This window comes from Sardina pilchardus, chromosome 8 (assembly GCF_963854185.1).
Source record: "Sardina pilchardus chromosome 8, fSarPil1.1, whole genome shotgun sequence".
Classification (NCBI taxonomy): domain Eukaryota; kingdom Metazoa; phylum Chordata; class Actinopteri; order Clupeiformes; family Clupeidae; genus Sardina; species Sardina pilchardus.
Genome location: NC_085001.1, coordinates 26,875,459 through 27,001,039, shown reverse-complemented (window position 1 = coordinate 27,001,039; position 125,581 = coordinate 26,875,459). Strand labels below are relative to the sequence as shown.

Below are 125,581 nucleotides of genomic sequence, written 5' to 3'. Positions count from 1 at the left end.
CATAAAACGACACAATAGATTAATAAAATAAAAGATAAAAGGTTTAAAAAGAAAAAAAAAATAAGAGTAAAATTACTGTAAAAATACTGTAAAATGTACAGTATGTGTGTGTGTTTCTGTCTATGTGTCTCTGTGCTTGTGTATGTGTGTGTCTGTGTGTGTGTGTGTGTGTGTGTGTGTGTGTGTGTGTGTGTGTGTGTGTGTGTGTGTGTGTGTGTGTGTGTGTGTGTGTGCTTGTCTGTGTGTGAGTGTTTATGTGTGTGTGTGTGTGTGTGTGTGTGTGTGTGTGTGTGTGTGTGTGTGCCTGCACGTGTGTAGATACAGGATTTTTTACAGATGATCTGAATAATGCACATGCCATTATATAAACTTGTCATAAAACTTGTCATAGGAAACTTGGGTAATATGATTTTGCCTGAACTGCCAGCGAATTTGGATTTGGCCCGGCAGCTCGGGCTGGAGATCTGCACATCTTCAGTATCTCCTCTGTTCCCTGCCAGAACCTTTGGCTCCAATCAGAATCTAGCTTATCCAAAAGACGCACCGGATTATCGGTCTGATCCGAGCGCATGGAGTCATTTGAACGATGCATTGATCACGCCTCTTGTGCAGTAGAAACAAAGCGCAGCCTCCCCATACTAATGTTCAATCTTAAAAGATTGAGTTTAGTATGGTGATAGCCAGACTAATTCAAAGCTGCTTTTAGCAGGAGTTGGTTTGCAACTAGAGATAAAGGAGGTCAAGGATTCCTATTAATAGATGCATATCTGCATTCTGCGAAATAGAGGAGGTTGTGTAACAGAGTCGCAGGAACGGACTTCCTTATCACACAGATCTTTGTAATGTATGAAACATACAACAGATCTGGTTTATTCAACTCACAGTGAACAGGGGCTAATATTTTTTTTTTTTTTTTTTTTTAATCCAAAATCCCCTTGCACAGCCAACTAAGTTAGGTCGTTGGGTGCTAGTGACCTGCAGGTTCACAATTAAGAAAAAAGAAAAAAGGATCACCGCACACCATTGGACTACACTTTATTTCTGAGCAACGCGTTTCGCAATGCGCTTCCTCTGAGGAAGCGCATTGCGAAACGCGTTGCTTAGAAATAATAGTCCATGGTGGGTCAATATAAATGTTCTCAAGGACAGATCTGTTTAGCGTGCATAGCATATAACAGATCTGATAACATTTATCACAATTTATATTCTATTTTAACATACATTTATATCCAAGAACAGATTTCCATTTCCTCGCTTGTGATGTGCATTAGGCCCCTAAACCTTATTTTACAGAAAATACGTGTGCTAAACAAAGCCTAGTTGGTTTTGTGTCTGCTCTGGTGCATCAGACCTCCCTTCCTAAATACACAGCTTGTAAGGAGTTTGATAACCAAAGTCCTATGGGGAGATTCCAGGCATTTTACAAATCGCATGAGCATACCTTGGCAAAGATTGGTCTAAAGTACTGTGTTTTCATTATATATTGATCTACTTTTGCACACAGCGGCACAAGACCTGATGCTAGGGCTCAGTTGTGTTTCTACTGTAAGTCAGATCAAGTGACCCAGAGGGCTAAAATGTGGTTATCCGGCAGAATAAAGGCCTATTCGGACGGGATTAGTTTTATGGGGTGACATCAGGTAAAGTAATAATGACCAGGTAATGTAGTCCCGTCCGGATGCGCCATGTCAGTAAACATAGCGGAGTATGTCGGTGACATTTACAGACACTTTTACCTTCGGTCCGGAGAAATTACCTTAGGTAATCCCGTGCGAACGCGACCCTCTGTAAAGATGTCTGTAATATTTCGTCACATCCTGATTTGAAAACAATTCCACCATAGTCTGAATGAAAACATAACATGTTGTGCAGCTCATAATAGGACGTTAGCTAGTTTGCCTATTAGCTTGATATTGTTAGCCATTTCAAACTACTTATGGCATAACATAAAGCTAACGTTTGCTAGTTTAACCAATTTGTGTAGTCTTTCAAATCTGAAAATGCCGCACGTACCTGACGCAAGTATCACGTGCACGGCGACGAAGATGTGACGGCAGAACGTAAACGTAGTTACTCCTCCCATGTCAGGTAAAATAACAGAGATGTTTAGTCCCGTCCGAATTGGACATTTATATTACAGAGGTCATATGATAAACCTGCATTACTCTACGTCCCCCCATAAAACCAATCCCGTCCGAATAGGCCTTTAGAAAAAAAAAAAATCTAGCTTCTGTAACCCTGTGTCAGTACATCACACCATTTTTCTGATTGTTTTCCAAGAAAACACAGTGTCTCAGTTTTCCAAAAAGGTCAAGCATTTGATTATAGGCCAACGTGTGAAGCAGTAAAGCATTCTTAAGGCCTATTCGGACGGGATTAGTTTTATGGGGGGACGTAGAGTAATGCAGGTTTATCATATGACCTCTGTAATATAAATGTCCAATTCGGACGGGACTAGATATCTCTGTCATTTTACTTGACATGAGAGGAGTAACTACGTTTACGTTCTGCCGTCACATCTTCGTCGCCGTGCACGTGATACTTGCGTCAGGTACGTGCGGCATTTTCAGATTTGAAAGACTACACAAGTTGGTTAAACTAGCAAACGTTAGCTTTATGTTATGCCATAAGTAGTTTGAAATGGCTAACAATATCAAGCTATTAGGCAAACTAGCTATCGTCCTATTAGGAGCTGCACAGCATGTTATGTTTTCATTCAGACTATAGTGGAATTGTTTTCAAATCAGGATGTGACGAAATATTACAGACATCTTTACAGAGGGTTGCGTTCGCACGGGATTAATATTACCTAAGGTCATTTCTCCGGACCGTTTTACGGAAGGTAAAAGTGTCTGTAAATGTCACCGACATACTCCGTTATGTTTACTGACATGGCGCGTCCGGACGGGACTACATTACCTGGTAATTATTACTTTACCTGATGTCACCCCATAAAACTAATCCCGTCCGAATAGGCCTTTAAAGGGATATTTTTGGAAATATGCTCATTTTCCACCTCCCCTCGAGCAAAACAATTGATATTTACCTTGTTCCCGTTCATCCATTCTGTGACTCTGGCGATACAACTTTTAGCTTCAGCCTAGCATAGATCATTGAATCGGATTAGACCATTAGCTTCTCGCCTGCTAGCTTCATGTTTAAAAGTGACTAAGATTTCTGGTAATTTTCCCATTTAAAACGTGTCTCCTCTCAAGTTAGAAAGTGCAATAAGACCAACTGAAAATGAAATCTGGCGTTTTCTAGGCTGATTTGACATGGAACTACACTCTCATCTGGCGTAATAATCAAGGCAACTTGCAAACTACTGGCACTACTACTGCTTGTTGTCTATGGGGACTATTTTCAGATGCTGCGTACGATATCACTGCGCCTATGGTTTTTTTTTCATTATTTCATTATTTGTTTATGAATGTGATACGAAGACGCAAATAACACTTTGATTTTCAGACTTTTGATTTCGTGGTCAGATCAAAAGTAGAACATTTAAAAAACGGACTCAGGGCTACAACTGACTTTGATATTAGTTTTTTTCCGATTGCTTTGCACATGTCTTTGTTTACAATTTTCTTGCTTACTTAATTCCACACTGTTGCATAGTTTTAACCTTATTGGTTCTGATTCAACAATAAAAAAAAATAAAGAAACATCCCTGAATAACTGTCTCAAAACTTTGGACTGGTGTATCTTCTGATATATGGGGTCATGGAAAATCAATATTTTTCACAAGTCCATCTATGGTGTTGAAAGCAACGTACATCATTCCATTGTTTTCCATAAGTCTTAGCACAGTCTTCACCCGTATGAGCATTGTTGGGTTCAGATTTCATCCAGAACCTAGTGAAAATGAGGTAAAATGAGTGCACAATCCCTCAATATGCACAAATGACACTTCCGGGGTTCCGGACACATCTGGTTCTGAAATTGGTGCTACATACAAGCTTATTTGTTATCAGCATTACTGTACATGTCATTGTCTGTTATATAGTTTTCCTGAGATATCGGATCAAAATATGGAGAAAACAAACTCATTTAAGTCAAGGTCTCTAAGAAACAGAATCTATATCACATATGTTGATGACATTTTCAAAATGTATAAAATGTAGGCTATAAAGTGTATTTTTCTTACTTCATGATTGGTAGAGTCCCATCAACCCACTTCCACTCCCCCTCTACGTCAATGTCTGTCAGGCCAATCCAGGTGTCATGGATATGTGCTGAGATGAACTCCTTTCATTGGAAAAGAAAAACAAAGTCTAATTAACTAAAGGCTTTGAAGAATATAAAGATATTTAAAAGGCATGCGTGTCATTGCCACAAAAAATCTGGAAAACACTTCAGGAATATTTTTGACTGATACAGTAATACAGTCAAGTTAACCAACACACACACACACACACACACACACACACACACACACACACACCTGTTCCTCTTTGCTGTTGATAATTACCAGGTCGCCTCCTCTCTGTTTACAGTCCTTTCTGGACACAGTCCAGTTTCCCAACTCAGTGGAGAAGAAATAGAGGCTGGACTGGAAACTCTTCCATCCCACTGGCAGGATGTAATAAGAACCAATTAGAACTGAGAGCTGAAACAAAATAGCTTAGAAATCTAGACACCCCTAGCAGCAGCATCTAATTTGCTGCCCGGGTCGGTCTAGCAACTCTCCGCTTGACTTGGGAGCTGGGCTCGGGCAGAAATCACCGTATCAATCACATTGTGTATAGAGTCGATGGCAACATAATGATGACTGACATGCGACCAGAAGTGTCAACCGTTAAGCATCCTGCTACTTGACAACAAGAAGATGATTTGTTAATGTTTAGCGCTATTCTATTGTGTGGAGAGGGAATTTGAAAGACAACTGTTTATCCCACCCCTCCGATTGAGCCCTGTCTACCGTGAGTTCCCAGACTACATCTTGATGTGGGTCTGGCTGGTTAGGCTAGAAACAAAACCCTCCCATTAAAGGAACACTTCACCGTTTTTTCATAATTACATAACCAGCTCCCGAGCAGTATAGCTACGTAAGACAGAGCCACTTTCATATGACAGCACATTTAAGCAACGCTAACCCACTGAGCTAGGATCCCCACAGGGGATACACGTGCATTTGTTGACAAGCCGGATCCTGCAGAAGGAGTTCTAGCCCAGACACCGTCAGGCTTAGCCTGACTCTCGCCAGACCCTTGTAGTTCCTCCATGCTCCACCAGAGGCGTTTCGCTGTGAAGCTCAGCGAACTACAAGGATCTGGCGAGAGTCAGGTTACGTCAGGCTACGTTAGGCTATGGCAGACGTGTCATTCAACCTATTGTAAATCGATGTCTCAAGGGTCTTAGAAATGTTGAAAGGTTGAAAAACTACATGGTGTTGCTTTAAAAGACAATAGATTAATTCTCACCCAGGTCAAGCTCCTTATGGAGCCTTTCTCTCTCTTCAGCCAGAGTGGTGTAGTTGATGAGTAACAGCTCTTTTTCTTCAGACAGTTTGGTGTATTTGGTCAGCAAAAGGTCTCTTTCTTCAACCAGTGAGCTGTATCCCATCTGACTCTCCTGTCCTTCATTGGTCTGATTGTTGATGTCTGTAATATCTGAAAGACAGTGATGGGCAAGCTACTTAGGAAATGTAGTGAGCAGAAGCAGAAGTCAGAACTTTGTAATTTACAAAGAATGAACATAATTTAAAGTGAACCAGCTTCATGTAAAGTCAGTGCTATTTCAATGACCTAGCCAAATTAAGTCAGTCATAACAGATACGAGTCATTCCGTGTGAAATCAGACAAAATCCAGGAAATTTTGGGGGTCCAGTTTGCCGATGTCGAGCTATTTCCTATGTCTGTCTGCTTATTAGAGCTGAAGGAATTAGAAAGTAACTCACAGAGGAGACGCAGAGTTATGTTCAGAGTCACTTGAAGGAGACACAGCAGCCCAAAGGACACTCCAACTATGCAGGAGACTAAAATGAAAATCACACAAAATGGCATTTTATTATCACTCAAAAAAAGTTGTAACTGTACTTGACAGAAGAACAGACAAATGGTAAATGCTTTTCAGAGGTTGAAAGGTAGTTTCAGAAAGTACTGTAGGCTACTGTACTGTACTAGCTGATTCTAATTACTACAACTCTTCAGCCAGGTATAAGCTACAGTAATTGATGAGATCACCTGTGTGAAGTGCACAGGTGGAACCAATACATGATTGGATCTTTACTTTCTGAAATCAAAGTTTTCCAACTCTGGCGGTTTTTCCCACCCCCGACCACTGAAAGCGCTTTACAAAGAGTGTTATTTAAAGCCTATATCTTACACTGACAGACTTGAGATTTGAGAAAGTTTCCTAAGAGATTGTCTTTTAGCTAATGCCCCTCATTCAAACTTTATTCAAAAGACTACAATCTTTCAAGAATCTAATTCCCAAATCTTGTCAACGTCTGTCAGTGTGGTAGGCTTTATGTGTCTATGGACGTGCATCACTGCCAGGTGTAGTTAAGACCAGGCATAAGTTCTGCTGGTGCAACATTCTTCAATTTCCCCTTGGGGATCAATAAAGTATCTATCTATGTATCTATCTATCTAAGCCTACCTTACACTGACTTGACAAGATTTGGGAAAGATTCTTGAAAGATTTGAGTCTTTTGAGTAAAGCTTGAATGAGGGGTCATAAAGACTATCTTTCAAGAATCTTTCCCAAATATTGTCAAAGTCTGTAGTCAGTGTAAGGTAGGCTTAAGTTGGTGCAACCGGCCCCTGGTGTACTATAAACTTCCCAATGTCTCACTTAAAGAGGACATAGAATGGATGAATTGAGTATTGCACTGTGTTCTCTGATGTTAAAATAGTATATTCAACTTTGATTTAAAAAAATAAACTCAATTGCAATTTTACAAGACTAATTAAAACCATATATTTAGGCTGGGTATTGAAATGGTCTGTTTGACTAAATAGCGCCCTCTTTGGCAACCCCAATTGAACTTCAATGGCTTTGCGAGGTCTGACATCACAAGCAAGCAGTTTTGCTGAATCGCCCATTTTTTAGTGTCTATTTCTAATTTCAATATTTTCATATGAAGGAGGGCACAACCATGCCTCATGTTCATGATAGCTCTTTGTTTATGCACAACCTCTCATAATTCATGAAAACCCAGAAAAAAATTATTTCCATTCTATGTCACCTTTAATGAGTACAGACCCTATTTGTATTACTGTAGAAGTGTAGAAATTTCGGCCATTAATAGTGGGGTGATTTACGAGATACACCGTTGTTGGTTCCATCAGCACCTGCACTAAGTCATTCAATTGACAGCGCTTAGCGCTGACTCAACCAGTGTTCAACCAAGGGAAAAAAGCTTCTGGGGGGAGGTGGGGTTTGACTCAAGGCCATGGTATAAAGGACCGTAGGCTAGGGTTATTCTGAACCATCCCTTTAAGTTGATTTGACCATTGTTTAGTATTACTGTAAATTACAATATTTTACGACAATCCTCAAAACCCACGATGATAGTGTTTTCAGCTGTCTTCATTAATCTATCAGAGGTACAGACATTGATTTGGATAAAGTGATCAACTGAAATGCTGTTTGGTGAATTTGGGAGGCTGATGTTGTCTCATAGCTATAGGCAGACACACAAGCTCTTCATATAAAACGAAAATTAGAAATGTGCATCTCCGTGGAGGAGCTGCAAGAGTGGGCTTGCTCACCAAGGGGGAAGTGATGTAAACGCCTGAACAATCCCCTATTCATTTCAATGGGGAAACGCCTCTGGTGGAGCAAGGCGGAACTACAAGGGTCTAAAAACGGGAATACCGGAAAAACGACAACCGGCAGCCATCCGACATTAACAAGCAACCTACACGGGATCGGGCCTGATTTTTTAGGGTTTGAACCGCTTCGATAACTCAAACGCTCTAGGAGAAGAGGCGTCTTAAAACTAGAAATGTGCATCTCCGTGGAGGAGCTGCAAGAGTGGGCTTGCTCACCAGGGGGCAGTGATGTAAACGCCTGAACAGTCCCCCATTCATTTCAATGGGGAAACGCCTCTGGTGAAGCATGGCTGAACTACAAGGGTCTAAAGCCCACTAAAAACGGGCAAAGAAGAACAATAGATGGGCTTGCCTTGCAGCAAGCCCACTAACAATCCAACAGACCTAAAAACTATGAGCCTATTTAAGAATCCATCTGTCACTTGTCTATATTTAATACAATTTATTGTCATTTTAATGCAGTGTGTTAATATATATTTTCTTGTCTTTACTTTCATCCTGCGTTCACAGTTCAGTTGCTTTATACTTGGAGCATGATTATTGCTGACTTGCATGTGTGCAGTAGCATACGTGTGCATATTATTTTGAGTGAAAAAAGTGCACACACACACACACACACACACACATTGTACAGATGAAAATACAAATATATTTTATTCATAATACATTTATAATATAAACATGTTTATTTTATGTTACATTCTAACTGAGACTGTATCAGATCTAAACCTATAAGATAAGAAAAGATGATGAATAAAAACGGTCATCTTATTAATTAATCATAATTAAATTATTTACATTTCTAAATGTGTCTTGTGCTGAGTGTGTGTGTAGTTTGACTGTGCTCGCTCACAGCCTTGTTTATGCATGCTTCTGTACCTACCTCTCAGGTGGTTTGATCCTGCTGATGTGTTCAAAATCTCTCTGTTGTCTTTTCTGTGATAGTGATCCTTGTAGTCTTCCATCTCTGTCTGCATCAACGCTGCCTTTGACAATCTAATGCACAAGTTTAATCAGCACACATATAGCTGCACAGAATCGTTGCACAATTTTATGGGGTCTTACCGTGGGAACTTACTAAAATGTGCCCCACCCTAAACCATCAGCTAACCACACACTCATCTGGCATAGCACTGTGAAGAGGTGGGCACAAATACATCAAAAAATATTTTGTGACAAACTACAAATACTGGTTCATTGAATGTAACAAAATAAAATACAAAATGTTGATGTGTGACAATATGTTTCATTAAAATACAAGTAACTCGTCATTTGAAAATACAAACAGGGAAATTAATATAAATACAAGTAACTGGTCATTTGAAAAAGAAATACTATTTTCTGTCTGTCAGAGGGCTATTAGTTCGGTATATTGGGGCTACTATTAAGTGATCTGGTGAAATAAATTAATCAGTGTCCCATCAATGTAGAAAAATATTGAACTGACAACAAGCAGGCTTTGCAACAGTGGAATCAACTATTGTGATGGAAAAACTCAGACCAACCAGTCTACTTTAAGACTCAAAAACCACATGCTGAGACAAAAGTAGCTGTTGAGCTGTCAGAACCACAAAGTGACACAGCCTGACTAAATCTAAAAGCCAATGTAACACTGAGCAGTAGAGTGAATGTATACTGAATATTTAATAGTGTAGCGTCGGTGGCTGTAAATGTCTATGTTGTATGAGTGTCCCATAATGCAATGCTAGTGAGTGCTATGATGTGTAATGCCGGTTATTGTAGCTGTATTTGCGGTTACCATGTTGTGTATTAGGCCTACAGCGTGCCTGTCTCTTAGGCTGCACTTCATGTGTTTATCCCCGTGCGGATGTGTGTGGTGAACCCTTATCGTGTGTTACATGAGCGGCTGAGACTATCCATGTGTTGCCTTTCATTGTGTTGCATGTGTGATTTGCTGTTTATTCCAATAAATGGTCAGCCTGGCTGATAGTGATCTTTGACTGCGGGTGTGATCGCTACAATAAACTTGTTTAAAATCTGAGACTGGAGCAGCTGATATTTTGGCAAAGCAATCAAGGATGTGACATCAATCCACCCAAAACGTTTGTGGGTGTTGTCATGGAAACTTTTCCATCTTCAGATAACCCTTTTGTCATCTTACTTTGTTTCATTTTCTTGAAAACCAGATTTACCCGTGAAGCTAAGGTCCCAAGTTGTCTGCAACTGCCATATTCTTCAGATGGCAGACAACAATAAACAAAACAAACATAAAATCCTGAGATATAAGCAAAATAAAGAGCTGACTGACTGCTGGTTATTACAAACCCTGAGTTTTGTGAAATAAATAGCTGATGGAAAGACAGAACGTTTCTCTGACTGCAAAGTTCAGATGGCCCCTCCCTACAGAGAGTATAATCTTGTACATTCATTTCAACTGTAGGCCTAATACTAATTAAGACACATTTCTATAACAAGTTGGAATTAAACTCAATCACATGGTTTTGGAGCATACTTTCACACATTACATGCTCAGTGTCTTATTTCACAATGGCTTTTTCTGTTCAGTAGTACATAGGCCTTTTTGAATATTTACTACCCACCATCATTTACTAACCAATGAAAGTAAGTAGTATGACATATTGAACAGATCGGCCTCTTTTGAAACTGAATTGTACTTTCTTTTTTTGCTAGAAATGCATGCCTATTGCCTACATACACTGCACATGACTGGCAACATGGGGGACAAATAAAAACACATTCTGTAAGGTGTCCCGATATCAATTACAGGTGCCAAAAAAACCCAAGGTTTTTTGTCACATAGAGCAAACGTCTATCCGCTAGCTGCCTGTCCCCTGAACACACTGTGAAAAAACACGGTCTCCAGACTGCAGGCTCCACAAACAGCAACTAAAACAACTGGTATACAACCTGCACCACATAACAATGTTCCAGTCAATAACCGACGAGATGTGTGTTTAGGAGAGTGTCAATTGCACAGGAGGGAGGGGGAGGGAGTAGTGAGCTAGCTCTCTGTTTTGTTTGAAAGTTAACAGAAGTGATGTTGCCAGCCCAACATCGCTTATAGAGAACCTTTAACATGGTGGAGGAAACTCCACTCTGTGTCACATCGGGGAAGTCTTTGCGTCAGTCATAACATAAATCTAATGCACAAGTTTAACCAACACACATTCACACATTAGCAGCACAGTAGGCTATTGTTGCACGACCCCCAAAGACCAAAGACCAAAGACCAAAAGTCAAAGACCAATCGCCAGTTCTGCGGGCCAACAGTTGGTCCACTGGCCTTTTGTTTATTTCCTCGAAAACAATAAATATTTCGCAGCTTTCGCATCAAAAGGAGAAGTAAACTGTAGACGAGTAGGCTGTAGGGTTGGGTATCGTTTGAATTTGAACAATTCCGATTCCGATTTCGATTCCTTGTTTCGATTCCGGTTCCTAACGATTCTTGTAAGAGGCAGGGTCAAAAAAGTTTGGATATTTTAAATGAGCTAGCTAACCAACGGTCTTTCTGAATGACATTTACTATAAATTTCTCACAGGGCTGTTTTCAACTACAATACTGTATATATCAAATCTATGAATTGTCGTCTTGTTGCCTCAGCTCAGTTATACCTTCTTCGTTGGTGTTTAGCGGCTTCTTCTTCCGGTTCGCGGACTGGGAATCGATACTAGGAATTGAAATTTTAACTTTTGATCGATTCCGGGAGAATTGTAAAGCTAGTCCCGGTTCCCATCGATTCTCGATTCTCGATACCCAACCCTAGTAGGCTGACCTGAAAAACACTCAGATGTGTGCGATTGGGTGTTCCAAAAATAGGCCTAGCCTTTGGCTTTGTAGGCCTAGTGAGAGATTGAGCAAGAATTAAATGAAAAGTATCTTCCCTTTAAGAAAACATATCGTATGGCTGTCGCTAGCATAGCTAGAATAGTGGTCATATCGCGATTGTCAAATTTTTTTTTTTTCCTCCCGTCATCTACTTCCTACATTTTTGGTCACTCCCGGGACACCGTAACACCGGGGCACATGAAACTTGGTGGGCATGTAGCCCCAGTAGACAGTAGAGTAAAATGTTGTTTGGTCCCGGGGGAAACCCAGAAATTGCAGTTTTTCCTAAATAATGACCTGAACCGTGGCATCGAGGATGACAAAATGTTTAGGTACGTAGGTCTCAAGAGCCTGCATCAACTTAGCTTATAACCAGTCAGTTTTGCACCCTCATGGTAAAAAATCCGACATTAACATCAACCTACACCGGATCGGGCCTGATTTTTTAGTGTTTGAACCGCGTCGATAGCTCAAACGCTCTAGGAGAAGAGGCATTCTCAAGAAATGGGCGAGGGAGAACAATAGATGTAGCATGACGAGCCAGACCCACATCAAGATGTAGGGTCTGGACACTCACCGTAGACAGGGCTCAATCGGAGGGGTGGGATAAACAGTTGTCTTTCAAATGGGATGGGTAACCTTCCCTCTCCACGCAATAGGATAACGCTAAACGAATCATCTTCTTGTTTTCAAATAACAGGATGCGTTACCATCGCAACTTCTGGTCGTATGTCAGTCACCATTATGTTAAGCCCACCCACTGACTCTATACACGCTGTGATTGGCCCACTTTTATTTTCCATGTCTCAGCTCCTAAGCTTTACGGAGCGTTGCTAGACTGCCCCGCCAGCCAAATTACATTTGCTGCCGCTAGGGGCGTCTAGATTTCTAGGCTACAATAGATAGGCTTGTCTTGCAGAAAGCCCACTAATGAATTGATGTGTGCATTTAGTGACTGTACACCCACCGACCTGCAGATGGTGCTATTGAGTAAAGTGTTGCTGGCTAAGAGTGATACTGTCACACTCACACACACACACACACACACACACACACACACACACGTATGCACATACACACACACGGATACACACACATCTACATATTCCACACACGCCCACGTATGCACGCACACATACACACACGCACAGGCACACACACACACACACACACACACAGACACGCATCCACACACACAGAAGCAAAGAAAAAACTGGAAAAAAAATCACAACAGAGAAAAAAAAAAAAAATATATAGGGCTTAGACCTAGTCATTAAATCATTCTGTAACACTGTTCAGTTGTTTTGCTTTTTTAGACATCATAGCTTTAAATGATTTGTGTAATAAAGGAAATCATTGTGAAACTCTCTAAAAGTGGGGGTGGGTTAAAACTTTAAGTATTTACATTTATGTATATAGAATATTTAGAATAACAATCACATTGGCTTAGAGATCGTCATCATTCCTATGATTATCATTATCAGTTTAAATGGGATATTTCCAGGATATTTCATGTAGGCTATAAAGTTGGCCACAGCTAACATTGTACAGATTTTCTCATTTGTTTACACACAATTTCTGGTACTCGAGACACAATGGCCGTAATATGTAACTCATGCACCAACCTCCTGACACTCAGCTTTACACTCAAATTGCTAAAACACACTGTTTTCAAAACACACACTCTGCATTTGGCACTATTTTCATGAAGAAAATGTATTGTTTTCTCAAGGAAAACAACTGCCATTCAATTTCTAAAGCTATAACTGCACACTGACTCATCACATGGGCAAACAACTGTCACACAATTTTACAATTAGGAATCAGAGCTTTAGGCTATACAGAGGCAGAGAGGAGTGAGAGTAAGAGGAGGAGGAAGGGGAGGACGAGGAAGGCCAAGGACCATAATCTCTGATGAGATCTGAGCCACTGACTAGCACATCGCAGTGCTGCATATCAATATGGTACTTAATGAGTACAGTAGTACAGTATTGCCTGTGAACTGCAGGACTGTAAAAATAAAGTGTTTCAAATATTTGGAAAATCTTTTCCTGCTTTGTATTCCTACACAGTATTACAGTGATTTGTTTGGCAGGTGAAAGATTACCAACACAAGGCCTTCTGTTTCCTAAACGGAAAACTGAAATCATGAACATGGTCCTAGAAAATAACGGCATAACATTGGGGCAAATACAAAGAAATATAATAGAAAACATTGAGATATTTCAAAATTGTATAGGCTAGGGTAAGCTATCAACTTATCAGCGTATTGTTGTAGCATTGTTTGTAGTGTAACACTGAACAAAAAAAGGCTTAAGTCATTATGATGAATGGAGAAGAAGTGTTTTCAATTCATCATAGTGTTTTACATTGAGCACATCATTGATCAACTGGTTCATAATAGTCATGGTGGTTTGTGTGCGTCTTTTGAGAACAAAATACAATTTTGGGGAGAAATTACATTGTTTTGAAGGTAAAGTTTCATTTTGCAGGAGAACTGAGGGGTTTTGCCCATTGTGTGTGTGTGTGTGTGTGTTTTTGGATTTGTTTGTAGAGTTGAGTTTTGAGAGAAGGCATGCTTTCAGAAAATGTGTGCAAACAACAATCGAGAAAAACTGTAATAAAGGCCCTGACGGTCTGCACTCCAGTCCAATAGGTGGTAGCATTACAGTAAAGCATTGACATACCAGCCTTCGGAAACCGAAAGAACAAGGCACTCGACGGAAGTTTTCTTGCCTGATTATAACACGTTTGCCTATATTCTGTACATCATTGCGAAGATTTCAGACTTAAATATTTGGAACTATTGCCAACAAAGCCGACAACTAATGCGACCTGTTGTTGTCTGACTGTCAGAATCCCGGTAGCGCGTGGTAGGTTGCATAGTTAATCTGCGCTGACTGTCGTTAGCTGCCTAGCATAGCTGTGGAAGAGCAAAAGACTGAGTGGACTCGACAAAAAGAAAGTTAACACAACCAGGGACAGTCCACAGTCTCTCTGTGGCTCATCTCCGAATAGCGCTGGACCGCTGATGTAATGCCTTGAATAAGGAGAAGGATATTCTTCGACCTGCACTCTTCGGTTTGCCGTGGTGAGTTTTCTGACCAACTTAGTTTTGTGGTAAACAAGCCAACAGAATGTCCATGGACAACTGCTGTAACTTATGTTCATAACTGAGTCTGCATGTGTCAACAATAACGTTAAGCTAACGTTGAACCTAAAAAGCTGACGCCACGTTATGTTAGATTAGCTAGCCGGCTAGTTTGACAGGTAAAAATGTTGAGAGAGACTGCCATTTGCGTAGATAGAATTAATTTGCTTGGCATAATTCTTGACGTTTGCTAACGTTAGTGATGGCTTAGCAGTTAGTGAGTCATTGTGTGTATCTAACATGATGACTAGGCTCTCTTGTGTTAAGAAAGGAAGCCTGACATAACTATTCGATGAGCTAATTTAGCTTTCGGGTGAGGTGTCATGCCCAGCTGTTACTTTGTATCCATAAGGATATAGCTGCTCTTGGCAACTATTTTAGATATCACAAGTCTGTTGAGGTCTTTAGATTGTGGGATGAAAGTCAAGTCATTGCAAGTCATTTGACGCAAGTCAAAACGGTAGCGTATGACTTTACAGTAGGCTAAGCTCAGCTGTTAATCAGACACAACCCCAGTTGTCACTATATGTAAATCATCTCTTCTTTGTTTGCTGCTTTAAGAGAACACTAATTCACCTGCTCATGGCGTGTGCAAAAGTGCCACTGGACGAGCAGCATGTCACCGACGTCGTAGGGCCTATGGGCCGTGAACGCACCCTCCCGGCACTGGTAAGCTCAAGATTTTATGGACCATATGTCATTGAATGGTGATATTGAGAAGCGGTCATAAAGTGTAAACTGTCTTTTATTGTTCAAACAGCACCCAGACCGTAAGGAGGAGCGTTGTTTCCTTCTGTACAAACCTCCTCCCGAGAATAATTCGTCTGCACAGATCGAGGAGTTCTTGGAGCAAGCTCAGTTTATATCTGAAGATTTGGAGTGGTTGCTGTCACTGCCTCATGATAAATTCTGGTGCCAGGTAAATATTTGGCCGATATGGTCGCATGCTTTTCCCCCTGATTGGTTAAGACATAACACAGTAATGAAAGCGCATAGAAATATCTTCACTTGTCATTTTTGTTGTCAATAAGTTGGCCCATGTGTCTAACATTCTCTTTATTAAAGGCCTACCACTTGCATCATTACTTAAGTGGTCCTCCTATTTGCAATACAGTACATTTCTGTTTGTCTTGTTGGGGTATTGTTTTGTATACTAACTGGTGGACAATACATTATTCCTTAGACATCTTATTGGAAACAATGCTAATTCCCAGCTGTAAAGGCCAATGCCCACTGGGGACGACATTCACGTCTGTGGATTTGACACTCAAGTGATAGAACAGTTTCAGCATTGATGTGCGTTAGACGCCGCCAGTGGGCGTTCGCTTTCTTACTAACCACTCTCCGTCTCACAGGTAGTGTTTGATGAGTCTGTGCAGAGATGCCTGGATTCTTACCTGAGCTACGCTCCTCGCTCTCTGGACGCGACTCTGTCTCTCTCGTCTCCTGCTGTGGCCGACATGCAGCGCTGCATCCACCGGTCTGTGTTCATGGTCTTCCTGAGAATGGCTACCCACAAGGAGTCCAAGGTGAGACTGGGGTTCGTTAGGGGACAGGAGGAGCCGTGGTGCAAGTGTAACTGGTGCCAGCTAGCTTAGCTGTGCGTGTGGAATGTTGGCAAACCTCATTCCCTGACGTCTCAAGAGTGCTGCTGGCATGAAAGCTAGTAGCCTGGGCTTGTCGATTGTCAGTGCGCTCGACTCCTGATCCGAGGTGCTGCTGTTTGCCGGTTCAAGTGCAGGCATGTGCTGAATCGCGCAGATTCAACACAACGCAGGTTACACAAGTGGCAGCACCTTTACTGCACTTGGATCTAAATGCCCATGGGGACCCTGGTTTGATTCTGGCCCGATTCTGGCCCTGTCGTGATCATTTCCCCATCCCACCCAATCTCTCTCCCGTAGTCGCTTCCGGTCACTCTCAATGGTCCTGTCTGTGTAAAGGTTCGAAAAGACATTGTTTTCTGCTCAAGTGAAGTGTTTTTGATAAAATGTTTTTGGGGTTTTTTTGCTCCTGTGTGTCCCTCTGTCAGTAGTAGTTTTTTTCTGATAAAAGTGGAAGGTATTTATCAGATTTTTGTTTTTGTTCATCTTCTCCTCTCAGGAGAACTTCATCACCCCGGAAGTATTCGGAGAGATAATTTACAACAACTTCCTGTTTGACATTCCTAAGATCCTGGACCTCTGTGTGCTCTTTGGCAAAGGCAATGCACAGCTTCTGCACAAGATGATCGGTTGGTAACACCAGTCACTGACAGATTGAAAGAAATAGATATTGGGCAGTGGCACCCATTGATGTTCAGTTGAATGTTAAATCAATTTCTTCTTTGTTTTTTAGATAACATTTTCACACAGCAGCCTTCTTACTATGGTGATTTGAATGAAACCGTTCCCTCTATCATCCAGGTAAGAAGGCACAGACACTTTGTTCAGTTGGTCTTTTCTGCTTTCGTGCTATTGCCTTCATAATAATGTCCATGGCAACCATTTTCTATCCATAGGTTTGTGTCAGAGCCATATAGATACAGCTCTGGTTTGTGTACTACAGAGTAGCCTTCTGTCCACTTGCAGTACTCTAAAGTAGAATGTAAGCTTTCTAAACTGCATATCAAGTTGTTAGCACTATAACCACTTTAAATCCATTTAGCGGACCATTCATATCCCAAGTGTAGCTTCTGGAAAAAAATAGATTCACTCACTAAGACATACAACAGGGCTTGTAGTATGCATGCGTTCATATTGTTTGCTTTCATGGGTTTGAAAATTGAATATTGCTTAGACCATACATGTGCTCAGTGTGCATTTGTGTCTGCAAGGCTGTGTGTACACGACCTTGTCAGAGCCTTTAGTAGACCAGATTGTTGTTTCCAGGGTTCCACGGGTCATGGAATTTTTGCAATATTTTAGAAAGTCTATTCCAGACATGGAAAGTCAGGGAAGTTTATCATTTTTGGGACAAAGTAATGGAATATCAGGGAATTTTGTAGCAGTAAAATTGACTTGCCAAAATATTGGAATATTGGAACTTGTAGCGAAACTTGTGAACTTCAGCCGCGTTCTGAAAAGCTGTATAATAGGCTAATGATAGGCTACTTTCAATATTTGTTTTCATTTTGGCTGGTAAAAAAATATGTCTGGGCGATATTTTCTTTCATCTACCAGCCATGGCTAGTAGGCCAACAAGTTACTTTCAATCCCTGAATGAGAGAGTGTACTACTGTACTGTATGTCTGTAAGTTAGTTTAAATGTATCTGTAAAACAAAGACATTTAAATGCATTTAAAGAATGCCTGAGTGCATGCACTGTGTCGAGTTGGTTTGCCTAAAAGTTAGACTGGGCAAATGCTGCCCACAGCTAATGTTCAACCCTAAAAGATTGAGCTTAGCCTGGTGATAGCCAGGCTACCTAAAAGTATGAGCTAAATGTCAGTAAGTCTCTGTGTGTACACAGGTGCTAGACACAGTCCTGGAGAAGTGTGGCCTTCAATCTGAGGGAGCCTCTGCCTCTGAGCCTCTTAAACTCAACTCACATGGTCGTACGACTGCCATGACCATGTCTCAGGAAGTGAGTGGCTTACCGTGTGTGTTGTGTGTGTTGTGTGTGTTGTGTGTGTTACTTTGTTTGATGGGCTGTGAGGATGTGGGCAGTAGACAACCCATCTGTGCGTGCATGCGTGCATCTGTGTTTGTGTGTGTGTTACTTTCTTGGATGGACTGTGGAGATTGTGGCCAGTAGATGCCTGATCTGTGTGTGCGGGTGTGTTACGTATTTTGATGGGCTGTGGAGGATGTGGGCAGTATGGGACAGTGTGTTTTATGTATGTATGTAGCATAAGGTGACTTTTCTTTTCTTTTTTTGCGTCTAAGGACCTTGTGGACCTGATGGTGTACATGTGTGACACGTGTACCACTCTTCACTCCTTCTTGGACATTTTTCCCGCAGCCTGCCAAACATTCCACTCCCACGGCTTTCTCAGCAGGTCAGAGACCAATAGGAGAGGGTCTGCTCGACTGGAGAGACCAATAGGAGAGGGTCTGCTAGACTGGAGAGACCAATAGGGGAGGCTAGACTGGAGAGACCAATAGGAGAGGGTCTGCTGGACTGGAGAGACCAATAGGAGAGGGTCTGCTAGGCTAGACTCCTTTGATTGGATCTGAGCCATCATATAGAGCTTCATAAATTATTGAATAATGTTACCTGTAATCATTGTTGTACTCTTATAACCGGAAGGGAATTGTTGTTGAGAGCTGAATTAATTATGCAATTAAGTATGCAATATTCTAGTCATTAGACAGCTCATGTACTCTTGTAATAGTTGAGCTGCCTAATGAATGAATGAATAAAAACTGAAAGATTGAGAACTGTTCTGCTTTGCTATGGTATTTTGATGTGACTCACTGAAAAGATTATGAAAAGGCGGAAAGTTTTACCGTTCTTGTTTTTACTGTTCACATTCTAGACTAACTTCGTTTTACGAGATGGCATTTCCTGACTTGGAGAAAGCAGTGAGAAAGAGGAATTTTGATAGAAGGTAACACACACACACACACACACACACACACACACACACACATATATAAGCACACATACATGTATATAAACACACACACACACACACACATACACACACACACACACACACACACACACACACACACACACACACACACTCACTGATTGTTTTCTGGTCTTGTTTCCCTACTCTCAGTGTTCAGGACGACCTGTGGAGTAGGCTTTGCCATTCGCGTAAGAAGTTGGTGGAGATAGCCCATCTGCTTATCCAACACACCTGCCTGCAGCCTCTTCTAGAGGGGTACATGTTTAAATACATATATGACCAAATGGGCCATTATTTCAATGTTGGGCACAGTAGAATGGTTGAAGCTTTAAACAAAATTTGTACAAAATGTAATGGTTGAAGCAAAAGTAGAGCTAGATCTAAAAATTTGGCAACCTCTATTTGCTAATTTGATTTTAGCAGATCCAAATACTATACAATGGCTTTAGTCTATGAATAAAATACTTTGCTTTGCTGACTTTGCCTATCGTTTGAATTACCCTCAACTTCCCGCCTATTAATCAAAGTTTCTTTTGCTGATGTGGTGTTTTCCTTTGCCTTGCAGCACTGAGAACACACTGTCTTATGTGGAGGAACTACTGCAGAATTTCACCAATTTCATTCAGGAGAAAAGGTACTTAAACGTTTCCATTTTTAATTAAACGCTTTTCCCAATTCCTTTTCTATACTGAGTGCCTTTGTTACTTTCCTTTTTTTTTTGCTTAACTCTGCTTAACTGCTACAAAAAAAAGCCTGCTTGAAGTTACTGCTGTTATATGTCTCCGAGTAGGGCTCATAGCTCCATTCCGATTTCTATTAGATTTACATTTATTAATTTGTTTGACACCTTTATCCAGAGTGCCTCAGAGATGACGAATAGCATTCAAGCCTCAGTACAGAGGAGACCTCGCAGTAACAGTGCAAGTTAAACAGAACAACACTACCTAAGCCACAGGAGATTGTATTGTTATCTATTGTATGTCAGTCATTTCCCCCTGTGATGCCTGAAATGACAAATCTGGTCTCTGCAGTCCCTGGATGCTTAGGTTTGTGGTCACATTGTCCCGCTACCATGCCACGTGTTGGCAAAGGTGAAGAGTGACGTTGGTGACCTGGTGACGTTGGTCTTTGTGTTGCTGTCTGTTCCCTCAGATTCCTGGCTGATTATGACGAGCAGTTTCCGTTGGCAGATGACATCAGTCTCCTGCAGCAGGTGTCTCCTCACCTGTATCCTTTGTGCTGCTTTTAGAATAGAAAAATCCCGTGAGGGAAATTCGTTTCTCTGCATTTAACCCAATTTAACCGAATTAGTGAACACAGAGCAGTGAGCTGCCTGCCCAACCAGCGGTGCTCGGGGAGCAGTGAGGGGTTAGGTGCTCAATTTAAGAGATCATCTTACGACGGGGCTCACGTGTGATTCATCAAACTTTCGTATCACTCCAATTCCAGCGTAAGAATAAACGTATGTTGATAAATGTGGCGGCTGGAAACGAGCGTAATTTAAATATCACGCCCCTATATATGCTCGTTTTAATGGCCTCGCCCCTAGAATTTACGACATGAAGGTGCATTATACGTTCAAAAGAGATCATTAGTGATCTCGAGCCACAGTGACGTCCAGCTGAACCTTGTTAGTTTTGACAGCTAGAAGCTGTCATCAAGGAAGGCGGGAAACTAGAGTGATTTCAGCGAGACAATGCATCATACTATAAATGCATTCATTACAAAACTATATGACACTGAAATTTGCCTTTTGAAAATAATTTAAAATCTATCATTCATGAATGTTGCGTTTGCCAAAGAGGAAGTAATCATCTCCTATATGGCTATCCTAAGCCATCAAATGTGTCAATATAATATGCTACATTACAGCAAATAGGCTGCACATGTACAGGAAAGGTGATATGCTCGAGATAGTCCACGAGTTCAACTCTTCAACTTTCTAATCCACCGCAGATTTACTGCTAAACGGTGCTATGCCACCTGAAAAACTAGCGTTCGCGAGTTCAGACTAGATGTGAAATTTGAGCATATAGCACCAATCATGTAGCCTGGCAAGCCAAACTATACAGAAATGTATAGTCTGGGGTCGGACCATTCACAGAGCTGAAGCCTGTGGGTGGGATGAACTGGTGTCTTTCAAACTGCCTCTGCACGTAATAGGCCAGCACTTGAGACCAATCGTAGCCGGTCGGCCAAACGGCAAATACATACTTCTTTAAAACGAATGACTTGAGTGCTTCTTTCTGCTCAACCTTCAAAGAAAAGCCCAAGTCTAACTCTTCCAAAGCCGATTCAAACGAGCGCGCTTCGTTAGCCTCATCCATCTTGCATTGTTCTCTATTGTTCAACACGGTCTCACACCCAACTCGTCGAACGAGGACGCATGATCAAACCCTTTGGCGTCAATATCGGAAGCCGAAGGTGCCCCCGCGCGTTCATGTAATGCGCTGCAATGTAATAAGCAGTTCTGTCATCACCGTGCTAAGGCGGGCTCAAGGACTGAGTACACAGATAGAGCGTTCTGATTGGACCGACTGACTTGGTGTCAGACGCAGGATTGCGACCCTAGACCATCCCAGTAGGCAAAAAATATGTTTTGCCGCTTGGGTGCGTGTAGATTTCTAGGCTACCGATCACGTTCACATTGGTAAATGCCATACTTTGCGTTGAAACAAGCATACGCCTGTTTTACGCCTGTTTTTGGTCGTACGCACGTTTCATAAATGAGGGCCATTATCTTTAACCCTGCCGCTCTCCAGAGATGAGACCCGCACCTCGTACCTCCTTCAGGCAGTGGAAAGTGCCTGGGACAGTGTGGGCAAGAAGAGGGGCACACGCCGGATGCCCGCGGCCGCTGGGACCGGCACTGGCGCTGGCGCAGGGTCTGATTGGGATGGCAGAGGGGCAGCAGCCGCAGGTCTCGAAGGAGCTGCAGCTGCGGCGGTGGAGGACTTCCCTCAGAAGGGAGATAACGTGAGTCAGTCATTCAGTCAGTCAGTTGAGTTAATCCTCCTGTGCATCAGAGTGTCCCTGTCTGCTAAATGCACTTGACAGCCGCCTCCAATGATGTGGTCAATGAGGAATTTATAGAGGCTCTAGTCAAATCTCTTTCTCGCTCAAGGGTTGTCCTATTAAAAGCTCTCTAAATGGAGTCTCTTCCACTGCCCTTCATTCAGGAATTTCATATGCTTTCAAGACCATTGTTATGTTTTACCTCATGTTAATTGGACATACACCACATAGATACCTGTAGAGTTTTTCACTCACACACACACACACACACACATGTATAAATGTGTTTGTGTGCGTTTATATAAGAGTAATATGCATGTGAACATCACTGCAAATCCATTAAATCCATGAAATGTCTGCTTCTGTCCTGCAGGGGGCAGTATGCACAGTGAGTGCTGGGGAGCTGGAGTCGCTGTTGACCCACATAAGGGACCTGCTGCCTGACCTGGGGGAGGGCTTCATCCTAGCCTGCCTGGAGGAGTACGGCTACAGCACCGAGCTGGTCATTAACAACATCCTGGAGGACCGACTGACTCCAGCCTTAGACAAGTTGGACCGGACAATGCCTAGGTGAGGCGGGGCGGGGTTTAGAGGGCTTACTGAAAAGCAAATAAATAAGTAAGTAAATAACTAAATAAGCAAGTAAATAAATAAGGAAATAAAAAAAAAATATATATATATTTATTATCATTATTATTATTATTATTATTGTTGTTGTTATTGAACTTAATCCTTGGGGTGCAATTAAAATATATATATGAAAACGTTTGGGGAAAAAACGCTTACTGAAGCGAATACTCCTGCTGAATTTATTGGAAGCATGTGACAACCGATGTACGTCGTGTTTGGGGTTCAAGCCTTCTTTAACATCTTGCCATCACACATACAGACATGAAGACAGTACCTTGAACGTCCTTCGAGCTTCATTTTACCTGTATGTTTGATGTGTGTTAAAAGCTGTGAAACCTGTGGTGTAAGCCATCCTCTTTTCTGTTGATCAATCTGTTTGTTTGTTTGTTTGTTTGTTTGTTTGTTTGTTTCCTCAGGCCAGTGAAAGAGGAGCCGCCGGAGGTGCTCGACAGTAGGTCCAATGTGTTTGATGACGACGACTTTGACGTTTTCCACAGGGATCAGGTGGACCTGTCCCGCATCTGGAAAGGCAAAAAGTGAGTCTCTTCCCCGCCTCCATGAATGCTACAATCCTCTGTTCTCCTAAATAATTAATATGTTATTTTATCTCATTAACACATTTTATTCATGGATTTCATCAGGTCCCTTACCACAGCTTTCAAGCACCTAGATTATGAACGCAAACTGCCTGGTGCTTGATTAATACACCTGTGTGTGGAAAGGGACCTGATGAAATCCATGAATAGCATTATTTTATAGCCGGTGACGTCTGCAAATCCGACAAAAGGTTGTCTGTGTTTTAGCGGAAGAGCCAATCAGATTGCCTCTTCCTTCCGTACTCTTGATGGGTCCATGCCATTTATTTCTCATATGCAGAGCCAGGACTGTATAAATATCAGATTTGTTTGAGCACACAATTAAAGGATGGGATTTGATTTATACAGTATGTGGACGGAACCTTTTAATGTAATTGTTCATTAATACATTTGGACTGGTTATTATTCTTAATCAGAATCAGAATTAGCTTTATTGGCCAAGTCACAAATGCTTAATCACGAATACTTGATAAAACACACGTAAAAAGGACATGAACGGTTGCATGTCCATGGATTGGAAGCATTGAAAGCTGAGACCTTGGCTCTGCCCACTCAGGAAAGGAGAAAGCTTCCAGGCCCTGCTGGATGACAAACAGCACATAGCGGAGCAGAAGGCCCGGTACCTGGCCTACGAAACCGTGGTGGACGAGGTTCTGGTGGGTCCCGGCGAGCCTGGTGCCACTGGATCGGGCTTCCTATTGGACGACTATGATGACGAATATGATGATACATACGACAACAGCCAAGTGGGAGCCAACGATCTCGATGATGACGATGATCTATTAAACCGAAGGTAAGCACCAACCGGGCCCACAAGGGCAGCTGGCCTCACTGTGTGAAGATAAGTCCATGGGCGCACTTTCTATTGCGTGTAGTTCTATTGGTAGTAATACAGTTTAGTAATGGGATGCTTGCGCAGATCTATCTATGGAGTAATGAAACTGTCTGGATGTTACAGAACCTCTTTAAAATGTCTAGAAATGTGCTCATAGTTACACGTTCCCCAACAAAAAACGGAGTATGCAAAAAAAATTCCAACAAAGACAATCTGTTTTACGATACCACATAATGTGGCATCCTTAAAGAACAGGTACAGTAGTGAGTTTGGAAAAAGGTATAGAAGTTTGGAATGTGTCTTTTGGTCAAAATAATCCTGTGTACTTACTGTATGAGTGTATGGATGCATATCTTTGACTCTAACCCTAATTTAATGGCCACGTTCATCTTGTAACAGCGTGTAGTAACATGAGCGCATGGCGATTAAACAGTTACGGAAATATAAAGTACAAATATAATGTGCGGCGGCACCCCTCAGATGTGTGATGATGTCTAAGTAAGCCCTCCTCTGTTCACAACAGACCATTCACCACCCCACTGGTCCTTCAAATGCACAAGAAGACTCAGGGCAGAGAAGAGGAGGAAGAGGAGGAAGAGGAAGAGAACAAGGTAATACCGTAATTTCCCAACTATTAGCTGCAGCTTATACATTGATTTTACAACATTTCTTCAGCTATGAGGTTAATACATGGGGGCAGTTAATATGGTATTAATATGGTTTTGTTTCCTTTAAATTGGATATACACTGTCCTGCGATGCAGCGAATACACAGGAAATTACTGCACTTGGCCTTTGATCATTTAGTCTTTGACACAAGATTCCACTCAGCTTCTTGTACAGGCAATGGTTATCTCCAAGCTGGACTACTGTAATTCTCTGTTAGCTGGCCTACCTGCTTGTGTTTTAAGACCACTACAGTTGATTCAGAATGCTGCAGCACGACTGGTCTTCAATCAGCCAAAGAGGACACATGTAACCCCTCTCCTAGTTACTCTCCACTGGCTCCCTATAGTAGCCAGAATTAAATTTAAATCTCTCACTCTGGCCTATAGGACACTGACTGGATCTGCTCCCAGCTACTTCAGTTCTTTAATCACGATGTACATTCCCAACCGCCCATTGCGATCTTCTGAGGAGCGTCTGTTATGTCGACCAACCATACATGCTAGGTCAAATTGTAGATCCTATTCTTCAGTGGTTCCGTGTTGGTGGAATGAGTTGCCCAGTGCTCTCCGTTCCAGCAACAGCTTTGGATCTTTTAAGAGGGGTCTTAAGGCATATTTATTTAATATGCACTTAGTCCTTTGAGTTTGTGATGTGTTATGGTTTGTATAATAGTATTGTTTTGTTATAATTTGTCTATTGATAGAATTTGAAATTTATTTTGTTATTGTCCTTAAATTTAGCCATACCATGCTTTAGTTATTATTATTATTATATATAATTAACTGAGTGACTTATTTGATTGCTATTCTCATTTCACTGTTTTATTTCTCATTAGGTTAGTGCTTAAAATTATTGTTTTACTGATAATATTACTATTCTCCCTAGTTTGTAATTGTTCACTGTTAATTTAATTTGTATTGTTATTTATTTGTATGTCGCTTTGGACAAAGGCGTCTGCTAAATAACCATAGCCATAGCCATAGCCATAGTCTAAGCATTTATGGCATGTATTTTTGTAGCCTGGCTATCACCAGACCAAACTCAATCTTGGTCGCGCTCAATCTTGGTCCAGATTGTGCTATATTTACCCAGTCTAGTATTTTGTCTTCTGTGGCAAAATATGAGGAATGGTTGGTTGTTTGAAATCTGTTGGCTGAAAACATTTTACTGTATTGTTAAAATATCTTCCCATTAAAGATTGCCTTCTAAGTATCCTTGTGTCCATATCTTGATTGATATGAAATGATCAATTAACGTATTAATTGGGGCCACCCTACAATCTGTGCCTTGTCCTTTAGGATGAGGGCGTGAAGAGAGACATGTTCGTCCAGGACCCTGCTGTACTGAGGGAGAGGGCTGAGGCCAGGAGGGCTGCTATGCAACACAGGAGAGGGTAAGACCCCGCTTCCGGTCTCTGGGCAGTGGGCCTTCGCAATGAGTGTTTATAACTGTATTTATATAGCACTTTTCAAGTATAGAGCACTCAGACATACAGTATATAGCGCCTTTTCTATATGGAGTGCAACGCTCCACACGCTAGACATAAACAAACAAATTAACATAATAGCAATAATATTTTTTTAAAAATCAAACAAAGTTTGAATTAGAGTAAAATCAAACAAAACCAAGATGGCGCAGTGTTTACTCTATGATTGTAAATTGTGCTGTGGATACTGCAGTAAGAGTTGAAAAACATACCACTGTTAACGATCATCCAGTGACAATCATACCCAAGGCATTTGCACCCAATGTTTTCACTGAATTGATTCATTACTTGTGTTGTCTTGACGAGCTAGCTCCTGAAAATGGCCATTTCAAAATCACAGTATTTTTTTTTTTTTTAAACTGATCATTACTTGTGGAAACTGATTGCCAATCAGAATGTGTATTTTGCTGGCTCCATATATTAGGGGCTCACAGGCCCGAAACGTCACGGTCTTAAAGGGATAATCCGGAGTGAAATGCACTTTAGATCAATTTTTCGGACTATTGGTAGTACATACGTTGAGTTGACACCAAAATCATGTCATTCGGATGTATTTTGAGAAAGTTCGAGCTCACCGTTTTTAGCCAAAACTCGTTAGCCTGGAGGTGACTCGGGCATGTCATTTCGCCGCTACAAAACGCTATTTTATACCTCTTCTACTGTTCCAAACAACACTACACTTACGTGGTAGTGAGTAGAGGGTCCCTAAAGCCAAACCGAAGTATCCCCACGTCTTTATGTGGTCGGATAGAGAGTCCAGAATGAATTTAATCGAGTCAGTACCTTTCCGGAAATGTCGCTGTTGCAGCTGCCAACGCTATAACAACACTTTATTAACATTTCCGGAAAGGTACGGACTCGATTAAATTCATTCTGGACTCTCTATCCGACCACATAAAGGTGTGGGGATACTTCGGTTTGGCTTTAGGGATCCTCTACTCACTACCACGTAAGTGTAGTGTTGTTTGGAACAGTAGAAGAGGTATAAAAATAGTGTTTTGTAGCGGCGAAATGACATGCCCGAGTCACCTCCAGGCTAACGAGTTTTGGCTAAAAACGGTGAGCTCGAACTTTCTCAAAATACATCCGAATGACATGATTTTGGTGTCAACTCAACGTATTTACTCCCAATAGTCCGAAAAATTGATCTAAAGTGCATTTCACTCCGGATTATCCCTTTAAAATAAAGAAATGGGAGCATAACTTTGGTTGCAGCGGACTTTTCTCTTGCTTTAGTACTTTTAGTACTAGTACCTTTTTGTCCTGCACCCTTCTTTTAAAACTGGATGTGTGTGCTTTCATTGCAATTTCCATATATTAGCACAACAGTACTGAAATACCCCGGATACTGTATGACCACGTCTTCCCTCTGCCGTGCAGATTCAGACCCCCTCCTCCCCGCCAAGTGGAAGGCAGACCCAAAGGCCAGGGCCAGACCCTGGAGACGTTTCTGGACAGGCGGAAGAAGGAGGCCAACAAGAGCCGAGGTGCCAACCACAACCGCAGAAACATGGCTGACCGCAAGCGGAACAAGGGCATGATCCCGTCCTGAGGCCACTGAGCCCAATTGGGGGGCCTCTGGACGTCACATGGTCACAACAGTCTGTCGGAGGGATGAGGACGACAATGCACGAGGATGGATGGACGACTCACATGAAAGCACAGCACGGGGAAATGAACTCCAAAAGGTCCCAAGTCAAGGTTTTACCTGACTGGTCGCAGTTCTCAACAGTAGCGACTCACTCAATTTCTGCCTCCAGTGTTCTTTTTGACACGCAAAAAAAAAAAATGGAATTTCGTTTGAAAGGGTTTGTTTAAAATACTTTTGATTAGTTCAGCCACATAAACCTTTTTTTGTTTGTTTTCTTTTTTACAGGCAGCAACTGTCTTACACCTACCCCCAAAATACACAGAACTCCCCCCTTTATTCTAAGCCAAAGAGCAAACAGTTTTGTTTTTGTTTTCTTCCATTTTGCCATGAAACAAGTGGGTTTAACACAGAGAGACGAGACACAATTAACTCTTGCAACATTTTTAGTGATCAACAAAAGAAATCAAAGAGTTTACAGGTAAAGACAGGTCCAAGCAGACTCTCCCTGACAGGTGTGTGCGTGTGTGTGCGTGTGTGTGCGTGTGTGTGCGTGTGTGTGAAGGTATCCTCTGCCATGCTGTGATTGTAGACATTTCAAACCATAGGTCTTTACAGGGGCTGTAGAGACTAGTTGACAAGCATTCAGGGCTTTTAGCTCGTAAATGTCAGCTAGACAGTGAGGTCAACTGTGGGTATGATCACTCGGTGGAAGTTTCCAGTGAAACGCAGTGAGTGCCATCATGCAATGTTCAACAACATGCTTTTTTTGTAAGAGGACATTTTTATGATTGCTTTTCTTGAAGCAAGAGTAAAAGATAAGGAGGGGGAGGGGGAAAAAAACAAAATAAATAATTTAAGCAATTATTCCTTGTCAATTTGTTAAATGTCTGTAGAATCTTGAACCAGCACGTGAGATGAACATCTCATGGTGGAAGGTGACCTTCCAATCTTCCCTTAGGTCAGAGGTTGGCCCTTTTGTATTAGCTTAAAGGTTGTATCCCAACATCAGTACAGAGTTGTTTTAAGAGTACGTCAATGAGCCTCTGACCTGCTGCAGAGGAGTTAAAATGGACAAATTCTTTGACTTGCGGCTTATAGGAGTGCCTTGAAATGTTAAGAACACAGTAATACACCATGTTAAATCTTGTGCATATAAACATTGTTATGGTGTATGTTTGGGTGAACCAGCCCAAACTACCCATATTCAGCAGCTATTTTGAATACTGACCATGCTCTTCAGGTTTTGTAGGGTTTCGTAACTGACAAAATATAGTATAATTATTTCCTATACTTAATACAGGATTATTGGATATGGATTAATAATTCTCAATTGCATGTATTTGCTGAGCATATTGGTGGTTCATCTGTATTCAGGGGCTTGGTCCAAAGTCTGAATTTAGAATGAACATATCTGGGTATAAGCAGCCATGCTTTGAATTAAAATCATTAATAAAAAAATATATTGTTATACATTTTCAACCAGTTGGCTTTGTGTAACATTCCTGTTGCGTCCACTGTAGGCATATTTGCAGAGAACATCCTATCCATAGGCCCTTTGTTAGCTTTAAATGGTGAAGAGTTTCATACAGACTGAACCAACAAAGATTGCGTGCCGACAAGCAGAACTAAAAATACAGTACTAAAACTTGAGTGTAACAGAATCTACTCACTAGACTACTGTCAGAAGTACGCTGTTCAAAGTCATGGATACAGAAATTCTATTATTTTCTGTTCCTGTGGTTCAGGCAGTTGTTCACCCCCAGACTGCCACAGTTTGTTTGTCTGGGGTGTGAGCAATATTTGTGCAGTCAATTGAGATCCGCTCACACCAAGGGACCTCTCTCTGTACAGTACTCGGGAAGACATGAGTCTGTTTCCAGGTCACAAACGCATGTCCAAGATGGGCTGTCCTTCCTCCTGCCCCAGTCCTGAACGTTCAACCAACCATCAACAAAAATTACCTGCAGATAACAAAGAAGAAGAGGTTATCTGTTGGACTTTTTTCTTCAACTGCCACTGTGTGAGAGGAGTGTGTGGGTACATTGTTCAGTTAGACTGGCATACCATTGAGTTTGTGTAATGGAATGCTACATGGAATGTGTGAAACTAGAATTGTAGCACATGATGAGAAAAACCCCAGAGCTTAGTTGTGATTTTCCATGCAAACTTTCTATGGAAGAACATATTGTATACTACATAAGAATAATAACCAAGTGGTCAGCATTTTAAATCACGTTAGGTTTCATATTACGGTATGTCCAGTTTGACCACTTTCACTTACCAAGTACGCTACGCTTGCATAAAGGACAGGTCTGCTGAAGCAATAACCAAGGGTCCACGCAGTCCCTGTGGAACTCATGCAGGCAGGGCAACACTCTCAAACACTACAGGACAAAGCAGGCACGTAAATTCAATAAACATACAATACCTCGTGACAAAGCCACATTGTAGGAAAAATCTGGCTATTTTTCACACATATCTCACACTGTTTCTCAAGGTCACTGTCTAGTATTGTCGGAATAAAAAAAATGAAAACAATCGGTTTTACCTTAAGTTGTTGCAGCCAACAGCTAAAGCAGCCAGACAGTTACAGCACTACATTGTGGACATGAAGATGTGGGCTCATGAGCATGCCCCAGAGTGTAGCCCCGTAGCTGCCTGGAACCTCTAACTGTTGGCAGCGGCAACTCAAGCTAGTTCAAACTCTTTGATTGTTTACGTTTCTTCCATACCAACAGTACTGGGTGACCTTAACAAACTGAGATCTAAGTGAAAAATCACCGGATTTCTCCTTTAAATAGTGTTGTAGGGCTAAGGCAAGGTGTTGATCGGTCACCAGATTTTTAAAAACTGAAAATAATGTTTCCCCCTTGAAAAATGATCTCAAGATAAAGGTATACAGTACCTGGTTGTTATTGAACTGTTCTAGACAAACAGCACAGTTGTCTGTTTCTGTAGGCTGCGACGGGTCGCCCCATGTCTTTGGTTGAATGTAAGTCCTTGTTTTCAGAGCTGATAGCCTCTTAATGATGTCCTGCTTGGGAAGTAACTATAAACAGAAACAGACAGACATTGAAGATCGCAGGATTCTGAATTCACGTTGTTCTTTGTTACGTGACACCTGTGGGTACCAGAGGTGGAAAACTTCAGCTTCAGAAAGTAAAAATCCTACCACATATCTGTGCCAACCATTCACTTAAACCAGCTGATTCTAATTAGCACAACTCTTCAGCCAGGTAGAGCAGCTAATTGATGAGATCATTTGTGTTAAGTGCACAGGTTTTCCACCTCTGGTGGGTACAGTAGCTTACCTCCAGGTCGTCGCTGAACTGATTGTCCTGATACTGCCAGCGAGCTTGGACAAGAACCCCGGTACAGAGGATGAGCGCTACTAGAACTACTGTGTTCCACAGCTGCTGCAGATATTTCTGTAAGAAAGCCGTACTTAACATTTGAATGTATTCATTTCACTTACATCCATTTACATTTACAATGTTGTGGAGATATACAGATACACACAGGTGGTTCTGGTGTTGTGTGTTGTGTTTGGGAAATTATGTTGCAGTATATGTTGTCATTCATCAGATATACTGCACACAACACTTGCTCGTACACTACACAACGCAACAACACAGTCCTGTGGTTATTTTCAAAGGAGAACACTGGTGAAGGTCATGATTTCAACACTGTTGGAAGTCCAAACTTGTTTTTATTTTCTTTTTTGAGTGTTGCCACCCCCCACCTGGACCTGGGAGTTGGTCTCTCCAGTACAGATGACCCCTTGCCACTCTCCGTACAGACCACCTCTCGATCGCCCACAGCTCGACCACAAAGTCAGAGTGGCCCCCTGTAACCAGAAAGTAAGAGTAAATCATTGAATATCATTTAATCACAACTGTGTATGATGGGTGACATGAACTTGAATTCCAGAGTACAGTAATTTAATGTTTTTATTTGCCGCCATCATGTATTAGTGCCATCCTCCAGACTGAACTACAGTAGTAACATGGTAAATGCCTCACCAAGTTGTCCTTTAGAAAGGTCTTGTATGTGATTTTTGCAGTGGCGTGCAGGCCCCTGTGCATGCACAGATCAGAACTAACATTTAGTCCATGTTTTCAGTTTCAGAGATTGAATCAGTAAGTAAGAAGGTAAACATTTTCTAGAGATTACCTAAGGAGCGCTCCAATGAGTTTTGTGACATTTTCAGATGTCTGAATAACTATGATTGGTTTTGAGAGCACTTGAGAGAGATCCATCTATCGGAGAAAGTCATGTTTACATCATCCGTACCCAACATGACAGCATTGAATAAGCACCAAGCTATCAAATGGTGAGTTCTACAGCTTAAATCGTTGTTGTACTTACCTCTCGGACAGTGTTTTGGTTGAGGGCCAGGATAATAAGTGCAGACGCTCCTAGAACAAGTGCCCGCTTCATCTTAAAAGAAACAAATGAATGTTTACTGTAGGCTCATCAAGGCACATCATGGACTGATTTCCATAGACTGAGTCCTACTAAAAACTCTTTTTCTGTGGGATTAGTCCTAGACTAGGGTTCCATCTACAAGAAATGCCCTATGACATGCCCTGTAAACTTAGTTCACTCCAGATCATAGACTGCTCCAGATGGGTTGGAATGATCTAGCACTATGAGCTCAGTGTCAGTGACCGAGGACACATGGTCATCATTTCATTTGGACAGCAGACCTAGCCTGCAAGGCTTGGGAATGGTAGGCCTACATTACACTCACACAACTTTGTCTCTGCTACACAGGAAATAAACAAAACAATCTACTGCAGTGACATTTAAATTAAAGGAAAATATTCGTATTAAGTACGTATAAGTTCCTATTTAGTGTGTGAGCTATTCGTTTAAGCACTTGCAGCATTTTGTGTTATTCAGCCTACCTTATTGACCATAGCAGTTGCGAAGGACTCTTGACTACCGACAGGACTTTTGCCATCTTCCACTTCGACAGGGACGACACCTATCCACGGATTCGTCGCCTTACTATCATCCTTCGGCTCACGGTCGTCGGCATTTAGGGGTTCATCTTCATGCAGCTGGTGAAAAAATGTAAATGAAATGATGCGTAATATGGGACCTGGTCGCTATCTGCAATAAATAAACCTATGTTCAGACAGGCAACGCGATTGCTGAATGACAGCTTGGCGCATAGCATTAGACCGTGTGAATTAAGAGTCCCTTCTGATTCACTAAACCACACACAGATAGGGGATAGGCTACTGTGCTTTTGACGGAGCAGTGCGCAGTGCTGCGTCCCCCGACAACGACATCACATTTCGTTTCAGTCTACTTACTAATCGCAGGTCTCCTTTAAGATTGCCATTTTCTTTTCTATCCGGGCTCTTGTCGCTCAAACTACCCTCGATCACTTCTCCGCGTAAAGTGTTACTGATGTCCTGGCGTCCCTGCAGAGAGATTTCCACCAAGGCTACCTGTTCGGCGGATGTCATACGCAACCAAAACATAGACACAAACAGAATCAGCTGAGCAGATATAGCTTTGGACCCCATGATGAACCTTAACAACAACGACTGAGTACTGGTAAATATTAAATGCCCTGCATTATTGTTGAAAATTTAGCCACTGGAGACTGCTGTACAGAATGTAAACAAAATGACTTCCTGGTATCACAGGAAAAGGCTGGATGGAGTTGTGCTATAGGTCGCCATCTGCCGGAAAGAAAAAAAAAGTTTAAAGTACCCTGCCTGACGATGCTGCTAAGCTCTGAAAAAAATAGAACATGCTGTTGCGCATGTTAAGATTTGAATATGAAAAAGAATACATTATTTAATTGGGTTATCGAAAGGTATATTTGAAGCTGTACAATAGAGCTTCAACGCTAGTGGACGTCACAACTTGGCAAATCTCGCATGAGTGACCTTAATAATCACTTGAATGCCTCATGGAATTGCAACTCGCACACATTGATGAGGGGGCGCAAGGGCAGGCAACAGTCAATCCACTCTGGATGTCTGGCAACTCAACAAGTGGCAGCGTTGCATCGATGGTAAGGAGATGGAATCATTAGGCTGTGTCGATATATTTGATCTATCATATAATATTAATTTGTGTATTTATCCGCGCTGTTCTTCATGCAAGTCATGAAGACAGACGTTTTACTGTTGTTAGCGCATTACACGTTGAAGACCTTGTGAACGCCACCGAAGGCTGCCTCCATCAAGAGCCTCTGCACTGAAGGGCGGAAAGACAAGTTCCCTCCTCTGTGCCAGGTGTGCCTCTAACGAACTGTTGTCAAAATACACTGCCAGCATGAGTGGACATGTCGGCAACTTGAGCCCAAAACAGGCTGAAGCTTTGGAACAGGTAAATCAATCTGTTTGGGTTTCCTTGGTCTGTTTGGTCACTTTTGCGATAACAATTGTGGCACGAGTACGCTTATTAATGGTTAAGCTATACCAATTCCTGGTACCAAGTGTTTTAAACAAACCAGTATGATTAAATAGAAGAACATAATTCATTTGCCATCTGTTTTGAGGCTGTAAGTGACTTCCTGACAATGTATTCTAGAAAAAGTCTTCAAATGTCAGATACACCTTTCAGTTTCAGATTCAGTTTATCTGAATCAGTCATACATTAATTGGTTCAGTAAGATTTTTACTGTTTTTTTGTTAGTAGCCTAGGCTCATTAACAAGCTAACGTTTTGGCTAACATCCTGATGTTACACCTAGCTCCTTTGATTTTAACTCCTGCAATATTGCATTTTACTGTACATCACTGACCCGCAATAAGACTAATTATGCAAATTGTGAAGTGTGTTCTTTGCTTCAGTCTTTTTTTCTTAGTAGCTGTAATGTAGTCTGTAATCTGTAATACATAGAAAATACTGATCAGTGTCAAACTTGATTCACATTTGTTCTCATTATATTGTCCCCTATGTCTTCCATGGCTTTCGCATGGCTGCTCTCTTCTTCCCCACTGTCTATATTAGTTTCGTGAGAGGGTTAAGGACATCCTTCCTGAGTGTCCGTCACAGAGCGACCACTTTCTGCTACGGTGGCTCAGAGGTGAGAGACAAAATAGTACATCTTTCCAGTCCACTTTCAGCTGAACAGACAGTAGTTGTTCAGTGAGTTGAATGAGTCAACCAGTGCCAGGCGGGATGTCACGTCTTCAAGACCATGCCCATAATCGCTTGCATTTATGCTCATCATTTTGCACCAATATAGTATAGTGCAGTGGGTTCAATTGTCATAATAAAGTAATTCATTCTTTATTACATGAGTTGAGTTTCACATCAACAGCCAATTGCAGCTATTGTTACAGTGGCCTCTTATCAGTCTGTCATAGTTTAGGCTAAGTGCCGACACAGAGGCCACAAGACAGACAGACCAACGTACATTGTGCAGCTCTCGTCTTCGGGAGCTTCATTGTGTGAATGAGGCTTGAGAAACGCAGGCCTTGTGCCACAGGGCGAAGACAAGCTGGGCTGAATCAGTGCTAATCTGCAGTTTAATCAGATTAAAACTGCGAAACAAGCGACTGAATGTATCGGTCAAGTCAATGACAATGGTGCCCAGTGTTCGCTGCGCTTAACACCTCTGTGCACTTATTGTGTTGCATGATGTGCTATTGTGCCCAGCTCTGAATTATTTTCCCTCTGTTCCCTGGGTTTGCATTTCTAGAGTTTTCTGTTTAGTTTCTGAGACAGTACAATAACTATTAGACCTATACTAAAACTCACAAATCATGCTTTCCAGTTGTCCATTTTACTTATTTCTGCAGTGCAATAAATACCTCAAGGCCCGTTGTGTCTGAGGCCTACCAAATGGCAGTACTAAGTGCTAGCTTGAGGCCTAAGATACTGTGGATGACCACATGCAGTGCTCTCACTCTCTACTGCACTCTCACTCACTCTTTCCCAAAGATGTGGGTTAAATCCTTACATCCGAACACCCTGCGAGAATCATGTCTGAGATGTGGATCCACGAAGCTCCACATAAACACCCTATTTGCTACAGTCAGCTGTCCAGTAATCGTACTTAGATAGTATTATACGCTTAAAGTCCACATTGTTATACTGTAGGTCAGCAGCGTTGTCAAGGCCAACTGTCTAACTGTCACTTAGAGTCCATTCATTACGACAGGAACATAATCCAGAGGATGTATCCAATTAGAGACCCTTTCAGCATTACGTCATTGTTATTTGAAGAAGCGAACAGGATAGGCAATGAATGGATATATTTCTTGTACCTCTTCCCCGGGATTGTTACACTTTTATGAACCACACACGTTTGTAAAGAGACAGAAAAGATGTGATTCACAAGCATTTGTTAATAGTGCTTATTGAAGGCCTTGTTGAACCCTTACAATCCAGCTATTTTTCCAGCAGAATGTTGAATCATGCTTGTTTTTGTTTACGATTTTTTCACTCCCCCCAAAATAATTCCCACATTGAGGTCAACAATGAATCTCTTGTGTCGCCCTCCTCACCAACATAGAGCGTGGATGAAGTTATTTCCCTCTTATGTCATGCTTTGAAACACAAGAGCATTCAATTGTTCAGACTCTGCATTCAGCACAACATTCGCTCTCTGTCCCGGTCAGTTTCTGGTCTTTTGCTCCTCTGAAAGAAATCTCAGCAAGAACCTAGATGCACGATCTTGCAGTTTAGCACTCAGGGGTTGATGCACTGCTACCCTTTTTATATTAAATGGTCTAATCTGTGACTCCATTACGTTCTGTGGATCCCCGTCATACCACTATGAGGGAAGTGAAAAATGCTTAGCTCTGCAATAGCATAACTGGACTGAATTTCACTCATTAGCCCTGTAACTCTACATTGTTCTGCTAGCTCCTGTTATTAACATTTATTCCTAGGAAACCGCATCAAGTCTAAGCTTTTCTATTTTCTTTTTTGCCGTAGTATTTCCTTCGATGATAAGCTACTTGTCTGCGCAGGCCATTGCTCTGTAACCATCATATTTGAGTACACCCTGCCTGTGTTTATTTGCATGTATATGTGTTAGCAGATAACACACTAAACTGGTCAACCTCATATATGTCTCTCTGAGCCTACAGCTTACATTTAGATGTATATCTTACCTGTAATGTTCATTGCCTTCTAACTGTATTGTCTCAATCTCTCTCTTGTTTCTACCTTTCCATCTCCATGCTGCTACCACTGTTTCTTCTTTTCAGCTAGAAATTTCAATGTTCAGAAAGCGGAGGCCATGCTTCGAAAGGTATCCCATGTCTCCCTCCTCTCACTGCTTTAGGCTTTGCATACTGTAGATAGGTTTGGACTTTAATGAATAAAACAGAACAAACCTCAAGGCTCTTTGAAAACCAAATCCAGATCAGATGTTCTGCTAATTTCTCAAGGGGGGTGATTCAGCAAACTAGACACCTTCAGGGCAAAATAGAAAAAAGAAGAAATAATATGATTGGCTTAAGGCCATGTCTATCTACTAAGCACCTCAGCATTCTGATTGCAGTAAAGCCCGGTCATAATATTGCTTAAACAGAGCCTTGATTTGTGCAACCTCATGCTTCAGCTGATAATGAGTAACAGTATACGTCTGTGATCCACTCAGAATCCTGTATGGACTACCTCTAAGTAGAATATATTATGGACCATTCTTTGATGCCTACTTAAGTCTTCTATTACACTGTAGCTTGAATGCTTTTCCTCATTTGTAAGTCACTGTGGATGAAAACATCAGATGAGTAAAGTAATGTACTGTTGGCCTGTTTAAAACACAGCTGGTAAAGCTCTCGGCCAGTATCCTCTGGGGTGATCATTGGGACAGTGCTGACGAATCAAAGGACATTATCTTGGGTGTGATAATTACACGGCTAATTACTAAAATAATGAGTGTGATTCAGCTTTCAGCATCTTATCTGGTCTGATAAGGATCCCGAATGGGTTAAGTCTTCCACTGTTTCTCAGGGATGATTCTCCAGCCTGAACACACTGTGGCATAAATATTTCAGTGCTATATGGAGATAACTGCTGTTTTGTTGAGTACTCGAGCCTGTTTTGTGTTATTTTGGTTTGAGTGTAATCAGATCCTTTCTATTTCAGCATCTGGAGTTCAGGAAGCATATGAAAGTCGATACAATAACAACAGAGTGGAGGCCACCTGAGGTAAACAGCTATACTGTATATAATATAATACTAAACTTTGATAACCAGAGTGACATGCTCTCAAAGGCTGTTCTGTTGGTAATGTTTTTTGACGGTACATTTTGACAGCTTGATTGATGATTGCCCACTGTGTGAAATCCCTTATAGCACTAGGAATGTAACTTGTCTCCTGTGTATATTTGACAAAATATATGAAAGCTACTGTAAGTGGTGCCTGTTTTAAAGCAACACAATACTGATGCATGCCCAGACAGCCTGGTATTGCATTCAAGCTTTGTCCCAAACCTTTTCAAGTTCTAAACTACGCCCACATCTGGATGCACCTGTATGTGAAGGTTGTAGGACGTGCATGTGGGGAGATCAGCGTGTTTGATTTGTAGACTTGTCCACTGCATAGGTGATTGAGAACCACCTCTCTGGAGGTATGTGTGGCCATGACCGGGAGGGCAGCCCTATCTGGTACGATGTCATCGGGCCCGTGGACGCTAAGGGTCTCCTGCTGTCTGCCTCCAAGCAGGACTTCATCAAGTCCAAAGTCAGAGACTGCGAGATGCTGCAGAAGGAATGTGACCTGCAGAGTGAGAAGGTACCTTTCTCTGTCTGTGCACTTCAGTGCAGACCCTCTCACTAGAGATATAAAGACAATTGGTGTGTCATCCTAAGGAATCTTGCTTCGGTGCATTTAAGATAGCTTAACTGTTCCTCTGTGACAAATTGCAAATATTTCATTAGTAGGCTACGGTATGTCACACTGTTGTGAATGTGTCTGAATGTCTCATTTCTAAATAAATTCATTATCATAGTCTGTTAGTTTTAAAACATGACTCATTCTAGTTTGTCCTGACATACTGTATGCAGATACAGTATAGTGAGTCTTTTTTATCTTTCATTTCCATCCTCTTGTCCCTTTCCCCTCTCAGCTGGGTAAAAACATTGAGTCGATTACTATGATTTATGACCTGGAAGGATTGGGAATGAGACATCTTTGGAAGCCGGCGATAGACACATACACAGAGGTGGGCATTATTCTAAACTCCTTTGGCAAACAGGTTAATCTCATAATGGCCATCAGGGTTTCCCTTGTTGCACAAGTTGATTTTGCTGATTTGTCATTGTCTTTTGCATGTGGCAAAACATGAAAGCACATAGGAAGTAAACAACACCTCTTAGACAGTTGTGTTTTAAATGTAAAACATTTTTATATCTGTCTTTTATTCTCTTATTCTCCTTCACTGCCTCAGGTACTTACCACGTTTGAGGACAACTACCCCGAAGGCCTCAAGAGGTTATTTGTCATTAAAGGTCAGCTTGCTCAATCAATAACCTCATGGAGCATCTCTGTGTCTTATTTCTGTTCTATTTATATGTATCTATTTCTAAAAACGATCGTACACTTTTGTCCTCAATTTCCCTGGGATCAATGTAGTAACTATTTATAGTATCCATCCATCCGTCTCGTTACCGTAAAGCAGTGCTTGTGTTGCTGTATGTTTATACTTATGTGTACCAGATGGTTTTATCCACAGTACTGCATGTGCTGGTGCCTCTTACTCGCTGAGCTTATTGCTTCCCTAATGCTACTTAACTTTAAGTTTTGATCTCTGTACTGTAGCTCCCAAGATATTTCCTGTGGCGTACAATCTGGTCAAGCACTTCCTCAGCGAAGACACACAGCGCAAGATCATCGTCCTTGGCGGTGAGGTTTCGCTTCTTTCCCTCATCACAGCATCTCATCTCTTCAGTGTTTGTTGATAAACCCGCTCGCTCAAGTCCCTCACTCAACTGACATCTGGCCCATTGGGTTCGCTTGCTCTGGCGTGTGTTCTTTTTTTTTTTTTTTTGTACCGCAGCCAACTGGAAGGAGGTGCTGCAGCGACACATCGCCCCCGAGGAGCTTCCTGCCGTCTACGGGGGAAAGCTGACCGACCCGGACGGAGACCCACGCTGCAGGACCAGGGTGAGTGGGGAACCCCAGGGGTCCCAGCGGCACGGGCTCCTACACACAGCTGCTGAACAGAAGCTGCATAGTTCATTCATACACACAGCTGCTAGCTAGACAGAAGCTGCACAGAGGGCCCACCATGTACAGTAGGTTGTGCTGCGCATTTTGCTTAACCCGAAGGCCTTTGCAAACTCAAACCCGCTATTCACTTTATGTTTTTTTTTTTATTTCAATCCATCAAATAGAGAATGCTGCAGTATGAAACCTTGTTTATTGACATGGGTGTGAAACCCCCCTAATAAAATTGAACCCGTTCTGAAAAATCATAACAGCCAGAAGTTTTGGAATATGTCAAAATATGATTAACACAATGTGAGGTAGTCAGCCTATTTATTTTTAAACATGAAACAATTTCACACCCACACGTTTACTCACGCATACACACACACACACACACACACACACACACACACACACACACACACACACACACACACACACACACACACACACACACACACTCTCAGTATAGATGACTCAGTATGGATGGCCTTTACTTTGCACCCTTAGATCCCACACACACAGCGCCTCCCCCTAGTTGGCTTTGGAGGATGCACTGCACAAGACTCAGACTAATACCACACATACATGAATACCACAGTCAGTGTGCTTGGACAAGATTGTTGGTCAGTGTGTGACATAGTATAAGCTTATACACATAAATAAACACAGGGTTCCCATGGGTCCTATCTATTGTTTTGCGTTAGAAAAGGCTGTAACATTGCAGTTGAGAAATATTTATGCACTCAAGCCTTTCTCTCTTTTCTATGAGCTTCTTTTAAGCCCGACAGTTTTCATCATAAAAAATTCTCAGTTTTGCAACAGTTATTATTACCATGGTCAGGGTCTCAAAATATGGCATACACTTTTAGAATTTGAGAGATTTGCCCCCCTATGCGAACGGATGGAATTATGCATCTCCTGTCTTGATATATACAGTGAGGAGCACATGTATTTGATACCCTGCTAAAACAGGAATATAAAATCATCATTTGACAATTGATCTTAATGCCTTAACTCAAAAAATTAGTACAAATCAAACCGCCAAGGACACCAATTTTCTTTGTGATTGAAGAATGTATCGTAAATAGATAAATGTTTTCCTTAAATGCTAGGGGAAGGAAGTATTTGACCCCCTATGTAACCCTATGGGAATTTAACACATAGGGTTAACATAGGGGCAGGCAGATTTTTATTTTTAAAGGCCAGCTATTTCATGGATCTAGGATATTATGCATCCCGATAAATTTCCCTTGGCCTTTGAAATTAAAATAGCCCCACATCATCACATACCCTTCACCATAGCTAGAGATTGGCATGGTGCTTTTTCCAGTAGGCCTATTAGCCTGTTTGATTTGCATTGAGCTCAATGAGCATCAAACAGGCTAATAGGCCTACTGGAAAAAGCACCATGCCAATCTCTAGCTATGGTAAAGGGTATGTAATGATGTGGGGCTATCTTAATTCCAACGGCCAAGGGAACTTTATCAGGATGCATAATATCCTGAATCCATAAAATAGCTGGCCTTAAAAAATAAAAATCTGCCCGCCCCTATGTTAACCCTATGTGTTGAATTCCCATAGGGTTACATTGGGGGTCAAATACTTACTTCCCCCTAGCATTTAGGAAGAACATTTATTTATTTACGAAACATTCTTCCATCACAAAGAAAATTGGCGTACTTAGCGGTTTTATTTTTACTCAATTTTTGAATTAAGACATTAAGATCAATTGTCAAATGACGATTTTATATTCCTCTTTTTAGGCAACTTTAGCATGGTATCAAATACATTTTCTCCTCACTGTAGTTTATCCGCACTCCCTATCCTGCGATATTGCTTAAGCCGTATGTGTTCCGCCCTTCTGCCCTTTCGTTCATACTGTATATCATCCAACACAGATTGTTTTAGTGCTTCCTGCTTTGTGTAGATGAGCGTGTTTATCAGTTGGGTAATGCTTTGCAATGCACGGGTGTGGCAAGTATTGGTAGATGACACTTATATGATCGCGCTGTGTAGATTCAGGCTTGCTTTGTCTTTTGCTGTTTCAGTGCTTGCCATTGAACAGTGGTTCATAATCTCCCGGTGATGAAAGTGGGTGGTGTTTTTATTAGGGCTCTTGTGCAGAAGCCAGAAAGTGGAAAAGTACCCCACTGGACTTAAGCAAACACATTTCCCCATTTCATAAGCGTACAGAAGAACCAGCGCTCACATGGCCCACAAAGACATCACGTGGTGGGTCTGTTGTAAGAGGAAGCCCTGGCAAATCCTCACATGAGCTGATGGCAGTTCCACTTCCTGATTTCTCAATCATGTGTTTGCCGGTTAGAAATGCCTGTTGTGGTAACTCACCCTGACTGCACCCAATTTACAATCTACTTTCCTGCCCCGCTGCAGCCAGCGCTGGAGGGGTTGAAGGGTCAGCCACGTGGTGGTGGAAAGATACTGCCTGCAGACATAGTACACTCGTGTGAAATGTGTCAGGCTTTCTTAAAGAAGCGGAAGACACAATATTGTCAAGACTCTCTGCCAGGGACTTACCTGACTTATTTGTTAGTTGTCCTCTGCAAATTAGTGATGATCTATTATGAATAACGCAGAGTAGTAGTTATTTTTAGTATCATTGTGTTTAGTTCTATTTGGAACAGTCTCGTGTAAAACAAATTGCATTTTGCTTTTGGGCATGGTCTGCTCACACTATTTAGCCAGTGGGGGCAGTTTCAGGACCCCTTGTGATGAATTAGAGATTTCAAGTAGGCTACTGTCCAGAATGGTGACTGCACAATACCTGAGCCCCTTTCTTTAACCACCCCCACCCCAATGGGAGTTCCAGAATTTCCATGGAACTCATTCTGAAATAGAACCATGCTGGTTTCCTGGCTGAAACTTGGTCACGACACCATTTTATTTTCCGCTGAGTCATCGGTCATGTGGTGGGAAGGGCTCTCTGGGCTCTGGGGGCAGACCTGAGGCTGTGGACCACTGCAGGGCCAGGTCCCTGGTCAACCTTTCCCATGACTGACCGCAGGCGTGTTGTCTCTGCCCCCTTGTAGATACGTAGAAAAAGGTTCAGTCAACCATCAGGAGAAGAAGGCGCTCACAAGAAAGCTTCACAGGACCTTTAACAAGCTGTGGGCAGTCACGGCTCCTGGTGGAGTGAGCTTTCACGGACTGATCGAGATTCCCCGGCACAAGTCCATTTTGTTTTATTTATTTGTTTGTATTAGGTTAGCATAGAAATATGGTTGGATGGATGAAAGATTGGAGAAAACATAAACGAGTGTGGAAATGTCTGACTGTCACATTCAAAGATTCTGTTTTGTATCCAATATTACTTTTGGCCCGGTTTCTATCATTTGTAATGGAGAACATGGATGAGAACATTTCAAAGGGAACGTACTGTTCAGTGCTCATGTGTTTGTAACATTGGATACAGTGTCCACAAGTGAACTACAGGAGTGTGCCTGTGCAAGTGTTATTACAATGTATATATTCATGGAAGAGGAAGTGAAATTTATCTTGTGTGTTTGGATACAAATGGAAATTTCTGCAGGAAAGTCTGTTGCCAGTCTGGGAAAAGATCAGGTCCTACATGTGACAAGTGAACATGACATCCCCCTCGCTCCCTCATCCCTTCCTGAATGTTCATTTAACAATATGTCCAATAAATCTCATTCAAAATTCTCTCTCTGGAATGACAGATTTTTGTAGAATTGTATTGAAGAACAATGCAAATCTGAATACCTGTGCTAACAGAAACCCATGTTGTGGAAGTAGAGATGTCAAAAGAGAATACAAATTAAGTTCTAATAATGTACATACAACAGTTGAGTTGCATGACAGGTTGCTTTCTAAAACAAACATGCAAATGACCACAGAAAAAGTGTTGTTCTTTTGAATGGCATGAGCCATGCAAATGCTTGTTTAACACTTGCTCATTTTGCAAATGCTTGTTTTACACATGTTTGTTTTGCAAATGCTTGTTTTACACACACTCGTAAGGGAAGGGAATATACTGATGCAGATATGAGAGACAAACAGCAGTGAAATCCATATGTACAGTATCATCCAATTATGTATTGTACTGTATATACCAGTAATTAAAAAGACAGCAAGAGATTTTTGTTATCTACAGACTAATAATAATTTTATTTTAGAATCTTCCAACCTGAGGAAAGAAGAAGTAATGCACAATATTTATTTTTGCTGGGGTAAATTCAGTCCTTGAAAGAGTTACACGCTAGGTCTGATGTACACTACTGGGAAGTATTATGCTACTTTAAGCCATGATAAATAAATTTTTCCAGTTAATTTACATACAATTCTATTCAATGTGTTTTGGGATATATCGCCCAAACCTGAAACACCAAAAGCACATCAGCAAAATTACCACTCCTTTGAATGAGGCCTCATTATCGGCCCTTACTTCTAACATCTGTGTACGACACAGATAACCAAACTGACAAACGGCAGCATTTCCAAAGCAATTTGTCATCCATAAGGTTAGGCCCTGAGAAAAAAGTACAACACAAAACCAGAATATATTGTTATCACATGTGTTTAGGGTTATGAAAACTCAATGAGCAAATCTATCATTTATTTGGACTTTTTGGGTGATTTCAATGGTGTTGTTCAGGGGCCTAATTTCCATGTGCCCACTCCATTAAAGTGTAGAGGTAAGTAAGCGCTACATTATAGAACACTGAATAGATGGAGTTAAATAATAATATTCATCATCGTCTTTTACAGTACATCACAATATATCAACTAAATCAATCAAAACTTTGATGATAAAACACACCATACTAGTGTTATTAAAAATATGTGTGATAATCTCTGATAAATAGTTTATTCTTTAAATGATGGTAAACACTATTGGAAAATGCAGCTGTTTTTCTGTCCATCCGTGTTTCTTTTATGAAGTACTCTACTTACTCTCATGTCATCTCATTGCTTTGTGAACCTCTCAGCAGCCCGCTATTGTGTGTTTGTTTGGATGCAGATCAAATATGGTGGGCAGGTGCCAAGGTCATACTACGTGCGCGACTCCGTGAATATCCAGTATGAGAACGTCATCTCCATCAGCAGAGGCTCCTCACACCACCTGGAGTACGAAATTCTGATCCCAGGGTCTGTACTGAGGTGAGGGGGCAACTGCCGTTGCCTGTGGCCCACTGGTGGTCTGTGAAGGTATTGCAGGTGGTCCCTGGTCAGGCATGAATGATCAATAACGTACTGTGGTAATCACGATCACTCCTCACAAGTTTGTTTCTTGGTCAGAATGGAGGTCCCTTGGTTACAATCAGTTAAAAAAAAAACATGGGTCTACTGTGTGTTTGAATAAACAAGAAAATATATGTTTAAAATCAGTCTTAGTTGTATGCATTGGGCATCGATTTTAATGGTAGTGTGCAAGGCTCAATTAAGGGATGTTTAAAAACACTTTTGCTGTTTCTTACTCATAGTTTTTCAGTACATTTTAAAGCATGTGGACATGATTATCTCTCAGCAGCTATCCCGTATATTTATTGTGCACATTGTTTGTATCTTCCTGTTGAGACTGCCAGCGTCTGCAGACAACAAAGTCAACAAACAAAACGAACAAAAAGTCCAAGACACGCTTGCTCTTACTTGTTCCCCCACCCTTTTCTCTCTCTTTCTCCCTCCCTCCCTCCATCCCTATCTCTCTCTCTCCCTCTCTCTCCCTCCCTCCCTCCCTTTCTCTCTCTCCCTCTCTCTACCAGGTGGCAGTTTGCCAGTGATGGGGCAGACATTGGTTTTGGGGTGTTCATGAAGGCCAAGCTGGGTGAATGGCAGCGTGCCAGTCAGATGAAGGAGATGGTGGCCAGTGACCGGTACAATGCCCACCTGGTGCCAGAGGAGGGCTCCCTTACGTGTGCCGACCCAGGAGTGTGTAAGTAAAGCCAAGCAAAGCAAAGTTGGTGGGATTGAGCTGACACTATTCCAAAGTTATTAGGACTCGCAGTGTTTGGTATGAAACCCAGGCAAACCATTTCTCAAGTTTTTAGGCAATGACTGCTCCACTATATGCTAGATACAGTTGGTCAGACACAAAAATATACATTACATATTTTTACAAATGTGGGCCTGTATTTTACACATATTTGATGTATTTATATTTCTATACTTATTATTTTATCATTAACACAATTTAATATTTAATTGTGACCCATGTTGAATGCACTTAATACTTACTTGCTATATCCAATACACAAAATGATCGCTTTCATTTAACAGCAGTATGTATGAAAATGTAATGTTGATATGGTGTAAGTGGACAGTCAACTGCTACATGTTGCACGTCTTTTTCTTCCGTAATTTTCAGATGTCCTACGATTTGACAACACCTACAGTTTCCTTCGTTCAAAGACTGTCAGCTTCACAGTGGAGATACTGATGTCGGACAGTCAATCGCTTAGCGAGAAAGGCGGGACTACAGAAGCCTCCAGCCAATGAGAAGCTTAATTGTAAACGTGTACATGAACATGGATATATCCATATCTGTATCCCAGACGATGTAGGGGTACATCAAATACCAATACACAAGGTTTTCTGAAAACCAGGACAATTAGGATGAACACCTGTCAGCTGTTCGAGCTGTTGTTCTTTAGCCACCTGGATTTGACACCAATTATATGCATATAAACATGTATTATGTATGAGACAGCATGTTGAAGCCTCAACATTGGCTAATGTGGTAAAACACTGACATCCCTCCTCAGGGAACAGACATGAATTGTTCGTATAGTGCTGCAACAACCTGGTTTACTTGAATATACTGTATGAGTGCTTACTGCTTAGATTATTTATGAGAAGAATAGTCTTAGAACTGATTTTGTTGTCATTATCACTTTTATTCCACTTACCTATTAGCCCAATGTATTATTTAATATCAGTGTGTAAAAAGAAAGGAAATAGCGGTGCACTTTATTTCTTATAATTTGAAGGTTTTAATGTTATTGTGAAGTAATGCAATTTCAGTTATAACACAAAAGGAAAAATATATAATGTTATTGTGAAGTAATGCAATTTCAGTTATAACACAACAGGAAAAAAAAAAAATATATATATATGTTAGGTTACAATTTAAATTGCAAAATCTCCCAGATAATCCGAGGCATTTCTTGTTTTGTTCCTTTTTTTATTGACGATAGATGGATGTTGAGATGTTAATCACAAATTGACTCAAGCATTGATTGCAACATTGACAATACATTTGTCATGACCATGTGAAGTGTTATGTTATGTGTGTTGTCAGTCACTATCACAATACCATTGTACCATATAAAATAAGAAACTAATAATGAAGTACATAGCGGTTTTGAGTCTTACCATAACTTTGAGTCTTATTATTGACAAGTGTTTTTTTCCTTTGCCAGTTAAAAATCAACAACCTTGGTGAGCTTGGAATATTAAGATACATACATGTATGAATGTAGTTGTTGCTATTACATTCAAAGCTATTCACTACTTGCAGTCAGTATTGCCCAGCCATAGGTTGCCTGTGTTTGGTGTCAGATGTCAGAATGTCAGATTAATGTTTATTTGTGATCTTAAACTATTAAATGTCTGTTAACTTAACAATGAAACGCGAAGCTCAGTCAGGTGTTGAAACTATATGTGGTTTATTGAATTTGAATAGTGCACTAACTAATGTCAACAAAATGGTTAAATGTACCATAATCACAAAGATCAAAAGAAAAAAAAATCAGAATACTCTAAGTGTCATTTGTTTTATTCTGACTGTGAAATGTCCAATACAAGCACATTATGGTTATGGATCAAATAAATAAATAATAATAATAATTAAAAAAAAAACCACAGTCAGTCCCTCCTTGTTGACAAGAAGCAGATGTCTCACAATTAACCACAAGAGGGGGGTATAGTGCCACACAAGAACTGACTCATCAGCCTAGTATGCTAAAGTAGTCTGTCATTCATTTTTATGATGCATTCTTATAGGCATTCATATAATAAACGAAGTAAAAATAATTACAACAAGTGAGTCCATAGCTAAATAGTAGGCTAACTGGTCTGCTTCGGGCTGAGGAATAAGTCTAAATGCCCTCTTGTGTCTTGCACTTGCCCTGTTTCACCCCTAAAAATTCCTGAACATACAGGGGCTACACGCAGAGGTGTGTGAATCCTCGGAAAATTACCTCCGAGACCTACCTCCGAGTGTCTGCTGTGAAAACGGCCGTAATGCGTCAAACATGGAACATCAACGTCAGTCCACCTTAAAAGCTTTCAGTCCACCTTAAAATTAACCAGCGTGGTGGGCTCGATCTATTTCTGACGTCTCGAATGCAGATAGGAGTCGCGGTGGTATTATGTTAATGACGGGCGGGCCATGTGAAATGGCAAGGTGACGTCAAGTCTCATTTCACAGAGAGTGAAACAAACATGGCGACAGAATGGAGTGGGCAGGGGTATATTCTCACTGTTCTCGTTTTCTTATGGATTGGATTTGGTGAATATTCGGGGACAGCGGTTGCCGAGGTCAATGAGAGACGAATCTTTGGCATGCGGCTGCTACACAGCAACAAGGAGGCGACGGTCACAGAGAAGGGGATCATCCAGGTAGTCGAGGACTCTCACATCCTTCTCAGACTCTACGGACTACAGATCAGTAATGACACCTGGGCAGATATTAAGTTTACGGAATTCGACGATGATGGCGATGATGACTTTAACAGGACTTGCGCGCATTTTACCAAAGATATTGTCATTTGGACTAACATGACCGCAAATGTCAAAGGTACAGCCGCGGTACTGAGCCTAAAAATTAAACAGCTTCGCAAGAACGAGCCATTCAAGGAATATGCTTTGTGTGTCAAAGAACAAGATGGTAAGTGGTACCTGTTAGGAAAGCCTGACGGTTGGTTACAGGTGGTCGAGGAGAAAGCGAGTTTACTTCCCTTGTGGCTTCAGATTATACTCATATGCTTCCTCTTGGTTCTGTCTGGCATGTTCAGTGGGCTGAATCTTGGGCTTATGGCTTTGGATCCAATGGAGCTCCGAATCGTTCAAAGTTGTGGTACCGACAAAGAGAGGAAATATGCGCGTAAAATAGAGCCCATACGAAGGAAAGGAAACTACCTGTTATGCTCACTTCTTCTCGGAAATGTGTTAGTCAACACCACGCTAACCATCCTACTTGATGACCTCATAGGGTCAGGTTTTGGTGCTGTGATTGCCTCCACGAGCGGCATCGTGGTGTTCGGTGAGATCGTGCCCCAGGCCCTGTGCTCTCGTCACGGGCTGGCTGTCGGTGCCAATACCATCATGGTCACCAAATTATTCATGTTACTCACATTCCCGCTTTCGTGGCCCATCAGCAAATTACTTGACTGTGTGCTAGGTCAGGAGATTGGCACAGTCTACAACAGGGAGAAGTTGGTGGAGATGCTGAAAGTGACAGAGCCATACAACGACCTAGTGAAAGAGGAGCTTAATATGATCCAGGGTGCTTTGGAGCTTCGGACTAAGACCGTTGAAGATGTGATGACCCCTGTAAATAACTGCTTCATGATCAGCAGTGACGCTGTGCTAGACTTCAACACCATGTCAGAGATCATGGAGAGTGGTTACACGCGCATCCCTGTGTTCGACGACGAAAGGTCTAATATCGTAGACATCCTCTTCGTCAAGGACTTGGCCTTTGTGGACCCCGATGACTGCACAACCCTCAAAACCATCACCAAGTTCTATAACCATCCGGTGCACTTCGTGTTCCACGATACCAAGTTGGATTCCATGTTGGAAGAGTTCAAAAAAGGTGAGCATGTGTTTTCTTTACAGAGTCAACGATCTTCTTAATACAACTGCTAATGTGCTTAATCAGTCGAGGCCTAGAATCGATTAATAGAAGATAGCTTTGGAAGAGAATGGGCTCTATTCATTAAGCAAATTAGCTAAGTGTAGTTGCCTAGGCTTCATAATATTATGTAGACATGTCTAGGCCTGTCAAACTTTTATTCTCAAACTTAAGTAAGTAATACTGAGACAAAGATGGTCTTAGGGCATGCAATGATTCAATCCAAAATGTTGGAGTTTTCAGACATTTACCATGAGTGCAAACTCTGAGTAGGGCACTTTCAGCAGGCCATGATCTGATCTCAGTTCAGGCAAATCCCTTTACTCTGAGGGGAACTGCTAATAGCTGACAATTACCACCCCCACCCACAAAAATAAACACGCTTGTCTCACATTATTCTGCCCCTGTTCCGATAGTTGGCTGTGGATAAAAGATCTTTCCTGCAGGATTAAGTCTCGCCACTGCTGTTTGGCCACAAGCTACACAAAGTTTACAAACTCAAGGCTATCGTATTGATTCCTCCCTGTGGCGATCACAGATTGCTTTATTTATCCTGCACCCTCCTGAGTGGATCACTGTCAGGGATCTAAAAACAGTGTGTAGGCCGCACCACACCCCTCTTCCTTTTAAGATATGGACATACACTGCGCCTGTAAAAATCCACACCATAGTTGAGACAGAACAAGCCAGGTCTGGCCATATGTGCCAATCTCTGAATTTGTAGGGGTGTGACATTCACTGTGTGTGAGTGTGACTGTGCCTTAGGTGTGACATGCACTTCATAACCTACTAGGTGTGTAAAGGTACATGTATCCGCACAGGTTCCTTAGGTGCAAAACATTAGGTTCAATACAGATGTGTACCAAATGTGACGAATGCAGTCTTTAGTAGTAATCAACAGTAGACTTTTTTTGCATGCCAAATTTTCTGCATTTCAAATTCTAGTTTCCACATAAGGTGGCTGACCATATGTACGTTTCCTTAATTAACACCAAAAAACATTTGATGCATTCCAGCTCAGGTGTTGAGCAACACTATTGTCAGTGAATGTTAGGCTAGCAGAACTTACTACAGGCTTACCTGTAGCCTGTACCGAGGCACGTTCCGAATTGGGATTGTTGTGTAACGTTACATCCCTATAACTTATCCTATGGCTTTAGCCCAGGTCAGTGGTTTTGACAATTGAGGGGAAGAGCAGTCATCGTTGTCAATCTGCTGTCAAGAGCTTAGCCTAGTAGCGAATAGTTTTATATTGTGTACACAGTTCTGGCCTGCATACGGTTTAGGGCAGATTCAGTCTACTATGAGCCTCTTATTCTGCACTGGAGCAAATTTACATACCGAGCTAAGATATGATAGTTGACCACTGATATGCAGAGGATAGTTTGTTAGGTCACTGACTGGACATGGATATCGCCTACTACACTAATCTGTATCCGGTTTGGAGAGCAGATTTGTCATAGCCTAGCGTCCGCCACCATCGTGGTGAGCAGGGGTGTGACATTGACATACACTGGGGCGACTTTACATCAATGCTTCATGACCTAATGATATGTGCTTAAGGGAAGGGCCCACAGCCACTAAGAGACAGAATAGTGTGTTACATGGTGTACTATTTACTCTACTCTGCTGTGAAAAAAAGAACACTTTTCTTGTATGTGTTGGACTTTGCACGGTGGACAGGGTGGTAGGATAGTGGCACAGGGTGCTGTTGTTGGACATCTCACAGTGTGCTGTTTTTCTGCACTTCACCTCTCCCTGGGACTTCAAGGTCACCAGTTATTATGAGCGCTCTGTTCCAGCAACCCCCATACACACACTCTCTCTCTCTCTCTCTCTGGCACACAGACATACAGACATACTCTCATGCGCACATGCGCGCGCGCACACACACATTCACCCACACACCCACCCACCCACACATTCTTGTTGTATTTGCTAGTCAGCCCTTTAAAGCAACATCTTAACTACACCCCCCCCCCCCCCCCAAAAAAAAAAAAAAAAGATAGAATTGTTATTTTCACTAGCCTTGGGCTAGACAACTCATGCTCTTGTCTGTTGTACGCATAGCATTAGCCTAGGCCTACATCAAAAGCCTACAGTGAACTGTTTTCTTTGACTAGCAGTTGTCATTAGAAATACTATGTATATATACTGTACATTGAGCATAAAGGCTTTTATGTGTCCACAACAGCCTTGACACTGTCCTGATCCAGGTTATATTAGCATAATTTTGTTTTTATTGCCTACTGTAATGTCATGTTTTTTTCGGTTTATGGGATTATACATCCACACAGACTCTAGGTCTAGTCGTAATCACGTTATGAGTGTTGCAACAGAGCCCTGTGTCTCTGTCAGCTGCTACCATCGGGGTTCAGAGGGCATGTTGAGTAGGGAGTGGTGGTAGTTGTGGTCTACAGCAGAGCTGCACGTTATCTTTTTTTGCTCATAGCACTGTAGAGAGGTTGATAGTTTTGTAGCACAGTCCACAAAATCTCTAGTACCGGTGTGTAGTTGCAAATATCTACACTCTAGAAAACATTTGTCACTGGTGCTAAACTGCACATCATGCAACCTGCGCTACATTGACTGCCTTGTTCAGCTTGGGCTTGGACCCACAAACCTGCTGCTCCTCGGACGGACTGGGAGGTGGACGTGTAGCAAGGATGCTCAAACCCATGGGTGCTAGCTAGGCCTAGTGTCTGACGAGATCACCTGTGTGTCTCTGAAGTTGTCGACAGGAAGGTTTACTCCCTACACATTGCACAGTTGCTGCACACCCGTTTGCTATTATTAGGTAGCAATTGCTATTGCTAACAAATGCTATTGCTATTGTCAGGTAGTTCCAGACATGTATGTTATACATCAGTGGGACCACTTTAGGAGTTTGGAGTCAGGCCTTAAATGCTTAATGTAGCCTACTGCTTGGAAACAGACAGCTATTACAGCTGTGATTTTCATAGAATGACAGTGAGGAGAGAGAGAGAGAGAGAGAGAGAGAGAGATTGATCACTTGATTGACTGATTGATTAATCGATCACTGTTTCCCCTCTGCCTTCATTGTGTGTCACTGTGTTGCATGCTTACCCAAGACTGACTGTACTGTATGTGTTCACTCATTCTCTGTGGAGTAGTCACATCTGCACTCATTGCCCAGTCACACAGCATAACCCTGTTCTCCCTTGAGTTCTCAGTAGACAGTGTAAACATTGGCAGATGACACGGTAAATCAGTTTAGCGAAGGCCTGTTGCTTTGGTCATAGGGGATGTTATGTTGTTTTTTTATGATGACGTTAGCCCCCAACGAGGTCGGAAAATAACTAAACAGCGCACAACGCAATGGCATGTGTCAAGCCCACAAAGTTAGCCTCATTCATTTGTTTTTGAGAACAGTCTGTGTTTGTTTCGGCCTCCTCCTGTTGTTGATCTTGACTCTGTTCCAGACAACAGCTCAAAGCTCTCCCGTCGTGAGAAGATGTTGGTGGCCACTTCTCTCCGTTTACGAGGAACATGAATCAGCGAATAACCCCCCCCCCACCCCCCCCCCCCCACCCCACACACACACACACACTCACACACTAGCATATCAGAGGATATTTTTAGAGTTCTGAACAAGAATTCCCTATCACTTATGGTATACAGTATCTCAAAATAGATCTCTTGTATCTTTTGTTACTTGCTTGTCACAGTGCCATAATATACATAATATGCAGCATTGCATGTACATTAGTTACATTAGTTGCAATCCTCATGTGCACTAAGACATAACAGACAATGTCCGCGTTTCCCAGATTTGTTAAGAAGCTCTTAAGTGCTAAGAACTTCTTAGGAGCGCTCTAAGAACATTCTAAGAATACTCCTAAGAAGTTCTTAGCACTTAAGAGCTTCTTAACGAATCTGGGAAACGCTGCCAATAAGAGTTAAAACACTTAACACAGTGCCAATAAATATACGTTGTATAGAAACTTATAAGACAATGCAATACACTGCTGTGCACTTTACAGAAAACTGTTGAAAATGGGAATCAGAGTAATATGCCTGTTTGTTTTGTGGCTCTTCACTTCCCCCTCTGTAGTTTTGCAGAAGTCTCTTTTGTGCATGTGGTCCTTGAGTCTCCACCCCCATCAGAAATGATCCTTTGTGTCATGTGTCCTCACACAGCGAGTGCCCTTTGGCACTGTGAACACACACACACACACACACACACACATACACCCTACCTGAAGAGTGGCATGTCGCTGCACCCAGTCTGGGTTGGGCTGCTGCCACTCCCTCCTCTCTGTGTTCTTATGCTCTCTACGCTTTCACTCACACACACACACACACACACACACACTTTAACAACAGGGCCTGTAAAACGATTTCTCAACCGACATGTTGATAAGGCAGCCTGTTGCAAGCCAAGACCAGGATCTCCCTATTATTATTTTTTTCTTCTTCTTCTTCTTCTTTTTTTGTCTGACTTTGGTTTTGATTCAACTTCCTGGAGTTTGACTTGCGTTGTTTTAAGGTGAGGATGGTTGACCTAGAGCCTAGATGGGGAGCTTATGGTCAGGAGAGAGAGCGCCCATGTGCTGTGACTGGGCCACCACCCCGCTGGGCCTGAGAGCAAGTGTGTGTGTGTGTGTGTGTGTGTGTGTGTGTGTGTGTGTGTGTGTGTGTGTGTGTGTGTGTGTGTGTGTGTGTGTGTGTGTGTGTGTGTGTGTGTGTGTGTGTGTGTGTGTGTGTGTGTGTGTGTGTGTGTGTGTGTGTGTGTGTGTGTGTGTGTGTGTGTGTGTGTGTGTGTGTGTGTGTGTGTGTGTGTGTGTGTGTGTGTGTGTGTGTGTGTGTGTGTGTGTGCTATTCTTATGGAGCTCTGGCGGGGTTGCGCCCCTCAGGTGTGCTGCTGCTGTGGCTGCAGCTGAGTCACTCACATTCTTTAGCTCCCGCTCGCTGGCAGACTCCGCAACCATGCCGCCAATCCCCCCCTAAACACGCACACACACGAGAAGAGTCATTTGACCTCCTCTCTGACATAAGGGGAGTCAGTCATGTGATCTGGCCTACCAGACGATGCATCTGTGTGTCTGTGGTGGTGGCGAGGGGTTGTAGGGACGCGTGCGTGCGTGCGCAGGAACTCTAATCTCCTGGTGGTGTGCTGTTGTTTAGCTTTGTGTTCTGCATTTGGCTGTTATGGTAACAGCTCAGGTTCTATTTCCTCAGTTTCAATGTGTTTTTTTGTTGGTGGTTGGTGGGAGGTGACGTAAGCTTCTTTGCAGTTATAGAATCATAGAGGGAAGGGAGTTCTTTGCATGAGCTGTCTGGGGACTTTCTGAAGTGTCTTTTCCTCTTCTGACTCTTCTCCTTCCTTTCTCTTCCTCCCTCCTGGCATCTGTCTCTGTCATCACTTTATTTTTGCTGAGTCGCACACTAGTCTGTGAGGGATGTCACCACAAATCAGGTCAAAATCAAGGTCATTTTATTTGCATAGCACATTTTAAACAACAGGAGGTTGAGTCAAAGTGCTTTGCAATTAAACAAGTGAACTAGGCTTACATCTAAACAACAAGCTATGAATGGGACAGAAAGTTAAATGAAGAATAATTATTAGGCCTAAATAAAAAATAAAAAAAGAGTAAATATTTCAAATAAGAATCAAAATAGCATACTATCAGAAAGGTAGATCAAATCAGGAAACTTGATCTATGTCCGTTTCTGGCTCCCTCTCCTCTGAGTCCCTCTCTATCTCCTTTTCAAAGCCAGTTTCCCGTTTGTGTGTTGGTCTTAGTCATAACATTTTCCGTTTGTTGGTTTTGAATGTCCAAAGTGAAATGTGCTTGTTGACAAACAGTTAAGCTTACATGCAGTTACCAAACCCAGACCAAAAAAAGAAGGCTGCTTTCTAGCAAATGGAGTAGGTAAAGGACTCTCTATTCTGGTAGCCTAGGGGTGCATGACTAAACAAGAATCAGAAGCAGTGCTGTGTGTGTCTGTGTGTGCATTTCATTCTGTCATACTGTGTGTGTTACATCATTGACTTGAGTGGGCATGAACATGTACACTTAAAGCATATCAGTTTTCTGTGACGTGGTTTCATTGCAACACATCGGTCTATGTGAGATCACCAACGCACTCAAAACACCAGCTCAGCAGCCTTCCTGGTGTGCTTGGCCCAACTTGTGTGTGTGTGTGTGTGTGTGTGTGTGTGTGTGTGTGTGTGTGTGTGCAATCATGTCTGTGGTTGTAGCCTGGCACAGTCAAGGGGAGGGGGGTTAGATAGATAGACAAGTCAGTACTTGAAGTTGGCGAATATCATCCTTTATAAAGTCATCTTGAAAGTATTTTTTTCAAACCAAATGCAACCAGTCAAATTAGAGATTGACATTGAAATTGATCTCAACCAAGCCAATTCCAGGTCTTGTTTTGGGAAGTTTGGCATTGGATGTTTTGAGTTTAAGATTCAGATTTGGGTAGGAAACACCGACACACCGACACACCGACACACCGACACACATACACACAGACGCCTGAGAAGATGCTCTTTTTCCTTTTGTTCTGTCAATCCCAGTAGACATCAATGCAGGATATGTGTGCACTGGACTAATAATGGATTCTACGCTCTTTGAAGGGAAGAAGTTAAATGCATATGGAGTTTTGTTGTTACACACCATCAATGGCAGAATTGTTTTGTTTTATTTTTTTATAAGGAAAGGATATAGGAGTACAATGACGTACTGTAGGACTCTTTGCAGGACATTTCATTGGGGAGCCCTTGTAGACTAGTGCTCAGGAACGAGTCATGTGTCGGGTCACGACACATCAGGTGTTTTATAACCCAATGAGACGATGCACTGTCTGATACAGTCAACTCAAAAGGCCCATCAAGGGGTGGGAAGATGAAAGTGGTTTCATTATATTTCATTACAGGGGTTTCAAATGAATATATAATGAAATGGCTTTCATTGTATTAGTATTCATTCAAAATGTAACATTAATTAATTCATACAGGTAGGCTAAATATTTCCCAAGAGGGGTGTGGAACTTCACACTTGAATTGCAGTATATAGCTTAATTCACATGAATAGTCGTAACTGGGCGTTCAGACCGAAAGCGTCAAAAGTGTCAAGAGTGCCGGAAATCACAGAGCTCAGCGCTCTCGGTAATAAAAAGCCCTTGGGGCACACCGTGTTTTCCCCGAGGCACTCCGAGCGCTGAATGTTGAAAACCCTGTTCTAAAAGTTGAACGGATATCTCACCATGACCATAACCTAGCAACAATTAACACCTGAACAAAGCGCTCTCAAAATAAGGTTAAGATTGAGGATGGTTCCGTAGAGATAGGTCTTTTATCTAGAAATCTAACTAGCATCAATAATGTTGATTGGCCAAGAGGAGTGATTGATTGGTCTATGGTTTTGAGTATCCACAATGCCAATTGTAAATGTAAATCTAACTGATAGTGATTGATCTGTGTGATGTGATCCCCTGCAGGTAAATCTCACCTGGCCATCGTCCAGAAGGTGAACAGCGAGGGTGAGGGAGATCCCTTCTATGAGGTGCTGGGTCTCGTCACACTGGAAGACGTCATTGAAGAGATCATCAAGTCTGAGATCCTTGACGAGTCCGACCAATACAGTGAGTCACCACAAACATTTGAAAGATGGAGTTATTGGGGGATAGGGGGTTGCTCTGTCTGCATGTCTCATACACCATACTATCTGTGTTTGTGTGTGTCTGTCTTTAGCCGACAACCGCACCAGGAAGAAAGTGGACCCCAACAACAAGAATAAGAGGGACTTTTCCGCCTTCAAGCACGAGAGCGAGTCCAAGGTTAAGATCTCGCCCCAGCTGCTGCTGGCTGCACATCGCTTCCTTGCCACAGGTACGTTAGGGTTGGGCTCGGCCTCTATATGCTAAACCGGCACGTTCGGGAACTTTGAATTTGCGGTTGCACGTCCCCGCCCCCTTTTCAGGGGAAAGCAGACCGCTCGGTTTGAATGGAAACCTATGGAGTTGATCCACGTGGTAGCTGTTTGCTTTCCCCCGAAAAAGGGGTGTGGTGAGAAATGACAATACACCTGTTGTGTGTATGGGCTCCTGTGGGACAAATGTAGGTTCAAAGCACAGATGTGCTGAGCACAGAAGCTCATTACATATTATGCACAGGGCTTCCATAGGGTCTTTAAAAAAAAAAAGTCTAAAATCTAATAAAAATGTATTTTAGACCTTAAAAAGTTTAATACATTAAAACATTATACACTAACATACATTTATTTAGCTCAATTTCTTCTACAATGTTTTTTTTGTCTGCGTTGTTTTGTTGGTATTGTTGTTCTTTCTCTCAATGGTATTACAATGTAATGAAACTAAACATTTGTAGTTGTGGTAGTTGAAGTTGATTGGGGACACCAGGGCAGACAAAAAAAAAAAAAAGAAATCAAACATACCACACATGCAACACCCAAAATGTCACAGTATGCTGTATACAACGTCCCCTTAGCTGCAGTGATTGAGTGATTATGGCTTGTTAGAAGTATATAGTGTATATAGCAGATAATGCAGCCAAGGTGACTGTAAACAACAACACAGTCATTAAGCCATTAACACCGAGGAGCAAAGTGATTGCATTATACGTGGTTAAGGGCAGGTGTTGGGTTACATACAGCAGCATCTTTGGGGGAAGGGAGCGTAGAGAAAACATGGCATATGCTAAGAATGGCGTGCCGTGTTATTATGTATTGTAATGATAAACATGGCAGAGGACAAGCTCCTATGAAATGTAGCTGCAAGTACAGTAAGTGTTATGTGTTTTGATAAGGAACATTGGTTAGTGCTTTAACCTGCAACACAGTGGTTCAGTCAGGCAATAAAGAGGTTCAGTTGAGCACAGGAGTATGACCGATTAAAGTGTGTTAAATAAGGTGATTATAACTGATAAACTTTAAAGGAACACTTCACCGTTTTTTCATATTAAACTATGTTATTCCCTTAAGTAAGACAAGCTGATCCATACCTCTCACATTTCAATGCGTGCACTCACTGGCTCTGGCACGCGGCACAACTTTGATAGCACTTAGCTAGCATACAAATACAGCACTTAGCTAGCATACAGTTACACGAGTAGTCACACGACCAAGTATGGTGAGACAAAATAAAATGTGGTGCATTTCTAAGCAGGTAAGAGGGATAACTATATTCTGTTCTTGAATACCCAGAGGTGGGCCTGTTCAGCCCAGACCAGATCTCGGAGAAGGTTCTTCTGAGAATCCTCAAGCACGCAGACGTGATCCAGGAGATCAAGTTCAACGAGAATGATAAGCGCTCGCTACAGCACTACATCTACCAGAGGGGCAAAGCTGTCGACTACTTCATCCTCATCTTGCAGGTAACCTAAGCAGGCACCTTTCACATTGGACAGTTTGTGTTGAGAGTTGCTTTGTTTGTAAAAAATCTCAATTGAAACAAGCTGGGCTTGAATGAAAGGAGATGAAATTATACTGGATGTTTGACATGAGTCAGGTACCTGGATCAGGTTTGATACAAAGCAATATAATGTATACTCAACAGCAACAAAAAAAAAATGCTCATGACATGAGAACAACTTTTTGAAAACCAAAACGACTTGGTTCTGTTCTAGAACACGATTTGTTAGCATATAAAGATGGAACCCGGACCTGCCCATCCCAAGCCTGATAGCACAGGGTGTTGATTCTATGCACTGCACGAGTATCTGTTTAAATAAGGTGTTTGTTTTCCATTTTAACCCCTTATCTAATGCAATAGGTTAAAGAGCAAATTATGCAATGCACTGTTGCTAACAACATATCCTAGGCAGCGTAGGCGGTGTGGAGAGGAAGTCATTCAGCTGTATCAGTGCTTCTTGGCCTTGTCTATCCAGAGTCAAGGCATTACAGTCAACAGGTTTTAACTTGGGTGTAAACCCCCATTGTCAGTATTAGGGCTCTCAGGAGACACTTGTTTTTGGCAAAAAAAACCACGCTGGCCCAAGACCAGCAAGCTCGTGGTTAACGGCATCTTCTCTAAGCCATCTTGCCAGTGGGAGGGCAGAGGCTGTATGATAACTTGTTTTACTCATAGCACGGGTGCTACAGAGGTTGATAGTTTTATAGCGCTGCTCACAATCTTTAGCATCACTGTGTAACTACAAACACCAATTCTGTAGGCTGTACTGTAGGAAACATTTGAGATAAGGTGCAACCGTTGCTAAGCTGGTAAATCATCCTTAGCACAGACTGATATATATATATTTTTTTTTGTAGCACATGTTAGATGCAACATATATGTAGCACTGTACAGCCTTGGCTATGAGCCTGACTGATCTGATCCAGGGAGGGTTCACTGGTTAACAGAAGGTTGTCATGGTGAGGAGTGCGTTTGTTAGTGGAAGATCTAGTCTTGTAAAGTTGGGGGGGGGAGGGGGGGGGGGGGGTAAAGTAAACTTGTTTAAACTGGGGCCTTCGGGTGTCACAGCTGTTTGATATGTATTATAGGATAGTCAGGCTATGGTTAACGTTACTAAGGAGTGTCAAGCAGTCACTTGGAGATTCGGAGAGGGGAGAGTGAAGTGCCCTGGGCGTTAGGGGTTATGGTGGGGTCAACCTTGCTCTGCTCTAATTGATCCCATTTGCAGACACATGAAGGGGATAGAGGATATGCTGTCAATCACCTGCATTTGCCAGTGTTAATCCCTCCCCCTAATCTGCAGTGGGCCGAACGGGGTCATAAATAGCATGGGTTGGTGGCAGCCCCTGGTAAACGGGAGCATTAAAGATGGGGCTTGGCTTGCACAGATCTAGGAAAAGCGTGGGCTCCTCTGAATTGCTGTTTTCCAGACGTGGACATTTGATTGAAAGTCTTTTGGAAACGTCTGGACGTTTTGCTCATAGTAACATGGCAACGCAATGAAAGGTCAGGTTATGTACAAGAAATGTAATCAGTTGTACGAAAATATTAAATACAGGGAATATTTGTAGAATGGAACTTGTATTTTGGAGAAGGCTAAGCACCCTGTTAACGTTCGTTCCAACTTCTTCCACTTGTCGATGCATGTCAGACACCAGGGGATACTAACTGGCTGAAGCTAACCCTCCAAATCTTGCCTGTCCCTGCTATGAATTCTGCTTTTATGATATGAGATATGATGCCTATGCAAATTAGATTCAACTGTATTGTCATTGTGCGTAGTAAAAGCACAGAGGCAAGGAAATGTGAAATTGGCTATTAAATATTTAGAGGAAAGGAATGTCAAAGTCATCTTAACAGTTTGATTGTGATTAGCACCAGAGGGTTTTTGTGATTTAGATATACAGTGTGAGGAAGGACAACATTTTATGAGCTGAGACACACTAATCATTTTCCTTTGTCCCAGTGTACTGTATATGAGCTTAACTTTATGTACAGACTCAAAGTCCAGATAAAAAGCACACACAACATATTGCATTAGGGTACATACAAATACAAGTAGATACATACAGACATAAAAAAAAATGTCAAAAAATCTAAACATGTTTGCAATTGTGCCATTTTACCAGCATCGAACTCTGCTGCTGCCGCTGTGTCCATTACAGCTCAATTCTATTTTTGTTGATGATGCTCAGTAAAATCCATCGTTTATCGAATGCTTGTCAGGGAAAAAAAAAATCAAAGATTGGCGCTGATGTGTGTGGCAACTTAAGTGATGGTACACTCAAGTCTGTGGCTATATGCGGAGTGCTTCAGTCAGACTGCTTTCCAGGCAGCCCATCTCCACACTCTGAACTCTGCTACCCCAGAACCCTGATGTCTTCCCACGGTCTGATGTGTCACCGCATCCATCTAAACAGTCATTAGTCTGAGACACAAATCCAGTTATCATTAAGCACAACAAGCCCACCCCAATTCCCCCTTCATCATCACAATGGTATGTGCTCAGCATGAGAAAATGCCAGGAACAGAATGTTCCATGCATAGGTATTAGAGTTGGGGGGGGGGGGGGGTTGTTTTGTACCTACAGAGGTGTTCTTACTGTGTCACATTCAAGTTGGTAGTAGGAGTTCAGTTAATTATGTAATTATGAGGTGTGTGTGTGGCTTCACTGGGGAGGGGCAGATATGGAAAAGCAGCCCATTGTTGTTGGTTTCCATTTCTCATGCACTTCAGTGTTGAGCCCTCTTCAGTCATAATGACAAGAGATGACCTCACTTGGGGACTTCTCCTCCCCGCTCTTCTGTTTGTTTCTCGCAACCGGAGATGGTGAGATCGAGGAAGGAAAAACGAGAGGGTGGGAGAGCTGGAAAGAGAAGACACGGTGGGAATAATAGCAGATCGATGTAGAGATGGAATCAGAGCAGGTTTTGGGACAGCAGGTAAAGAGAATGAGAGCCTTGAGACAGCTGTCGGAGAAGGGAGAGGTGAACATGGAGAAAAAGACCTCAAAGGTTGAAAGGTTCAGGAGCCAGACAGACGGCCAGACAGACAGAAAGGAAAAGCACAGCAGAGACTAAAAGCACAGCAGATTGATTGGCATGGACCCTGGAACAGACCAGGCTGAAACGCAGGCCAGATCTGGGCCAGAATTGGGCTGCTTGGTGGGTCTCCAGGGCGGCGAAAGTCTTTTGATGAGGCCAAAGTGAATGGCCATCCTGGCACTCACTGAGTTGCTCAACCCTTGGTGCATCCCCGAACCGACCTGATGGTGGATAGAAGAAAGGAGATTAGAGAAGGAGGGCAAGGGAAACAAATGGGTGAATGGCAGTATATCACTGCTGTTATTTTTAAGAAAACTGCATTGTGGTCATCCTTGTTAAAAGGCAAATCTGGTATTCTTACAGTACAACCCCCAGGGTCTATTTTTGGATAATAGCTAAAGTCTAAATTTTTTTGTTAAGCACCAAAAATACTTTTTAGTGGTTTGTCTCCTTACTAGGTAGTGCCAATATTGGTAGTCATAATGAAAGTATGTGTGCCAAATGGACCATGACACCCAAGTCCTGTGACTGTATATTCCCACCCCTTTTCGAAGGGCAACATGTTGCATCAACATAGTGGTATGTGAAAACAAACAAACAAATGAACTAACGGTAGTATTAAGTAGCCATTACGTGCATGTTAGCGAGAGGACCGGAGTGGACCATGGCCGTCCTGTGAGACCCAGGCTGAGTCACTGCCTCATCCTCTTAAGTGACTCAGGGGAAGACGTCATCTCCCTCGGTCACTGTGTCCGAGCTATGCATCAGCTCTTTTCCCAGGCAATTTGACCAAATGGCCTGGCTGTCCGTCACGTCAGCTCCTGAAGAAGTGTGACCTGTTGGCATTTCCTCTTTTGAGATCCACTTGTCCGGAGAAGAGGCCGGTGGATAGTTTGAAGTGGCTCTGATTAGTAATAGAGCTTATTTTGTGATGGACTGATAGGACGAAATAAGCTTTTTATATTAGTTTAGTTTTGTAGAAATTATGATGCTGAATTTAGAAAAGAAAAGTTTCCATCAAAGATGCCTTGTGTTACCTCAAAAGAAAAGATCTTTCACATTCATTAACACAAGTGTCTTGTGTTTCTGTGTATGATTGACAAATACACTTAAACCTTGACCCCATACCACTCCACCTTAGCCTGCAAGACAAGCAGTCAGGTGAAAGAATGAATTGTTGTCATTTGACACGTTAACATGTAACATGAACAGTGGGCAAGGCCCCTCTCTTAAAGCAACCACTTCCTTTAAAAATGAAGTTTACGAACCCAACTTGTAGTTCAGGTTGAGTTCAGTGTGTGAAAATTTTTCAAGACTGTCTCAAGACTGAATCAGAATAATTCCAACACATAACTGTCTTTCATGTGCTCATCCATACACATGGTTGTAGTCACCTAATGTGTGTATTTTTTAAATGACAGGCTGGCAAGTAAAGATTTGTTTGTGTTCTTAGCATGCAATGCTAACTTCCAGTAGATTTCACCATTGCAGGAAGCAATAGTTGGTGATCTTGTATGGCCTGGTGGATTGAGTATTAGATAATGTTTTCTGATTTGCATTGAAAATAAAGAGACTGTGACTTTCAGAGGCTTCTGTTACTCCAGGATCATATAGAATACATAGCTTAGCTTATACACAGTTTAGCTCAAGTGCTCTAAGAAATAGAACATGCACAACAAAGTGTTCAATAAATCTTTCTTTTTTTATTCTGGGTGTTTGTAGATTATGTAAGGATGTAGACACTCATCCCCTTTGTGTGTCTGACCAACAGAATCCCTCTTCTGAGCTAGACTAAGCACCTGCCTTACCTGTCATTCAGTCCATGCAGTGTCACTGACTGTCTGACACCACCTGATTGATCTGAAGTGCCCAGAAAAACAGGTTGAACTGGGATCATCACGTGCAGCTCCTCCCTCTCCTTCATCCATGATTTTTTTCTTTTTATCGTTTTCTTTTTTTTTTTTTTATTGTTTCTTTGCCCTCCATGCCACTCCTGCCATGCCTTTCACTCTTTCACACCGTTTGTTTCTGCTCTTTATTTTCACTCCTTCAAGATGAGCCGCCGTTTGCTGTTTGCGTTGGTCTACTTGTGGACCTTTGCACATGTTTTTTTACTGACATTTAGCACCGTGCTGACAGATCGTTCTTATTCATGCCATGTGAACATATAGTACACAGGGTGGCCGTACACGTCTGGAACACTATTGAATAATGAATGACCGTTTTCCAAACAAATTGGAAAAGAATCAACCTGGCCCCACCCAACTCTTTCACAACGTGAATAGAGTCGGGGAACTCTCGACTGGGAAACGTTTGCAACGCGACGGGCACTATTTTTGACATCATTAGTCAAACCAATCTTAGTCTTAGTCTTACCAATCACATTGATCAGAGATTCATAATGTTACTTAACTTTACAAACTGACAATGAACAGCATAAACAGTCAGCAAACAATGTATGTGGGTTTACCTTTGCTGTAAATACATTTATGCATTTTTCTAACTGCAATGTTTGCTGGTGTTGCTGCTTCTGTTCTACACAATAAGTCTCCGTTTCGGCTTCCCCTCTTCTTGTTGATTGGCCAAACGTTTTTTTTTGTCTGAGGGAAACGGTTATGAACTATAAGTTGCCAGACTAGATCTCCCTGAAAGAAGATCTAGACGAGTGGGTCAGGCTAGAAAAGTATGGGAATTTGGGAGAAAGTTGTTAAGAAGTCCGTACATTTTTCTCATAGTACTATCAGAGAGGGTTAAAGTGAGTAATGTAGGAACTTTGGTATTATCCACATATAATTGCCGGTGTAGTACAACAAAAGTACACTACAAAACTAGTAAAAACTACAAAAACTAGAGGTCTTCAAGAAAGACAAAAAGACAAAGGATTTTTTGTTATACACAGGTGCTTGGTAGGTAGATACATGTACATAGCCTTTCCTGGATATACTGTTATAAGTGAGCTCTGTATGCGCTCTAGTGGAATAATAAGCATTCTCTACCTGTCCTGTAGATGAACCCAAAAGTTATATTTGGAACTTGTCCTTGTAATCTGTGTTCTATCCTCTGATAGCTGGGTAGTCAGCTTTGGAGGTGAAGAAAACTGTTGTCAAGACCCGGGTAGAGTGACGTACAGGATATGTCGTCATCTCTGTACATGGTTACTCATCTGTATGCGGACACTTCTATAATGGTGATTCATTGTACAGACTTCTCCCAACGAGCTGTTCAAACCTATCAAACAGAAATCTAAGCTTAACCTTTTGAACACCCCCACCCCCTCTGCTGGGTTTGCCTTTCCCTTACTCCACCCTACTCCCTAGTAACATAAACACGTGCCATCTGCTATGTCCCTGGTATGGTAAGTCCCTCCACATAGCTGGGAGGTATGATGACAATGCAGTGTCCTTCACTGTGTAAGCTAGACCCCTTCAGCCCCCCCGACCTCGCACCCCCTTACACAGGGAGAACCGGAGGGGAAGAGGGATGAAGACCCCAAGGGAATGAGGAAGCAGGGAGGGAGACATGGGTATTTGGGGTTGAGACGCCCTGATGGCGAGTTGGCAACACAAATTAGCGCCCAGGTTTAAAGATGGATGTCTGTTATTGGTCGACTAGGCAGTGATCTCTCTCTCTTTTCTCGCTCACGCTCTCACTCAAACATGATTTCTCTTAGAGTTTCTCTCTCTCTCTCTCCTCTTGTCTTTCACTTGTTCTCGCTCTACCACAAATGAAAAGATGTGACTTGCAGATGTTCTCCTAGTTGGAGGGGGATTAGTCGGTTCGAGCCGCCCCTGTCCCTCTCACATTCCTGGGCAGATCCTCGGCCTTCTGCCCCTAAGCTCTAGATCAAACCAAACACACCATGCTCTCACATGAGTAAATACAACGCTCAAAAAACACACTGGGTGTGTTTGTGTGTGAGAGTCAGGCGTTACAGTAAAACATTGGCTGTGTGTGTGTGTGTGTGTGTGTGCGTCTGTCTGTATATCTTGATAAAACTAAACACTCCGTCCATACCTTTCACAATATGCCCGCCCAATACATGCACACATTTTATGTGTGATAGTCTAATGTTGCATTTGAACATCTTTGAGTGTCACTGTGTGTATTTTTTGTTTGTTTGTTTGTTTGTTTGTTTATGACACATGCATGGATCTCTCTCCCATAGGGTCGTGTGGAAGTAGAAGCTGGAAATGAGAACATGAAGTTTGAGACCGGACCCTTCTCCTTCTACGGAGTCATGGCTTTGGGTGAGTAGAACATCACAACTTAATACGTCAGTTTGACAAAGTAAAGGCAAAGGCAATTATGCTTTCAATGTTGTTGTGGTAATTGTATGCCTTTTGATGGCTCTACCAAAGTAAAAACAAATTAACACTGTTGTCGAAGCAATAAACGCCATTCGCAGAAGATCAGTGGGTGACAAAAATAACCACTTTACAGGCAGTCAGGTGGTATGACCGATCCAGTGTGTAAAATATAGTAGGGCCTTATGCCTCTCTTTCATATGGCCACAGCAACAGGAATCAGAGCCGGGTTAATATAGCAGTCACACATCAGCTCAGTTCATCAACTTATCAACTCGCCCAGTTATAACATTACTGTTTACTTCCGGCAGTGGAGCATGCCTGTTTCGCTGCTGCCACCTAGAGGTTGATTTGCAGTATGGCTACAGAAAAAGTACAACTGTTTCCTCAATACATGTAATATATCATACATATATAATGCACATGAATGTATCATGTATTTTTCAGTACATATGAATGAAAGTTAGACATTGGGAATGTAACTATATAACTGTAACTACTGTGGAGTACAGGAGTTTATAATAGCGTGAATTTGGAAGCTCCTCTCATGTGATGCTATTGCTAAATGACACCCACTGGTGTTGATTGCCTCAAGCATGTCGTCAGATTTTTTCTCTCTCTTTAGCCCTCACAGGGTCCTATTTCTGATGAGAATTAAATCAGGCTAAAAATAGTCTTGGATTAGTAATTTTCCATTAGGTGCCAAGCATAATCCCAGCACTAAGTGTGACACAGTGACTGTATTATTAGTGGGGATGCCTTTGAAGGACCTCATTGAGGGACTTTCAATCTGATTTTAAGCCTCAAGTGTTTGTTTTTTTATAGTTAATAAATAACTTTTGTGTTACGTTTTATGTTTTGTTTTTACCCCTTCTCTCTCTTCACACATCAGTGCAAGGTCCCCAAGGCCATTAGGGGGTACGCCTTGTGAATGTTTTGCCCTTTTGCTTCTCTGTCTCTTTTTATCTCTGTATGTGTAATGTGTGTGTCTCTCTTGTCGTTCGCCTCTCGTCCTCTCAGTTCTCTGTGTCTCTCTCTCTGCTTTTTTCCCCCCTCTCCTCTCTCCTTCCTCGCCTTCTCGCTTGCTCGCCCGCCCGCTCGCTTACTCACTCGCTGTCTCTCAGGTGACCAAGCTCCACCCTCAGGTACATGGTAAAGGATGTAGTCTGTTCTTTGATCAACCCCTACACCCACCCACACCCCTATCCCCACCCTCCCCCCTCGGCTCACCCAACCTTCCCAGCAGCCTCCACTGCTGCGTGTGCGTGCCTCCCCTCCCCTCCGTGCTGTTGATCCTCCTACCCACCCTAGTGGACGGACGCCAACAGTGATTCAACGGTTGGTTGTTTTATGATGACATGAGCATCATGGCACAGTCTGCCCCCTGATCAGGATGACTCTGAGGTAGACTCAGTCCTCAGATTCAGGTGTCATTTTGCTAACCGGACTGATATGATTATACTGTTACTGTACTCCAACTGATCGATGGGCACATTGTAATAATATCACACATACATGACCCCCCCCCCCCCCCCTTTCCATCTTTGTGACCTACTCAAAGTGTCATTCTTCCCTGTGTGGGTCTGTTTGTGTGCCCGTATCTGTCTGTCTTGACAGTTGTTTGAGTGTATCTGTTTTGTCTGTTTGTCTTGTCTTTCTACCTTGTTTCTATGGATTGTCTTTTGTGCTTTGTCCCCCCCCCCCCACACCTTATTCTCTTTCACTCTTTCTTCTCACTTTCTCTGTCTTTCCTCATTATGTCCTCTGTCAGTCTCATGGATGTGCTCCCTTCTTCCCCTTCTCTCTTTCCTCTCTCTCTCTCTCTCTGTCTCTGTCTCTCTCTCTCTCTCTCTCTCTCTGTCCATCTGTCTGTCTCTGTCTGTCACTCAGTGGTCCCCCCTCGTCCTCGTTTCCTCTCTAAGGGTGCTCTGTTCTCTTGGTTGCCAGGTAAACGCCGGCATGTCTGGGGGTCCTAACCATGAGTTTTGCTTGGGGGGAGGGGGAGGGGGACCAGCGCGTAGCGTTAACAGTAGAGGTAGCCAGCTTGAGCAGTGGTAGTTTGGTTCCATCCTCCACTCTGAGCCCTGATTCAGCCAGCCAATGCAGAGAGAGCTCTGGTTAGAACATACGGTACATGGTCATATATTGATTTTAGGCACATTTGGTCATGTTGAATACATTGTTTTTGGAATTCCAGGTGCGGACCATGCCTGGGTTTGCCTGTACATGGTGGTCTGAGTTTCCCATCTTCACAAGGCAGAAAGAAAGTCATGTCTTCTGACGTGGACAGTTATTACATTGAAATTGTGTGCAAAATGTGCATTTTACTGATCATACATACTTATCACAAAATCTGTATATAACTAATCCACAGATGCATCTAGCGACAAACTCACCTAAAAGGTTTTTGCATGTTGGAGAATGATGCACTGGACCCGAGTGAAGCTGCTAACGCACCTGTTATTACTAGCACTAGTCAGATGACTCTGTAATGGGGTTGGCTCATTTTGAGCCACATCTCTCTCTGTCCTGGCAATGGAAGTGCAGAACAGAAGAGCCGTGCCAGGGCTAGACCTGAGGTGCGTTCAAATTTGCAAATAAATGTGAACGTTGGCAAACAATTTTCAATATTCTGTTTACCATCCACTCCACTATTGTCTGTACAGTCACACCCAAAGATTCTAAAGCTCAATATCGCCACAGCTGTGGTTCGCCGTGGCGATATTGAGCTTGGGTGATATTGGCCAACAACACCACTCCCACTCTTGCGATAATGCTTAAGAATCTTCTGTTAGAATGTTGAAAAACTGAAAACTGCTGAAGGGTTGGCATCACAAAGTTAGCATTTACTGTTACTCCTATTGCACTGCAGCGTGAATATTATGCATCACTTTAGATAATAGCATCAGCTGAATGAAAAAATGGAAATGGAAGTCATCAGACGGCTTAGTAAAGGCTGGGTCAGGGCTCTTCACTGAAGGGGAAATAATTTGCAGCACATCATTGTGATTATACAGCACTAGAGCCATCTTCTTCCTGTTGTTAGTCAGTCCCATTTCCATTTGCTAAACAGAACTGCTCATCGCTCATTTTTACCCACTCTAACTCCCTCACTAACCTCACAAATCAACCATCACAACACCCCCATCATCAGTGGACAGTAGCCAGCATAGGTGACCCCTACAGCCAGGCTACACTGGGTCCACAACTGAAGTGATCCGTTCGCGGAAAACATCAACAGTTTTAGAAGACTGATTTCATTTTTTTGGATTGTACATTCTGCTATCTCGTCTGGTGTAGCCAGTGATCCATTGATTGCTGTAGAAGGCAATTGTTGCAGCGGACACTCCACGAACGGAATCTTTCAGTGCCCTGTATAGCCTGGCAGGATACTTTTGCAGACATGGTTTCGCACAGTGCCAACACGGACATATAACCTTTTTTCCCCCTGCTGTTGTGGATTCATCTCAGCCCTGACAATGCGCACAAGATCATAGAGACACAAACTGCTGGTGCTTCTGCAAGGCAGATGGCAAAATTTGTGTCATCCCTAGTCCCCACTATGCGCAGACCACGTCTGCAGAGGTATGCGTTTCCTCCTTCATGCGAGTCCAGGAAGTCATGGGGAGGAGAGAGAGCAACTCTTTGCTGTCTGTGTGTGTGACTCACAACCTGCCAAGTGGATGCCAGGTGGCACAGACATCTGGGAAATCCCCAGCGTGTGTGTGTGTGTGTGTGTGTGTGTCAGCCATCCCATGACTTCCTTTGTGACCACAAAACTACCATTGTGGCTTGCTTCAGGCTAGTTAAGCAGTAGGCTAGTCTAACCACCACATTCACCACCATCAGGCAAAGGAAATGAACTGGATATCTTAGTGTGGTTGGCTGACAGGAGAGACTCTTTCTGGTGTAACTTCATTGGAAATGCTAAGTCCTCATCCCTATGGGTATACGAAATACGGATCTCAATGTTGGACTTCCTGCTTTCAATGATGTAAAAATCATCATTTTACATAATTGATAGCAGGAAGTCCTATTCATGGGTTTCATTGAAATCCGTATTTTTCCCATCTCAAGGCAAACTGAGGGAATGATGCACGACCATTCGAAAACATGACTGGTTTCCTACAGATACAAAGCTTAATGCTAATCGGTGAAGTGTCCCTTTAAGGGAGGTGCTGCATTTAGTGTTTTAGCGTCCTTTGCTAAAAGAATAAAAAAGACTGAACCGTACAGTAAGAATAGAATGAAGGGCAGTAGAATAAGGCTATGTATAAATATTGCAGAAAACATGATAAACGCACAAAAACAAACAAAGTACTAGAGAGTGAAGTACCGAGGCAGCCATCCTTAGACTAGAAGGCTGTATTATGGTCCAAACATGTTAATACACCACATGCACATTCTGAAGTTAAAGTTGACTGCAGGTCTAGCAAGGGTACTTATTTTCTGCCCTTCAGGTCTCATAGGCACCAGTTCACTACTAGTTGAGTTTTCACCATGAAATTGATACTGCCCTAATATGAAGCATCTGTATGGGGACCTCTAGTGGCAGTTAGTGAGATGACCATTGTCAGAGACCCACAGCTCATGTTGGAGCGTCATTTTTATAACCACAGAGGACATGAGTGGTTGTGTTCTCTGTCACTCCTTCTCTGTTTTTCTCATCTTGTTCATGATCCTTCTCTGTTTCATTTTGTCCATTCATATATGTGTGTGTGTGTGTGTGTGTCCATGCATGTCTTTATTGCACCATCCTCCTGCATTTCCATGCCTCACTAGCTATGCTAGTTGTGCTTCTCATCTCTGATTTTGTACATGTGACCTTTTGACCTCAGATGTGCCTAGCCATTGTGTTGTTTAATCTCACCTTGTTGTCATGCTTTGTGTGTGTTTGTGTGTGTTTTCTATGCCCTTTTAGCCATCATTATACCAATCATTTTTGTATGTGCATAATTAATGTCTAGGAAGTGTGTGTGTGTGTGTGTGTGTGTACGGTAAGAGAGTATATACTTGTGTGTGTGTTTGTGTGTTTGTGTGTGTTTGTGTATACGGTAAGAGAGTGTATACTTGTGTGTATACTTGTGTGTGTGTGTGTGTGTGTGTGTGTGTGTGCCTGCCCACAAGTGTGTGTATAGGTGCACAAACGAATGTGTGCTTGTGTGTGTGTGTGTGTGTGTGTGTGCCTGCCCACAAGTGTGTGTGTATAGGTGCACAAACGAATGTGTGCTTGTGTTTGTAGGTGGGCCTGTGTTCAAGCAAGTGTGTGTGTGTGTGTGTGCATACCTGTGCATAATTATTGTGTATATGTGTTTGCGTATGCGTGTTCCACTCACACATTGCTGCTTGCCTGCGTTGCAGCCTTCCGCTCTCCATCTCACACGGGTGGCCTGAACCACTCGGGCTCCATCAGCCTGTCCGAGCGCGCTGACCACCTGGCCTTCAGCGGTAGCAACAGCCAGCTCAACAGCCCTGCCAACCCGCAGTACATCCCCGACTTCTGCGTCAGGGCTCTCACCGACCTGCAGTATGCCAAGGTGAGTGCGTTAGAGACTGACTTCCACGTCAGGGTCCTCAAACATGCAGTACACTAAGGTGAGTGCGTTAGATAGACTTCTGGGTCAAGGTGAGTGTGTTAGAGACAGACTTCTGTATCAGGGTCCTCACAAACATGCGGTATGTCAAGACAAGGTTTCTGTGGGGTCATAAAGTCATAAAAAGTCTTACATTTAATGATTATGAAGAATTGTTGGCCTTAAAAACTCATCAAAACATCCGGATTTTCATAGGTCATAAACTACACTTAGTCACGTCTTAAATGTGTTTGCTCATTCATTAATTGGTTCTATCATCGCCTAGTTCCACTTGTTGTAGTTCTGTCTGAGGAATCTGGTTATCACAGTGTTCCAAAACTACAAAGTCCATGCATACATATTCATCTCCAGCTTTAAAAATGTAAAAGATTATTGAACGCTACGCAACTGCTCTTTAATCATTGGCCAGTATATAGGCCTATTCATTGTATCCACGATATTCCGCAGCCAACAATGGGGGTTGCCATGACACCGAAAACGGTTTTCTATTTCCGGCGAAGCTGCATTGTATCTATTTTAACGTGACGGTTCACGGTGCTTAACATATCATAACGCATATAAAAGTAAACTTCTCTATTTTATATCGGCTATATCTGATGTAGTATATACATGCTGAGGGCAGAATTGTCAACATTTCGAAAGAAATCTAAGTTGAGGCATAATCTAGTTACCTACGGAGAACGCACATGTTAACAGAATGAACGGAAGTTGAAAACAGTATCGTAACCACCGCAACGATACATATTTCCGGGTTAAAGAGACCCTATGCAACTTTTTCATAGTCATAAAATCGCTCAGAGATCGTTGTTTTGCTTGACTGACCAGTTTCATCGAAAACAGTAATATTTCCTCCCGCCCCCAGTGTCCCTATCCGCTATTGCAACCTTGCAACTTTCTGATAAGCGATCGTCTTCAGTTTACATCTGGAAGTCAGAGACGCGTAAGGAACAAGAAGAACCACGCTTGCAATTTATATATTTATATATAGCCTATATATGTATAAGTATACACGCTAAAGCTGTCGGGGAAGCTCTGCAGAGAAATATGCAAGCATAAAACGAGCGAAAACGAAAAACGAAACCGAAACCAGAGATGAAATCACCAATCCTGTATAATTCCTCTTTAAGGAATAAGGTGGATAGTGTATGTTGTATTGTATTGACTTAGTGTGGGAACCCTGCTTGTAGTTTCTCATGTGTATGTGCCTCTGTCCTCCTGCTCAGATCACACGCTCCCAGTACCAGAATGGGCTGATGGCGTCTCGACTAGACAGCTCCCCGCAGTCTCCAGAGAGTGGCCACGCCAGGCTGGAGTCGGCCTCCACGCCCCAGACCGAGGCGCAGGAGGCAGGGGCCGACGAGACCACCTCCCTTCTCAATGACCAGAACCAGCTGCCCACCCACCAGACCAACCACAACGCCCACACAGACAGCAATGTGTGATACACACACACACACACACACACATCGCTCTCTTCTATCATCCTGTCTCTGAAACAGCAGACGAGCTGATAGACACACACACACACACACGCACATGCACATGCACATGCACGCACACGCTCAGAGAGGGGTGTGTTGTATTGTGATATGACTCTGACTCATCTCTGATGACCTAAAGGCGTAATGGTTGGGGTATAAATTTGAGAAAGGGTTAATTGAGGTTTATAGCATCGTCTTTTCCATTTTAGGACTAGATGAGCTTGATCCAAAGATTGTCTGTCTGTCTGTCTGTACGTGTGTGTGTGGGTGTGTGTGTGTGTGTGTGTGTGATGAAGGCGGCGCGAAAAGATTATAGTCCCTGAGAATGAGTCAGATTGATCATTCCCCATCAACCCGCTGCAGGGGTGTGCATTTTATAGACTGCAATCCAGTGATTTTTTTCTACAAATCTAATGTGAGAGCTGTTTATTTTACTATTAACTTTTCTACCAGAAGATTGAGGAGACACTCATGCAGGCCAACTGATTTAAACCAGAGACAGGGCAGAGGGGATCATCTGCTGCAAGGGGGGTGGGAGGTCAGGTTTGGGACCATAGACTTCAAGAGGTTTGTGCCGACTCTGTGGCATTGTATCGTTAATCTGTGAATGCACATGTGTTGGCATAGCCCATTCGTGCAGATTTTAATTTCATGCACATTCACTTCAATGATGTGTGTGTGCGAAACACGGTTTGTTTCAGCATGTTTGAGAATATTGATTAAATTGACGCCTGTGCTTTTCTGTACAAACGTGTTTCTGAAACCCTGTCAGGAGAAGTAGAGTATTCTTGTCAAAGTCCATTTTCTTTTTTTTATTATTTGTTTTTTTGATTTCCTTTTTTTATGCCAAAGACTGGCAGGGAATCCGCCATTGGAATAGAGATAGAAAATTGTGTAACCAGTCAGTCAGGGAAAAGTTCAGGTAAACTACATCAAAAGGGGTGGAGGGGAAGAGGGTTGACTGTCCTCAGCTTAAACTATCTGAAGGGCCTACGGTGTTGCTTGGGTAGATAAATGGCTATCCAGCCAGCAGACTTGAAAAACACCAAACAAGATGAGACAATACTTAGATTATATATGTACATGTATATGTGTGTGTGTGTGTGTGTGTGTATATGTATATGTATATACAGTATACACACATATATATATACAGTATATATATATATATATATATATGCTGTATTTATTTTGCATAAAATTCAGGTTGTATATTTTTTAGAATTGTGTTTGTTATGTAACTTGTTGTTGCACATCTGTCTGTATTTTAATTGTGTTCTTCGTTAACGCAACTGTCCTACTGAGCATTCCTGCCTGGTACTGATTGGTTAAGATACCCATACCATTGCAAAGACAGTCTCATCACACACACACACACACACACACACACACACACACACACACCCTGATCCTTCCAGGCCATTTTGTAGGATAAAAAATGGGTAGTACGGCGACACCCTGTCAGATTGGAGTTGAGCAGCCACTATTTTTTAAGTTTTAACACTCAGCTTTATCCCCGTAGTCGTTGGTAGGTTTTTTGTCATTGCAACAGATACAGATGAAAAAATTTTCATGGAGTATCAACATGTGCTGTTACTGGTCTGCATACTTCAAACCATTCCCATAGACCATCGTCGTTGATGAAATTTGGCACTGGACACAGCAGTCATCAAGTCATCAAATTACCTGATTGACAGGTGCCACATGACCATGGCTCTGCGTCCCAATCTTATGACGCCTCACTTTTCCCCTTGCATTGCTAACACATCCCCATCTCAATTGAGTCACAATTACTATGTTTAGTTTCAACCGACAGACATTTTGTTGCTGCAATACCAAACAAAGATGGCTGCTTTAGAGTTTCTCTCCTGCGATTTTTTTTTTTTTTTAAATATAATTTAGGTAAATATATACTCTGTGGTTTGCGAGTCATACATAGGCCTGAACGTGACGTGACAAGAAGAGTCTGGTTTTGCACTGACTAGTTCAGGTCCCTTTTTTTTGGTGTGGTTTACAAAGCAGGCCCACGCTTAAGGAGGAACCAAAATCCAAACTCTATGCTTGCTTTGTGGGAAGGGGGATTAATTAAGCACTTTTTTGCTATCACACACAAAGACTGATTTGATTTGTGCTCCTTTGTTCTTGAGCACAATTTTAAATTGTTTAGGGCAATCAGTGTGGGGAGGATTTAAAATAATAACCATTTTAATTGTAGGGGTAGACTTGATTTGAACGGGTCAGGGGTTTTAGACAACAAAATGAGTGTGTGTGCAACAGCTGGATATTAAGGATGAAATGAAGCAGGATGGCTTGCTACCAAAGTCTGGCAGAATTGCCTCATGTTAAATTCTTGCTTTACAGTGAGTGCAATGTATGAAATTCAGTACGTTTTTAGAAATGCTGTCTACCACAGCTTTGACAAACTTTGTTGTACCAAATGTTAGACCATTTTGTTTATGTTTTGTTTTGTTATTTCTGCACAGCTATATTTGGTCTGGTTCTCACTATTGTACTCTTACATAGCCAACAATACAGATGTCTACAGAAAGTTTTATAATGGAGCATATCCATGTCTTCACAATACTGTAAACACATTCCACCTAAACAGAAGCTTAAAAGTCATAATGTGTTGTACGTTGGTGAGCTTTGTTCTGCCTTAATGTTTTTGGTACTGTATCGCCATATAGCTGTCTGGCCTGTAGTTATGGGCCCTTAATTGCTCATGATTATTTTTTTTTATCATTATAATTTTTTGGTGTTTTGCTTGTTTTAGTTAATGGATCCTCTTAAATAATTTGTGCTATTTATTGGCCTAGCACTATAGTTTTGAAAGTTTTATATGTTTATGTGACTGGAATGTTTCGGAGTTCAGTTCTAGAACCCCTGCAGCCGATGCCATAATGAGGATCAACAAATCTGGAGCGTACAGCGGCGCTACACCGGGTTCCGCAACCAAAGTATTCCATTGATGGAGCATGTTCTGCAACAATCAACTTCCACTTATATCAGTGGAACAGGCTGCACATGCTCCATGTATGGAAAACTTCAGTTGCACAGCCGGTGTAGCCTTGCTGTTACAGAATCTTACATATGACGTTTTTTTTTTTTAATCATTATTATTTCCAGAATAGCTTAATACTGAGACACTACTCACTGAAACACTCTAGCAAGACAGGAGGTTATCACGTTATCACATTATTTGCCAATATTTCTGTTGTGGGTGTGTTTTTTTTGTCTGGTTTCTTCATTGTCTTGTCTCCAACTTATGTGCTGTTTTATGTGTGCAATTTCAAGGAAGAAAGAACATATTGTATTTTCTATTTCCATGGAAACATTACTGCAGCTTGCTCCAGTTCTTTGTACTGACACTCCATAACAGTATGAACATGTGCATGTAAGTTCATTAGCCTAAGAAAACAGAATGTGACTGTGTGAAAAAAGCAATGTTTTTCATTCTTTGTGTGAGTTTGTGGAGTGACTTTTTTTTTCTTTTTTTTTTTGTAGGTGTCAAATGTACAGTCCTCCATTTTTCTCTCACCAGCTTTAATTTAAATATGTATATAATGTTTTGTAACTACTGTCTTAACCAAATTTTGGAATTGAGATGTTAATAATAAACCTGAGATATATTTCTCTATTGGAAAGGGTTATTTTTCAGTCATTTATTTTAAACAAAAGTTCCATCATTAACTTTCACATATCCAACCCCTTTTCCAACAGGCAGTACACTAGTCATTATGTTTGTTTTATTTACATTTTAATGAAGTAGTAGATTACTGCTGTATATGCTGAGATGGTCTCATGACTACATACATACTGTACATACATACATACATACATACATAGATACACATGTATGTATATGCATGTATGTATTTATGCATGCATGCATATGTTTTACTCTGTCTATAAGATTTCTGACATATGAACAGTTCTCCAATTGGATCAAAACCACCCAGGTTTTCACCTGGCCCAACTCGAGGGGCGGCACCAATCATGCATGTGGTCATTTTTAGTGTCTAACCTATAACATCGATGGTCAACAGATATTGTATGGTATGCACGTCCATAGTAGTGACATATTTGCACACGCAACATAGTTAAAGCACCTTTGAGTTTCAAAATGTTTGAAGAGGTGGAGCTGCACCTATAAGATGTATGACAGAATTTCACACGAGAGATAACTTTCATTTTTCAAGATAATTGATTGGTCAGTAGTCAGTAAGTTTGGTCAGAGGGTGGTCGATTTCACGATTTGAGCTATAACTTAGCACATAACCTGCTCCCAACCAGGTTTGGTTGGCAGCATGAGACACCATGGTGATACAGCGACGCTAAAACAGATCCACTTTCGTATGACCGCATACCCTAGCTTTGAGCACAACATACCTCGCTAAGCCACTAATCGAGCTTCACAGGACACCCCACTGGACTCCACTCTCTCCTTCCGGTCAACAACATCAACAACATCACTAAGTGTGCCTTCTCCCACCTCAGAAGCATCTCACGACTCCGGCCTTCACTCTCACATTCCTGAGACACTCATCCATGTCATCACCTTCCGCCTGGACTACTGCAATGGTTTCCTGTCTGGACTGCCCACCAAGGCCCTTAGCAGACTCCAGTACGTCCAGAACTCAGCTGCCAGGGTTCTTACCCGTACAAAGTTGCTAGTCAAGTCACGCATCCCTCACAAGATCCTCCTGCTCACTTACAAATCTCTCCATAGACTCACCACAATACCTCACAGATCTCATCCACCCCTACACTCAGTCACGCTCCCTACGGTCCTCTGGTCTAAGCGACATTGGGTACCATGAAAGTCTAAATTGTTATTATTATTGTTATTATTATTATCATTATCATTATTATTCATAATAATAATAATGATAATAATAATAGATGATAGTTTTAGCCAAGTGCTATAGGAAAGACTCATGGTCACATATTCTGTTAATAACTTGTAAACTGCTCAGGAGAAGCACTCTTAGCAAGTGTACTCCACATCATCCATTCATTGATTTCAATGACAATTACAGTCAATTTACAGTCACATTGCCTACACCACCCAGTCATTCAATCAGCTTGCTATAAACTATTTAGGAAACAAATGCGCTTCTTAAACGTCCATGTCTAACTTCCCTCCTTACTACTTTCTGTAAGGTGACTTAAATCCGACATCCCCACACTGCTCACTAGTCTACAGACGGGGGCCAACGCTAAAGACTGTTTAAATACTCAGCTGTTATGTATCTCATGTAGCCCATCTTGTTTCTGATATCCTTCAGGATTGAATCCCCTTTCACTATTTTGTCTCCTGAGTCTTTCTGGTATAAATGGATATCTATCAGCACTTCAAACAGACAAATTTTAGGCTATTTGAAAATGCTAGACAGATAAATGTATTAGACCCCATTTATTGTAGGCCTGCTGATTTGTACAGAATAATTGTGATGGGGCAAGATATCATGTCATCAACAGCTTGGGCCTTTTCCAGAATCCAACAACATTTGTGCATCCAATTTGTGTAATTTTAAACCACACAGTGTTATAATACATTTACAGGCCAAAGCATGCAGGTTCTCTCTCTCTATTGTTTTGTGTGGGTTTTATTTGACATTTTACAGGTTTCTGTCTATTTTACTTATTTGTTTTGGCCAATGAAACCAGCAACCCAACACCAGACTTGGCCTAAGTATTTCTAAATAGTTTTTTTTTTTTTTTTTCTCTCTCCATTTACATTCCATTTACATTACATTGTTGTGTTCTTTCTTTTACTATGGTTCTGTCCTTTTAGGCCTATGGTTCTGTCAAGTTGATAACTTGAAGCATGTAGGCGAGGCCTGCCCCTTTTGGCATCGAATCACAGGCTTTGTTGATAGATCTGAATTGTCCAATCAAATGTGTCATTGGCGCCTTTCCTTAAGCTGATAGGTTTTTTCAAATATTCGAATCAGCTACCCGGAAGGGGGCGTAGAACAGACTCTGGATTGTTTTGGACAGTCGATAACAGTTTACTTCTGTGCAGTTGTGAGCTATTGAATATATCGACTGCACGGAAAGCTGAAAGTTTTTTGTACTTTTGGACTGTAGCTGTTTCGTCTGATATAGGAATGGATGGAATAGAAGTTGGACCAAAGTTGTCTGGAACAGGTAACGTTGAAGTTGATGTTAACGTAATGACACGCGAACTAGCATGTAACACAACATATCACATTTACTAGATTTGCTAGATAACCGGTTATTTTAGAACGCAGCATGCTAGATTGTATTCTCGTGATTTATTGAATTGTTGAAGTTAAATTAGGACCGCTAATTTAAGGCATAAAGTGACTTGACGACTCACGTCAGCTCATTGTGCTGGGTAGCTACGTTTATTCACGTAGCAACAGTTAGCTGGTTAACGTTAGCAAGTGACTAACTGCCAGGTTTACCCATTTCCCTGTGTTTTATTGTCATGCTGTTAATCAAAGTTATCTGAACAATACAATTATTTTGATAGAGATGCGTAAGCAAAAACTGATGGAGTACTTGGCATCCAAAGGAAGGCTGAAACCTCCCAATCCAAAGTAAGTTTGCACCATAGATAGAACCTGCTAACACGTTTTCATTGCTAGGAGACGAGTCTTACGAGTCTCACCAGTACTGCCACTGTGTCTCGTTAACTGTTTGCTAGTGTGGGGAAAACATCTTTAGTGCATCTCACTGAAATAAAGTCAGATTTGAAACTTGGCTTAACCTATTGTATGGTGCTGTGCACTTTGATGTTCTCTTTGGGGAAAATATTTTGTTTCCGACAGATAGGTATTGCATTAGGATCATTTCACGTCACGCCAATTTTGTTGTTCTGCATTCCTATTAATGCAGGCTGGTGCATTAATAGGAATAGTATGCAGTAAAATCACTACGAGTGGTCTGGATCATCCTGCATGGTTATAGTAGTCCCTCAAAGTTGATCACATTTTTATTGGAGTTCTTTATTCCTTGTTTATTAGAGTTATTTGTTCCTTATTGAGATCAGTAGAAACACTCATTCAGCAATGAAGAGAAAATGCACCATTGAGATCAATATGTTTTGTCCTCACTACTGCAATTTCAGTGATTCGATGATTTTAGTGCCACCTGTGGTTACTCTATGCAAAGCATATTTCTCAATAGATCTCAATGGTGCATTTTGCCCAATTTGGGAAATGAAAAAGAAAGATTTGCATAAGACAAGTCAAATTGGTGTTTTTAAAAAGATGAGGCAATGCAGATTAAGGAGAAAAAAAAATCTTTGTATATTCCCACAAGGTGTTAGGGTGCTCTGAATATGAGATCCAAAATTATTTTTCAGACTCGTGAGGTCTGCTGTTCAGTCCCTGATGGAATTTCTTTTCTTTTCATTGCTTTTTCACAAAATTGAAACCAAACGAGACTTATGCCAGCAACCTTTCACTTTTAATAAATTACGTTTTGGTACAAGATACAGCACGAATAGCAGAAATTGGATTAAGCAATCCGGAGAAATCTTATGAAAACGGTCAGCCCTAAGACTGCCCATTTCTAAAATGTTGAATGTCAGAGTTATGGTGTATTCAAGAGATGCAAGTAACCAAAGGCCTGTTTAAAGTGTAGCCAGTTGGGCAACAACAACCGCTGATTTCCAGAAATGTTCCTACAATGTTATGTATAGAGGTAAACCATGCATTATGGTATTTGTTTCAGGCCTTATCTTCGGGATGACTTGGATAATAAAAAGACAAGTACCAGAAGACCACATGTAAGTACATATTACAACAGACTTGACCGTTGTATTTTCATGTATTTCTGTCTTTGTATGTATTGTATTTCTGTCGGTTTGTGCATACGCATGTGTATTTATGTGTGTCTGCTCATGTAAGGCTGATGTCCACTCAATGAAATTGTATTTATTGGCCAGATATCATGTATACTGACTTCCAAAACTCGTGAACCAAATGTGATTTTCCTTGTCTCACTGCCAGAGAGCAACCAGGAATGGTCTGTTGAGTTGAGAGGCATCACAAGGAATTCTTGTGATATTGGTTTTCTCAATCTTCACTTGTTGTCTTGATGAGAAACTTTTTTTCCTTTATTTCCTCCCCCGCAGATAGCAATATCAAGGGCAGGCCATTGAAAGGCCATGTTGGATTCTGTCTTCTTTATAATTCTTTTGGCTTTGACTTGTTTTGCAAGATCTTCAGAATTCTGGCATTATTATATTATCTCCTGCATCCGTGGGGCATGTAGAGGTCATGCAACAAAGTAGGCCTAACCCTAATAAATAAGGCATGATTATGGCAGAAAGGGCATAGGTAACGTCATCCCGAGTATAGCTTTAAGAAATGGAGAGAGGTTACTGGCTTCCCCAGATGACTTTGGCAGTTACTGCTGATCTCAAAACAATGTTATTTCAGAAGCAATACATGCATTATAGCATTCTTTTGGAGATCAAAGTTACCGGGGGTCGACAGGTTTCGTCGCTTCACAGTAAATCACTGGCTTGTCCTCTGACCTAGTTTTGGGGGGTTAAGTTTCTCAGTAATGCTTGTGGTTTGTCTTGAGGTGGATGTGTGTGTATTGTGTGTCCTCCATACACATTATAAGTGTGAAGGGAGGTGGGTCTCTAGAATTTTGCCAGACACCACCACTGGTCCACCATCATGGAATTTCTGGAATTTTGTGCATGTACAGTACAATGGGCATTTCTCAAGACATATATATTTTTTGTCTATGCAGCTTAACTCATTAACTGCCATTGACGTCTTTAAACGTCATTTCAGACACATACGTTGACTGCCATTGACGTCTTTAGACGTCAATTGCGTTTTTCAATGGGGAGGGCTCCTGGGTGGGCTTGGGAACGATCTGGCAGAGTTTCAGGCTTGTAAACAGACTGCACTAGCGATCCGAACCTCTAGATGGCAACAGTGCCATTTGGATCATTAGTATCTGCCTAGAGTGCACAAGTCATGCAGAGACAACTAGCAAACACACTGAAGATCGACCACAGTGGATCTAGTTTGCACGCGATGCAGGGAATAAATATGCTTACTTCTTACATCAAGGATGGAAAACACGTGAACGGTATGATCCATTTACATTGGATATTGCGATATAGACTAACAACAACCTTGCTAGTGCTAGCTTGCTAAGTCTAGCATCCTGTTCAGAGTCTTTAGCGACCATCAGAGTCCCTAGCAACCTTGACGAGACTGACGAGATAACAGTGCAATCGTGGTTGACATACTACTGAAACGCTAACGTTAAAAAGTTGATTTTCACAAAAAGATCGTTTTCTCCATGTTTTGGTCAAAAACAGGTGTTTTTAGCAAAACTAACCCATGTTCTACTGACGATTACTAAAGAACGGAAAACGATAGAAACAAGCCGTTTTTTCCTGGTGAAAGAAGAGAGTCTACTCTTTCATTTGGTACCTTCGGTGTTTACATAGTCATAAAGCTCACCGTTCGGTGGATCTTGGAAAAACAGTCAAAATGCTGTAAAACGTCTGGCAGTATGGAGCGCTCTGCACTGAAAATCGCTGGCAGCCAATGAGTTAAAGGCAAGCTGATTTTGCACATTATAGGTCATGAGAATTCAGCTTTTTAGTCTGCTATTTGACAGAATCTGACATTTGACTTGGAGTGGGAACCCTGTCTTTAGCCATGTGGAGGTGCCATGGACCTTATTTAGGAAAACAAAGACATGTGCATCTCTGCTGTTGTATCATTAGCGGTCTAAGCAGCGACGTGATTACAGAGTTTTGCATGGGTTTCCTCCGTGAAAGAGACTGGCGTGTAACGTCACAGCCTGTGGTTAAAATCCTTCAATTCACAGACTTCTTGTTTAGATCAAGTGACACTGTTGTCATGGAAACGGAACGTCAGACTTCGGTACTCTATTCACTCTACTCACACCAAATGATGATGCATGTGTGTTTTTGTGTTGTCTTCTCAGCTGGAGAAGGAGAATCAGGCACCACATATCTCAACACAGAAAAATGGCATGCAGAAAGCACACTCCTATAATCCAACAGCCAAGATTGTCTCCACACCCAAGGTCCCACAGCAGCCTATCGCCTCTGTTGTTTTCAAAAGAGCTCCCCTGGCTTCAAGCAAATGCTTCACAACCCAAACTCGCTCTCTGGTTTCGGGCAGAGTTGTCAAGCAAGAGCCTTTGAAAGCACAGCAGCGTCCATCATCTACCCATGTTGGTGTAGTTCCTAACAGAGTGCAGTCTCTTCAAAAGAATTCTGGCTCTGCATGCCAAGCCTCAAATGACTGTTTGCAGGCTAACAAAGCTCCTTTTCGTAGCTGCAAAACACCTCTGGTCAGCATACTGCACAACCATGCAGAGACAAAAACCTTACAGAGAAGAGTTGAGGCACAGAAGAAATCTCAGCAAACCCTCAAAACTGTGGGGAGAACAAATAGTGTTGGAGCTAACAGAGAACCTGCACCAAAAGGCTGCACAAACTCCAGGCTGTCACAAGTAACTTCAAAAGACTTGAAAGGGGTAGGGCAAAGACTGGCCTCTAACAACTCCACTAAGTGTAATGCTAAATCTGTGAAGGCTCTAGACAACAAAACACAGAAAAGGACAGTAAGCACTTCCATCTTGTCACGTGGCACCAGTGTTGTCAGCCAGGCTTCAAAGTTGAGGCCTTTGAGTCAAGGATCTGCTCAAGTGAAAGACATCTCACGAACATCCACTTTGCATTCAGGTGCCCTGAAGGAGAACCAGAAACCCACAGCTCTGGGTAGAAAGACTCTTGTGTCAGTTGTCAGCAAGCCTGCAAAAAGCACAACTGTTTCCAGAACCAGCAACGCCCCAACTTCGTCAAATGCTCCCCAGACCAAGGCAAGGGCAGGCGGACCCTCAGCAGCCCTGCGACCGAGGAATGCCAGTACAGCCAAGGTGTCCACCCTCAGTCTGCCTCCCCCTAAATCTAGGCTGCACTGCAGACCCGCCACCGCACCTGCTGCCATCACCAAGACTGTTTCACGTCTTGGGAAGAGCACCGGCCCATTGCTGGTCCCGGACTACCTAAAGACCCCTGCGACGCAAAGCAGGCCTCGCACCGCCAGGCCTGCAACAGAGATGAAGTCAACTCAGCAGAAGCCCACTGCAGCACAGGAGGAACGGCTGTAAGTTCAATCATGACTGATCTGTTGCTCATTTTAGAATAAATCTGCTAGTTATCTGAAGGGATAAATTGAATGATTGAATTAATTTAATGACCACACAGCCAGGCTGGTGTAATTTGTTTTCAGTACAGCTCCTTGGTACAGGTTCCAATATTACATTAAGCATATACAGTAGTATAACATAGACACATTAATACATGCTATATAAGGGTCATACTTAATCCACAATCCTCTGAGTTTAGAGTGTTTATTGTTGTGGGAATGAAACTGTTTTTGAAGAGGGTTGCTCTGGAGGTTAATGTCCAGTAACGCCTCCCAGAGGGCAGTAGTAAATGATCCCAACGTTTGACTTGTACTGTATGACAACCTTTGAACATGCTCTCAAAGAGTAGTAAACACACTTTTATTTTAGGACTAGGCTTAAGCCTTAGTAATGTCCCCTTGTTCAGCCAACACCTACTCTGCTGAACTGCAGAAGATCTTCACTCATGTGTTTTTGTTTAGTTAAAACATAGTCACTGACTAAGTCACCCTTTTAGAAATGTTGGTTTTTAAGCAAAATAATATGCACACTTTTGTGCATAAGTGTGTGTATTTCTGCTTAAAACTCAACATTTCTGAAGTCGTGACAATAATTTTGTCAGTAAAGTTAGTTATGGCCTACTTTCTTCTCGTGGTTGTTTGCCCTCTTTTTTGTCCAGTTGAGATCAGCATGCCATGTGATATCTGCCTTCCCTGTTTTTGTCCCGTTTATATTAGCATGCCATGTGTTATCTACCTTCCCATAGTTGTTATTAGGCTCGTTTCCGTGAGTGTTCCATTTGGAGGCAGGACCTTGTCCAGGAACCTGTCCTCTCAGCCCTTGCATTTCCATTAGAATTGAAGGATCCTGGTCGAACTCGCCAACCTCTCCAAGTTTGTTACAGGACATGCCATCATGCAGCTTTTGCTTCACGATCGGGACACCAATTACATTGCTTAGCATAGCATAAATTGCATAGCAGCTGCAGTAAATGCTATACTCTCCCCTCACTGATGTACCTTTGCTAAAGCCTTTAACATTTACTTGCGTGCAGAGACCATGAAGTGCTTATCGTCTTCCACTAATGGTTCATTCAGGCTTTGAATAGCTGCACTAGCGAGTAGGCTACATAAGGGTGTAGGCTGAAGGCTTCCCAAGAAATATGGGGAGCATATGGCCTGGCATGTATATTATGAACACATTACATCTTCAGGAAGTTGAAGTAGTCTAAGTGTTCTTGCAGCATCCCAGAACACACATTTTTTTAACAGGGTTGCGTGGCATACGGGTCTCTACACATATAGCCAATTGAATAAACTAAACATTTCCTGCAGTGCAGTTGAAATAAAGTGCAGACTCCCCAGACTAATGTTCAATCTTAAAAGATTGAGCTTAGTATGGTGATCGCCAGACTAGTACCCTGAGGCAGGTACTCCATTCGGCCCCAGAGAAGTTCCCGGAATGTCATGTTACGGTAGCCTGATAAACCAGCCTAAATGGATTGGATGTCTAATTTAGTCTGGCCTCGATCAATGGATACAACGGAACATTGTTGATGAGCACAACCCGTTGTCTTTCAAACCGTGTCTGTGCCTATAGGCCAACGCTCCCTCAAAACCCCGCCCCAGAGCCCTCTGCCCCGCCCGCGTTGATTCAAAACACATCTCTGCGTTGTGATTGGTTTAGTTGCCATCTGCCAGATTCAGGGCAGTGTTTTCAAAATGTTCAATGGACCGAGGCCAGACCCAAATGCAGGCAAAACATTTTGCCGTCCAGCAGTTGGCGCTGGTTTTCCAGGCTAATGTTACGGGGCATCCCATAAAAAGTGTAAGTGGCTGTGGAGGGCAGTGGAAACTCTCCAATTAAGTCAAAACAGTAGGCCATTTTATTGGACCAGTCATAGTGAGAACATTTTAGTCTATCGTCCTACAAAGTTTTGGCATGCTAGAAATAATACTTTTAAAGATATGAATGCCCAAACGTCCACGATGAGGGTAAAAATTCTTCAACACCAAAGTCAAGGCCGGAGCATCCTCTCAACATAACTGTTGTTACTGTTTGTTTGGTTGTGTACAGGAAGAAACTTCAGGAGTGGCGTGAAGCCAAGGGAATCTCTTACAAACGTCCCCCTATGCCCATCCGAAAGTCGATGAGGAAGTCCGTGGCGCCACCTCAGCACTACTGGGCGGCCATGGAGGAGGAGGACGACCTCCACAGCCTGGTGTGTGCCGTGGACCGGTCACTCACTGACTGCCTGCAGCTGCTTGAGGAGGTGAGTCTCCAGGCATGCCGGAATCTGAGGAATGTTATCTATCTGCCAAATGAGAAAAGAAAAAAAGGGGGGAAAAAGGACCTAATCATTTACAGCCTTTCAGAAAGTGACTGGCGCTTTCTTCTGCTGATGAACTCATCTGGGCTGGTGGCCCATTTCTCTCTTCTCACAGCCTTTCTCTCCCAGAGTGAATTAATTAATTATTGCTGCCCTAATGAACTCCTGAGATTGTTCGAGCCAGTATACACTAAATGGTAGCTTAAAGGAACACTTCACCATTTTTCATATTAAACTACGTTATTCCCCTAATTAAGACGAGTTGATGCATACCTCTCACGTTTCAATGCGTGCACTCGCTGGCTCTGGCACGCGGCGCAACTTTGATAGCACTTAGCTAGCCCAATGCATTCATTAGGATCCAAACAGAGATGAAGTTAGAAGCGACCAAACACCCCCATGTTTTCCATTTTTAAAATACAGTTACACGAGTAGTCACACGACCAAGTATGGTGAGACAAAATAAAACGTGATGCATTTCTAAGCAGGTAAGAGGGATAGCTATATTGTGTGGCACAGTAATATCCTCACTCTTGCACTTTCAGTTTCACTTTGGAGTGAGGATATTACTGCGCAGAGTCTAAGTGCCCCCAATATTATTCCGCCACATAATATAGTCATCCCTTTTACCTGCTTAGAAATGCACCACGTTTTATTTTGTCTCACCATACTTGGTCGTGTGACTATTCGTGTAGTGCACGCAAACGCGAGTTATGTATCAACTCGTCTTAATTAAGCGAATAACGTAGTTTAATATGAAAAAACGGTGAAGTGTTCCTTTAATGAACTGAAGATTGTGTTACCACAGGTCCTTGAAATGCTAAACTTGAATTTATTATTCTTCATCTATGCACAGGGCTGTCCTTCAGAGCAAGTGGTGGAGGTGCTGTCTCGCGTGCCCATGGCCCAAAAATTCTGCAAGTACTGGATATGCCAGGTCAGGCTGATGGAGCGAGAGGGCAACTACGAGGTTCTGCCACTATTTGAAGAAGCCGTCCGCCTTGTGAGAGAGGTGAAAGATTTTAGAGGTTTTGTTGTTGTGTTTTAAGTTTCATCGTTCTAGAAGGAGTCTGCACATTGTCATTTTCTCATGTGTGTGTGTTTGTGTTCTCAAACAGCCAGTAGACGACCTACGGGCAGTGGTGTTTGGAATTCTGAAGAAGAAGGAGGCGAAGGGAAATTTGATCAAAGGTTGGTAACTTCGTTTTTTATGGGGCACAATCAAAATAGGGCCTCTGGCAGCAGACCACACTAGGCAGAGGACTGTTTAACTATATTGTACTGTTTAGTAGCTTAGTGATTGCCTAAGCATAAAGCCAGGAAACAGACACATGTTATTGACAAAGTATGACACAATACCAGTTCCATGCAATGCAAACATGCAAAAAGATACAGGAAGTACAAAAAAATATATATATGTATATTTGCTTTGGACAAAGACGTCTGCTAAGCAACATAACCGTAACCATAGGAACTTCGGAAATCCCTCCAGTGTTGAAATGCCTAAATAGGAATCTTGAACAACCAATTTCCCCATTTTCCATGTCACTATGACTTGGGATTGGGTTCCGTAGAGGTCATACCATTGTAGATGCCAAAAATATACGTCTCTTCAGGTTGGTTGGCCTAATAGAAAACTAGAAAAGCACTCAAAGAGCACAGACCTCCGCCTGTATTGTTCTTCGTAGGTTGTTATACATTTGAACCTAAACTATTCAGCACCATTTAGATCAGCGAAAGGTGAAGTAAATAGGTAGGCTTTATCAGTATAGCAAAGGCAACTGTATATAGCAAGGGCTAATATAAATAGCTAAACAGTTGAGTAATTGTTCCCAAACTGGGCTGGTGCGTCTTTCATGTTCAGAGACAAAAGAAATGTTGTGATCATGATGTTTTTATTTATGCGACTTTCAGCAGCCTAATCTAAAGTAGTCTCTCTGCATACAGGGTAGCCCACAGTTTAGCATGTAATGTGAACCTAAGTTATGTTCAATAAATGAATATAATGTCCTCAACACTGATATTTGCTCCTGTTTAATGTTAAAAACAAGCAATGTTTCGACCCTACTGGGTCTTGGGAAAGTGGGATGTGCACACAGCTACTCTTCTTAAACATACCTTTATTGGTTCGTTAAACAAACTGATGAGCACTATGCCATAATCTCTAAATGCAGGTTAAAGCATTTGAAATCGATCTTACAAATTAAACCCTAGCCTACCCCATTTTTATAATGTTAGTGGAATCGTATACAGCACCCCAGAAGAACCCTGGTTGCGGCCCATTCACTTTGACCTGTAGAATACTTTTTCAGTCAGATGATCTGTTTTGGCTTTAATCTCTGGGTCTGCCTCCCGTTTTCCATCTCTGGTATGTGGATTTCTGCTCGAGTATCTGCACATTTCATTTCTATGACATCTCTGTTTGGATGAAAAAGTATCCATATCCAGATGTTATCTACCACTGATCTTTAGACAGTTCAGAACTGCAGGATTGCTGAATATCGAATATTCCTGAAATATGCAATGTTTCAATGAAATTTTGCTGCATTGTCAGCATTGTCTGTCTGTCTGTCGTTGCTAGTCAACATGAAACAAACCCTTTCTCACTCACACTGATTCTCATTCAGATTTTTTCCCCCCTAAGGCTTAGGGCCTAAGCACTTCTAGAACTTCCTCTTTGGTTCACCGTTGCGTGACAATACATTGCTTGTATTGTGACTCACAACACTTCCCTCCCTGGGAGACTGCCTTCCTTGCGTGGTGAATTTGCAGAATACTATGGAATGCTGTCTGCAATGTGTATGAGCTGACACATTGACACATAGGCCTAGCTACAGAGAAGGTTACAGGAAGGGCAGTAAGGGCTCCAGTGTGCAGATCTTCCTCATTCCGCATGGCATCCTGCACCCAAGTGATTTGGCTTAGTTTATTAGCTGCAGAGGAGTACATCTTTCCTTATTCTACTGACATAAGCTACTAGGGAGTTTCACTATCAGGGAAAATCTGGAGAGATTCATGGGAAAATGTATGAGGTTTTGTCAGGCCAATATTGTGAATATCAAAAATGTATTTATTTATTTATGTATTCATTATTATTATCATTATTTGCCATGCTAATAATTGCACTCCTAATGTAGCCTGGCTAGCGCCTACCACTTCTCAAATGAGACGTGGTCTGGCAATCAGACGTTAATTTTCTCGTATTTGAAAAAATGCCCAGATCCGTTCATTGGGCGCCACGGATGTCTATCAAATGGGCATAGCTCATCCAACACGGTCTCACACCCAACTCGTCGAACGAGGACGCATGCCAAGCCCCTTGGCGTCAATATCGGAAGCCGAAGGTGCCCCCGCGCGTTCATGTGCAACGCAAAGGGCTGCCATTGACATCAGTATCCTTTGGCGTCGAATGTAGACGCAAGAAGCCAACGGAAACTTCTCGGATGTTCTGTGATTGTGTCACGGTAGACTTGCGTGGATGATTAATGAAGGGTTGTCTCTACTGCAGCTGCAGGCACAAAGGTCAAGGAGGAGACGTTGGACGAGGAGGAGGGAGCGTCAGCAATTGCTGTGCAACAACAAGACGTCCTGTGCACTCCCAAGGCCATGAGCGCTTTTATCCGTGGTGTGAAAGGAGACTCATCCGTGGTGAAATACAAAATCACAGCCACTCCGGGGTACATATTGTCACTATAAAGTATTCGTGCTCCACCCGGGTTTTGTTAGATCAACAGTCTAGGCCTACACTTACATTACTTTTTTACATTACATTTGACTGACGCTTTTCAACCAAAGCGACTTACAACGTGGTAAAAACATTTAAAGCTTTTAAGAGCAATTCTAACAACACTTCAACGCTCTATTCAGCTAACTGCTCCCCAGTCCTATAGCTGTCCTTTCAGTATGTGTGTTTATGAAATATATCTCCCATTGTATAGAAACTGTTTTTTTCTGTATACTATTAATACATACATAAATGTGGTTCTTATTAATACATAAACGGCTTTTAAAAATGTAAAAGGAAAATGTTGTGATCATAAAAGAACAGGTTGAACTTTACACTGCACTATTCTTCCACTTGACCCGTATGTCTATGTGTTTCTTATCGTAGCGGGCAAAGAAGTCACCATCAGGAACCCTTGCATGTGGATGGGCAGGAAGTCCGCTTCCTTACACCAGTGCGCCGCTCGGTGCGCATTGAGAGGTCGGCCCCCCGCTACCCGTCAGCATTGCGGGAACAGGATCCGTGCGTCGCCTCCTTCCGTGACCTGCTCTCTTCCTCGGCGGTAACAGCGGACTCCACTTCCCCCACCGAGAGGTCCCCGCTCTACATCTACCGAGAGAACGAAGCCCTTAAAGACCAGGTCCAGGTGCAGCTTTTCCCAGAGGAAAGTTAATTGGACTCTATTGGGAATACGAGGAGATGGACTGAGAAACTAGGCATGAACACTCCTATCATATTCAAGGAGATGAGTTATACCTGAATATGTTTGACTAGATCAAGATCCAAATATACAGTATGTGATATAATGATCTTAATTGAAAATTAAATGTGTGTGTATAAAGGGGAGGGGGAGGTGGGGGGGGGGTGTTAGATATGTGTCTGTGTTACATATGTGTGTTACATACAAGTGTGTGTGCATTGGAACAGTGTATGTGAATGATTATTTTTTACTTTATTTTTGTTACATAATAAATTATTTTTGTCTCACACAAGAGGTCAAGAAAAGAAAGAAAGTTACGGGTCTTGCCAAGGAAGAGATCTTAGGTTCTTAAATGCTCTGCAAGCAAGGATGGATTAGGCTACCGGGGCCAGGCGGCCTTGAAGCCCAAGACTCCCCTCAGTCAAATAACACTGATGTTATGTGATGTGTTTAAATAGGGCCACTCAAGCATATACCATAGGTTATGGTATTCACCCCTGATAGCTGAATGGGGCCTCTCAGTCAAAATAACACCAATGATAATCATGCTTTGTATTGTAATTGCCATAATTTTTTCAAAGTAAGGTGCCTTGAATCGTCTCAATCTGTCTATTTCTTTCCAAAATAGTCACCAGGAGTTATTTCAGGGGTTATTTTTCACCCCAGATACCCTCTAGCTTTAGCTTACGTGCCTTAGTTACTAATTTTGACTGTGCCCAGTGGCTCAATCCATCCATGTCTGCAGGTGACGGAGGCTGTAAACTTATCATTTATCCATGGCCTCTCGCATTATGCCGTTTAATAATAATAACTAGAGAAGCAGTCGACCATCGCAGATTGGCATCCTCTGCAGATGACAGCGGCCCTGCTGAGCCCCAATGAAGACTGCCCTCATAGGACAGTGCCCTGAGGTCCTGGTGCTGTCTGTGCATCCTTAGCCTGATTGCCATGGACTTGAAAGGCTCTGCGAGACTTTAGTCTGACCAAGAGCCTGTGCTAACACGGTTTCTCCAAGCGCTGGTTGACCCGCCTCCTTTAAGTGCCTCGATTTGCTACTGGTCGATGTCAGAAAGCGGTTTGCCAAGTTTAAACCAATAACAACACTCTTTCCTCTGCCTTGAACATGCCTCTACCCAGAGCCGTGGGAGCTGCTCAAAGTTGATTGGTTCTCGACCAAAGGGGGCAGTTCCGCAGATTTCGGGAATTCAGAAATCCTTCCCGATTAGCAGTTGACCAGACCAGCGACAGCAACGCCGAAGGTGTTACGTCACTGGGAGGGCGTGCCAGGCTACTGCATCCTTGTGACAGGAAAATATTCCCAATATTATAAGACACAAGAACCACAACAGGTAGTATCGTTTTTACTCTGGCCAAGAGGAGAGAGTGCCCAGAGAGGAGAATTCTCCCCTCTCCAGAACAGTCTCTGATCTCTTCAACGCAAAGAGGTTCTTTTATTAAAGCAAAGCAGAGCAAAACGTGTCAGCATGACCTTAGGTCGAATCATTCCTCCCTAAATTCATCCTCTCTCTCATCCAGTCTCTTATCTTTGCAGGTGCATAGCTTTCCTTCGAGGCGCCTCTATGTTCCTGTGAATAACAACTTTGAGCACACATATATGAAACTGTGAATTATAACTTTGACACACACAGGTGAAGTTAATCATGATAATATATATTATATGCATTTCTTTGTCACCTTGACACCGGGTCCCAAGTGACCTTATTTAGCCGTGGCCTCCTCGGCTAAATGTGGGTTATGCTTTGTTGGATTTTGACGTGGGCATTTCAGTCCAGGAAAAAGGTGTGGTGGTGTTGGTGGAAGATCACTACACTCACCACTTATGGCATGTATATCATTCTGAATATCAGACTGAATATCATTCAAGACTGCTTGGAGAGCCTTCAACAGCAGGGGGGCATAAATTCACTTTATTTGAGTCCACTCTCTGCAGGGCAGCACCAGTAGTATGGGATCGGGCACTTGCCGTTTACCATTAGTTGCAGGCAGAAGAACGCCGGGGGCCCAAGCCTCCACACAGCTGAGTCAGTTAAACTGGCTCCACAGATAGAGACCATGGTGTGGGCTTATGTCCCTGAGAGCCAACCAGGAGAGTGTGCTTCTAGAAGACTGTTACCATGGGGCACAGGAATGGTGTGTGGGCCGTGCTGTGGCCAACATTCACGGCGAACTGCCCCCTTGCCGCACCCTGAAACGAGTCCTGTGGCTAGCGCAGGATGACATCCATGTGCCCAACCAGTTGGTGCTCCGGAGGGAGGACGAGATGGTGGTGGTTGAGGTGGATGTTCGGCCCGTGAGCAGAGTTTTGAGAACTGCTTTTCTCTCCGAGGGGTGCTGTCTTCGTGGAGCTGTGCAGTCGGACCAAGTAGAGAGAGGACAGCTGATAAGGTCTGCCAAAGGAAAGTAAAAACATTACCGGTCTATTGATAGTGTGGATAGATTCAAGATTCTAGATGCAATACTTTAATTGCCATGCAACAGAAGTTGTTAGGAATTTGCTGCAGTGTGCTCTACAAGACAACAGACAAGACAGCACCATTCAAAAACAGGAAGCCTGAAACGTAGACATAAGAGTCTCTGAGAGGCTCAGATTCGTGTTAAGAGTGGCATGACAAAATCATAGGCTAAATTTAAACAACAATGTTCATGGTTTGAAATCAATTGTGCGTTTGATTGTCATCACTCAACTCAGTCAATAAAAGTGAACTACAGAGAGAGTCATGCACACTCATCATGAGTCCAAAAGTTTGATGGGTAAATTATATTAAAGCAGAGCTATAATCTTTTTTTAGAAAATAATCTTGGCATTGTTACTTGGGGACTCTAGGTGCTGTAGTAGCCTACAGAGTGGATACATAGAGACACAGCATCGTCAACGGACCTGTTTGTCCTGTATGCAAAATGGAAGGGGTCTAGGCTCACGACCCTGGACAGGTGCATACAATGCGTTCAAATATTTTCCTCACCACCAGAGTTAAGGCTACTGGTCTGTAGTCATTCAGGCAGCTAATTTTGGTCTTTTTAGGCTCAGGTACTATGACAGCAGACTTATGACAGTCAGGGACTCTACATTCTCTTAATGACCAGTTTAAAATGTGTGAGGGTGATCGCTGTGTGGGAGACCACGGCTGCTCGATTATATTTGCCTAGAATCTAGACGTCCCTAGTGGCAGCAATGTGGGTCTGGCTGGTCAGACTAGGATTATATAAGAGTGCTGTGCATAATTGTATATTTGTGTAGTGTTAGCCTGTGTGTACATAATACCATTACCTTGCTTGTGATTGGTTGTGTGTGGTATTTATCATAGGAAATAAGTTTGTGTCATTTCCTTTCTTTGCTGATTTATAGTTTGGGCAATACTAGCTTCAGGCCTGATACTGTTACCATTTAACATCTACTGCTTGCTCAGTATGTCTGCTTGTTGGTGCTTCTTTGTCAATAAATTCTCTAAATGTATTAAAGAGAAACTATGCAGGATTGGCGATTTCATCTTAAGTTTCTGTTTCGTTTTTCATTTTCGCTCGTTTTATGCTTGCATATTTCTCCGCAGAGCTTCCCCGACAGCTTTAGCGTGTATATTTATACATATATAGGCTATATAGAAATATATAAATTGCAAGCGTGATTCTTCTTGTTCTTTATGCGTCTCAGCCTTCCAGATGTAAACAGGGAACGATCGTCTCCTGAACAAACTGCAAGGTTGCAATAGCGGATAGGGACACTGGAAATGTTACTGTTTTCGATAAAACTGGTCAGTCAAGCAAAACAACGATTTCTAAGCGATTTTATGACTATGAAAAAGTAGTTGCATAGGGTCTCTTTAAGTGTGGTGTTTGTGTCTCTGAGAGGCTCAGATCTGTTAAGTGTGGCATGATAATTCATAGACTAAATTTAAACAACAATGTTCATGGATTGAAATTAATTCCGAGTTTTATTGTCTTCTTCATTCAACTCACTCAATAAAGGTGAATGAATAAATAGTAAACTCAAAACAACTTTGGCATAGGCAATTCAAAATGATAGCCTTCATTCCAAATTATTGTCTCGGTGTAGGTGGTCATAAAAGAAATTGGTATCAACGTATATTGTCTCCCATAAGTCTCATAGTTCTGCCAAAGTGTTTGTGAAACATAATTATCTGAAATGCAATGGCTTTCAATTTGATTTGAAGTCTTTATTGTCCACTACTGTGGAAATTCATCTTTGGCCCCACAACATATAGCACACACAGGCAAGACTACACAACAAGCACAACATAAAGCAAACACAACAGAGACTACACAGCAAGTACAGCATAGAGCAAACACAGACAAAGACTCAACAGCAAGCACAACAAAAAAGCAAACACAAACCAAGATTACACAGTAGGTACAACATATAGCACAAACAAGTCTGCACAGCAGATATGGGGACATGGACATGTGCAAAGGGGTTAAATTATCAATAAAAACAGTCAAATGAATAATAAGTTAATTAATTAGTGGTCAGTGGGGACATGGAGTATGATTTGTAGAACTCATAAATTGAGTTGATTTAATAAATGAATAGATAATGGTATAAAAGATTTCTTAAAAATATTTCTACTGGATGTAGGTACTCTGTACCTTCTTCCTGAAAGAAGTCTTTCAAAGGTGTGATGTAGTGGATGTAGAAGGTCCTGAACTATCTGTAGGGCTTTCCTCTTAGTGTGGGTTGTATACAGTTCCACCAACTGCCTCTGGGGATTCAGTATAATTTTACTGGCCATATTTATAATTTTTGTGAGCTTACTCTTGCTCCTAACCCCCAAGTTCCCAAACCAGCAGCATGTAATGTTGTATGAGATTACACTTTCTAGCAGACTGGTGTAAACCATCCCCAGGACTTATTTACTGACGTCAAAGCTGTTAAGTTTCCTTAAGAGAAACAATTAATCTTTGGGATGCCTTCTTAAAAATATGATCTGTGTGTTCAATAAAATGTAGGTTATGGTCTAGTATAGTACCTAGATATTTAAAAAGCTGCAGACAACCTCAACATGTTGGCCCCCAATTATAACTGGTTGACATGTAGGTTGTCCACCCCTTGTGTTGACAACAAGTTCTTTGGTCTTGGGTGTCAGGAAAATCTTCCCAATATTAAAGACACAAGAACCACAGACAAGTAGCATAATTTTCATTAACTACTCTGGCGCCAAGAGGAGAGAGTGACCAGAGAGGAGAAGTCTCCCCTCTCCAAAACAGTCTCTGAGCTCTTGGACACAAGACAGTGCTTTTATTCAACAAGCAGTTCAAACACATGAGAATGACCTTCAGTGAGAGCTCCATCCTAACTCCCTAACATGTCTATCTTTACCAGGTGCATAACTTTCCTGTGAGTCTCCCAAGTGAAACTATGAATAACAAGTTATGAATAACAACTCTGAACACAAAGAAAGTGTGGATTATAACTTTGACGCACACAAGTGAAGTTAATAATGATAAATATATACATTTCTTTGTCAGTGGGGTTTAGGACAAGGGCACTTTCCTCACACCAAGCCACAAGGCGGTGGATGTGATAAAGGTAGGTCCACTCCAAATCCACATTCCTCCTGACCATTAGACCAACCATTGCCATATCATCGGCATATTTCAATAGGCTAAAATTACTACCACAGATCTGCATTTCATTGATGTACATGGAGAATAACACAGGAGATAGAACACAGCCTTGAGGCACACCAGTGTTTAAAACAGCCTCATCAGACATGGTACCCTGTACAGAGACCCTTTGAGGACGATCAGTTAAAAGTCCTTAATCCATAATACAAAGTGCCCATTTGTCTCCAGTTTTGATAATCATTTTAAAAGGATGTCAGTGTTGACCGTATTAAAAGCTGAACTAAAATCAATAAACAAAATCCTAGCGTAGGCCTCTGGGAGTTGGATGTGCTTGCTAACCATGCGAATGAGAGTTAGAGTGGCATCCTCAGTACCTCTTTGTGCCTTATATGCAAACTGTAGATTGTCTAGCACAGTGGTTCTCAAACTTTTCAGAATGAGTACCACCTCAATTGACTTTCCAAGTACCAGCATTATGACCCTTATTGCAATACAGTAGCGTAGGCCAATTTAAATACTGTATATTTTACATTGTACATCCTGTTGTGCATTGTTCTGTTATTTTTTTTTTCATCTTCATGAAATAAAACATCTTGGAGACTCCAGGAGTACCACAACAGAGAGTGTGCGTACCACCAGTGGTACCCGTAATACAGTTTGAGAACCACTGGTCTAGCAGATGGGAGTTTGCTAGACGACCCTACCCTTTCCATACATTTGCATAGAATGCTGACCAGTGAGAGCAATTGGTCTGAAGTCGTTGAGTAAGACAGGGTGGGACTTTTTCGGCACTGGGATTATTGTAGCTTTCTTCCATGAAAGCGGAACTGTGTGTGTGTGTCAAGCAGTGTTTGAAAACACCTTTAAGTTGGAAGATGCACCTAGCTAAGGCCCTCCCCCTAAGGCCATCTGGACCCGGTGCTTTAAAAGGGTTAACCCTGGCAAGACAGCCTGCTATCTCCTGCTCAGTGAGAGTGATGGTATGCCAGACAGGACTACATGCTTGATCAGAACTAATCCCCTGTGTGTTATCAAACCTGCTATAAAACTGATTAAGTTTGTTTGCAAATGAAATAGTGTTACTGAGTGGGCAGTGTTGCTTCCTGGCCTCTCTACCCATCATATTATTAAGACTATTCCATGCTTTACGATCATCCCCTGTCTCTTGATTATCAATGCAGACTGCATGGTGCTTGATTGTATATACCTGTGGGACCTGATGAAACCCATGAATACTTCTTCTTCTTCTTCTGTAGTATTGGGCGGCTGGACATGCCGGAGGACACCCAGCAACGCTTCGTCTGACATCACCGTGAAAAGGGCTAATTGATAAGATGGGCTGTGAGCATGAGGGAAGCGAACCTGAGAATGTAGGCTATTACTGCATGTGGGGACTGAACCTGAGAACACACGAACATGATTCCTTTACTATGCCGTCGTGCTACCAGAGAGGGTTAAAGCGGAGTAATCATGGATCTTTGGTGCTACGCACTATCACCAAAAACGCATATGAAGCGGAGTAGCAAGATTCCTAGAACAACATGTCAAGTTAAAACATTTCAAGTATAATTTTAATAAATGCTTCGTAACTAGTGAATTATAGGTCAACCAATGCCTGATGGCACTGTCGGGAAAAAAGTTTCGACTTCTAAAGTGGCAAACGAATGTCGGATTTTGGTTTAGTATGCGTATTTGTTCTGTTGCACTATTTTGCATAATGACTCCGAAAACTACAGAGATTTACATGCTCCAGAGAGACAGAGGAGGCCAGAGTTGACGGCTTGAATGGGCTGAAATCAAAGGCACATCTACTTTCACCGCATGGGACGCAACTCCCTCGCTTTCATGATTGGAGATTTCTCTCCATCCTTGCGCACGAGGCTGTTAAAAAGAGCCGCGCCATTATATCCAACAATACGAGGGCTGAGAACCAAAGGGGCGTAAGTGATTTCACCAACTTTACAGGAAAGCCAAAACAAATGCTTGATATGTTCATAGTTAAAGACCTTCAGGCTTCAGTCATTCTTGGCACTAGCCTATATTTGTTTGAATTCAGTTTTATAACCCCAGTGTCAAATGAGACTAATCGAAATACGCCAGATTTGACCTTTAGCGAGGTTGATGTATTGTTCATAGACCTATGCCTATTAAATCATGTTGTGTCCACAATAATATTGCCCATTCACTCAGAACGCCCACTCCAGAAGAGCGAACAACCCGCCTGCTTGTGTCGTAGCTGGGAAAGTAATTCATCAGCGTACTCCAGTGAGACTGAGTTTTTCCTCGGAGAACCTGCAAGACTGCTGTCTGTTTCAATCTTTGGACTAGATGGCTACGCAACGTAGTGGTAAGACTTGACGAAAAGCCTATGTTAGGCTATTGTGAAATTGTAGATATGCATGGTTCCCACATAGGCTACTGGATTTTCCGAGATGGTCCTCTCTTTTTTTTGAGTGACTATCCCGGATAATAATCAATATTTTAATAATATTTTCCTGGACATGGTCCCGGTGTTTGGTCAAAATTAATGTGGTAGACATTTCTTTTAGACTTTTGGGGTGGTAATCAGCCTATGCTCTTGTAGGAACGCTGTATCGCCATGAGATCACATGCGCTGGCTCAAATAAGCCTATTTTGTCGTATTTAGGCCTAGTTGTATAAAGACAGCGAAGTTTTTAGCCATCTATGTGTTTTCACTTCTGGCTCCTTGGCTATCAATTTGGTAAATAGGCTAGGCTACAGGTTATTTGACGTCTTTAGAACACTAAACATAGGCCTATCGAATGTGTCAACTGTTGAATAAGCCTACTCAGTCGAAATTGTTGGACGTCAATCACTCGTAGGCAGGCTACATGTAGCCCTATTATTGTCTATCCAAAAGTGTCTATTTCTAAGTAAGCTGATGGTCAAATCATCTAAAAATCCATTATTAGGCTACTTGCACCTTCAAGTTGTCTGTGACGTATAGCCTAAGTTTGTGCACGCACAATTTGAGATGCCACTGGACCACTGGGCGCAACAGCCCAGGGTCCTTGCAGTCGGCATCCAAAACGCGTTTTAATTTTGTTCGTTATAAGTAGGGCGACCACCACCATGACACTGAAAATGAGGACACGTGTTCCCAAAAATTCGGACAAAGGTCCCCAAGTGAGGAAACACACAAAATCGGGGTAACATTAGTGGGGAATATAGGCCTACTTTGAAAACAATTTCTGTAGAGGGCACTATTTAGCCTATAACATAATTAATGTAAATACAATTAACATAATTGTATTTTGTGTCTTTTTCACATTAGTCAACAATTTATATCTCCACCATTCCCACAAGGCAACTATTTGTCATAAAAACATAGTAATTATTTTGTTGTATGTGTTTTTTTCCCCTGTCACATTAGTCAACAAACCCACCTTTATGACCCAGTAGCTTAAGTCACTTAACTTAGTGAGCTCAAAAGGTTAGTTTAGGTAGTGCCTAGCTATCATTATGGAAATGATTGATTAGTAGCCTATTCTATTCTAGTTCTTCAATTAGGGTTGCCACATTTCATTTGTGAAATTAAATGTGTTGCAAATAACCCCCTCCACACACAAGGATGTGTAACTTTGTAGTTTTGAAATGGAAAATAGTGCTGCCACATTGTTCATTATACAATAGAGTATCTGTCGTATCTCAATATGATGGTCTATTTATATGTTTGGTAGCCTATGTTTTAGAAGTGACAATAGCCTACTTTCTTGTGCACACTACAGTGCCCCTTACTAATATTTTAGTAAGACAAATATTTTGAAGAGAAATTACACATCTCCACCTGATTTAGGTTTGGGTACCATACTTCTAAGTTGTTTTTCGGCAAAGCAGCAGCCTACAGGCTACAGCCTATAAAACTGGACTAAGTTGCCTTCTCATGAAGTGTTGTATGCCTGTTTAATTAACGATTGTCACATTGAGATAGTTTGAAGTTAACCCTCCACCAAATATGAATTCAGCAAATTACTTAGGCTACAGTACATATGTAGCCTACAAGACATTAATATGATACAATGGCATAGCCTATGTAGGCTGCCCGTTTCGGACATCCTGCCAAGATGACGTGTAGGTATTTTGGCTACAGCCTACTCATACTGTCCTGCCTATTATTTCACATAGAATGACAGAATGACAGAATGTCAAATTCTTACCATAAAGGGATGTTGATTTGTATTTGCCAATGCAAAGATACAGTATTGGCTGTTTGCATGCGATTGGTTTATTCAGATTCACTTCACCAGAGAGGTCTCGCCAAGCTCATTGTCCTCGCCTTGATATACAGTAGCTTTTCCCAAACTTCCCAAATTGTCAGGGACATTTGATATGCCTGAGCGTAGAAAAGCCTTTATGACAGACACATTGCTGCCAAACTTGGGGCCATGGTCTTCTTTCTTTAGTTAGGCTACATGCAGTGGCATAAAACTCACACAGCCTCTCCTTGTCCTGTTCTCACTCTCTCACATACAAGGAGATGCCCCTTTCTCTGTAGCCTTCCTTAATCGGAATAATCCAAGATTGTTGTAACACAGAATGTCAAAACTCCCATTTTAGAGGATTGTGGGTAGGCCTAATTAATAAACATTTACAAATAAGTGATCAATTCTGCCTGTAATTTTTCTGGCTTTACGCCTCTCCATTTCCTAAAAGGTCAGGAAAAGACCATTAAATCGTTATTGAAAAATGGTGGGGTAGTAGCCATTAGGGTAATTGAATGAAATAAAAGTTTGAGGGCTTGTAGAGGGGCTCAACCACTTGTGTTTGGCAAATTCTCTCTCTTTATCTTTCTTTCTACAGACCCACGCGATTGCTGTCTTTTAACAGCGAATGGAATGTGTCTTGTTGCCTACAAAGAAAGGCTTTTTTTTTAAACGTGCAACAACTGTACAGAGATGGAAAGTATATGAATGCAAGAAAAGTGAAGGCCATATCCAACTGGAGTTTGTATGGCATTCCAGATCAAAGGATCATTTCCTCATTGTGGAAGGAGATGAGGTGAAGGTAGGCTATTCCTGGTTGTCATATTCACTTATTCTTTGAAACACTCATTCCTGCATGCATGCCACATAGCAGGGGTTTTCAACCAGTGGAGGCATTGTTGTTGGTTCCTGACCATGCATATTAGATCATTTGGTAACACTTTATAATAACTATACACAATTCATCATCTATTAAGCATTTGTTACCTATTACTTAATGGTTTGTTCATCATTAGTCATTTATTGTTCATGCATAATTAAACATCAGTTAAGCATTTGTTGTCAAACAAATGGTTTGTTCATAGTAAATAAACCCATTTCTAAAATATAATTATAAATGATTGATAATACTTCATGATTCTAATACTTGATATATCATGCAATAAAAAAACATTCCACACTGAGATCATGTCTGGACAAACTGTGCCCTCTTACTGCAAGGCCAGCTCAATCCGAACAATGTCAGTCTCAAACAGTCGCTGCACGCCACGCACGAGAAAATGGCACAAATCTAAACTAACAGATGACCTCAAAAATGACCAGACACTCCTATCCTCATTTTCAGACAGATTTTTACAATGACAAGATTAACATTCACAGACACCCTGAAACATTTCTCAACCTTCACATCATTACTTAACTCTCAGCCTCCTCCTCCTCCTACCACCAGCTTTACTGTTGACACCTTGTCTCATTTTATTTGGACAAAGTGGCGACAATCAGCCTTCTCTACATGTCTCTCTTTGTCTCCATAGGCTGCGACCAAATCAGATATTGCACTTCCCCAACCCCAACCGTTGCTGGCACTTCTTTTACTGCATTTGCGCCTCTCTCCAAGAGTGAGGTATCCCTTGACATGTACTGACGTACAAAGGCAAAAGGCTGTAACTTAGCATTTGCCTATATTGCCAATGCCACAGGCCGGCCCTGTTTTCACGGAACAATCTTCTTGATCCAAACCAATGTGGCTTCAAGAGTGGCCACTCAACCAAAATAGCTCTGTTGTCTATGACCAAAGCCATAAAAGAAACCAGGGCTACTCCACGGTCATCTGTACTCATTCTGCTTGACTTATCAGCTAACTCGGGACATAGTTAATCACTACATCCTTCTCTTTATACTCTCAAACATGCCATGTGTTCCAATTCTCGTACTTCCCGTACCTATCTTGAGAACGTAGGGTATTCCGATTGCCATTGCGGCGAAAAGAAGTGTACCTAAAGGACCCGGATGGTGCCCTCAAACCGAGCAAAACGCTGAGTGTGGATCGGGGTACACTTTTCGCGCTCAATGGCAGCCATCTTAGCTACGTAGCAAGCTGATAGTAATTAGGCGCGTTTGACTTCTTGAAAATATGCGCAGATCTGACTTGATGTGATGCATGCTGGGTTAAACACAATGCATACTGGGACAGACGAAATGCAAACTGGTTAGAAATCATACGACTTCTTGCAGACGCGGTTAATGTCACATGTCCTTAAAATATCGCAGGGGTCTGCGTCGCCTTTTCCTTAGCGCCGTTGATTTTTGAGCGACTGCACAGGCTGAAACCCACCCCAATGACGTCAGTTCAAAGTCGTGATAGGGCCGTTTGGAAGGAATCTCCCCATGACGAGTATGACAGGTGTCTCATTCTGCCTCCTTACCAAAGACTCTAGAGCGGACCAAGATGGATCAGTTCATATATTGGGAACAGCACTGTAGCCAGCGTCGTCCCAGACGCTGGAGCTTATCCCTGTGATCCATCTCGCTCTGTTCTAGGATCTTTGCTCCTTACGTTAGAATGTGCTAAAATGAACAGAAATCGAAGGGATACCTTCTTATTTGTGATTTCTGGAACAGCGGTAGGCTAGCCTACTGAAAACGTGAGGATATTCTGCTATTTTATGCTGTTGGTTAAATAGATACACACGGAAAACACTTGATATTTAATTAATGTGCTACAATGCAGGCCTGTTAACTGTATGACAACAGTGGTTTATTTAAACACATCATATCAATTTATTTCGTCAGTCATCATGCTCATTTTAATGAGTTAAAATGAAAGTTATACTATATTTAATACAAAATCCCGCGATATCTCCCGCGAGGTCTCCAGCGAGGTCTCTCGCAAGTAACTTCAGGCACACAGCAGCTCAGCTGGACTGTCCGGGGCCAGCTGCGTCTGACATTTGCCCCGACCGCTAAGACTCAAGCTCTCGTTGACGTATGAAGCCAGCCTAAGTCAGCCGCAGCTCATCGTGAACGAGCCTAATGTAATAGACCTCTGAGGTTCACCTACAGAAAAGCCACCATCATAAGGAGATCCGGTATCTTGAGATTTTTTCTATGCGAAAATAACATGGGGATTTAGAATTTTCACACCTGTTAAACTCTCACAGGGACGAAGAAATTGGAAATGCAGTCGTTTTGTGCTACAAAGTTTTGTCCTCTGCCTTCAAGTGAATACTGTGATCTTCGGTAGGTGAAGAAGGCACACTTTGATGTTTGCTACCCCAGAGCTAATTTACAATGCAACTTGCCATAGGCAGTTAGCTTCAATTAACAACCGGAACTCCTTATATGGGCAAAGATGGCAGCTTTGGGTCCTATTTGTAGGCGAACTTCAGAGGTCTATAACTTATTTCGGGCAAATACACCATAGAGTATTCGATTCGGAACAGCACTCATTCGAGTGCGGATAGTGTACTACGTTTAGGTGTACTGATGCAAGTACGAGAATCGGAACATCTCGGGCTCTGCTCTTTCCTGGTTTGAATCCTACCTCAATTAACTCTAGCTTAACATATCATGGCTCCGACTGTTGTTCGCACTTCACTTTCTCACCACAGGGCTCAGTAGGCTACTGGGGCCCCTTTTCTTTGCTATCTGGTAGTCCGTTCACATGGCTTCTCATACTGCTGCTATGCAGATGACATACAGCTCAGCTATCTGTAATTCCACCTGATGACCCCTCAGTCTCTGCTTGTCAGACATATCTAGGCCTACATGGATAAAGGCACACCACCTCCAGCTAAACCTCTTGAAAACCGAACTGCTGGTCCTTACAGCTTAAACCACCACATCAACATCAAAATGGACTCTTTCAGGGTTGAAAAAATTTAGGATTCATGCTCGATAACAAACTAGCCTCTTTTCACTTTGTTCACTGATTGACTTTGCATTTTGCCTGTCATTAGTGGGCTTGCTGCAAGGCTTGTTAATGTCGGATGGCTGCCGGTTGTCTATTTCCCGGTATTCCCGTTTTTAGACCCTTGTAGTTCCGCCATGCTCCACCAGAGGCGTTTCCCCATTGAAGTGAATGAGGGACTGTTCAGGCGTTTACATCACTGCCCCCTGGTGAGCAAGGCCACTCTTGCAGCTCCTCCACGGAGATGCACATTTCTAGTTTATAGGCAGATGCTATTTGCACCCATGGTGCAAATTATGAACATTACTATTTACACCCGGGGTGTCTATAATGGCAGATGCTATTTGTACCCGGTATTTGTAAATAGCGATCACTGTTACACTGTTATTCATGCATAGGGCAAATAGCCATTGTTGCTCTTTACAACCAGGTGTCCATAGTCAATAATACTATTTACACCCAGGTGTCCATAGTCAAAAATGTTAGGTCCATTTCTTTTGTTGTTACGTCACAGGGTGTAAATAGCTCAGCTATGTGGCCAAGGCTATTTGCACCAGGGGTGCAAATAGACACTCCGATACTATTTACACCCGGGTGCAAATAATCAACAAAACTATTTACACCCGGCTGCAAATAATCAACATTACTGTTTACACCCGGGTGTGTCTAATCAACAATGCTATTTACACCCGATGTCTAACATCCATGTACACTGTCAATAGGCCTGTAGGCTATTTACCAGCTCTACAGTTTTTAGCTGTTTCGCCATGTCTGGGTAACTTACAATATATGGAAGTGATTATACAAATATTAGGCTGATGAGTGGTCATGTGGTAGCTTGATCAAAGGCAAGCTAGTTCAAAGAGTTATTTTCTGAGTTGTCTTCCAGGCAGCGCTGCCACTGTTGACTTAAACTTCTACTCAACTGTACAAAACTGAAATAAAACTAGTTTATCTTTGACAGGTTCAAAAAGCACAAACTCTTATTTGCCGCGAGGTAACGTCATCTAAGAAAAGAGAGAGTCGTTCGTACCATGACAAAAAAGGCATCACTTGAGCAGAGATTCGAACGTAGAATCCCTGAATTGAAGTCCGATCACATACCCACTACACTACAGCCCGATGAGAAAGTGTGGGAGATATTGCATATAAATTGTGATTGCTAGGTAACGGTAAACAAAGTAAAAGATCGCATTTCTTGATTTCACTTACAAACGGACGGTTTTACCCGTTCACTGAGCAAACTTTGTGGAAATTTAGCACCACTGTCCCATCTAAAATATTGTTTTAATAATCCTAAATTGTTAGATTTAGGACTTAGATAGGACATCTCCTGCCAAGATGGTCCGTTTCTTTTGTTGTTACGTCACAGAGTGTAAATAGCTCAGCTATGGGGCCTAGGCTAAATAGACACTCCGAAGTTTATATTAGGGTCCATTATGTTTACTGTGTTGAGCTGTGTTTAATGTTAAAATATTTTCACAATATTATGTTCCTTATTTTTTTCCAGCTCAAGCCTGTCCTTAATTTTAAAGGAAAAGAGGATGAACGGCTGAATACTATTGGATGTCAGTTTCAGTGGTCCAATCTGAGAGGAAATAAAGGGAGTTTACAGTGTGTGGCCGGAGGGAATTACTTGGCAGTTGGGAAACAACGAAAGTTGATCGCCAGCAAAGAAACACCAGTAGAGTTCCAGTTGATTTAGATGATTCGTTATATTAAAAGACTATCAGCCAAAAGAGCATATTTACTTTTATATATCATATAATGTGACATTATATTTCACTTTCAACCATGTATACTTAAATATACTAAATATACTTTTACTATGTAACTTCTGTGTCATATGATGACTGATAGTTGGCATTCAATTTCTGTATGTAACCTGTTGTATTCTTCTTTGTATGCATGATAGTTGGTAAGAGTGCATTTTGTGGAGTCCATAAGACATTCAGGTAGTGTATGAGTGTCTGTCTCAAATAAATTGCAGTTTCAACTGTTTCAACCCACAAAAATGTGTCAGTAAGTAACTTTCTACCCTTACAGTACATGTGTACATGCTCATTGTGCTCACTGATAGAGCACTGTGACTGGCACACCCCGAACCCATGCAAAGTCTCCGGAGTCAGTGAAGATCTACTACCCCTATTGTGAGAATAACAGAAGTTGTAGAAAGTGCAGGCACATCCAACTTTGTACAGGTCCAGGGTAAAATGGAAACCGAAAATATGAGTTCCCGCACTCTGTTGCTGCTGCTCCCGAAGTGATTTATTGACGCACCGTTTCGACTGAAGCTGGTCTTCGTCAGGTGTTAACAGAACAACAGGATTGGAGGGTATGTATACATAACAATAGTAGGGTGACCAGATTTCTCTGAACTAAAACCGAGACACTTAGTGCGTGATCAAATGTAACGTCAACATGTGACAGGTGAAAGTTTTTTTTCATAGCCGTCCTGAAGGCCAAACGATAGGCTACTGGGGGTTCGGGGGTGTCACCCCGAGAACATTTCTTAAATATTGCTGTGCAAATGCACAAATTCTGTGCACTTTCAGTCAGAGATTAGGTCCTGCACTGTCTGACTGACTCTTAAACATTCCTCACCTATTATCCAGATAGCCTATGCATGAAAACATTTTTTGAAAACGAAACATATTATTTTCTCAACCTTAGTTTACATTATGTGTGATAACTCTAAACAGCTACTCTTGTCAGATGGCCATTATACATCATTGAAAAGCTGAGATTCCAGGCTTTCAGAAAAGGTATGGTCTGCCACCTTTTCGGTAACGACCAACCCCTCTGGCTCACGGACTAATAGGTTATTGAGAATGATGACTTTCTCTTCAACATTGTCATAGCGTAACCTGCTAGCCATTAAAATGAGGCAATGAAACAATGTAACGTTGACTGCAAAGATTGTGCAGACTGTTGCGATTGACTGGCACACGATCTCTCTCACACACACACACACACACACAAATCATACGTCGGACGCTTTATAGTAGTTTCTACATGGGTTTAGGTAGTGATCGGGCTATATTAAAACCACACTTCAATAGTGGTAGGTGAAAACCGGGACATATAAGCGTCTCGACCAGGGCTCCAGACTAACTTTTTGTGTTGGTTGCACTGGTGCGCCTAACTTTTTTTTTTTAGGTGCACCAGCACAAAATTTAGGTGCACCCACATTTTTTTATTATGTCGCCTTTAACGCCAATAGGTCACCTTTTTATCCCTCTCCTTTCATATAATGTGAATATTTTACAACAATTTAAAGGGATAATCCAGAGTGAAATGCACTTTAGATCAATTTTTTCGGACTATTGGGAGTACATACGTTGAGTTGACACCAAAATCATGTCATTCGGATGTATTTTGAGAAAGTTCGAGTTCACCGTTTTTAGCCAAAACTCTTTAGCCTGGAAGTGACCGGGGCAGGTCCTTTCGCCACTACAAAACGCTATTTTTATACCTCTTCTACTGTTCCAAACAACGCTACACTTACGTGGTAGTGAGTAGAGGGTCCCTAAAGCCAAACCGAAGTATCCACGCGTCTTTATGTGGTCGGATAGAGAGTCCAGAATGAATTTAATCGAGTCAGTACCTTCCGGAAATGTCGCTGCGGCAGCTGCGCAACGCTTCAACAACACTTTACTAACATTTCCGGAAAGGTACTGACTCGATTAAATTCATTCTGGACTCTCTATCCGACCACATAAAGACGTGAGGATACTTCGGTTTGGCTTTAGGGACCCTCTACTCACTACCACGTAAGTGTAGCGTTGTTTGGAACAGTAGAAGAGGTATAAAAATAGCGTTTTGTAGTGGCGAAAGGACCTGCCCCGGTCACTTCCAGGCTAACGAGTTTTGGCTAAAAACGGTGAACTCGAACTTTCTCAAAATACATCCGAATGACATGATTTTGGTGTCAACTCAACGTATGTACTCCCAATAGTCCGAAAAATTGATCTAAAGTGCATTTCACTCCGGATTATCCCTTTAACAACAATTAGGTGTAGAAAAAGCTTGTCTTTATTTGAAACACACTATATACATATATTGAATAGATTAGAATACAGAATATAAAGATTTGAGCTACATTGAGCTTAAAATGAACATTTGAAACAAAATAAAAACATTTAAGCAAAATAAAACATTAAAAAGTGTATAGTTTTTGTGTTTCAGAAATTATGTTAGACATTCCAAGTAAAATAAAACATTAAAAAATAAAAGTGCTTAAGTCTTCTAATCTAAAGTCTTATAGCAGGACTCTTGCTGTCAGAGGTCCCTCAGATGGCCAACACCTGTAATTTGGCCTTCTAGGCCTTTGGCCTTGGCTAAACCAATTAGCCACACTCTCCCTAGCATCAAACTCCTCCAAACTGGGCCCCTCTACACTGATTCTTATCAGGTCTTCCACTGTGTCTGTGTGGAGTGATGCTCTAGTATCTGATTTGATTTTCTTCTGTGAAGAGAATCCTCTCTCACACACAGCAGATGACACAGGGAGGACGAGCAGTATGTGGACAAGGTGCAGTATATTCTGAAAAATATACAAAACACATTCAAACACATTCTCATAAGGATGTACTGTCAGAGTTGTTTTTGATGTCAAACTAAAGTTGACATTTATATTGATTTCTATATGCCATTAAAAAGGAAAAGAGTAAAACCTTGTACTCTGAAGAGTATGGCTCTTTGGTTAGCATCATTTCCCAAAGGCTGAGGTAGGTCTTGTCCTTGAACATCCTGGCAATGAGCAGCTTCAGGCTCACAAACTCCTCTTTTGCCAACTCACTGTTCACATTATTTCTGAAATTGATATGGAATAAACAGCCAATCAGTGCTTAAATTAACATGATTGCTACCAGCACTACTAGTGGTCCATTATGCTACCTTGTGAGGACAGGGGAGAAGTGATCCAAGAGGAAAGCTAGCTCATCTGCACCATGATCCACTAACTCCTCTTGGTCTTCTGGCCAGCTGTCATGGTTGAAGATGTTAAAGCATTGGACAGCCTTGGTTGTCGCAGATCGGCTATCATCCTCTCCTATTGGAAGGATCAATACATTGGCGTTTGGTTGGGGTGCGCACATCCACAGAAATAGTCCAGGTGCCGGACAAAAGTATAGATATAATGGAATGGATTGGTCCGCACACTGGGTAGGCTCCAAAAAGACACTTTATTCCTTTTACTTCATAAAAGGCAACGTTTCAATCCGCAGTGGGATCTTCTTCAGGCAATGAGAACAATGGTCTGAGATGTAATTTATCACATGACCTACAGGTAGGCTACCTGGAAAAGTTAAGCGCACCCGTAAGGTGACAAGTGGCATAGCATGCGTCTAGACGCACTGGAATGTAAAGTCAAGAAGACCACAGTAATCACAAAATAAACAAAATAATAACAAAAATAAAAGTAATAATGGTCATCAACAAAATAACAATAATGGTCAATCAGAAATATTTAAATGAAAACTACATCAAATACACAAGCAACCATGATGTGAGAAATTATAGTAGAGGCCTCAAATCAAAATCCATGTTAAGACCTTTGGGAGACAAAGTATTTAGCATATATATATATAATGCTTCCCTTCTAAGGAGAAGGTTGTTAATGTCGCCTCCACGTCTGGGGGTGGATACATGCTCGATGCCAATGTATTTGAGAGTCGACAAGTTATGTTTAAAAGTGTTAAAATGCACAGCTACTGGGTTTTTTTGGTCATTTTGACGTATGTTGCTTCTATGTTCCGCAATGCGTGTTTTAATATGGCGTGTAGTCTTGCCTATATAAGCAAGGCCGCAAGGGCACTTGATCATGTAAATTACATTCTTCGTATTGCATGTTATAACCCCTTTTATTTTTAGCACCTTCCCTGTATGTGGATGGGTATATGTGTTGCATTTATATGTGAAATTGCATTGGGCACACCGTGCGCACCTGTAATTTCCGTCAGGGAGAGGTGAGAAAATCGGTGGTGGTTTCTCAGGTGGTAATGTAGCAAGGAGAGTAGAATAGATGGAAATAATGACCGACTACGCCACCTGAGGAATTTCACCACCGGAGTCTTACCAATTGAGCCCAAAATGTATCCTAAATTTAACTACTGAAGGACACAGGTTCGTGATCACTGAGCAAACCAGAGGCGTGAGTCCAAAAAATAACAATCTTTTATTACACTCAAGCATAGGTATACAATAAACAGTAGGCACGCAATCCCAGCAAAACAGGGCAATCAAAAAGCCACAGCAAGTTGCACCCCTGGCAGACCAGGGCAAGCACACACAATAATTGTAATATGCACAATACGTAATTTCTTACACACAGTGACCGTCTGGCTGCGCACCACGCCGTATGGCTCGAGTAGCCCACTATGCAGAATGGAGGCGCTAGGAGCAGGGCTGGAGCTTACCGGGTCGCGAGGGGTTATCAGAGGGGAGAGGGCCCAGAAAATCCACACCACACGTGAATACGTCTATGTCACTCCAAAACACCCAGTGTATTACAGCACAGGAACAGTGAAGGGACTCCACCACCTTGAGGCCACCCCGCCACCACTTGGGCTCACAGCTCCTGTCCAGCGAGAGAGAGAGAGAGGATAATTAATAGACCATAGTGCGTGGATTACAGTACAGACTCACTAGTATTAGTTGTTCTTATTCAGACAAGGACTTATCTTAAATAGGATGGCCGGCAAAATCTTCCCGTCTCGCAGAGCGATACACAGGGCTAGGTGGGCACCCCGGGTCACTGGGAAGAGAGGTCAATTAAACACACATTCACAAGCATATCCCACACAGCATTCACCAGCATACCCACATGTATCTCCACATACACCAGCATGCACCATTACACGATCAAGCAGACACACATGCAAACACACACCCACACGCACACACAGTAATTACAATAGCCAAGGCCCAGTTAGCATTCCACAGGCATGGCATGCATGACATACATTGACAATGCACCAGTAGCCGTTTGGCTACTAACAGACGGACCCACTAACAAACACAAGCCCGGGTCATGCACAGCGAGGAGATACCAGTATGGAACCGTTCTGATGAGTCTTCAGACAGACGGCCTCCTCGAGTGTTAAATACGCGTAACTGCACAGAAGCAAACAATAGAGACAAAGCAGCAGACTCATAGGTTGTGGAAAGGCCCAAGGCCAGCACGAACACCGTCGATGCTTCTGCCAATCTGTAGATATAGTAAAAGCTAAAGTTACGATACGGCTCGTTCTAAAAATAGACATGTTACAAAATATCCGTGTACATACCGAATGGCTGGTGATTCCGTCTCCCACTACCGGTGGCGAGATAAGGCCGATGCTGCTACTGCTGCTCGCTACAGCTGACAGGCTAAATAAAACAAAGGGATCAGGACAGCTAATCGGGCAAAGGAAGAGATGTAAACACCTTGCAAAGGTAGCCTACCTGAGCCGATAACGTTCTCAACCCCCGAATCCGAGCGTTTAGCAATCCACACCGGGTTAAAGCACAGGGCTGCTAACAAACAAACAAATGGGAAGTCACAGCTCAGCGCTAGAGCGACAGACCATGCGAGAGTACCAGCAATCGCTTACCTGCCGCCGTAATGGTTCTCACTCACAACCGAACTCCAACAACCAAACCAGGAAGTCCCGCCTCCTGGGAAAGGTGGAAGACCTACAACGCCAGGAGGCCAGCTTCCTTAAATAGCAGGGCCTGTAATTACGCACCCGTCAGCGAAGAGGATAATGCTAAGAAGCCACCAGAGGGCAGTGTATCCTGTTACAATCTACCCCCTCATTTATTGTCGTCGTCCCGACGACAGATCAATCAAAAGAGCAGAACCCTGGGAGTTGGTACTTAGATTTAAATCTACGGCACCAGTCAACCAAGAAGCCACCAGAGGGCAGTGTATCACATTACCATCTATCCCGTTACAATCTACCCCCCCATTTATTGTCGTCGTCCCGACGACAGCTCAACCAAAGCGGAGAACCCTAGTGGTTATTTCTAAATCGACGGCGTGGTGGGGGCCAGACTTTGCCTACCCTCGGTCCCATCCTCACATGGGCGCACCGACCGGGGGAGATTGTAAGGGTTGGTGTGCTGACCTACCTTGGAGCGCCTAGTCTGGCGCTGACCCAGGGAACTAGGGCCAGGGCACTCAATTGCTGGGTGGAGGATTACGGCTGGCTGAGGACTGTCTAAGGGCCCTAGGGTCGTGTCCGGACCCAAACTGCCTTCGGACAGGATCTCGGTAGGGGGCCCCTGGCCCGCCGCCAAGGATGGCGTTATTACCGAGGAAGCAACACTAGTTCCTGGGAGCAACAGCCATAGGTCTTGGTCATGGGGGGAATTGGCACCATCGACTCGTTCTGGGGGAGAGATGGGCCTTGCAGGTGGCTCAAGGGGCTCTGGCCCCAGCTGCGCCTTCAACATTTCACGATGGACATGCTTCACCTTGTTCAAGTTGTCCACTGGAGCTACTGTATAGACTGCTCCCTTCCCCTGAGGAGCCTTCAGGATCCGGTAGACCACAGAGCTCCAGATGTCCTGGATCTTATGCCGACCCCTGGCACTGTGGTCCCTAAGATAGACCAATTGTCCCACCGGCAGGGGTGCGTCATGGACGCGCTGATCATGCCGTTCCTTTCGGCGACTGGCTGCGGCCAGCAGCCTCTCATGGGCTCCCTCAAATGCGACCTTAAGTCTGGCCTGATGCTCGACTACCCAATCCTGTACTTCTCCTGGTACTGGGTCTTGAACCCGACCCAAGAGAAAGTCTATTGGGAGTTTAGGTTCCTGTCCGAACATCAGAAAGAATGGGGATTCCCCTGTACTCTGGTGAGGGGTGGAATTATAACAAAAGAGCACCTGTGGGAGGCAGGAGGCCCAGTCACGCTTCCGTGATGTTGGCAAGGTGCGAAGCAGGTTGTGGAGAGTTCTATTGAACCTCTCGCACTGCCCATTCCCTGCAGGGTGGTAAGGGGTTGTGCGAGATTTTTCCACCCCATACAAACAGCAAAGTTGACGGAGTAAAGAACTTTCAAAGCTTTTGCCTTGGTCAGAGTGAATTCGGTTTGGGATGCCAAATTTATAAAACCACTCATGCAGCAGGACTTGCGCAACGGTGGATGCCCGCTGGTCCCTGGTAGGGACAGCCTGTGTGAACTTACTAAACACGTCCGTCATGACAAGGACATTCTCGAACCCACCATGAGATGGCTCCAGCAATGTGAAGTCTATGGCCAAGATCTCATTTGGCTTAGATGCCAATAAGTGACCCATGAAACTTTGTGGTACTGGCCTGGGATCTTTTGCCACTTGGCACCGCTCACACTCCAGGCACCATTGCTTGATGTCCCCGGACATCCCCGGCCAGTAGCATCGCAGCCGTACCAACTCTGTGGTCCGCTCAATGCCCTGATGGCCGTGTTCATCGTGTAATTGTGTCAACACGTCCTTTTGAAGGACTAAAGGGAGAAGGAGCTGGAGATTTTCCTCACCCCCATCCGGACGGAAGATCCGCCGGTAGAGAACGCCCTCCTTCTCGACTAGGCGGTCCCACTGGCGTACTAGCAGAACCGCCTTTCTGGAGATCTTCCGTCTCTGATCTGGGGTCGGAGGTACCCGCTTCACCCAAAACCCCAAGATTTCTTTCAGGAGGGGATCAGCCGCCTGCAAGGAGCGAAGGTCAGAAGGAGACTGAGATGGCAGAACAGAGACCATAGACTGGGACGCAGACACCATTGGTAGTGAGCTAGAAACTTGCTGAAGGGATGCAGGGACAGCGGTGCCAGGAAGAGCGTGTTCCCCCAAGCTGTGGCTGGACAGGTACTGGCGGGACAATGCGTCAGCGTTCCCGTTGCTACGACCCGATCTATACTTGATCTCAAAGTCAAACGCTGCAAGTTGAGCTGCTCATCGCTGTTCCGTAGCCCCCAGTTTGGCAGTGTGGAGGTAACTCAACGGGTTGTTGTCTGTGAAGACCACACACCTCTGCCCCGCAGATATTCCCTGAACTTTTCAGTCATGGCCCACTTGAGCGCAAGAAATTCAAGTTTCATCGAACTGTAATTAGTCATGTTGCGCTCAGTGGGCCGGAGACCTCTACTGGCAAAGGCGACGGGTTTAATGCCACTTCCCTGTTCCTGGGAGAGGATGGCTCCCAGGCCGTCATAGCTGGCATCAACCTCCAGTATGAAGGGCTGGGAAAAATCAGCATGCGCCAGTACGGGGGAAGAGATCAACTTTGCTTTTAGGGTCTCGAAGCTCTGCTCACACTGGGAAGAGAGGTCAATTAAACACACATTCACAAGCATATCCCACATAGCATTCCCCAGCATACCCACATGTATCTCCACATACACCAGCATGCACCATGACACGATCAAGCAGACACACATGCAAACACACACCCACACGCACACACAGTAATTACAATAGCCAAGGCCCAGTTAGCATTCCACAGGCATGGCATGCATGACATACATTGACAATGCACCAGTAGCCGTTTGGCTACTAACAGACGGACCCACTAACAAACACAAGCCTGGGTCATGCACAGCGAGGAGATACCAGTATGGAACCGTTCTGATGAGTCTTCAGACAGACGGCCTCCTCGAGTGTTAAATACACGTAACTGCACAGAAGCAAACAATAGAGACAAAGCAGCAGACTCATAGGTTGTGGAAAGGCCCAAGGCCAGCACGAACACCGTCGATGCTTCTGCCAATCTGTAGATATAGTAAAAGCTAAAGTTACGATACGGCTCGTTCTAAAAATAGACATGTTACAAAATATCCGTGTACATACCGAATGGCTGGTGATTCCGTCTCCCACTACCGGTGGCGAGATAAGGCCGATGCTGCTACTGCTGCTCGCTACAGCTGACAGGCTAAATAAAACAAAGGGATCAGGACAGCTAATCGGGCAAAGGAAGAGATGTAAACACCTTGCAAAGGTAGCCTACCTGAGCCGATAACGTTCTCAACCCCCGAATCCGAGCGTTTAGCAATCCACACCGGGTTAAAGCACAGGGCTGCTAACAAACAAACAAATGGGAAGTCACAGCTCAGCGCTAGAGCGACAGACCATGCGAGAGTACCAGCAATCGCTTACCTGCCGCCGTAATGGTTCTCACTCACAACCGAACTCCAACAACCAAACCAGGAAGTCCCTCCTCCTGGGAAAGGTGGAAGACCTACAACGCCAGGAGGCCAGCTTCCTTAAATAGCAGGGCCTGTAATTACGCACCCGTCAGCGAAGAGGATAATGCTAAGAAGCCACTAGAGGGCAGTGTATCCTGTTACAGTAAGTCAGCTCTTACGACCAAATTGGAGATGTTAGGCAAGCGCTTGTAGGCGAAACGCGGAAACTGTCTAAATGACGCATCTTGCAGTGTGTGGTCAGAACTCAGAATTGGCCACTGTTTCCGCACAATATTCTCAAACTCCTCACTAAGAGGAGAGTATTGGGAGATACAGGTCATTCTGTTGACAGTTTTGGCCTGTTTTTTCCTACCCAGACATTCGTCTTGGTCAGTGTTTTTAAAACGGTCAGACGCAGATTGAATCCAAGATTCAGCGTAATCTCTCTCTCTGAAGCGCTGCGTCATTTGGGCGCTCCGAAGTGCGTAGTCTTGGTCAGAGCTGCATATACGGCGTACTCTGTTGAATTGACTAGTGGGTAGGCTACGTTTTAAGGTGGTTGGATGGTAGCTCTTTCCATGTAAGATAGTGTTTTTATCGGTGGGTTTTTTATATAGATCGGTTTTTAAAATGTCACCCTCTTTAGAGATTAGAATATCAAGAAAGTTTATTTCATTATCATTAAAAACTCCAGTGAACCGAAGGTGCTCACTTTTAACGTTAAGGTAGTCTTGGAAGACTGTAAGTTCAGATGATGTACCCAGCCATAATTTCTCACATCATGGTTGCTTGTGTATTTGATGTAGTTTTCATTTAAATATTTCTGATTGACCATTATTGTTATTTTGTTGATGACCATTATTACTTTTATTTTTATTGTTATTATTTTGTTTATTTTGTGATTACTGTGGTCTTCTTGACTTTACATTCCAGTGCGTCTAGACGCATGCTATGCCACTTGTCACCTTACGGGTGCGCTTAACTTTTCCAGGTAGCCTACCTGTAGGTCATGTGATAAATGACATCTCAGACCATTGTTCTCATTGCCTGAAGAAGATCCCACTGCGGATTGAAACGTTGCCTTTTATGAAGTAAATAAAGTGTCTTTTTGGAGCCTACCCAGTGTGCAGACCAATCCATTCCAAGGATAAATACATTCTCATAATTATTTAATGTACATTTCTGATCCAACAAAGTGTTCATAAGACAGGGAAGTACACAATGCAATGACAGATGGTATGCATGTCTGCATACGAATATTCATACTATTTTTATCCAATGACCATACAGATTCTATTCACTTGCCTAGGAGGCTACAGAATCTTGTTTTTAAGTGTTTTACTGTAGATGGGATTGTTGCCTCCTTTGCTTTTCGCAGCTTTGTGATGGCACCACCATCCTCTGCCAGCTTTGAGACTTCCCCACTCAGTGTAACTGTCTGTGTGGGACATAATAGCATAAACAGAAATTGTGAGTTGGCTGTTATAAATACATATATTCCTTCATAAGAAATAAAACCACAAATGTACCTGGAATTTGTAAAGTGGCATTTCATTCTGCTGCCTCTTCTGCAGCCTAAGGTCAGCCATGAACTGGGACAGTCTGCCCCCAGGCTTAGGTCTTGTAGTCATCGCCTCTATGCGACATTGAATTTTGTGATCATTTCTGATTCCTCCGAGGACCTGATTAATACAGCCTGACGCTCAAATGCAGCTGGGAGAGGGGCTACGTTATTTACACACTTGTCACGGCATGTAGTGTGCTTTTTGGACTCATTGTGCTTTTTCAACGTTTCGATTCGAAACGCTGTCGACCCTTCAACGAATGCACTTTTCCCGGCCATAGTCTGCTCGCACTCCCGACAGTATATACAGTGCATTGACTTATGTTCTTTACTGTACCTTAGCCAGGGGAATTGAGTTAACCATTCTTTCCGGAAAGAATATGTTTTGGGCTTTTTCATCTCATTCCCATTGCCGGGCTCTACCTCAGTCTCCTCTGGTTCCGAGTCTAGGCCTACTGTGGATGTGGAGGGACCGGGGCTTGGCATCCTCCTACCAACTCGGCTGAGGTCTTGGCTGCATGGAGTGACAGTAGGGCTAGGAGTCGGCTTTGTTTTCTTAACGAAGAAAGTTTCAATATCTCGACTACCTCTCTTCATTTTCACGTATTTGTCGCGTTTATTTTCTTTAATCGTTTCAGTTCAGTTCTCCGCTCAAGTCGCGCGCATTTTTCTGTAAAGTCTGGCATTTCTTTGTGAAAGAAGGGCTCGTCCGGGAGTTGAACCCGGGACCTCTCGCACCCGAAGCGAGAATCATACCCCTAGACCAACGAGCCTGGGCCAAGGCCATAACGCAGTTGTTGTGGTACGGATGCTATTTATAGTAACACGTTACCTTCCGATTGCTGGTTCGAATCCCGTGTCATGCAACACTTTTTAAATGATAATTGCAATCTGTATTCTTTAGATTTCAAGAGGAATGTGATTAAAACACATAGGTGTAACAATATGAAACGTTTAATGCTAAATGTTTAAAATAGCAGTGAACGGTAAGAATGTGTACATTGTAAATGCAGGCCACTCATTGAATATCTCTGTAGCTGAATGCATTTATTGCTGATGCTGTATATGATAAAAAAGGAAGAAAATTTAGCAAAGTGTGGCTCTTCATTGTTTTGAAGACAGGCATTACATTTTTAGGCTACCTGGTGCAGTACAAGTAGCCATATTTCAATTGCATGTCATGTTGTTGTAGAATGTATTGATTGCAAATGATACAATAAAAAAGTAATTAATAAATAATAAAGTGGGTCTTTATTAATGCCATGGTGTTTTAGAATGTAGGCTATTGATTGCAAATGCTGTATATAATAATAAAAAAGCAGAACATTTAGCAAAGTGTGGCTCTTTATTGTTTTGAATACATACATTAATTTTTTAAGGATACCTTATGCTGTACAAGTAGCCATATTTAATTTGCAAATGTGGTACGACTATAGAAATCACTAAGCTTAGGCTACTCTTAGTCCTTTTAGACTGACTTATTTGCATACTACACAATCACAGAATTAGCTGTACTGGGCAGTAATCCTCTTGATTGTCGTACCCTGTGTGTTTATACTATATGTTACTAGAAAATGACAAAATAGATTTTTTTCCCCCATTAATCTGTGCAAAGTCAGTTGGCACACATATAGGAGCAGAACAATAAAACAGAACAGAACACAGAAACATAAAACAATAAAATGTGAAATATGAACACTGATATGACTGCTCATTGCTCTTTTTTCTTTCCATACCCCTTTGCTGCAAGACCAGCCCGCCACTCAGCCAGAGTCACATTTGATGTAGTTTGGCAAAACCAATTTCCAAAATACTGTTGATGAGTGGCTGGGTCTCGCTCAGAATTGCACTGCTTACAGGTGATGGTATCAGTTCTCCGTGTGTAGGTCCTCTTCTTTTTTCCAGTCTGCTCCTCTTCTGTTCTTTTCCTTTTATGATAGTACTGAGTTGTGTAGGGCACATCTGCCATGGATTTACCAGCAATTCTGGGAGGAACCACAGAGCCTTCAGAATAGGATGCAGGTAATGGTTTAAGTGCGAGCAGGACTGGTTGGGGTGAAAGCTGAGTCTGGGGTGCGAGCAGAGGCTAGGGTGAGACCTGCTGCTGGGGTGTGAAAAGAGGCTGCGGTGTGACCTGCGGCTGCGGTGTGACCTGAGGACGGCATGTAAAAAGAGGCTGGGGTGTGGCCTGTGGTTGCGGTGTGACCAGAGGCTGGGGTGTGACTTGCGGCTGCAGTGTGACCTGCCACTGGGGTGTGACCTGCCACTGGGGTGTGACCTGTGGCTGACATGTGACCTGTGACTGGGGTGTGACCTGAGGTTGCAGTGTGACCAGAGTCTGGCGTGTGACCTGCGGCTGGCATGTGGCCTGAGGTTGCAGTGTGACCAGAGGCTGCGGTGTAACCTGAGGCTGGGGTGTGACCTGCCACTGGGGTGTGACCTGTGGTTGCAGTGTGACCTGTGGCTGACATGTGACCTGTGACTGGGGTGTGACCTGTGGCTGACATGTGACCTGTGACTGGGGTGTGACCTGCGGCTGGCATGTGGCCTGTGACTGGGGTGTGACCTGTGGCTGACATCTGACCTGTGACTGGGGTGTGACCTGTGGCTGACATGTGACCTGTGACTGGGGTGTGACCTGCTGCTGGGGTGTGACCTGCCACTGGGGTGTGGCCTGAGGTTGCAGTGTGACAGGAGGCTGCAGTGTGAATTGAGGCTGGGGTGTGACCTGCTGCTGGGGGGCAAGCTGAACCTGACCTGAGGCTTGGGTGCGAGCAGGGCTGGTCGGGGTGGTGCGACCTGAGGGTGAGGAGGTGGCAGGACCGGATTTGGATTCAGCAGAGGAGGTTGGGGAGCTGATGTTGTTGCCTGAGGAGGTGGCTCGAGGGCTGCCAAAAAGGCTGGTGTACTTCCATGAGGGACTAGGGGGTTACGTCTGCGTTTCACCTGTGCCATCCCGGCAGTGTTTGGTGGCAATACAAAGGAATGGGGATTGTCCACAGGGCCGGTAGGCATACAGGGTCGGCCTTTCCTCTGAACAGCTGGCGGCAAACTCTCTGGGCTCACAGTTGTAGGCTTTGGTGCAGCAATGCCTTGCTCCAGAACATTTTTCTCCTGTGACCGTTCCCTTTTGTTGTGCCTGCACACATTGGCAATGACATTTGTTCAATGTATTTGCACTGATTAGAGAATTGACTTTTATCATTGTTCTGAATAGATTAAACTTACCAAGAAGCAATGGTTGCACTGTTCATCACTGGGAGCTGGATAGTGGTCCTCTCCATCACTACAGCATTGTTCAAGATGACTTGCCGGATATGGATGTATGCCTTTGAGACAAGAGTCCATCGTGCATACCTAACCCCATTGATGCGTCTGGCTCCACGGTACTCCTCGCAGAGCTTAACAAAAACTGCCTCACACACCCGATTGCAGTCAGGCCACTGTGCAGGACTTCTCCCTCCTGCAAAGCATCTGAACATTTATAGAACATCATAAGTGATAGTTGAAATTGCCTTAATGTCCTGCTATGTATTAGTTCACTTGCAGGTGATTTCACTAGCTGAGCTACCTAGCAGAGGTTGAATCAGCTGATTTAGTGAGTGGTTGTAAAGAATTGTGTTTTTTTTTTCTTTCTGAAATTGTACAACTCTGGTGATCGTGCATTAGACAATATACTGTAGAAACATGCCGCATTGCCATTTTTACTCAAACAAAATAATATGTACCTTTTTGTACTCTCCACCCCTGGCACAACAGTTCTTTTAGTGGCTCGGAATCTCCCCTTACTGATGGTGTTCTGGTGGCGTGGAGGATATATTGTGCGTCCTCTGTCATATTTGGACAAGGACTCCCAAAGGGTTATGATCTGGGCAGTTTCCTCCCTTGATAGGGCAAGAGAATGATCCTTTAAGTTGAAGAGATAATCAGCCAAATCCTGGACAGCTTGGAAGCCTTCAACATTGTCAGGTCCGACGGAGTCCTACATTAAACAAAAGACCATTTTGTACACCTGTAAGATGTGCATTGTAATTGACACGTTTCAAGAAGCCTATACTATTAAAAAAATAACTTACATCAGGACCAGTAGATTCAGATGAATTTGAGGGCTGTTCACCAGTGGTCTGCTGATCACCAGACAAACTGAGTGCGTTTTGCTGGGGAGCTACATTAAAACAAATCAGAGCAGACAGAAAATGTTACAACTTGTGTGTTGTGTCAACATCATTATTTGCACCTTTAACAATTTAATACAAACTTACGAGTTTGACTTGTGGGCACTGTATGAAGTGTAGGTACAGTGGGAGGTACAGTTGCTGTTGGTACAGCTGGCAAAGTAGGTGTGATGTTGCTAGCAGCAGCTGATAGAGTGCACGGATGTGCGGGCCATAAGGTCTCTGAGAGGGTACAGTTGGATCCTCCAAATTAACTGGCTCCACATAAGACTCTTCCTCTGCAACAGTGATGTCCTTGTCCTCCAGGGTTGCACAGGCCACTTTGTAGTCCTCCATCACAGCATTGTTTTGGTTGTAAAGGTATTCAATACCTAACAGCTCACCTGGAACAACCAAAGAACCAAAAATGACAACATGTGTTGTACCGTTTTCATTGTACAGTACTGCATTGAGCAGTATTGCATGCTAGAACATAAGTGAACTTTATGCATACCAGTGTATTTCCGTGGTACGGTGTACTCCACCATTTTGTGGCCAAGCACCTCCTCGGCCAGCTGGTTGGCAGCATGCCGCAGTAGACCACTGTAAGAGTGTGGCCCTCGTCTTCCCTCTGCTGCCAGAGTTCGGTCCTCATTCCACCTTGAAATGCCGTCTATCAAATAGCACTGGAAGAATGTATCACCTGCAAGGGTTCCTAAAAACATAATTTTGCATCACAACACACATTAATACAACGGCAACAAATATTATTAATGTAACCTATACATTATAAGGTACAGTTTTCACCTGGGATGAATCTATTCATGTGCAAATGGAAGCTTTCCAATGACATTGAACCTCGTGCACATCTGTAGGTTGGAAGCAGGTGGTCACCCTTCTTTATTGTCCCAGTCTGGGTGTGCAGTTGGAACCCAGGAGGGTCCTGAAGGCAAGGAATGTGCCTTCGTTGCACTTTCCCAATTTCTTCCATCCTGGCTGAATTAATCAGGGGCACACCAAGGCTGTTATGACCCTTCTCCCCGTCATATGCTGCAAGCAGCTCTTTCAGCAATCCCTCCATCTCAGTAGCCTCCCGGACAGCCCTCTTGCAGTGGAGCATCATTTCGGCTTTTGTGATGTGTCTCTGTACATCAGCCTCAGTGGGACGCATGTCTTTTCCTTCAAGCTCTGCCCGCTTGGCTGCTCTGAGACGCTGCAGATCTTCCTCATCTCACACAAAGATGCAACAGCTCAGTTTGGCCATAAAGCTTGCATACAGCGCATGAGAATCAGTTGTGCATCCAACTGCAAATCGTCTCATGAAATGCCAAATGTTCAACTTGATTCTCATGTCTGGCCAAGCTGCAAAGATCTTGTGCAGGTGGGAGTTCTTACAGCAGTCTCGGTCCACATATAAAATAGCTGGTGGTGACACGCCAGCATCCTTATACCGCCTCACAAGCCCCTCTGCCATCTTTGCCAACCCCCAGCCCTCACTAGCTGTGAGGACACTCGCTATCACATGGTCATGTTCATTGCCCACATTTGTTGCCCAAGCAGCTGTAGACTGGGCCTTTCCTGCCAACTTCCTGACAATTTTCTTCGTGGAATCCATCTTAATGACTTGTCCAAAAAGTGATGTAATGGAGGCCTTTACTTCTTCCAACCGGCTGAGGACATCTTGGGCGTATATTTGCATTAACCAACGGTGCTTTGGCACTACTGGCATAACTGGCAAGTCCCCCAGAGGGATGGGTGAAATCAGACCCGAAGAGACAGTACGTGCCAGTCCTCTGTAATCAGTCAGGAACTGAATTTGCTTGCAGAGCCAGGTTTCTTGATGCTGCTCCTCTAGCTGCTTTTGCAGCTGGCTGCTGCTGTTACCCAAGCCACGTTGACGCATCAGGCGCACAACAGTCATGTCACACCCCAGTCTGTAGGTCATTATACATGGGAATTGGATACGGTGGCCAATGTCTAGCTGGGAGATGATGGCGCTGCTCCAACTGATCACTCTTCTTTTACAGCTCTTACAGGCAAGATATTCCGATGCAATGTAATAAGAACTGCTGACACCGACCACTTGTTTTATTCTCTGATAGAGTCCAGCAGAGGTGAGCTCTGACTGGATACAGTCAGGATGTGGACAGACTAAGCGCACTCGCCAGAATTTCCTTGGCATCCATAACAGCAGCGGGGTGCCAAAGTGTCGCTCTAATGATGGCATGCCATTTGGGGTCTGTGGTGGTTGAGGTGGATACCACCACATTTTGTCTCCCTTTGTCGGGTTCAGTTCGGGCTGATCAAAGCGAGACCACTGAAAAAGGGCTTTGGAAATCCAGCGCTGGTCAACCTCTGGCAACGTGGGGATCCATCCAGCTGGCTTCCTCACTGCTTTGTTGATGGCCATCTGAGACTTGGCTTTGCCCACCAACAAGGAACGCAGGGAGGATACTGACAAAGAAGCAGAACTGGCAACAGACGGACATAAAGCAGATTGTGAGAAGCTGGCAGCCGGTGGAGTGGTGGATGCTTTTGATGAGGTGGTCACAGGTGTGGCAGCCGGTGGAGTGGTGGATGCTTTTGATGAGGTGGTCACAGGTGTGGCAGCCGGTGGAGTGGTGGATGCTTTTGATGAGGTGGTTGCTGTTGTGGCAGCAGGTTGTGCTGGTTTGTTCTGGCTTGTTCTAGCTTCTAACTTATAATGAATGGCATATCTGCCCTCAGGGTAGTGGGATATGTACAGTGGCGTAACAAGGTGATGACGGGCCCTGGTGCGAGATTGTTGAACAGGCCCCATGGTAGCTTTAGCCGACCCCAGGATCTCTTAGCTTTGATACATGCAATACACATTAAGAGTGTCTTAAATTCTATGCAAAGCCCCTAACGTACTGAAGTAGTTTTAAGTAGTTACAGATTGCAATTTCAAATAAAAAACACACGACAAGTATCCATTACATGTGAAAACATCAAAAAATGTTTTTTATTAACAGCCTGCAGGCCAGGGTAATCTAATGTTGCAGCATAAACATCAATTCGCATGGAATTATGGGAACAAATGCGCTGAAACGGCAAGCGTAGATTGCTTGCTACACTCGCACTGGGCAGAAACAAAACTTATTTTAGCCTAA

General features: G+C 42.7%; 5 protein-coding genes, 3 long non-coding RNA genes and 1 other non-coding gene across 13 annotated transcripts; 5 read left to right on the top strand and 4 right to left on the bottom strand.

Moving 5' to 3' along the window:
- Positions 1-14,265: 14,265 nt before the first annotated feature.
- On the top strand, positions 14,266-29,531 carry ascc2 (activating signal cointegrator 1 complex subunit 2). Its single transcript, XM_062543436.1, has 19 exons — positions 14,266-14,680; positions 15,302-15,409; positions 15,501-15,659; positions 16,096-16,269; positions 16,844-16,973; positions 17,078-17,145; positions 18,191-18,304; positions 18,607-18,719; positions 19,200-19,271; positions 19,449-19,553; positions 19,864-19,932; positions 20,451-20,525; positions 22,061-22,274; positions 22,687-22,883; positions 23,360-23,479; positions 24,096-24,332; positions 24,898-24,985; positions 26,341-26,435; positions 27,909-29,531. The coding sequence occupies exons 2-19, from the start codon at positions 15,323-15,325 to the stop codon at positions 28,078-28,080; spliced, it is 2,289 nt and encodes a 762-aa protein (XP_062399420.1). The 5' UTR covers positions 14,266-14,680; positions 15,302-15,322; the 3' UTR covers positions 28,081-29,531.
- On the bottom strand, positions 28,545-37,566 carry rnf215 (ring finger protein 215). Of its 2 annotated transcripts, none has more exons than XM_062543444.1 (10): positions 37,439-37,566; positions 33,030-33,185; positions 32,488-32,559; positions 32,293-32,378; positions 32,142-32,196; positions 31,862-31,966; positions 31,431-31,547; positions 31,025-31,168; positions 30,401-30,503; positions 28,545-30,080 (listed from the first exon to the last, which is right to left on the bottom strand). In XM_062543444.1, exons 2-10 carry the CDS (start codon positions 33,039-33,041, stop codon positions 30,067-30,069), a joined length of 708 nt encoding a protein of 235 aa, XP_062399428.1. In that variant the 5' UTR covers positions 33,042-33,185; positions 37,439-37,566; the 3' UTR covers positions 28,545-30,066. The 2 variants fall into 2 exon arrangements, with proteins under 2 accessions (XP_062399428.1, XP_062399427.1); XM_062543443.1 differs by lacking the exon at positions 37,439-37,566 and adding an exon at positions 33,444-33,659.
- Positions 33,562-48,091, top strand: sec14l8 (SEC14-like lipid binding 8). 4 transcript variants are annotated; one of them, XM_062543440.1, is made up of 13 exons: positions 33,562-33,690; positions 34,249-34,473; positions 35,100-35,175; positions 37,310-37,353; positions 38,196-38,258; positions 38,656-38,844; positions 39,179-39,274; positions 39,500-39,560; positions 39,871-39,954; positions 40,109-40,215; positions 45,263-45,402; positions 46,005-46,174; positions 46,607-48,091. In XM_062543440.1, exons 2-13 carry the CDS (start codon positions 34,420-34,422, stop codon positions 46,735-46,737), a joined length of 1,215 nt encoding a protein of 404 aa, XP_062399424.1. In that variant the 5' UTR covers positions 33,562-33,690; positions 34,249-34,419; the 3' UTR covers positions 46,738-48,091. The 4 variants fall into 4 exon arrangements, with proteins under 4 accessions (XP_062399424.1, XP_062399423.1, XP_062399425.1 ...); XM_062543439.1 differs by lacking the exon at positions 33,562-33,690 and adding an exon at positions 33,846-34,156; XM_062543441.1 differs by lacking the exon at positions 33,562-33,690 and adding an exon at positions 33,849-34,156 and having other exon boundaries at positions 34,279-34,473.
- Positions 48,092-48,684: 593 nt separating this feature from the next.
- On the top strand, positions 48,685-77,573 carry LOC134089112 (metal transporter CNNM4). The gene is made up of 7 exons (XM_062543435.1): positions 48,685-50,059; positions 57,569-57,712; positions 57,822-57,959; positions 59,293-59,462; positions 66,710-66,791; positions 72,210-72,385; positions 73,666-77,573. The coding sequence occupies exons 1-7, from the start codon at positions 48,685-48,687 to the stop codon at positions 73,882-73,884; spliced, it is 2,304 nt and encodes a 767-aa protein (XP_062399419.1). The 3' UTR covers positions 73,885-77,573.
- Positions 77,574-79,901: 2,328 nt separating this feature from the next.
- ckap2l (cytoskeleton associated protein 2-like) lies at positions 79,902-91,991 on the top strand. The gene is made up of 9 exons (XM_062543434.1): positions 79,902-80,076; positions 80,426-80,492; positions 81,631-81,685; positions 83,884-85,073; positions 87,172-87,367; positions 88,281-88,436; positions 88,543-88,615; positions 90,933-91,101; positions 91,536-91,991. Exons 1-9 carry the CDS (start codon positions 80,037-80,039, stop codon positions 91,819-91,821), a joined length of 2,232 nt encoding a protein of 743 aa, XP_062399418.1. The 5' UTR covers positions 79,902-80,036; the 3' UTR covers positions 91,822-91,991.
- Positions 91,992-99,645: 7,654 nt separating this feature from the next.
- LOC134089623 (uncharacterized) lies at positions 99,646-107,583 on the top strand. Its single transcript, XR_009940093.1, has 3 exons — positions 99,646-99,796; positions 102,271-102,474; positions 107,093-107,583. It is a non-coding gene; the product is annotated as an uncharacterized LOC134089623 (long non-coding RNA).
- Positions 107,584-112,728: 5,145 nt separating this feature from the next.
- Positions 112,729-113,145, bottom strand: LOC134089622 (uncharacterized). Its single transcript, XR_009940092.1, has 3 exons — positions 113,029-113,145; positions 112,872-112,953; positions 112,729-112,792 (listed from the first exon to the last, which is right to left on the bottom strand). It is a non-coding gene; the product is annotated as an uncharacterized LOC134089622 (long non-coding RNA).
- A 3,109-nt stretch (positions 113,146-116,254) lies between these two features.
- On the bottom strand, positions 116,255-116,806 carry LOC134088409 (uncharacterized). Its single transcript, XR_009939967.1, has 3 exons — positions 116,555-116,806; positions 116,398-116,479; positions 116,255-116,318 (listed from the first exon to the last, which is right to left on the bottom strand). It is a non-coding gene; the product is annotated as an uncharacterized LOC134088409 (long non-coding RNA).
- Positions 116,807-118,997: 2,191 nt separating this feature from the next.
- trnap-cgg (transfer RNA proline (anticodon CGG)) lies at positions 118,998-119,069 on the bottom strand. Its single transcript has one exon. It is a non-coding gene; the product is annotated as a tRNA-Pro (tRNA).
- Between the last annotated feature and the right edge of the window lie 6,512 nt (positions 119,070-125,581).

Excerpts from the sequence above, each read along its gene's own strand:
- ascc2 (XM_062543436.1), top strand. The coding sequence starts at position 15,323 with ATGGCGTGTGCAAAAGTGCCACTGGACGAGCAGCATGTCACCGACGTC. Across the intron at positions 19,272-19,448 it reads AAGAGGAATTTTGATAGAAG|TGTTCAGGACGACCTGTGGA; the intron begins GTAACACACACA and ends CCCTACTCTCAG. Across the intron at positions 19,933-20,450 it reads AATTTCATTCAGGAGAAAAG|ATTCCTGGCTGATTATGACG; the intron begins GTACTTAAACGT and ends CTGTTCCCTCAG.
- rnf215 (XM_062543443.1), bottom strand. The coding sequence starts at position 33,659 with ATGGGGTCCAAAGCTATATCTGCTCAGCTGATTCTGTTTGTGTCTATG. Across the intron at positions 32,379-32,487 it reads ACCAAAACACTGTCCGAGAG|ATGGATCTCTCTCAAGTGCT; the intron begins GTAAGTACAACA and ends TTTCTCCGATAG. Across the intron at positions 32,197-32,292 it reads CTCATTGGAGCGCTCCTTAG|GGGCCTGCACGCCACTGCAA; the intron begins GTAATCTCTAGA and ends GTGCATGCACAG.
- sec14l8 (XM_062543440.1), top strand. The coding sequence starts at position 34,420 with ATGAGTGGACATGTCGGCAACTTGAGCCCAAAACAGGCTGAAGCTTTG. Across the intron at positions 34,474-35,099 it reads AGGCTGAAGCTTTGGAACAG|TTTCGTGAGAGGGTTAAGGA; the intron begins GTAAATCAATCT and ends TGTCTATATTAG. Across the intron at positions 37,354-38,195 it reads CGGAGGCCATGCTTCGAAAG|CATCTGGAGTTCAGGAAGCA; the intron begins GTATCCCATGTC and ends TTTCTATTTCAG.
- LOC134089112 (XM_062543435.1), top strand. The coding sequence starts at position 48,685 with ATGGCGACAGAATGGAGTGGGCAGGGGTATATTCTCACTGTTCTCGTT. Across the intron at positions 50,060-57,568 it reads GTTGGAAGAGTTCAAAAAAG|GTAAATCTCACCTGGCCATC; the intron begins GTGAGCATGTGT and ends GATCCCCTGCAG. Across the intron at positions 66,792-72,209 it reads CTACGGAGTCATGGCTTTGG|CCTTCCGCTCTCCATCTCAC; the intron begins GTGAGTAGAACA and ends CCTGCGTTGCAG.
- ckap2l (XM_062543434.1), top strand. The coding sequence starts at position 80,037 with ATGGATGGAATAGAAGTTGGACCAAAGTTGTCTGGAACAG. Across the intron at positions 87,368-88,280 it reads GCCTGCAGCTGCTTGAGGAG|GGCTGTCCTTCAGAGCAAGT; the intron begins GTGAGTCTCCAG and ends ATCTATGCACAG. Across the intron at positions 88,616-90,932 it reads GAAGGGAAATTTGATCAAAG|CTGCAGGCACAAAGGTCAAG; the intron begins GTTGGTAACTTC and ends TCTCTACTGCAG.